Source organism: Urocitellus parryii, chromosome 1 (genome assembly GCF_045843805.1).
Source record: "Urocitellus parryii isolate mUroPar1 chromosome 1, mUroPar1.hap1, whole genome shotgun sequence".
Taxonomy (NCBI): domain Eukaryota; kingdom Metazoa; phylum Chordata; class Mammalia; order Rodentia; family Sciuridae; genus Urocitellus; species Urocitellus parryii.
The window spans coordinates 109,251,635-109,391,061 of NC_135531.1; the positions used below are offsets into that span (position 1 = coordinate 109,251,635).

Genomic DNA, 139,427 nt, shown 5'->3' on the forward strand with positions numbered 1-139,427 from the left:
GAGAATACTTAAATACTGAGGATAATTACAAAACACTGCAGACTGGCATTTCATTCATTAGTCAATGTCACCTTAGGCAGCTGACTATCAGCTCTTCTCCTTTGTAAGGAAAATAAAATATGATAGAGGTGTCACATTGGAGAACTGCCAAATGGAAAGGGGGCCTGGGCTGTGTGTGTCCTCAGCCTCAAGCAAGTCACAGATACCTAGTGAATTCAGGGAATGTTTATTAGTTTTAAGAGTTTGTTATGAATTTTGGATGAGATTCAAGACTACACAGTGAACTAGAGTCTTGCAGACTGGGAAGCACAGAGACAAGAATATCCAAGAAACATGAGCAGATGCCAATTTCCAAAACATACTTCAGGATGGGGCATATCTCTGCTGACCGTCACTGTAGAGATGATCAACTAGACTAGACTAAACTCCAGGTCGTAAAGATATAATGCAATTTCCAAACATCTGACTTGAAACTAGAAATTTAATATATCAAAGCAGTAAATGCTTCACAGCTGTTCTTGTCATCCAAAAGTTTAGTGCAGAAATATCAGGCCCTGGGGCTGGGGATGTGGCTCAAGTGGTATCGCGCTCGCCTGGCATGCGTGCAGCCCAGGTTCGATCCTCAGCACCACATACCAACAAAGATGTTGTGTCCACCGAGAACTAAAAAATAAATATTAAAAAAAAATTCTCTCTCTCTCTCTCCTCTCTCTCTCCTCTCTCACTCTCTCTTTAAAAAAACTGACTCAAAAAAAATTGTGACTCTGGAAGCATCTTAAAAAAAAAAAAAATCAGGCCCTGGAAAACTCTCACATTTGGGACTTATCGCTAAAAACTTCAGGTAGTTGGATGGCCAGTAAGCTCTGAAAGTTCCTCCTTTACTAAGGAGAAATACAGAAACAACTTCAATTCTTGTTCCACACTCTACCTAAGATCAGGCCTCTTTTTCTCTCTATTTAAAGCACAACCTAGTTGAAAACACTTTAAGTTCAGCTCATCTTCAGGAGTGTGTGTGTGTGTGTGTGTCTATGATGTGTTAGGGATCCAACCCAGGGTCTCACACATGCTAGGTAAGTGCTCTACCACTGAGCAGCATCCTCAACCTTCTGCAGAATTTTGTAGCGTTTCATTCAGAAGACAGAACAGCATTTTGTGTCATAATGTTAATTACCCTATTCTGAATGAGGTAACTTCAGGGACCATCTGTTCAGAGAATAACTGGATGAACACTTCAGAGAAAATATATGAAAAGGTTAATTCATGTGGTAAGCAAAACAACAATGAGACATACAAAATAATATTTGGTTAATTTGAAGGTCACTTCAGATACTTCTTTCACAACAGTATCTGTATAAAATTATGTGATGTTTGTGTATCAGTCCCTGTAATTTGCAAAGATGTAGTGTTGCCAACAAATTGGTCAACTCTGGTTTATTTGTCAATGACAATGAATTTGACCTTGAGATAAAAATCTAGATGGATTAACAATATCAAAAAATTAAACTGTCCATCATTTTTCTAAATTATGGCAAAAAAATTCTAACACTAAGGTTCATGAGATCCCACCTTTTGGACTTCCCACCTGCATTCTATAACTGCAGGATAAAGGGGAATGAAGGATAGGAATGTGGGAAAGCTGAAAGAGGAGCTTAGCTATAAAAAAAGGGAAGACCTCCCTCTTCCACGGATTCCACCTTTCAGGTTCCCTTCTTCCTCAAGGAGGAAGTCTTTCTGCTGTCCTTTAATAAAGCCTTCCACTTTCCACTCTACACTTGCCTCGTCGTGCTTCTCTGGTGTTATACTTCAGCATTCGGGGAAGCAAGGACTTGTCACTGGTAAACAGTGGTAACAATAACACAGTGGATATGAATAGATGCAAAGCACATCAACAAAGTCCTTTGACATCTTCAATATTTTTTAGAATGTAAAGAACTTCAATGACCAAAAAAGTTTGAAAAGCTCCATTTATTAGTGTAATTTATCTGAACTCAGCACAGAAGTCTTAATATATCAACATAATTTTTGTTGGAAATGATTTAGAAATGAGCTTCAAGCAGTGCTTTGTTTTGATCATGGAAGAAACAGACCAGGATAGAGTGGGTGCTCATTCTGTCCAGGTGGTCAATTAGCTATGCCAGTAAACTGACTGTGTCACCAAGAATAAAAAGAATATGAGGAGTCTTTACTCTGACCCAGACTGAGAAGCAATAAACTTTCTTTCATCATGTTTTTCATGGCTACAGTAGTTGGCCTAGTGTCTCATCTATGAAATGTTATGTACAGGAAATTGCAATGTGCCAATATGACATTAAGATTAATTTAGCCACTGGAGTGCAAAAATTGAGGCATGATGTTCCCACCAATTGTATCAATATAAAGGAGAATCAGAATGTGGGTAGATTTTGGTTTCCTTCCTTCCTTCCTTCCTTCCTTCCTTCCTTCCTTCCTTCCTTCCTTCCTTCCTTCCTTTCTTCCTTCCTTCCTTCCATCTTTCCTTCCTTTCTTTCTTTTTTTTTTTGGGGGGGGGGGGTTCTGGGGATTGAACTCAGGGGCACTTGACCACTGAGCCACATCCCCAGCCCTGTTTTGTATTTTATTTATAGAGATAGGGTCTCACTGAGTTGTTTAGCGCCTCCCTGTTGCTGAAGCTGGCTTTGAATTCAGGATTCTTCTTTCTCAGCCTCCTGAAACGCTGGGATTACAGGTGTGCACCACTGAGCCTGACTTCCTTCTTTCTTTTCTTTCTTTCTTTCTTTCTTTCTTTCTTTCTTTCTTTCTTTCTTTCTTTCTTTCTTTTTTTTTTTTTTTTTGTGCTGGGGATTGAACCCAAGGTTTTATGCATGTGAGGCAGGCCCTCTGCCAACTGAGCTATATCCCCAGCCCCAGCCCCCTTCTTTCTTTTTTACAATATTGTTTAGGGAGATGATAGCGGATGTGTATACTCCACTAGACATATGCATTTTTAACATTTTCATCATGTAAATTTTCAAAAGTATATATAAAAAGTAGAGCATGCAGAATATTAAACTTTATGCTTTCATCAACAGCTTTGACAATTACTAACATTTTACCAATATTGTTTTGATTTTTGTTTTTTTGAGACAAGGTCTAACTAAATTGCACAGGCTCACCACAGCCTTGCAGGAACTCTTATCTCAGCCTTCTGAGTAGCTTTATCCCTCTATTGTCCCTCTTTTTAGATGGAATTTTTTTTGTCATTTTGTGTGTGTGTGTGTGGTTTTTTTTTTTTTTTTGAGAGAGAATTTTTAATATTTATTTTTTAGTTTTCGGCAGACACAACATCTTTGTTTGTATATGGTGCTGAGAATCGAACCCGGGCCGCACTCATGCCAGGCGAGCGTGCTACCGCTTGAGCCACATCCCCAGCCCCAGAGCCTCACTAAATTGTTGAGACTGGCTTTGAACTTGTGATCCTCCTACCTTAGCCTCCCTACAGTCTGCACCACTGTACTCAGCTTCTTAAGTCTTTTTAAAACTCCTCCCTCTTCCCTCCAAGAATATAGTTAATATGTGAATTATTAAATGTTATAATTAATAAAGAAAAATATGCAAATTATAAGAATATCGAAATATAAGGATAATAGATTCAGATTAGATGTTACTAAGAATCTATCTAAAATTAGACTGGAAGAATAAATGTGTCATTTAAAATAGATTGGTAAATGATTTTCTCAGGCATAGTTACTTCGCTTCCTTTTCTTCCCTCTATCTCCTGAGGGAACATAAGGGTATTAAAGGAGTGTTAGTATCCTCTAGATGAGACAGGAGGACTAGGAGGTCAATCTAATGTCAAAGTGAGAATAAAAAAGGCTGATTTCCCAATCATGTTGTTTATCTTTGATGAAAAATTAGTTTAGCCCTATTTAAGTCACCTGCTGAAACTTTTTTTTCCCACTTCTTTTTCTTTGTACTTGGAATTGAACCCAAGGGTGCTTTGCCACTGGGTTACTATTCAGTGTTTTTGATGTCTTCATTTTGAGATTGGGTCTTGCTAAATTCTCCAGGCTAACCTCAAACTTGTGATCTTTCTGCCTCAGCCTCACTGGAATTATAGGCAGGCACCGTGGTGCTAACTCCCTTAAAACTTTTTAAGGGTCTCTCCTGCAGCTTACGCATGCACAGAATGCCTGGTTCTGACCACCAGGTAATAGTGCAAACTTCCCAGCTGTGAGCAATAGCAGTGAGAATGACTGTGCCAGCCTCAGTAAGACTACAAACTACTACCTTTCTCTGAGAGCTGGACTGGGCACCCTGTCTGGTGTGCTGTCTCCCTTATGCTCAAGTATAAGCCCCAATAAGGCCTTGTTAGGATGGTTTTACTCACCTGTTTGTGATTTTTCTTTTTTTGTCAATGTCATTTAAATTTTTTTTTTTTTTTGGTAGCAAGCCTTTTTTATTTGTTTATTTTTATGCCGTGCTAAACCCAGTGCCTCACACATGCTAGGCAAGTGCTCCACCACTGAGCTAAAACTCCATTCCCCTGTTTGTGATTTCCATCTAAAATTAAGCAAAAGAGCACTCAGCTGGTTGGTGACTAGAGCAATCTATTAGAAGAGAATGCTGCTTGCCCCCAAAAATCCTTTCCAAGGAAGGCCATGGAGAGCTTCAGTGCCCATGTTCTATGACTTCAGGGCAGAGTACTGGCTCTTTGCCCACCCCACCCAAGCTATTGTATTTAGGAATTTTGGAACAATTTTGAAGGTGCTCTGCCCAGATCTTGTTCAGGGCTCAGGAACCCCTTCTGCTACTGCAGGAAGTGTCAGTGGGGATTGCCTTGAGATGTCCCAGCCACCCTTCCCAACATCTTGTCAGAGGCAGCCCTAAGCAAATGTCTACCTGCAGGGCTGGGGGGAACAAAGCTCTGGTTTCCTTTCTTCAATGTGGGACAATGTGGAAGGACAATCCCAACTCCAGAGCTCTTCATGGGATTGCAGAACAGGCTCTGCTGGACCCGCACCGTGGGTCAGCTTCTCCCAGCCCATAGCTGCCAGTTTCACTTCCGGACTAATCTGCGCTCATTTTAGTTTCAGAGTCTTTCCCCAAAAACTCAGTTTAAAGCATTTGGCAAAAAGTCTCCTCCCACCCTTATTCTCCAACCAATCAATTTCTTTTGATTCAATCATATTTATCAGTCAGTTCTATATGCTTGCCATGTAATTATAAGCATAGATGCATATATTCTCTCTCATTATTTTTTACAGAAATGATATCTTACTACATAAATCATCTTCTAATACTATATCTTGCAAAGCTGCCTTATTATTTTTAATGGATGTTTACAGTGAATGTACCACAAGTTATCTAACCATCACTCTATTATTATTGTATGTGTACCCATCTATTATTATGGTATGTATACACTGTTTCTAGTCTCTTGTTATTACATACCATGCTATGATATATAACTTCTGTTATGTATGTGTCTTTTCAAAAATATGTGATTATACCTCTTGTTTACTAGCTAGAAGTTGAATTGTCTGGTCAAAAAGTTCGTGCCTTTAAAATAATGATAGAAGGGCTGGGGGTGTAGTTCAGTGGTGGAGTGCATGTTTGGCATGCACAAGGCCCCAGGTTCAATCCCTGGCACTAAAAATAATAATGATGACAATGATAGAAGTTGCCAGATTGTTCTCCACGGAATCTGATAAATGAGAATGCTATTTTCCTGTGCTTTAGCCAATGCCCCGAATTACTAACTTCTTTTTGATCTTTATCAATCTGATAAGTGAAGAAATTATTTAATCATAGCTTTAACTTGCTCTTGAGACAATTGAATGTCTTATATTTAAAAGTAATCATAGTTTTTTTTTGTGTGTGTGTGTTCATGTGTGAACTGTTTATTCAGATTCATTGTCCGTTTTTCCATTGAGTTGTTGTTCTTGTTTCTTATCTATTTGTAGGAACTCTTTGTATCTTAGAAAACCTAGATTTATAATATAAACTACAATTTTTTTTCAGTTTTTAATTTGCATTTAGACTTTGTGGGCAGTTTTTGCCATTTTCATTTATAATTATTAATTAATTAATTAATTTCAGACAGGGTCTTGCTAAGTTACCTAGGCTGACCTTGATCTATGATCCTCCTGCCTCAACCTCCTAAGTAGCTGGGACTACTCATGAGGTGCTCACCACCACACTCAGCTTGCTTTGCTAATTTTTAAGATGTAATTTATTAATCATCTGAGATTTATGGGATTTGTGTTATAATAGTAATAAAGAAAAGAGCTTTAAGATAAAATTCAAGGTGTACTACTAAGAACCATCCCAATTTAAATTTTGAATAAGATCAGAACTATCTTATTGCTGAGAACTTATCTATCTTCCCTCTATTCCACCCTCTAAAACTTGCTTCTCTCCTCATCTAACACATCTCCGAAAAAGAGAATTTGATCTTTCTGTTTGCTAAAGGACAGCCTTGGATTAACTCTTTTTGTCTCAGATCCTTTATTTAACTTATCAGTCTGTCTAGTCAACTTTACCTTTTTGTTTTTTGGTGTTGGAGATTGAACCTGGGACCTCTTTAACATTAAACATACACTCTACACTGAGGGTTGCACACAGCCCAGCTCTACCTTAAAATATTCCTGGAATTTGACTTCTTTTCATAGCTTCCCCCCAAACCAGTCCAAGCCATCATCAATATCACTGGTTATTGTAGAGGCTCCTACATGGTTTTTCCTGCTTCTGCTCTGGCCTTTTCTTTTCTTTTTTTTTTTTTTTAAAGAATTTTTAATGTTTATTTCTTAGTTCTCGGCGGACACAACATCTTTGCTGGTATGTGGTGCTGAGGATCGAACCCGGGCCGCACGCATGCCAGGCGAGCGCGCTACCGCTTGAGCCACATCCCCAGCCCCTGCTCTGGCCTTTTCATATTTCACTCTCAATCAGTCAGAGAGCTCTTTTATTTATTTATTTATTTTTAGAGAGAGAGAGAGAGAGAATTTTAATGTTTATTTTTTAGTTTTCAGCAGACACATCTTTATTTGTATGTAGTGCTAAGGATTGAACCTGGGCTGCACGCATGGCAGGCGAACGCAATACCGCTTGAACCACATCTCCAGCCCTATTTTAGCACTCTTATGATCAAGATCCTACAGAGTCTCCTCATCTGAAGTCCTCATAAAGTCTTCTGCTCCTCTGCGACCCTCCAACTGTGTCTCCCACTGCATATTGCCTGGTTTGCTCTGCTTCCTTGTTTTTTTGTTTTTTTGTGTGTGTGTGTGGGGTGCAGAGAAGGGTTGGTACCAGGGATTGAACTCAGGGGCACTCTACCACTGAGCCACATCCCCAGCCCTATTTTGTGTTTTGTTTAAGGACAGGGTCTCACTGAATTGCTTAGTGCATCGCCATTGCTGAGGCTGGCTTTGAACTCATGATCCTCCTGCCTCAGCCTCCTGAGCTGCTGGGATTACAGGCATGTGCCATCGCACCTGGCTTCTTCTTGTTATTTATCACTTGAATATTGCAAACTCATGACTCCAGGACTTTGCTTATTTTGTGCCTCTTTCTGGAATGTGTCCCTTAGAAATCACAAGCTCGGGGCTAGGGTTATGGCTCAGAGGTAGAGCACTCACCCGGCACGTGCGAGGCCCTGGGTTCAATCCTCAGTACTGCATAAAAAATAAATAAATAAAATAAAGGTATTGTGTCCAACTACAATTAAAAAATAAGTATATTTAAAAAAATCACAAGCTCATTTCTTTACTTCTTTCGGGATTTTGCTCAAATGTCACCCATTTAGTTGGACCCTCTTGAATTACTCTACTTCAAATTTCACTTCCCTCTCCAACCACATCTGATACTCTCTGTTCTTCTTACTCTATTTTTCTCTGAAGCTCACATTTCACATGGCATCTATATATGTTGCTTATTTACTTGCTTAATATCTTCCCTCCTTATTCCTGCCCCCAGTTTTCTCTATGAAAATGTGCTGTGTCCACATTGCCTTCATTTCTGTGTCTTAACCCTCAAACAGTGCCTGTCACATAACCGTGATTGATTGGATCCTGAATTGTACCCTTTAGGGTAGAAGGCATAAAACGAAGAAAGGCATATGTGTTAAAAAAGCTTAAGCTCTTCCAGGTAGGTGTGTGAAATTGGTACTGAGAAACTAATGCTAGAAAATGCAAGTTTAGCCTGCTTTTAAGAGATTTCGGGGTAAGGTTATACTTAATTACATATGGAATTGGGAAACAATGAGGAGAAATGAGCAGGAAATAAAATCCTGGGAAATGGGTCTAAAGTGCTTAGTCTACTGGCATGGCAGATGCATGGGGATTGCACATATCAGAGCAGTGTCATGGTGTCCGTGAGGAGGCTGAAGTAATAGTGATGTTTTCAGAAAGGAATGCTATGGAAACCCCTGGGTATGCTGAATGGATATAAGTTGGCAAGTGATGGCGAAAACGGAGTTTGAGATGAAACTTGATTTTCTGCTTGTACTGGTGGCTGGAGTAAGTTGCTGAGTAAGTTGCTGGCCTCTGAAGCCAAGAAAGCCTGTTTTTTAGTGTAAGCAGCTAATCACAGCAGGGGATGCCTGTCAGTGTCAGATTCTAGGTGTCAACTCAGAGAGTTGAAGCTGGCAAAGCCCGATTTTTCTGTACTGTCACTGAATGGCATTTGGCAGCTCTCAGTATTGCAGCTCTAAATGGGGGGCTGTGCTCTCCAGTGTTGCAATAGACTCCAGCAGCTCACCGTCAACTTCTTTCCAGCTTCTTGTTTCACAAATCTAGGAAAAGAGAAGGCAAGATTGAAAGGAGTAGCATTTATTCTAGTGTGAAGAACAGAAACAACTTGCAGGTACAAGAGGAGATCCCCCATAGGGGCTGCTGAATGAATATGTTAGCCTAGGGATTTATATAGCACTTGAGTTGACACTATTGGTCCAAATTTATGCTAATCAGGGTTTGGCAAAGTACTAATGTATTGGTTAGCTTTGCAGTGTCATTCAGGTCTGCCTCGCCCCCCACCCATCCTCAGATTGTAGATGATTGGGGGTTCCGGGCTGCAGCACTATGTGGAGCAGGTGTCTCTACCAGGCTGGGCTGGGCTGCCTTGTGGGACAGGTCAGTTCACCCTGTCTTGCTTCAATGATGGCTCATTGCCCCTCAGGCCCAAGCCAGCATGGTGGCCCATGTAGATGCACAGAGCCTGCGATAATGACTTGCCCTTGGCTAAGGACAGCACCAGGTAGTCGAGATGTGGCTGAGCCCCATTGTGCTTGAGTCTGCCCTGGACACCACTCCATCACTCTGGGACAAGTGCTTGGCTTCAATGGATTATAGAAGGTAAACAAGGACAGACAGAGAGTGATACAATAGTCATTTCTTAATAGCATGTCCTAGGGGTTGATGTATTTATCTATAAAGAGAAAATTGCCTGATTGAGAGAATAGTTGTTCCCTTTATCCTAGAAATAAGAGAACAAGGAATAAAACACCTCAATATTGGGGAGCCAGGTTTGCGTGAATTGAACCCAGCAAAATGCTTGGTAAAAAGGTTGAAGATCACCAACAATAAAAAAAAAAAAAAGCTAGGAACAAGCAGAAGAACACTCATATTTTTGTCCATGGAGTTCCATTTTAGTGAAGCAAAATAATGATAATAAATAAAAAATAAGAGTACAAAGTAGAATGATAAAATAAACTAAAATAAGCATAACTATATAAATGGAAAACAATATAATACTTGGTGATAAATAGAAAAATTCTTATATGACTGCAAAACAGCAGGAAGTTAGGGCATAGATAATTGAAAAGGAGCTCAAGAACATGTATAATTCTCTCTCTCTCTCTCTCTTTTCCCTGGGAAATTCTTAAGTTCCATGTGCAGAAGGTGAGACAACAGAAGGGTAAACAGAAAAGAAGTTCTGGAAGGAAGGATGGAGACCTAAGTAGATATTTCAGAAGATACACAACTTGGAGGACTTTGTCATTCTGATTCAGAGTGAGAGTCTTTTGTGAAACTGCTGTGAATTGCTCTGAGACCCCAAAAGTTCATGTTTACAATCCATGAACCCATGCTAAGACAGCCCGATAGAAGGGCAAAGTTGAAAATCTTATGTCCAATCTACTAGAATAAACTTAACACACTTTAGAAGGATATATATAAAAAAAAAGAGGTTGAAGATCTGTTGAGGCTGTCACTTAGGAGTAGCACATTAGCCTAGCTTGCATAAGGCCCTGGGTTCAATCTCCACACACACACACACACACACACACACACACACACACACACACATGGCTGCAATCATTTGCCTTTCCTGTCTCTTTAAATGCTTCATGGGATGTTGATCATGGCTGAATTCAACAAGGACTTTCATAGCTGTCCAGGGAGGCATGATCCAACAGTTATAAATGAATCCAGTAGCTCCTCTAGTCTCCCAGGATTGCTCGGCATCCTCACCTGTGGGGAAAGTCTCCCCGTTGAAAACATGCATGTTATATAACAGGTAGCACATAGATATCCCAGAAAAAGGTCAAAGAAAGCCACAGATACTTCCTAATCCTTCCATTATCTGCATTTGGCCTAGCTTTCTTACACAAGCACCAAGTGATTAAATGTTCTACTCCATACAAAAGTCTCTGTGATTCAGAGAGACAGACCATCCAAAGACTTTCTATCTACCAAGAAAATAGATTCATCTATGATAGCTTGGGAAATTTTTTCTTTAATAATCTTGTGTCTTCTAAGTTAATTTCTTTAGGTTTGTTAATTTTAAAAAATGATTACTGAAATATGTGAATAAAATTTTATTGGAATACAACCATGCCTATTTACAAAGGAAACAAAACTTCAATCAGCTTAATGTTGCGTTCATTCTTGGGTTGGGCCATGTGTCACTGACACAGTCATGGCCAAGTGGCCTGGAGCGTTCCTTTCTGGCCAAACACAGCCGTTTCCCTCTAGGCTTACTTGGCCCAAGTTCCAATGAAACATGAATCATCCCTAATCACTGCTTTACTTGAATGAAGTATTTGAGCAGTTTGAGTCATCTTGACTGTGTCAAGTACCAAAAGCAAAGAACCTAGTGTGTTTGACTCATCTCCAAATTTGAAAGCCCAACAATAAAAGATACTCAGCGACCAAAGGGTTTATTTATTATAGGGTCAGCTTGGTATACTAATTAGCGTAGTCAAGCTCTGTGCTCCTGTTCCTCCCAGCTATAAAGAACTCTTACTGTACATTTCTTAAAGATATTTTAATACAATACAGGAAACCAGCAAGTGTAAGGTAGAGAGGTCACATTGTCCTCTCTTACATTTCACATTTTGCAATGAAATATAAGAAAGTGAAATGAAATAAGTGAAGCTCTGCAATGTAATTATTTGTTACAGACCCTAAAACAGGCTAGTAGAGGAACCAGAACTGGAATCCAGGTCCTCTTGCCTTTAACTTTACCATGTTTAATATTGGGTAATTAGGTACACTATTTGGCAATATAAACTTTGAGCAGAATTAGCACATAAACAGTTTAGCCATTTTTTTCAGAGGAAATATACCAGAGATCTGTTTCATGAGGGACCTTTGGAAGCATCCACTTTAACTTCCTGCTACATGAGGAATTCCATTAGATTTCACAGGTGGAGTATACTAGAATAATACCAGCTGCTGTAACAAAACAACTCCCAAACTTTATTGACTAAACACAGTTTATTTCCTGCTCATTTAACAGCATGGGTGTTCCTTACTGGTGGTAGCCTTCCACACGGTGATTGGGATACTCAAGTTTCCCATTCTAAACTCCAGTGAGTTTCCATATTTAGGGTTTCCATATCCCTCTCCCCATGTAGGTAGACAGAAGCCTTCTTGGTCCTCTTGGTCTTAAGAGAGTACATATTTTGTGGGTGAAAATTATTCGTGTTTCCCCATCTGGCTGAAACAAAGGCTGAAAATGCAATCTGTGACTGACACTGCCTCTTGCACTGTGAAAGGGGGCGCACAAATGTTTGAGCCTACCCCAAAGCAAGGGGGCTACGCCTACACCTCTGCATCAGTCATCCAGTAGCCCCAGTGTGTTCATGAGGTGGGGAATGCATTAACCTTCTAGTTGCATCTGGCTTGGGGAGCTTCCTTCAGCCAAAAAGCAAACCCCTTGGGAAGAGCAAAGACATAAGCTAAGCTACTAGCAGCCAGCATTGGCTTGCCAGCCTGGGAAGGGGATATAGGAATACACCAAGAGCATGTGGTACAGTCTAACATTCGTACCACTCAGCTCCAATTGCTTCTCATGGTAATGTCATCCCATCTGGCTGCTGGTCCTCCAGGATTCTGGCTGATGGGATTTTTGGGTTAGTGGACCAACACTGACTGCTACAGCTGGTCTTGAGCCCATGATAAATACAATCAAGCCCAAATGAATTGCTGCTCCTTCCAGGATGAAAGGGGCTGGATAAAATCATTTTGCCACCAAGTAGCTTGTTGATTTTCCTCAGGGCTTGTACTGTATGGAGGGCTCAGCTTTGCTGTTAGTGTTGGCTGTACATATGGTAGCAGCAGTAACTAGGTTAGCCGAAGTGAGGGAGCCCATGCTATTGATCATGCATAGCCCTGGCCCCTGCCACCATGGCTATTCTGTTCTCAAGCCGATTGTGCAAGGACTGGTGTGGCTGGTGATAGAAGCTAGCTGAGCATCTCTGGTGCTCGTTAATGGGCACTTCTTGCCCAATCCCTGATCTGCTTACATGCTTCTTTTTTTAGACCTCCTCCATGATTTCTTTAGTTTTGTTCTTTCCAGGCCCCTCTCTGACCAAACAGACCCTTTGCCACTGCCTTTGAGCTGTGTATACCCTTTTGGGCAATTTTTCTCTTCACTCAAAGTAGATAACCAGGAAGCCCATCTGAAGTTCTGGCCACTGAGGGAATCTGTTTCCACCATTATCCTTCAGCTCAAGTGGAATTTTTCTTCTTCTACCAACTGGTCTTAGGCATCTTCATGAACCTATTTGTATGAGCTAAAGGAAAAATGTCTGTGTAAGAGTAGAGGGTGATGCGTCAGCATGGACTATGTGTTCATACAACCTATTTGTGCTTTTTGTGCCAGTTCCATGTGTACCATTTCTGTTTTATGGTTGAATGCTGCTGTATATTTGATATTATGACTGAGTAGGTCTAACAAAACCCAGCTCATTGCCACATGCAGTAGTGCATACCTATAATCCCAGCAGCTCAGGAGCCTGAGGCAGGAGGATTGCAACTTTGATGTCAGACTCAGCAACATAGCAAGGCTCTAAGCAACTTAGGGAGACTCTGTCTCAAAATAAAAAAATAAATGAATAAATGAAGGATGAGGATATAGCTCAGTGGTAGGGCTCCCTAGCTTTCTTTCCAGTACCAAAGTTTAGGAATGGTGCGGAAGCCCAACTCATGATGAAAGGCAGCTTTAATTTCAGGATCACGTGATGTCTTATAATCTCATAATTTTTCCAGGTCCCAATAGTATGCCCTTGAGCCCTTCTAGTCTACAACTCTCATATTTGTGTGTGCGTACATATGTTTTTTTACTGGGGATCAAACCCAGGGCCACATGCATGCTAGGCAAATGCTTTACCACTGAGCTATGTACTCTCAGTCCCTTTTTATTTTGAGACAGGGTCTCCATAAGTTGTGCAGGTTGGCCTGGAACTCATTTCTCCCCACTCATCCTCTGAGGTAGCTGGGATTATAGGCAGGTGCCACTGCACCAGATAATAATTCTCATATTTGAGCTTTCCAAATGTTTCATATGGTATCTACAGATAGATTTAGTACTCTAGAATCTCCTGAGTCATATGGCCCAGGTGGCCATGTTTCTTATACTGCAACCCAAAAACACATTACAGAGCCCTTTTCTGTTCCGGGTTTCACTTAATATGGTACGCTTCCTCATCACCTAATAAGTAGGTCAGAGTGGTATTCCCCCAGTGTGATATATACTGCCTTCAAAATTCGAGGTAGCAGGCTGGGGTGGCTCAGTGGTAGAGCGCTTGCCTCGAAAGTACTGGGTATGATCTTTAGCACCACATAAAAATAAATAAATAAATGATGTTGTGTTGATTACTAAAAAAATAATATTAAAAAAATGCAAGGTAGCTGTTCGGTCGGTGGCCGTGACTTAGAACAAAGCAGCCCACGTGGGAAAGAAACATCAATCAGGCACTGATGGAAATGCCTGTCAATCCGCGGGATCGCCTGTCTAACACCTGTCAATCAACAGGAACCCCTGGCCAATCCTGGAGTTCAGCCAACTCCCTGACCAACTCTAATGGGACAAGGGACTCTAAAAACACCTTTTCTTGTCCCAAGCCCTTCCCTTCCAACCTCATTGACAGTATGACTGAGAGTAGGAAAGTTAACATAATTCTGGGACAAAATCATAAAAGTATACATTTATCCTTTCCTTGTGAATACAGACTGGTTCTCATCCGCCTTTCTAATGAATATAGAAAAGAATATATTCACACACACACACACGCACACACACGCACACACATGCACACACACACACACACATACACACACACACTCTGGGTTAAATGCCCCTGGGTTCAATCCCTAATACCAAAAACAAAAATAAAAACAAAAACAAAAACTAATGATATTTCACACACACACACACACACACACACACACACACACCATTGATGAAGGGATTCTCATTGCCATCTAGTGGATGAGTAATCCAATGTTACCCAGGACTACCTCTGTCATCAACTGTATTAACCCATGATCCCTCAAACCCCAAGGTGGTAATTCTTGCTTCAGTGATCTCAAGGAGAAACTTTTCACTTAATGTGGAAAAAAGCAGAAGACAGTAGGATAAGAAGTTAGGCAAAGATGTGACTTTAAGAGAAGTCCAGCTACAGACTGATTCCAGAAGGCAAGCCCTGATAGTGAATTGCTCTACACAGATTGCTCAAGGGACAGTCCGCTATAGCCCCTTGTCAGTTAGCCTCTTTGGCCAGGCCCTCCCCTAGCTGCCAGTCTTTCAGCCATTATCTCCAGGACCATGCCCATGTGAAGAAGCTCTGCAATCCAGGATCATTATCCATAAAGAGACAAAGTCCTGAGGCACTGGCAGCTAGCACCCACAGCTGGAAGAGGAGTAGAGTCTGGTGAAGGGCAAGGAAGCCACAAGCATTCGCTCTGCCTCTCAGAGGAGATGTATTCAACATAAAGATGGGATGATAAAAAGGAAGCAGCCATGTGAAGATCTCAGGAAGGGCATTTGAGTAGTTCTGAGATGGGGACAAATTTAGCATGATCAGAACTGGGTTTGAAGTCCAGAAATGAGGTCACTGTGAGTAAATTGTGGTAAAGGAGGGGAGGAGGGAGCTGTGCTTGTGCGTCTGACAGAGCATGAGGTCATGCAAAGGCCGCCTTTTCCTCTAACCACAGCTTCCTCAGGGCATTTTATATCCTCAAGGCACATTGACAGAGTGATTATTTTCTAAATAAATAATTTCTTAGGAATCACTTCTTTTTAATAATTGGAGAAATGAGAGTCATGGTGTTAATTTGATTTGCACCATGGCACAGAGAAATTTGAGTTAGTGACAAGATTAGATATGCCATCCCTGCTTTCATTAAAAACACACACCCACGCACTGGCTCATAGCTCATTCCAAATGTATCAGATCTTAGATATTGCCACTTTCATGAATTTTTATAAGGTAAAAAAGCTAGTCCGATGTTGACCTTGGGTTGTCTTATCTATTCCCTCCTTAATTAGGCTAAACTTAAATGAACCATCTCTGAAGGGGGAAACAGATTAGTCATACTAAATGGCTTTCTTAAAATACCTCAACATAAAACAAAGCCCTGCACCTCTTACGACTTCTGACACTACACATTGATTTTTCCCTCCACTATATCACCATCTGTCTTCCTAGTAGAAGTGTTTTATTAGTTATCTTGGAGGTTAAAATTGCCTTCTTTTAATAGTGTCTTACTGACCTCACTTAAGAAAGAAAGTACCAAGTGCAGTTCTACAATTTCAGTATGGGTCAAGTGGATCTTCACGTGCTCAGGCTTCTATGGCATACTTCATCCACACCAATGTAAATTTATTCTCCACTCATACAGATTAGATCACAACCCAGCACTTCCTGCCTGAATTTGTTTCCAAACAAGTGACTCTTGTTTCTTAACCCCCAATTCATCCTTTAAACTACTGCCAGGCTAATTTTCGTCAAACCCAGTTCTGATCATTAATATTGCCCTCTAATCCATAATAATCTGGTTCAATGACTTGTTTGAGGATTTAAGGTACTCTGTGAGGTGGATCCTTTCTCCTATCTAGAAGTATCTCATTTTATTCTCCAATAGAAGCCTTCTTCCCTGTCCAGGATGCTCTTCTCACCTTCCCATAGACATGGCGTCTTTCCTCCTCCCTGTGGTTTCTATTGGTGTTTTCCCACATGTAGAAAACCCACTCTGGTTCTCTTCTCCACAGAGCTTGCCCATTGTTGGAATCCTGTGTCCTCCTGGATTCCTTTTCTGACTTCTTTGGCTCACAAGGGCTTCTTCCCTCTGAAAGTTAGTCCCAGTCAAGGATGGCTTGCCTAGTATAGACTTGGAATAAATGTAGGTGCAATGCTTAAGAAAACTAGGATGCAACCACCATTCCTTGTCTTCCAAGACAAGAATGACAATGAACAAATTCCTGTACTTGCAAAGAATTCTTTTAACTCCCTAGAAAAACCAAAGGAGGAATAGTTTATTATTCTGATTAAAAAAAAAAAAAAACCAAACCAAACGAAAAAACAAACAAAATAAAAATGAAAAAGGAGATTATTTTGAGGATATGAGGTTCCAAACTTTAGAAAGTGATTCATGTGCCAGGTGTAGTGGTACATACCTGTAATTGTAGCCACTTAAGAGGCTGAGGCAGGAGGATTGCAAGTTCCAGACCAGCCTCAGTAATTTAGTGAGGTCCTCAGCAAATTAGAAAGATCCTGTCTCAAAACTTTTTTTTAAAAAGGGTAGGGGATGTAGCCCAGTGAAAAAAATGCCCCATGGATTCCATCCCCAGTACACACACACAAAAAAAAAAAAAAAAAGAAAGAAAGAAAAGAAAATGGTTCCATGAATACAGATGAGAAATTGTATTCATTGGAAACAAACTCAGAAAGGTTACAATCTTGTGAAGGACTGGTCCTAGGAAAGAATAATTGATAAATCTAAAGAGTACCTTTCTCACAGGGATTATTGTTAAATGACATAATGATTTTTAGAGTACTTAACAGTGTCTGACATAATTAGGCCTCAAAAAATGTTAGCATCTTTATGAAAGGAAGAAGACTTTGGTGTATAAGAGTAAAGGACCCAGCATCACACAACATGGGCTCAACTACTGGGTCAGCTACTTAGAGTTTGAATCTGTACACATTAACCTCAATATGTCCCATTTTGCTCAATTGAGAACTAGGATTTTAATGGTATTATTGTGAGCATTCAGTTATATATGTGAGATGCATTGCATCTTGGCACGTAGTTCTCAATAAATGTCAGCCAATTGCAGAATCATCTTTGGTATGATATCACTTGTGTCCAAAAGAAAATGTGCTGTACTTGAAGGTCCAACATAGCTTTATTTGTAATTGCCAAATCTGGAAACAAGTGTGCAGAAAAGAGTTCCTATAGCATTCTTGAATGGCTATCTTTGGAAAAGTCTGCTTGCAAGGCCAGTCTTTGGCTGGCATCTGGGAATTTAAGTTTCTGGAAGGTTCTCACCTTTAACTGATAAGAGTGGCTCACTGTTCCTAAACTGTTTATACAAACAATATGGCTTATCCTGAATGTCTACTTTCCTTCTGGAACTCTGGAATTTGCCAGGCAGAAGGGTCTACGTGATCACCCACACAAAAAATAATTCTGGGTGCCGAGTCTCTAACAAGCTCTCTTCATTGGCAACATTACACATGTGTTGTCTTGGTTAGTTGCTGGAGTATACCCTGAGTATACCCTGTGTGAGTACTGACTGAGGACCAGGAGCTTGCGCCTGGTTTCTCTGGACTTCACCCCATGTGCCTTCTCCCTTGGCTGATTGTGCTCTGTATCTTCTTATAAATCATAGCCAAGATCAAGACTATTCACTGAGACTGAGTCTTCCTAGTGAATAACAGGTGGTCTTGGGGACCCTTGAACACACAAGCTGAATGTCTTTCAGTGGGTGAATGGGTAAAAAAAGCATAGTACATCCACATGATGCACTACTAGGCAGTAATAAAAAGTAATGAATTATCAACACATGAAGCATGTAGATGGATCTCAAGGGCATTATTCTGAGTGAGAAAACCAATCTCAAAGGATTACATACTGCATGAACTATTAATATGACATTTGTAAAGTGACAACATTGTAATGATAGAAAACAGACCAGTAGTGGCCAAAGGAAAGGTGTCACTATCAAAGGTAACATGAGAGAGTTTCTTTGTGTTGATGGAACAGATCTGTAAGGTGATTGTGATGATTACCTGCCTCAACACTTGTGATTAAATTTCACAGAACTGCAGGGCACAGTGACTCATACCTGTAATCCCAGCTACTCTGGAGGGTGAAGCTGGAGGATCCCAAGTTCCAGGCCCTCCTGGTCAACCTAGTTAAGATCCTGTCTCAAAATAAAAAATAAAAAGATCTGAGGATATAGATCACTGGGAAAATGCTCCTGGGTAACAACCTTCAGTGCCACAAAATAAATAAACACATACATACATATGTACATACATAAATTTCACAGAGCGATATACCAAAATACCAAACCCCTTTCTCCCAAGTAGGGCAGGTAAAAACTAGTGATATCAAAATTATTTATATACCTTTATACCTGTATTTTTTGTTCCTTTATATCTGTATTAATAGTGTTTTACCCAAATCAGTTTCCTAGATTTGACAATTTACTATGGTTATGTAAGATATTGTTATTAGGGGAAGCTGGGTGAAGTGTCCATGGAAGGTCTCTGTACGATTTTATAACATAAAGTCTTGTAAGTCTTAATTTATTTCAACAGTGGTACATGCCTGTAATCCCAGAAGCTCAGAAGGTTAAGGCAGGAGGATCACGAGTTTAAAGCCAGCCTCAGCAGTTGCAAGCCTAAATTACTAAGCAACCCAGTGAGACTCTGTCTCTAAATAAAATATAAAAAGGGCTGGAGGTTGCTGGGGTTGTGGCTCAAGGGTAGAGTGCTCGCCTAACATGCATGAGGCACTGAGTTCAATCCTCAGCACCAAATAAAAATAAAGATATTGTATCCATCTGCCGGGTTTCTGTTCTCACGACTAAAAGGCCCAGGGGTCACTCTAGTTAAACTGGGCTGACTGGGCTGCACAAAATAACCACACAAGAGACACAAATACCTTTTTCTTTGGGGTTGCTGTGACGGCTCCTCTGACCTTAAGGGTCCGCAGGAAGAGAGAGAGAGAGAGAGAGAGAGCACACACACACACACACACACACACACACACACACACACACGCGCGCGCGCGCACTGACCCCTTTTATTGAGGAGAAGCTATTCAAATGAGGCAAGGGGTCAGGTTTCAGGGGGCTGAGTCTATCTTCATGATGTCCACTGTCAGCAGGTTGACTGACACCTGGGTAGGCCACACCCAAGGGCACAGTAAGAGGAGAGGACACACACAAGGCACTTCCATGGAAGATTCTATCCTAAACAGGGCAAGGGGTTAGATTACAAAGGAACAGGTGAGCATAGCTTCACCCATGGGGCTGTAGCAAGACACACCCATTTCTGTGACTGAGCGCCTCAGTCACCCATAAGGTTGGCTTCCCACATCCATCTAAAATTAAAAAATAAATATTAAAGGGGGGGGCCCAAGAGGTATAGCTCAGTGATTAAGTGCCCTTGGGCTCAATCCCCAGTACCAAAAAAAAAAAAAAAAAGTTGTGTGTGTATGTGTGTGTGTGTGTGTGTGTGTGTGTGTGGTATGTGTGTGTGTGTGTGAGAGAGAGAGAGAGAGAGAGAGAGAGAGAGAGAGAGAGAGAGAGGGGGAGAATGAAATCTCAAAGACTCTAGACAGAGGATAATACGTTTTTCTCTTAGTGATCTTAGGGAAAAAAACCTTGTGATATCAAAGCCTCTGACAAGTCCTCATGTGTTTATGGGAGAGAGTAGGTGGCAATGGCTTTTGTTTTGTTTTGCTAAGAAAAACATCTTAACATCTCAAAGAGCTTTCTGAATGGTATAAAGATCTGGAAAGCCTAAATAACTTTTTTCTTTTTAAGTTGTGGACAAGAATCACCTTTGAGAATTATTTTTGTCTTTAGGGAAATGATGGTCTTCCTTAATTTGAATTTAAACTGCATCATCTATGAGAATTATTGCTGATCTGCTTGGTGTGCATGAGTGTGCGTGTGCGTGTGCGTGTGTGTATGTGTGTGTGATTTGCTGGAGACTTGATTACAGGCGAGAACAGAGTCATGCTTTCTTCTTGCACTGCCAGGGAGAAGAGAGGTTGCTCTCTTGTTAAGTGCCTGTTTGTCTTTGTCCATTTAAAAACTGGATTGCTGGTCTTCTTAAAGATTGACTTAAAGGAGTATTTTATATCAATGAAAGTCTTTGGACTATGTATTTTACATGCCTTGTACCAGTCTATGGGTTTCCTTTCACTGTCTTAATGGTGTCTTATGATAGAGATACATTTTTAGTTTTAATTAAGTCCAAAATTTCAATCTTTTCGCAGAGCTTTTTGTATCCTATTGAAGCAATATTTGCTAACCTCAAATGTGAATATATATATATATATATATATATATATATATATATATATATATATAAAAGCTCTCTCTAAATTGGGTGTAGTGGTATATTCCTGTAATCCCAGAGACTCAGAGGCTGAAACAGAAGGATGGAAAATTCAAGGTCAGTCCCAGCAATTTAGTGAGACCTTCAGCAACTTACAAGACCTTGTCTCAAAATAAAAAATAAAGAGGATTGGGGATGTAGTTCAATAGTAAAGCACTCCTGGATTCAATCCTTTCCAGTACCAAGAAAACAAAACAAAAAGTCATCTCTATTTGCCCCTGAATATATTCTGTATGACCAACCAGCCTTTTGATCCAATTCTGAGAACTTGGCATTCTTTCTTTGGTGGTGAGAATGAAATGGTTGTTCTATTTCTAGACCACTCTATTCTCTCTCACTCACTTTTTTTTTTTTTTTTGTTTTCCTTTTGTTAATAGAGATTGGACCTAGGGCACTTTACCACTGTGCTACATTCCCACCCCTTTTTATTTTTTATTTTGAGATAGTCTCTTTAAATTGCTTAGGACCTCACTAAAGTATTGAGTCTGGCCTTGAACTTGAAATACTCCTGCCTCAGCCTCCCCATCATTGAGATTGCAGGTGCACACCACCCTGCCCAGCTAGACCATTTTATTTTTAAATGAGGTTTGTAGCTTTTAGAACTGGGGAGCAATCAGCTGGGAGCAGGGGCACAGGCATGCAATCCCAGCTGTTTGGGAGGCTGAGGTAGGAGGATCTCTAGTTCGAAGGCAGCCTTAGCAATTTAGCAAGACCCTAAGCAACTCAGTGAGACCCTGCTCCAAATAAAATACTAAAAAGGGCTGAAGATGTGGTTCAGTGGTTAAGTGCGCCCCAGGGTTCAATCCTCGGTACCAAAAAAAAAAAAAAAAAAAAGAAAGAAAGAAAGAAAAAGAATGGGATGGGGATGTGGCTCAGGCGGTAGGGCGCTCACCTGGCATGCGTGCGGCCCAGGTTCGATCCTCAGCATCACATACAAAGATGTTGTGTCCACCGGAAACTAAAAAATAAATATTAAAAAAAAGAAAGAAAAAGAAAAAAGAAAGGATGAGTAATCAAAATAATTGGTGTTCTGTCTAGTGCTAGTTTCCATCAATTAGATTGGATGCTGGTTGTTCATCAGCCTGCACTAGTGAAATAGCAATATTACCAATCCTGCTGACAGGTAATGAAAACTGTTCATTTTTTCTTTTACTTTCTACTTTCTCTAAATCTGTGTCAGCAGTGTGGATTGTGGCTTTGGTTACCTTTGGTTGAACATGGTCTTTGGGGAAATACTTGGTGCAGGAGGCTTCTTGCGCAGTAGCACTGCCTGTATTCAAGTAGTACAACTTAGTTCTCATAGGACCCTCACTGGAAGTTAGTTAAAAATGTGAATTATTTAGCCACATCTTACACTTACTGAATCAGAATTTCTGGAGTTGAGGCCTAAAAGCTGTGTTTTAATAATTTTTTCAGGTGATTTTGATGTACAGTAAATTTTGAGAACCTCTGCAGAACAAAATGGATAACTTAAGGTTTGTCCCCAGATTAAGTATCTGGCACCTAATACATGCTCAGTAAATGTTTGATGAGAAAGAATTTGATTGCATGAATCAATGTGGAAATACTAATTAAAACCACTAACTATGCTTAGTGTTACTGCTGTTGCCAACACATGACCCATATCTTTCAGTTATTAAAACTTAGCCAGGCACAGTGTTTGCTTATAAATCAACTGACTCAGGAGGCTGAGTCAAGAGGATTGGAAGTTCAAAGCCAGATGCAGCAACTTAGAGGACCCTCAGCAACTTAGCAAGACTCTGTCTCAAAATATTAAAGAAAATCAAAAGGGCTGGGGAGGGGCTGTGGTTGTAGCTCAGTGGCAGAGCACTTACCTTGCATGTGTGAGGCACTGGGTTGGATCCTCAGCACCACATAAAAATAAACAAATAAAATAAAGGCATACTGTCCATCTATAACTACAAAAACAAATAAAAAAAGGGGGGCTGGGGATTTAGCTCAATGGTAAAAGGCCATACGTTCAATCCCTAATACCTAATATCCCCTGAATATTAGGTTCAATCCCTAATACCAAAACAAACAAGCAAACAAAACTTTAAGGTAGATCTATAAAAAAACAAAACAAAACAAAACAAAACCCAAACAAGTCTACCTGTATTTGATGCATTTTTTAAAAAAAGAGTTACAGGATTAAAGGAAACATGATGATTGGTTGGTATAGTTCAAGGTCTTTTTAAGAACCCACCCTTCCTTCCTTCTTTCTTTCTTCCTTCCTTCCATCTGCAGTGCAAGGCCTCAATCCCAGGGCCTTGCTCGTGCTAGGCAATGGCTCTATACCAACTTACATCTTCACCCTTATTTTTTTTAAAAATATATTTATTTTATATTTTTATTTTTTAGTTTTAGTTGGACACACCACCTTTATTTTATTTGTTTTTATGTGGTGCTGAGTATCGAACCCAGGGCCTCGTGTGTACTAAGCAAGGACTCTACTGCTGAGCCACAACCCCAGCTCCTCACCCTTATTTTCTTTATATTTACTAATAGACCAGGACCCAGTCCTCAGGAGGGTTCAAATTCTTTATTTTGTAGTTTCATTTTCTAGTAAATTAAGGGTCAAACTTTTCTCTAATGTAAAAATGCTGTCCTTTCCCCTCAGGCTGAGAAGTTGGAGTACATTTTAAGAAGTTGGAGTACATTTAAGCTCAGGCAAATAATTTATGGTGAAGATTCTTTTTTTTTTTTTTTTTTTTTTTTTTTTTACAATGGCAATATTGACCTACTGGTAACTTTTTGCAATGCTGGAGGCAAAGTTATATAATAGACAGTTACACATTCTTTTAGTGTTATGCAATTACTTGGAAGGTAAAATATTGCTCAATGAGAATCCGTTCATAAGGTAATAGAGCACTGGAGGGTGTGGCTCAGTGGAAATACTTGGGGGAAATACTTGGTGCAGGAGGCTTCTTGTGCAGCAGCATTGCCTATATGCATAAAGCCTTGGATTTGATCCCCAGCACTAGGGAAAAAATAATAGAACATAAACATTTACACTTTTCTAATAAATTTTTGAAATTATGTCTTTAGACCATGCATAGCATCCAATGCTGACAAAATTAGTAGAATTAAATAAGTGGCATTAAAAGATACAGGATATTCCTTTTCTGTAGGTTGTTGTGGAACACTAAGGGAGATTGGCTGCAAATCAATTAAATATTCCAAACAATTTGGAATTTAGTGACTAATGAAATGAAGGACACAAGAAAGCTAACAACATGTCCAAGCCCCAGCAAAATAAAATGTTATAACAAATCACACAAAGCCCATTACATAGCTGTGTGAGCAGGAAGGGGTCTGATAGTCAGGTGTGGAGCAAAGCTCTCCAGGCTCCAGGCTTAAGCTCCTGGCCCCCTCTTTTGTTTTTCACTTCAGCCACTCAATGAACATTTGCTGTAGAATTGTTCTGTGCAAAGCACTGTGGGGAAAACGAGGGGAAATACCAGGAGGATTAGGGGATGGCTGAGTCCTTAGGAAGGCAGAGTAGTGATATAAAGTGCCATCAGAGCCCAGAGAAAATGGGGATTATTTCACAAGAGATACAGGAGGGATGGTTTCCTGGGCAAAATAAAATTGAACTGGGTTTTGAAAAAAGGCCAGAAGGACAAAGAATGAGGCAGTTTGGGAAAACAAGAGGGCTGAATCCAGGATAAAGCACAGGGTGTGTCTGGAGACTTTGAAGTGTTTGCAGGGAAAGGGGTGTGGGTGTGAGCATGTGTGCACATGTGGGGCCGGAGTGGTATGAGTTCAAAAAGATTACCACTTACACATTCTTCCTTATCCATAGGCAAGACACTATACAAATGAAGATTGGTCAGGGTTAGATAGTGATGGTCCTGATATAACATTATGCAGTGGGTATTTGAACTACTATTTTTTATAGTCATATATATATATATATATATATATATATATATATATATATATGATTGCATTTGGTCAGTGGCATTAAGTATACACCATTCACATTGCTGTGCAACCATCACCACCATGTATTTACTTTACTCTTCATGAGTGGTTTATTTTTAATTTAATTTAATTTTTTGGTATGGGGGATTGAACCCAGGGATGCTTAACTGCTGAGTCACATCCCCAGCCCTTTTTATATTTTATTTTGAAACAGGGTCTCCCTGAGTTGCTTAGGGCCTGAGTTGCTGAGGCTGGCTTTGAACTTGAGATCCTCCTGCCTCAGCCTCTTGTGCCACTGGAATTACAGGTTTGCACCACTGCACTCAGCTTCATGAGTTGTTTTGAGCAGAAGGATGAAGGGCTATGGGGAACTTTATTAAGATCACTTTAGTAGCAGGTTGCCTACTGATGGAGTGAGGGAAGGGGAGAGAGAAGACAGGGAACAAAGCAGAGGGTTATCCTAAGAAACATGGTGCAAGTCAGAGAGTAGGGGAAGAAAGAGCTGGTAGCTGTAGAAAATTCCACCATCCACCTACAAGGACCAGAGGTGACTAAGTGGCTTTGAATGGGGTGGAGGGAATGTGAAATCCAAAGCAATTTCAAAGACCCAGAGAACTAAAAACATGATTTGATGACATTTATTGATAATAAAGGACTTTTAGAAATACAAGTCTAGAGAAAAGAGGATGTCTGATAAGAAGAAGAATGGGGAAGATGAGGTTCATCTGATGAGCTGGAGGCTCTGGAGAGACAATTATGTCAGATATGCGGCTTATAGTTAGAAACTCCAGCCCAGATTGAAAAGGAGATTGGACACGGAAATTTGTGGTTTTCTTTTAGAGGTGACATTTGAAAGCAACACTGTAGACTATAAACATCCCTTTTCCCATCTTTTGGTACTTTCTATTTTTTTCACATGTTTTTATTGGTGCATTATAATTGTAGATGATGATGGGATTTGTTGTTATGATATTCGTACATGCACACAATATAACAATGTAACAAGACAATTTGGTCAATATCACTTCCCAGCTACTTTCTATTTCTTGCATTCATTATATTCTTCTTTATGGAAAAAGGCGCTTTTCGATTAAATTAGCAATTCAATCCATATACCTATACACAGATGTAATAACAAGAGTAAGTACACTGTATTTAGTATTGCCAAAAATCATGCTAAGTACTCTATATCAGTAATCTACACATTATTTACCACAACCCTAGGAATTAGCTATTATCCCCATTTTCCAGATGAGAAATTGAGGGAGACGCATGGGTGGTTGGAGCTTGCTTGAAGTTGCAAAGTGCGTAGTAGAGTCAAAATTCAAACTTCGGTAAGTTTAACTTCAAAGTCCATGTTTTTGGAAATTAAGTGTTGTACTGAGGGTTCTTAATTTGTTCCTGGAAAAGTTATGTTTTCCTACTTAAATTTACTCTCCTTTCTTTTCTCTTTGTTTTACCTTCAATTTTTTTACATATTGGTTAAAATTCCTCTGGTTCAACGTAGAGCTATTAAGGAGAGCAGTCCAGAGGATTGATTCCATTTATTGATATACTCAACTTGAAAACTTGTTAGTTACAAAGGCACTGATGAATTTTTAAAAATATTTTCTAAAACTGTCAATGACTATTATTTTTATTTATTTATATGTGATGCTGAGAATAGAACCCAGTGGTTTCACACATGCCAGGCCAGCACTCTACCACGGAGCCAAAACCCCAGCCCGGCACTGGTGAATTTTTATCTTGTATAATATCATAATGTCTCTAAAGAAACATATTTCTTTCATATATATATATATGAAAAACACAAAAACAAAAATAACACATTTATTTTAAAAAAGAAAAAATCTTAAGCAATGCAACAGAGACCTCTTCTGGTTAAAAAGAGGAATTATTAAGCAAGTAACTAACTTGGAAATGTCAAGTAGAGAAAAGAGTATGAAACAGGTCTCACAGGAGTGGGCATTTCTGTTGGATTTGGAACTGAGTTGAAGCACAGAGGGAGGAACACACTTTGTACACAGTTTCTGTGGAGGGGTAAGCGTCCCTTCTTTCCTGCTGATAAAATGCCTGTTTGCTGTAGGTGATTTGTAATAGTGCAGAGATGTAAATACAAATCATCCATAACTCTATCACTCAGAAATCATGCTAGAAAAATTTTGGTGTGCTTGCTTTCAGGATTGTTTCTGGCCGTGTACATTATTGTTATCCACAAAACTGAGTAAATCCTGACTTTGTCCTTCAGTGTTCTAACCAACATTGTTGTTGTCTTCTTCTTCTTCTTTTTTTTTTTTTTTTTTTTTGGTATGGGGGGGATTGAACCCAGATATGCTTTACTGCTGAGCCACATCCTCAGTCCTTTTTATTTTTCATTTTGATACAGGGGCTCACTAAGTTGCTTAGGCCCTTGATAAGTTGCTGAGGCTGTCTTGGAACTTGTAATCCTCTTGACTCAGCCTCCTGAGTACCTGAGATTATAGATGTGTACCACCACACCAGCTCACTACTGCATTTGTACTGATCCCTGTTTGCCAGGGCCCCATGCACACAGCATGACTTAGATTCCAGCTCACCTTCTCTACCAGTTGCCCCATATGAAGTACACCTGTGTACCTGCTTACCTGCTCCAGGTGGCCCCTCAGCCTGACAGGAAGCAAATTAGTAATGGTCAAATATGATCACCAATATGTAAAATTCAGTATGTGAAAACCATATCCATTGGCATTTTTTGCTTTGAGAATCCTGAGTGAAAACTACAGAACCCTAAAGAGAGAAATCAAAGAAGACCTTAGAAGATGGAAAGATCCACCTTGCTCTTGGATAGGCAGAATTAATATTATCAAAATGACCATACTTCCAAAATCACTATACAGATTTAATGCAATTCTGATCAAAATCTCAATGGCATTCCTCATAGAAATAGAAAAAGCAGTCATGAAATTCATCTGGAAAAATAAAAGACCCAGAATAGCTGAGACAAGCAAGCAATCCTTAGTAGGAAGAGTGAAGCAGGTGGCATAGCTATACCAGACCTTAAACTATACTACAGAGCAATAGTAACAGAAACAGCATGGTATTGGCACCAAAACAGACTGCTAGACCAATGGTACAGAATAGAGGACACAGAGACTAACCCCAAAAATTACAATTATCTTATATTAGACAAAGGTGCCAAAAACATGCACTGGAGAAAAGATAGCCTCTTCAACAAATGGTGCTGAGAAAACTGGAAATCCATATGCAACAAAATGAAATTAAACCCCTCTCTCTCACCATGCACAAAACTCAAAGTGGATCACAGACCTAAGGATTAAACCAGAGACTCTGTGTGTAATATAAGAAAAAGTAGACCCTAATCTTCATTATGTGGGATTAGGACCCAACTTCCATAATAAGACTTTTTATAGTGCAAGAATTAAAACCAAAAATCAATAAATGGGAATCAAACTAAAAAGTTTCTTCTCAGCAAAAACAAACAAACAAACAAATAAATAAGCAAACAACAACAACAACAACAAACAATCTGTGAGGTGAACAGAGAGCCTACATCCTGGGAGCAAGTTTTTACCCCTCACACATCAGATAGAGCACTAATCTCTAGGGTGTATATAAAGAACTCAAAAAGCTAAGCACCGAAAAAACAAATAACCCAATCAACAAATGGGCCAAGGACCTGAACAGACACTTCTTAGGGCTGGGGATGTGGCTCAAGCGGTAGGTAGCCCGCTCGCCTGGCATGCTTGTGGCCCGGGTTCGATCCTCAGCACCACATACAAACAAAGACGTTGTGTCCACCGAAAACTAAAAAATAAATACTAAAACAACAACAACAACAACAACAAAAAAAAAAAAAACCAGACACTTCTTAGAAGAGGTTATACAATTAATCAACAAATATATATTAAAAAATGCTCATCATCTCTAGCAGAGAAATGCAAATCAAAACTGAGATTTCATCTCACTCCAGTCAGAATGACAGCTATTATGAAGACAAACAACAATAAGTGTTGGCTAGGATGTGGGGAAAAAGGTACACTCATACATTGCTGGTGGGACTGCAAATTGGTGCAGCCAGTATGGAAAGCAGTATGAAGATTCCTTGGAAATCAGGGAATGGAACCACCATTTGACCCAGCTATCCTTCTCCTTGGACTATACCCAAAGGACTTAAAAACAGCATACTACAGTGACACAGTCACATCAATGTTTATAGCAGCACAATTCACAATAGCTAACCTGTGGAGCCAACCTAGATGCCCTTCAGTGGATGAATGGATTAAAAAAATGTGGCATATATACACAACAGAATTTTACTCAGCAATAAAAAAGAATAAAATCATGGCATTTGCAGATAAATGGATGGCGTTGGAGAAGATAATGCTAAGTGAAGTTAGCCAATCCCAAAAAACCAAATGCCAAATATTTTCTCTGATATAAGGAGGATGACTCATAGTAGGGTAGGGAGGGGGAGCATGGGAGGATTAGATAGGGAAGATGGGTGGGAGGGAAAAGGACGGGACAGGGGATTAGCAAGGGCAGTGGAATGTGATGGACATCATGATTCAAAGTGCAAGTATGGAGACACGAATGGATGTCAAAATACTTTATATACAAACAGAGATGTGAAAAATTGTGGTATATGTGTGTATTAAGAATTGTAACTCCAAAAAAAAAGTACATGTATAAAGGCATGAATTGGTGTGAACATACTTTATATACAAAGATATGAAAAATTGTGCTCTATATGTGTAATAAGAATTATAATGCATTCCGCTGTCGTGTGTTTAATAAAATGAAATCAATAAAGAGAGAGAGAGAGAGAGAGAATCCTAAGGACTCACAATCACCAAGACCAACCCATTTGGGCTAAAATGCAACATGATATTATGTTCTCCTGGGAGGATTTAAAATCTCAACCTAGGGCTGGGGATGTGGCTCAAGCGGTAGCACACTTGCCTGGCATGCGCGGGGCGCTGAGTTCAATCCTCAACACCACATAAAAATAAAATAAAGACATTGTGTCCACCTAAAACTAAAAAATAAATATTAGGAATAAAAAATGAAATCTCAACCTAGCTCACAGGCTGGGTGCAGTGGCATCTTCCTGTAATCTCAACAACTCAGGAACTGAGTCAGGAGATTTCAAGTTCAAGGACAGACTGGGCCATTTAGAGAGGCCCTGTCTCAAACAAACAAAACTAACTCATGGTGTAGAAAGGGAGCTCTGAAAGGAGTAGACCAACAGTATAAATTCAATAGTGCTTTCATACAGGGGAGTAACTTTAAGCAAGGAACAATCTGAAAGAGAATCACTCACTAGGAAATAATTTGAGCATCATAGAAACTGGGAAAATTGAGAAAGAGAATGAAAAATTGATATTTTAGGATAATAAAGCTGTCGCTGAGTCAGATCTCACAGAAAGGTGAATGGGTTGTCTGTTTTTTGTAGCTATAACAATATACCTGAGACTAGGTAGCTTTATAAAGAAAAGAACTTCAGTGTGGGGGGTGGCTAAGTGACAGAGCACTTGCCTAACATGTGAAGCAGGTTTATTTTAACTCATGGATTTGAAGGCTGAAAGTCCAAGATCAGACATCCCCATTGATTCAGCTTCTGGTGAGGATCTAATGGAAATGGCATCATGGTAGGAGCATGTGTGGGGATGAGATCACATCAAATGACAAGAAACTAAAGAGCAATTCAGGAGTCAGGCTCAGATTAATAACTTGTTCTTACAAGTTGAACTCTGGGGTCCAATAAGAATTATCTTAATGTCTTCTGAGGGCATATCCCCAGTGATCTAAGGACTTCCCACTAGGCCCACAACTTAATATTGCTACATTGGGGACCATCATCCATCACATGAACCTTTAGAACCATAGAAGTTTCTCCAGTGTCAGGAATCAGCGCCATACAATGTCCAATTCAACTCTTCAGGACTTTTTTTCTCATTAATTTCCAGAAATGAACAAAGATCCAAATCAGATCAGCTCCTGGAGCTCAGGTTATTCCTTTTTATTTCTCTATTATTTATTTATTTATTTATTTATTTATTTATTTATTTATTTATTTATTTAGTGGTTTTGGGGATTGAACCCAGGGCCTTGTGCCTGCAAGGCAAGCACTCTATCAACTGAGCTATATCCCCAGCCCTCAGTTATTCCTTTTTAGAAGTCCTGGGCTCTTTTTTTTTTTTTTTGTAATTGCTGCATTATAATTAATACATAATAGTGGAAATCATAGTTGGTTTTGTATATGATCACAATATAAAGGTATAATTTCATTCCCCAATATAAAACTTAGGTTCTTTAAGATGTTATGTGACATTCCCATTCCTTACTCCTGTGAAATTGTACCTTAACTGTCATCTTGGATTTTAAACTCTAGTTGAGTGGTAGAAACATAAAAATCATCTCTAAATTATCTTGAAGATCTTGCTAGAAATTATCTCATTACCAGTCAAATTTGCCTATTTCCAATGGAAGAGAAAATAGTGGAAAGAGTCTTAGCAGGAGTGGAGTCCTGGGAATGTTTAGTCTCAGAAGAAAGTGGGTTAATTGGCTCAGTTCTATTTTGGAGGGAAAGTAGTATTAAGAGATTATAAGAAGTAAAAATCTTCTACTTATCCTAAATAGCTTTTAGGAACTCAGGACGACCAGCTTTTTTGTTTCTTAAATTAGATGTGTAAAGTAACTATCCTATGGGGAACTCCAGGTATTTCTCAATTCTGGGAATGATTTGGGGGATAGAGTAGCATAATTGCGTAAATTATATTTCACTGTTTTTCTTTCTCATGTACCTTTATTCAGGTTCTAGTACTTGCATAGGAGGAGACAATATTTTTATAGTGTTTTTCCCAATTCTTCTGACTGGGCTTTATGTTCTCTAAAGAGGTTGGATCTAAAGGACAAAAAGAATCTCTAGAACTACTTTCAAAAACATAAGGCTGGAATGTCAGGTGCTGTGTGTTATGGTTTGAATTTTAAAATGTCCCCCAAAGAGCTCATGTGTTAGGTAGCGCAAGAATGTTCGGAGGGGAAATGACTGGATTTTTGAGAGCTTGTGTTAGTTTTTTGTCATTGTGAGCAAAATATCTGACAAGAACAATTTAGAGGAGTAAAAGTTTGACTCATGGTTTCAGGAGTTTCAAGCCGAATCCATTGCTCTGGGCCCAAGAAGAGGCAGAACATCATGGCAGAAGGATGTGGTGGAGGAGCAGGGCTCATCTCATGGCAGCCAGGAAGCAGTGAGAGAAAGGAAAAGGGGCCTTGGGGAAGAGGAACCCTTCCAGGACATTCCCCCAGGGACCCATCTCCTGCAGCCATACCCTCCCTGCCTACAGTTGCCGCTCACTTAATCCATTCAAACAACCATTAGCTGGTTAGGTCATAGTTCTTGTAATCCAGTCGTTTAGCCTTTGGACATTTCTACACGAACACAGGAAATTTGGGAGGGATATGTAATATCTAAACTTTAATCTCATCAGTGGGTTAATCCATTTGATAGATTAATAATTTGAACAGATTACTAGGTGGTAGATGTCCGATCAGGCGGGGCAGGCAGCGACCAAAGGAGGCAGATTTAAAAGGGCCGCTGAACAGGCTTTATTGAGATATCACTCCCGGGGGAAACTGGATCAGACCCACTGAGGGGACAGGAGAAGGGTCTGAGGAGAAACCGTGCAGAAGCTCGACCGGACTGGACTTTTATGGGGCTTACGGCAGGAAGGGAAGGGCTTGGGACAGGAAAAGGTGTTTCTAGGGTTCCTTGCCCCCTTGGAGTTGGTCAGGGGAGTTGGCTGAACTCCAGGATTGGCTGGGGGGGGTGGTGGGGAGGTGGGGGGGTGTCCTGCTGATTGACAGGCGTTAGTCAGGAGATCTGGCTGATTGACAGGCACTTCCGCCGGCATCTCATGGATGTTCTTTTCCCAGTGCGGGCTGCTTTGTACTAAGTTGCCACTAAGTCGCCACCAAGTTGCCACCATCGACCTAACAGTAAATGTAGGCAGGTGGGGTATGGCTGAAGGAAGTAGGCCGCTGGGGCCAGGAGAAATGCATTTGGGCTCTGTGTCTTGTCCCTGGCTTCTCACATGCATCCCCTGGCCCTCTTCCATGGCTCCCTGTCTCTCCCTCCCTCTCCCTCCTCCCCTTTGCTGGCAGCTCTCCTCTACCCCACCCTTTTGCCAAGTGTTCTATCTCCTCTCAGGCCCAGAGCAAATGGAATCATCCAACCATGGACTGAACCCTGAAGCTATGAGTCAAAAGATACTTTTCTTACTTTAAGTTGTTGTTGTTGTTCTTCTTTTTTTTTTTTTTTTTTTTTTTTGGTATTGGGGATTGAAAGCAGAGGTGCTTAACCACTGAGCCACATCCCAGCCCTTATTTATTTATTTATTATTTATAAACAGTGTCTCACTGATTTGCTTAGGGCCTCAATAATTTGCTTATTTTGGCTTTGAACTCGAGACCTTTCCACCTCAGCCTCCTGAGCCTCTGAGTTTACAGGTGTGCAGGTCCCTGCACCTGGCACTAAATTGTTCTTTTTTTGGGAGGGGGTATCAGGAATTGAACTCAGAGGCACTTGACCACTGAGCCACATCCCCAGCCTATTTTGTATTTTATTTAGAGACAGGGTGTCACGGATTTGCTTAGCACCTTAGCTTTTGCTGAGGTTGGTTCTGAACTCGTGATAACTCATGTCTCAGTCTCCTGAGTCGCTGGGATTACAGGCGTGCATCACTGTACCCAGCTCACTCAGGAGCTCTTTAGAGACTCCCAGGGCAGGGTGTTGGTGGTGGCACATGCTGGCCACTCGTCCCTAATGCTGAATGCTAGGCAACTGTGGACAAGTGGTGGCTTCCCTTGTTTTTACTCATATCCAATCCATGGAATGGAAGCTCTACCTTGGACATAGTGCCACTGAAAGTACTGTGACCCTGACTTCTCTTGCCAAGGTCATAATGTGGTGGTTCCATGACGGGAGAGGCAAGCTGAGAAGATTACAACATTATCCTCATATCCGCTAAGTGCTCATCAGTTCCTAGTGGGGGATGTCACTTGGAAAGAAGTGTGCCATTGTCCTCACTCCGCACTCCAGACCCAGAGCTTAAAGATTTTTTTCTGAGAAAAGTAGGTCATAAGACAGATGCTTCTCATAACTTCATAAGACCGTTTCTTCTCATAACTCTTCTGCAATGGTGTTTGGGCAGAAGTTTAAGCTTGAGGATACTCTCAAAAAAACAAGGAACTAAGGACTGGGGGTGTACAGCACTTGCATAGTATGAACAAGTGCCTGGGTTCAATCCCTAGTACCCTAAACAAACAAACAACAATAACAACAAAATAAACAGGGTCTAAGGATATAGCTCAGTTGGTAGAGTGCTTGCCTCCCATGCATACATACACATACATATATATACACACACACACAAACAAAACAAAGGACTATTTAGAGGTCAATATGGGAGGATGATTTGACCTCATGAGTTGGAGACCAAACTGGCCAATACAATGAGACACCCCTGTCTCAAAAAAAAAAAAAAAAAAAAGAAAAAGAAAAAGTGAAAACTAACAATGGAGGTTGTGGTGAAAGAGAATTGAGAGATTGGTAGAATCATTGGAGATACAAGCTAAATCGTAGGTGGCTAGTTTACCTGGGTAAACCAGGGAAAGAGACAGCTAAAAGAATCCCTCCAGAGGTCAGAAAAAATCTCAGAGCCTTTGGGAACTATCTTTTCAAGAATTCAACTCTGATGCCAATGGTTTCTGAAGCAATTTTATTTCCTAGAGCAAAGTTGGAAACAAACAAGTCAGCCTGCAATTAGTGCAGTTTAATAGCTAGGTGTGGACAGGAAACAAGATAACAAAGAGAATCCTGCCAACCACCTCCCCAGAGACTGAGTGTGGTCATATCCAAGGCTGAGCCCCTGAGAATTAGCTCTGGAGGCTTAACACTGGGTGTGGGAGTGGGGCTGGGAATGGGCCCTGGAGAGATTAGGTTTCACTAAAACAATCCAGCCTGTCACTAAATAAATAAACAAGCAAATAACAATCAAATACCCCAGAGTAGGCTGGAGATAGAGGGAGCCAGTAGCTAGAGTTGCTACAATATATTTTCTAAAATAGCCAGTTGCCAACAAAATATTATCAGATAGGCAAAGAATAAGGAAGTACAATTTCTACGTCAGGGAGGAAAAAAAAAAAAAAAAGCAGGCAGCAGAAACTGCCAGATGTCGGTTTTAGCAAAGTCTTCAAAGGAGCACTTATAGTATGTTTTGAAAACTATAACTAGAAGTAGTTCCAGCTGACTGTGGTGGCACACGCCTACCGTCCTAGCTACTCAGGAGGCTGAGACAGTCTAGGCAACTTAGACCTTGTTTCAAAATAAAATAAACAGGAATAGGGATATAAATCCCCAGAGCGGGAGGAAGGGGGGGGAAAGAAGCTTCAGGTTGCTGAGCACAAGGAAGTGCTGGGCAGTGGCCTACCTGGAGAAAGCACAAAGTTCCACGTCACTTTCTTCATACTGAAAGACACCCCGTTAATGAAAGACCCCCGTTTCCCTGTCCAAGGAGAATCACACGAAACACTGGCTGCAAAAGCACGAGGTGGTTTATTGGGACACAGGCGCCTGCGGGTGCCCAGCAGAACCTCAGCGGGAGCTTTGGTGAACTGGCACACCGGGCTTGGGGATACAGAGATTTTTATAGGGTTTGGGACAGGTTTCGCGCGCGCGGGAAGCAACAGGTTTCTTATTGGTTTGTTTAAATCTAGCATATAGGCCACCTAGGGGGTACAGGTCTGCATTCCAAAAACCACAGGTCTGCATTCTATTCTTTCTGTTCCTGCTTATCTGTTCCTGTTTATTCATTCATGCCTCAGGATGTGGGTGCTCTGTCCTTTCTCAACCGGTTATATGGAAAGCACATCCGGCACCTGAGCCTGTTTATGACAAGCCTGGTATCTTGATTTCATATCTTGGCCTTAGGTAACTGGACTAACTGGGCTAGGGTCTTTCAATACCTCCCCTGGGCATCTTCCATCTGGTTGCTCCTCAGTGATAGAGTCTTTTTATAATAAACTGGTGACCCAGTCAGTGAAAAAGTAATGTGTGATGAAAATTACATCTTATAGAGAATATCAATAAAGAGAAATATTAAGAAATAGAAATTCTTGAATTGAAAAAAATACAATAACTGAGAAATTCACGGGGGGGGGGGCTCAACCATGTATTTAAGCTAATAGAGGGGAAAAAGCAGCAAATTTGAAGACAGATTGATAGTACTTATGCAATATGAAGAGCAGAGAGGAAAAAGAAGAATGAACAGAGCTTCAGAGAAATGTGGGACACTTTAAGTTCATCAACATACATGTGAGGAGAGTACCAGAAAGACGGGAGAGAAAGAAATGAGAAGAAAAAATTGGTCACCTGAAAAGACCCCCGATTCCCTGTCCAAGGAGAATCACACGAAAACACTGGCTGCAAAAAGCAAGAGGGATTTATTGGGACACAGGCGCCTGCGGGTGCCCAGCAGAACCTCAGCCGGAGCTTTGGTGAGCTGGCACACCGGGCTTGGGGATACAGAGATTTTTATAGGGTAAAGGGGCAGTTTTCACTCGGGGGAAGCAATAGGTTTCTTAATAGTTAATTTTAAACCCAGCATATAGATTACCTAAAGGGCAAAGTTGTTTTTCACTGTATGTTACTAAAAAAGAACCACATAAAAGCTACATATTTGCACTCTGGTCCTCCTGTTCCTGCTCATTCAGGCATGCCTTGGGACCTGGGACCTGGTCCTTTGTCCTTTCCCAACCGGTTACACCTAACTAATTATCTGAAAAATACCTCTGGTGCCTGCGTAGGTTTGTGACATGCCTCGGTGGTTTTGCAACTAGGCCTGAGGTTGTTGGGCTGGGGTCTTTCACACCCAATCCACAAAATTACAACTATCTTATATTTGATAAAGGGGCTAAAAGCATGCAATGGAGGAAGGATAGCATCTTCAACAAATGGTGCTGGGAAAACTGGAAATCCATATGCAACAAAATGAAACTGAATCCCTTTCTCCCACCATGCACAAAAGTTAACTCAAAATGGATCAAGGACCTTGATATCAAATCAGAGACTCTGCGTCTGATAGAAGAAAAAGTTGGCTATGATCTACATATTGTGGGGTCAGGCTCCAAATTCCTTAATAGGACGCCCATAGCACAAGAGTTAATAACTAGAACCAACAAATGGGACTTACTCAAACTAAAAAGTTTTTTCTCAGCAAGAGAAACAATAAGAGAGGTAAATAGGGAGCCTACATCCTGGGAACAAATTTTTACTCCTCACACTTCAGATAGAGCCCTAATATCCAGAGTATACAAAGAACTCAAAAGATTAAACAATAAGAAAACAAATAACCCAATCAACAAATGGGCCAAAGACCTGAACAGACACTTCTCAGAGGAGGACATACAATCAATCAACAAGTACATGAAAAAATGCTCACCATCTCTAGTAGTCAGAGAAATGCAAATCAAAACCACCCTAAGATACCATCTCACTCCAGTAAGATTGGCAGCCATTAGGAAGTCAAACAACAACAAGTGCTGGCGAGGATGTGGGGAAAAGGGTACATTTGTACATTGTTGGTGGGAGTGCAAATTGGTGCGGCCAATTTGGAAAGCTGTATGGAGATTCCTGGGAAAGCTGGGAATGGAACCACCATTTGACCCATTTATTGCCCTTCTCGGACTATTCCCTGAAGACCTTAAAAGAGCGTACTACAGGGATACTGCCACATCGATGTTCACAGCAGCACAATTCACAATAGCTAGACTGTGGAACCAATCCAGATGCCCTTCAATAGATGAATGGATAAAAAAATGTGGCATTTATACACCATGGAGCATTACGCAGCACTAAAAAAATGACAAAATCATAGCATTTGCAGGGAAATGGATGGCATTAGAGCAGATTATGCTAAGTGAAGCTAGCCAATCCCTAAAAAACAAATGCCAAATGTCTTCTTTGATATAAAGAGAGCAACTAAGAACAGAGCAGGGAGGAAGAGCAGGAGGAAAAGACTAACATTAAACAGACATGAGGTGGGAGGGAAAGGGAGAGAAAAGGGAAATTGCATGGAAATGGAAGGAAACACTCATTGTTACACAAAATTACATATAAGAGGTTGTGAGGGGAATGGGGAAAAAACAAGGAGAGAAATGAATTGTAGTAGATGGGGTAGAGAGAGAAGATAGGAGGGGAGGGGAGGGGGGGATAGTAGAGGATAGGAAAGGTAGCAGAATACAACAGTTACTAATATGGCATCATGTAAAAATGTGGATGTGTAACCGATGTGATTCTGCAATCTGTATTTGGGGTAAAAATGGGAGTTCATAACCCACTTGAATCTAATGTATGAAATATGATATGTCAGGAGCTTTGTAATGTTTTGAACAACCAATTAAAAAAAAAGAAAAAATTGGTCACATAATGTTTGAAATCTTGACAGATTTATTGAAAAACAATAGCCTATATATCCAAGAGAACTCCGAAGAGGATGAACACAAAGACACCCACAAGCAGTTTCATAATAAAATTGGTGGAAATCAGAGGCAAGAAGCCCTGAGAAAACAATATATCACAAGGGAACACCAGAGTTAAAATTAACAGCTGACTAGGCAGAAAAAATGGCAGCCAGAAGGCAATGAGATAACAGATTCAAAGTGCTCAGCAACAAACAAACAAAAATAAATTCTACATCTACAAGAGCTTTTTTTCAAAAATGATGGTGAAATAAATATTTTCTAGATAAACAAAGACTGGATTTGTGGCTAGCAGTCAAGCCCTAAAAGAAGCAGTAAAGGAAGTTCTTCACACTGAAAGAAATTGACTGCAGAAGCTTATCTGAATCCACACAAGAAGCACTGGTGTCTTAGCCATCTTGAGCTGCTATAACAAAATACCATAAAAGTGTCTCAAAAAACATTTGCTTTTCATAGTTTGGGGGTTTGAGAAGTCCAAGACCGAAGGGCCAGCAGTGTATTCCTGGTGAAGATCCTTTTTCTGGCTTGCAACCACTACTGTGTCTTCTCCTCCTCCTCCTCCTCCTCCTCCTCCTCCTCCTCCTCCTCCTCCTTCTTCTTCTTCTTCTTCTTCCTTCTTCGATACCAGAGGTTGAACTCAGAGGCACTCAACTACTGAGCCACATCCCCACCCCTATTTTGTATTTTATTTAGAGACAGAGTCTCACTGAGTTGTTTAGCGCCTTAGCTTTTGCTAAGGCTGGTTCTGATCTCGTGATCCTCCTGCCTCAGCCTCCCAAGCTGCTGGGATTGTAAGGTCAGGCCGCCACGACCTTACAGATTTAAAAAGGCCTCTGAAGGAGGCTTTATTGAGATTTCACTCCCAGGCAGAGCTCTCAGACCAGCAGAGTGGGTCTAAGAGAATCGCGCCAGGGTTGGACTGAACTGGAATTTTTATTGGGCTTAGGGCAGGAAGGGAGGGCTTAGGACAGGAAAAGGGTTTTTTAGAGTCCCTTGTCCTACTGGAGTTGGTCAGGGGAGCTGGCTAAGATCCAGGATTGGCCTGGAGATCCCACTGGTTGACAGCGGTTCTGTCGGTGCCTGATATGTGTCCCTCCCCCCACCCATCCCCAGCAGGTTGATTAATCACCTCAAACCAACCTAACAGGGATTACAGGTGTGCACCACTGTGCCCGGCCTCCAATGTGTCTTTGACATGGTGATGTTATTGGCAGAGTCAGGATCAGGTTCATGCATCACAGAATAGAAGAATGAGCACAATGAACAGCACTGAGGCAAGCAAGCCAGCCAAATTTTATTAAAAAAGGAAAATGAGAGAGAGATTCAGAACTCCTGGTACAGTGCACCTGGAAAAGGCAAGAGTGCCACTTAAGTCTTGCAGTGCTCCTCCTTTAAAGGCACATAAGGAGAAGTTGATAAGCTCCTCTTGATTAGTTTTTTTAATATTTTAATTATCCCTAGCCTGGCATGGGCTGGATTATAGATTATGCAGTTGTTTTCGGCATGACGCAGATTTAGGCCCTTTCTGAGAAACAAGAACTGTCTTACAACATGTCAGGGCATATTAAAATGGCTGTCCTCGTGCTTGGCCTCTCGGCAATCTTGATTGTCCCTTCCCTACTCTCCACTGCCTGGCCTTTTATACCTCAGTGACACAGACAGAAGTGGGTGTGAGGATTATTTTAGTTAGCATGATGTTTTTTCAGGTTCCTCCATGTGGTAGCATGCATCAGAAGAGCATTCTTTTTTTATGGTTGAAAGATTTCCATCAGATGTATAAACCCGTTTTTACCAGTTGATGACATTGGGCTGTTCTACCTTTTTACTATTGTGGATAACGCTGTGAGCATCAAATACAAAGATTTGTGTGTCCCTGCTTTCAGTATTATTGAATGTTAAGGCTCTATTCCAAAATCCCAAATACAACTCCAGGTCTTTTTGAAGGAAAGACAAAGGATTTATTCTGGCCAGGGCCAAGGAGCAGAAAACAGACAGTTCTTCAGCCCAAGACACTGAACGCGGGCTAGGGGGCCACTTAAAAATCAGAAAACCACAAAAGAGGGGGGCAGGAGAGGCAAGCACAGTCTTAGAACTGGTGCCTTTTTGTACCCATTCAGGAAGTAAGCTAACGTCTGCTCCATAGTTTAAAGATATTGTGGTCAGAGTGCAAGTGGGTGGGGGTGTCAGCATCTATGTGAGTGGGCTCATGCACAGGGTGAGATGTCTGAGCATGAGATCAGTCCGACTTAACTTTCAAATCTGCGGAGTGAATCATGAGGAGTGAAATTGCTGAGTCATGTGGAAATTCTGCTTAATTTTTTGAGAAACCACTCTATGGAGTTCTCTGTCTAGGTCAAATGGCTGTACTGTTTTACATATGGTTGCCTGTCCTGAGCCATCTATGAACTGTGTGTGTGAGCTATGTGCATTGGAGCTCTATGAGGGGACAGGTCTGGCATTGCACACTGATCGGGCCGTGCCGTACAAGTGTGCCTCTCCTCTTACTGCGCCTGTGATCCCACACAGCACCTGAGATGGGTGTGTCTTGCAAAGATGTCAATCAATCTGCTGGCCACAGGACACCAAGAAGCAGGACTCCACCTTTGAAACCTTATCCCTGCCTTATCTGATGAAGAACATTCTATCAAATCTCCTTTGTGTGTCACCTCTATAAAAATAGATTCTGGGTACACACTCTTTTTCCAGCACCTTCCAGTGTGAAAGCTGACCCTAAGGTCACAGAGCAGTCCCACCCTTGATCTGAGAAACTCAAGTCCATGTGTTGTGTGATTTCTTTGCTGTTTTCTTAGCTTAATGTTGCAGCCAGCTTTTTGAAACCAGCTTATCTCATCAGTGCAGGTCGTTGTCGAGAGTCGCTTTATTTAATATTTATTTTTACGGTACTGGGGACGGAACCCAAGGTTGTTCTACCCCTGAGCTACATTTCCAGTCCTTTTTATTTTGAGACAGGGTCTAAGTTGTTCAGGTTGTCTTTGTACTTGTGAACTTCTTGCTCAATCCTCTCCCCACAAGTAGTTGATGTTATAGGGACAGTACCACCATGTCCACTATGGGTTTACTTTTATATTAAATTATGTGAATAAATTACTGTAGCAAATTGACACTCATATATACTGAACAGATACATAAAGTACATCTCTGTATTGTCATTATTTGACATAGGACCTCTGTTGCCTATGCTGGCCTCTGACTTGTGACTTGTGATTTTCCTGCCTCAGCCCACATAGCTGGAATCATAGGTATATACCTCCCTATCTGGCTGCAAATATATCTCTCTCAGCTAAAACTGTATGATGTATGATCGAGCTGTCTGCCAAACACTTCTAATTACCATGATGATTAATAACAATGGTCCAGAGCCTTAAGTGTGTGTGTTGGAGGGGTGGGTTGTGAAAAAGGGTGGTGGGGGCAGACAGCAAAATAGCAAAAATAATTCCACATCCTGCAACTCTATTTCAACTCAGCTCATCTGACACTACAATTGAGTTAGAGGGGATGAAAAATAGAGAAGAAGATAAAGGTAGAGGAACGTGATGAGGTCAGACAGTGGTACTAGACCAGTCTGCTGTTCTTTACCTGCTTGATATTAAATTAGTATAAACGAAAGCAGTTCTCCTTCCTATCCCATAGTAATTTACAGATCACATTATTGATTTATGATCTTTAAAAATATTGAAGTTGTAGATGAAATACAAACCATGTACAGTACCTTAAACACTTATCAAAGGGAGGTGGAAAATAAGGGATTGAAACACTATCACTTTATTTTTATCACTTTATTTTTTTTGGTGGTGCTGGGAATCTAACCCAGAGCCATGTTCATGCACTCTATCACACATCTGCTATACCAGCCAGTTTTATCACTTAATTCCTCTGATCAGACTAGTCGCCTTCTAAAGCCATGGGAGATCACAGTGCTTTGGTATTTGGAGAGAGGTGAATGCAAAGGCATATCTGTAATTTTTATTTCTGGTGGGCCTTTCTTCAAGACAATTGTGCGATCTTCCCCATGGCAAAGCCTTTCACTGTGATCCAAAAAGAGAGAGTCTTCTAGTGGTCCAGTATGGATCCCACATGCTTCTGCTTTCTAAAAGAAAAAAAAAAAAAAGAACCTCTGCTTAATATCACATCAAACATCATTTTCTTTCTTTTTTTTTTTTTAAAGAGAGAGTGACAGAGACAGAGAGAGAGAATTTTTTAATATTTATTTTTTAGTTTTCGGTGGACACAACATCTTTGTTTGTATGTGGTGCTAAGGATCGAACCCGGGCTGCACACATGCCAGGCGAACGTGCTACCGCTTGAGCCACATCCCCAGCCCCATCATTTTCTTGTTATATCAAGATGAAAGTGTTCTGATCATTTTTCTAACTATCTGATGGATAGAGTACTTCTAAAAGCAGAGCTCTGTGACTTGGTATTAATCTGACTACCAGGATGAGCCAGGAGGACTGAAGATTATACAGGTGGTAGGTAAGCCTGGAGTCAAATCATTAAACTTCAGCTTCACTACTTATGTGACCTTGTACAGGTCACATGCCACTCACCTCAGACTTAGTTTTCTCAAATATAAAATGAAAATATCAAGGGGACTGGAGATATAGCTCAATTGGTAGAGTGCTTGCCTTGCATGCACAAGGCCCTGGGTTCAATTCCCAGCACCACCAAAAAAAAAAAAAAAAAAAAAAAGTCAAAGAAGACCTTAGAAGATGGAAAGATCTACCTTGCTCTTAGATAGGCAGAATTAATATTATCAAAATGACCATACTTCCAAAAGCACTATACATATTTAATGCAATTCCAATTAAAATCCCAATGACATTCTTCATAGAAATAGAAAAGGCAGTCATGAAATTTATCTGGAAAAATAAGAGATCCAGAATAGCTAAGGCAATCCTTAGAAGGAAGAGTGAAGCAGGTAGCATCACTATACCACCAGACCTTAAACTATACTACAGAGCAATAGTAACAAAAATAGAATGATATTGGCACCAAAACAGATTGGTAGACCCATGGTACAGAATAGAGTACACAGAGACTAACTCATATAATTACAATTATCTTATATTAGACAAAAGTGCCAAAAACATGCATTGGAGAAAAGACATCCTCTTCAACAAATGGTACTGGGAAAACTGGAAATCCATATGCAACAAAATGAAATTAAACCCCTCTCTCTCACCATGCACAAAACTCAACTCAAAATGGATCAAGGACTTAGGAATATAACGAGATTCTGTGTCTAAAAGAAGAAAAAGTAGGCCCTAATCTTCATCATGTGGGATTAGGTACCAACTTCCTTAATAAGACTCCTATAGTGCAAGAATTAAAATCAAGAATCAATAAATGGGACGGACTCAAACTAAAAAGTTTCTTCTCAGCAAAAGAAACAATCTGTGAGGTGAATAGAGAGCCCACATCTTGGGAGCAAATCTTTACAAACCCTCAAACATCAGATAGAGCACTAATCTCTAGGATATATAAAAAATTCAAAAAGCTAAACACCAACCAACCAACAAACAAACAAATAACCCAATCAATAAATGGTCCGAGGACATGAATAAATACTTCTCAGATGATGATATATAATTAATCAACAAATATATGAAAAAAATGTTCATCATCTCTAGCAATTAGAGAAATACAAATCAAAACCATTCTAGGGCTGGAGATGTGGCTCAAGCGGTAGCGCGCTCGCCTGGCATGTGTGCGGCCCGGGTTCGATCCTCAGCACCACATACAAACAAAGATGTTGTGTCTGCCGAAAACTCTCTCTCTTAAAAAAAAAAAAAAAAAATTCTAAAATTTCATCTCACTCCAGTCAGAATAGCAGTTCTTATGAAGACAAACAATAAATGTTGGCGAGGATATGGGGAAAAAGATACACTCATACACTGCTGGTGGGACTGCAAATTGGTACAACCACTATGGAAAGCAGTATGGAGATTTCTTGGAAATCTGGGAATGGAACCACCATTTGACCCAGCTATCCGTCTCCTCGGTCTATACCCAAAGGACTTAAAAACAGCATACTACAGGGACACAGACACATCAATGTTTATAGCAGCACAATTCACAATAGCTAAACTGTGGAACCAACCTAGATGCCCTTCAGTGGATAAATGGATAAAAAAAATGTGGCATATACACACAAAGGAATATTACTCAGCAATAAAGGAGAATAAAATCATGGCATTTTCAGGTAAATGGATGAAGTTAGAGAAGATAAGTGAAGTTAGCCAATCCCAAAAAACCAAATGCCGAATGTTTTCTTTGATATAAGGAGGCTGACCCATAGTGGGGTAGGGAGAGGGAGCATGGGAGGAATAAAGGAACTCTATATAGGGCAGAGGGGTTGGAGGGGAAGGGAGAGGGCATGGGATTATAAATGATGGTGGAATGTGATGATCATTATTCTCCAAAGTACATGTATGAAGACAAGAATTGGTGTGAATATACTTTGTATACAACCAGATATATGAAAAATTGTGCTCTATATGTGTATTAAGAATTGTAATGCATTCCACTGTCATATATATATAATATATAAACATAAACACAGGATTTAAAAGTATCCTTAAAAGTTTATCCTAACTTTGGAACATATTGAGAACATCTGAATCCCAATTATTTCTTCCAGAACATTAAATATCCCTTCTTGCTTTGTTTAATTGAAAATGAGGTAACCATACTTTTTTTAAATCATAAATAAAAGGATTGTCTACACAAAAGGGGTTAAAATTTTAAAAAAGGATTCTTTGAACATTGAACAAAACACATGTGAAGGAAGGCTGGGTGTAATTCAGAAGTAGAGTACTTGCCTGATCTGCTTGAAGCCCTGTGTTCAACCCCAGCACTGGGGGAAAAAAAAAAAAAAGGAAAAAGAAAAGCAACTTATGTGAATGAAAATGCTTTTGCCCATTACGAGGTATTAAATTGATATAAAGTTTGATGCTGTTGTTATAATTGTTGCTGGATAAATAACAGCAATAGGTTATTGACTGAAGTATACATCTGCTTTTAATGTCTCAATATTGAAGAATAGCATTCTGGCCTGGCTTTGGAGTGCAGCCCTGTTTCTGGTACATTGTGTTATCACTTCTGAGTTGTTAAGTGTGTGTGTTTGTGTGTCTGTATGTGCATTATCATCTAAGGAAAAATGGTGACAATAAATAGGAAAAGAAAATAATAACCTAGAATTTACTCAGTATGGCCAAATTCACTTCATTTAATTAAGTTTAATGGTAATTCTATAAGGTAGTATGTACCAGTTCCCAGTCACTAATTATGTGTTTAAAATGGTTGGGAATACTTTAAATTGCAAAAATGAAATAGTTCTGAAAAATTATATAGGATTATAGCTCTAAATAAGAAGATCAAGCTAGGAGAGTAGCTCAGTGATAGTGCATGTCCTTAGTGGGGAAAAGGCCCTAGGATCAGTCTGCAGCACCAACCAACAAACAAACACAAGGAAAAAAAATGCTTTGATGCATCCCAAACAAATTTTTCTTACTAATTTTAATTCATAAAATTTATACATTGTAGTTCTATTAAATGAAAAAGTCAGGTCCTACTAATACTGTCACTAGGCTAAAGTTATATAGGACATTAAAAATTCCTTGGTAAGTCACTAAATTACATTAAATATAGTCAAATATTAAGACTATAGTAAGTCTTAATAATAAACATATATGAATTTGGTATTTAAGTTTAATACTTGAGTCATTATTTCCTCAGATTTTTGTTTTCAAAACTATCAGATAAAAATACATATAAAATCATCATCCCAGGGAAATGCAGCCCCATTTATAACATTGTTCATGTGCATTTAATAAGAAAACAATTGAACCATATCTTATAATATATTTAACATAAATATTTGTAGTTTATAAAAATCTCTGTCTTGGAAAAATAGATTCTTATTCAACATTAATCATTTAGCCAATTAGAATTTGCAAATTATTTATACAAACACATTTTCTTTTATGTATCCTTATTTGAAGTTTCCTCTCATAGTCTGATTATTACAATATATTCTATTCTCTCTTAATAAAAACCCCAACTTATTGTTGGGCATGGTGGTAAATGCCTGTCATCCCAGGGCTGGGGAGGCTGAGGCAGGAGGATGAAAAGTTCAAAGCCAGCCTCAGCAATGGTGGGATGCTAAGCAACTCAGTAAGACCCTGTCTCCAAATAAAAAATAGGCTGGGGATGTGGCTCAGTGGTTGAGTGCTCCTGAGTTCAATCCCCAGTATAAAAACAAAAATTACCATTTCATAAGTAAATATGCTCAATCCAAAATTGAAAAAGGTTTTAGAAGTACTGATTAAGAACACTGAATGGGGGCTGGGATTGTGGCTCAGTGATAGAGCATTTGCCTAACATGCACGGGGCCCTGGGTTCGATCCTCAGCACCACATAAAAACAAAGATGTTGTGTCCACCAAAAACTAAAAAATAGATGTTAAAATTCTCTCTCTCTCACTCTGTCTTTAAAAAAACAAAAACAAAACAAAACAAAACAAAAAAAACCACCAATGGGCAATCTTCAAGTCTAGACCAACTGTTCCCATGACTCTCTACTTGAACATTCAGTGTGACTTAAACCTATATGTTCTATACATGTATGATAACAGCTTTTTTCAAAAAAAATATTATAGACAGATGCAATATCTTTGTTTATTTATTTTTATGTGGTGCTGAGGATTGAATCCATTGCCTCACATGTGTGAGGCAGGTGCTCTGCTACTGAGCCACAACCACAGCCCCTGATGTAGCTTTAATACTAATGGCACCTGCTTCTGATAGGCTTAACACTGCCAGTTAGCATCATGTGGAGGTTCTGAGATCCTTTTGTATGTCTATTTTGTTTGTATTTGCATTATTGTATTGCCTAAACGTTTACTTTCAAGTTTATGTGAAAGCGCATCAAAATCATTTTTGTATAGTCATATCTATCTTACAGATTATATTCAATGGTACAAGCTTGTAAATGATGAATATTTATGAGAAAATACCTTCAGATTCACATTCCTGAATTCCATATTTTCTTTCCAAGGCATGACATAACGTGCTGGGATCATCCCTTGCTTTAATGAAAACCGTGGCAAATGAATCTCATCATACCTGAAGATTAAGAAAGCAAGAAAAAGGAATGTCTTGTGAGTTTGTTGTTTTGGCATCATTCCAAGGAATTGAGGTAATTGTGTCCATGGTGTTTGGACCCTTGAAGCTGCAGGACAGAGAACTGTGCTATTCAGGCTCACCTAATAGGCCATCAGTTCTTTAAAGCCCCACATTATCACCAAGATCAAGTCAGGGTTGGGTACCTCCAGCTGCATGCAGTCCTTTATAGTCTGCACACAATGTCCATATAACCAGATGTGGGTTTTTTTCCCCTTTTTTTTCTTTTGGGGCAGTGCTGGGGCTGGAATCTAGAGCTTCCTACATGCCAGGCAAATGCTGTGTCACTGAGCTACATCCTCAGTCCCCACATAACCTGATTTTAAGACAGCAGGCAGGGCTGGAGATGTGGCTCAAGCGGTAGCACGCTCGCCTGGCATGCGTGAGGCCCAGGTTCGATCCTCAGCACCACATACAAACAAAGATGTTATGTCCGCCGAATACTAAAAAATAAATATTAAAAAAAAAAGACACACACACACCAAAAGAAAAGAGAAGAAAAGAAAAAAGAAAAGTTTAAAAAAAAAAAAAAAGACAGCAGGCAGTGTACTGTTGTACTATAATTTGCCTCAGGCCTACTCTTGTCTAAAGGAAATCTCTGGCCAGTGGCAGAAACAAATACCACCCCATCCCCAGACCCAGAAACTAACTTGGCTTCTAAATTTATATGTGATCAGACTTTCACTGCACGTGTATGATATTTCCCTCTGGAACATAAAATTTTCTGTATCAATGTGAAGGAGAAACAATTATTGTCATTTATGTAGCTCTCAGACTGTGGAACAAATCAGCAGTCAAAACCCCTCAGAACCCTTAAGTCCTCACTTATTAGCAGGATTATATGAATTCTCATCAGAGCAGTCATTGGATAAGGTCAGATCACTGTCTTTTCCTGAAGCCATCACTGCCAGCAGTGACAGAATTCTCATCTAGAACCCAATTCACTGACCTAATCTAATGGAACTACTGCCACTGATGTAACAATGTCTTGTGAATTTCATAGCAAACTTTAGAAGTTACATAAACAGCTGAGAGGGCCAAGCTCAGAGCTACTTTCAGTGGTAATTTTATTTTTTTTTAATCTCCCTTCTTGGGAAAGACGTTAACTTTAAAACTGGGAATGCTTCCAGATATATTGCAAATTTGACGAGTATTGGAAATACACTTGCTAAATATAAGTCATATTAACATTTTCTATTTGCTTTTGGCTAATTTTCCTCCTTACATACTGCACATCATCATTGATAAATGTTCCATTTCTTTTATCACCTATTACTTAAGACACACTTTTAGTGTAAATTAAGTTTAAATCCAACCAACTCATTTTATCTTGTGATATTGCAGAATATTTCAGACTATAAAACTCTATAATAAAGTCACAAGTGAAGATAAGTACTTCAATTACTAAGACAGAGGCAGAATGTTATTAGTGTAAATCCTACAGACTAGCAAGAAAAATATACAGGAAGAATTATAGTGAGATACACTGGTTTTGTGGGAGTATAAAATGAATACATATATGGGAAGTTTGGACTCTTTCTTTCAGAAAAGTTTAGAGAAGAGTAAAATTGATAAATGTAAAAAACCTTAAAAATAGAAGCATTTGTTTCTACATGACAGTAGGATGCTACCCATATCAGATATCTGTGTGGTTTCAAATGTTAAAGAAGCAAATACTGATAAATGAACTGGTACAGTGGATATAAGGGAAATTTTCATGAAGACAAACAGCCTTAGGCATCAGTGCCCTTTAAAAACTATAACTTTCAGTAGAAAAAAAATACCAATATTTACTGTATATACTACAGAAAATACTACATCTTTAAAGTCACCTCTCAGTGCTGGGGATGTAGCCCAGAGGAGGAGCGCTTGCCATGTGCAAGATGTGTGATGGCGAGTGGTGTTGGATCACCCCTCATGAATGATTTCAGGAACAATATCCAGTTACATATTTAGAATATTTTTCTTCCCTTAGTTATACCAATTTTTTTTTACATATTACTTTTATTTGCGTTTTTTGTATATATGCGACAGTAGTATATTCTGACATACTATACATATGTGGAGCATAAGTTATTCTAATTAGGATCCCATTCTTGTGGTGGTTATATCAATTTTATGAAGAGTATTTGAAATTAAAAAATGTCAGAGCTGGAAGTGTAGCTCAGAGGTGAAAGCTCATGGTTGGCATGTGCAAAGCCCTGGGTTCAAACTCTGGCACCAAATAATAAAACTAATTTTATTTTTGCATTGTTTATAAATAAAAAACATCCAATAACCACTTCCCTCTAAGATCTAACTGCAAAGACTATTTTTTAGGTACTGAAAGACTTCAAGTACATTGTAAAGAACAGTTTATAACTGCTGAATTATTCATTTTTGCTTAATAAAATCTACTTGTTAAGCAGTTTTGCTTAAGATATTTTGTAAATTAGTTAAGACTTGGAACATTTTAAGTGTAACTACTTTTATTTGTCTTTAATGAAAACAAGTTATTTGAAACTTCATGCAGATATGACATTTTAAATACCTAACTTCCATAATATAAGGTAAAAGTCTTAGGTAGGCAACTACTGGGAATTTAAAAAATGTCCATAATATCACACAGGTATGGATCACATTCAGTATCTAGTATATGACCAAGTTAATTAATAAGTCAAAAACAATGTTGGTCATGAATTGGCATGAACATACTTTATATACAAAGATAGGAAAAACTGTGCTCTATATGTGTAATAAGAATTGTAATGCACTCCACTGTCATGTATTTTAAAAAAATAATAAAATCAATTAAAAAAAAAAACATTGTTGGGTGCGGCGGTGCATGCCTGTCATCCCAGCTACTGGGGAGGCTGAGGCAAGAGGATCACAAGTTCCAGGCCAGCCTTAGCAACTTAGCAAGACCCTGTTCTAAAATAAAGAAATAAACGGTTGGGGCTGTAGCTCAGTGATAGAGCATCCCTGGTATCCTTCTCGAGTACCAAAAATCCCTAAAACAAACAAATGAATGAAACAAAATAAAACCCAACAAACAACCCACCAAATTCACAACCAATACTTCTTTGAAAAGCTTCTGATATTTATTTGCTTCTGCATAAACAAGAGGGAAGAACCTTCAATATAAACCTTTTTTAAGTCTCTATCCTTAAAATTGCCTAAGAGTTCTTACAATATAGAAAAAAACAAATTTGAATGCATTTGTAACAGCTTAATTATATGTGTCCCATCTGGATCTTTTAATGGAATGTTTTGAAACCAAAGCATAATTTACCACAAAGACAAATCAGAAAAAGAAATTAGATTTTTGAGTGGTGTGTTACAATGACCTGGACAAAACCAATTATCAACTAGTAAAATACTTTTAATAATCAGCACATGCAACAGAGAAAATTAAATCCTATGTAATATACTGTAAAGTATGGTGTCAGACATAAGCCATCTTTAAATGTTTCTATCAATTGTATTCATCTTTCCACATATATTAATTTTTATTTAAAACAAGAAACAGTTCTCTTTTCTCCTGATTCTCATGTTTATCAGTGCAAGTAAAACAAAGCAATCTCAATAAAAATGGGTTATTACAATGTTATTTTAGAAAGGTCTATTCCTCAAAATGTCCAAAATGTTCTTAAAAGATGTCCAAATCGTGAGAATGATCAACCTCAATGGCCTCCTCTGCATCCAACTTGGTTTCACCATGTCCTTCCTGTGGCTCATCAAGAGAGGCCAGGGCCTCATTTGTGTCACTTGCAAAAGTTTCTCGTGATGTATCATCTTCTTCTTGAAAATTCAAACTTTTAATGGCTTGTTTCATCTTTTTACCCAATATTTGTGTCCTCCTTTTCCTAGCAGCTTTTTTATTTTCATATTCCTTTTGATTTTCGATGTAGAAAATATCCTATAATAAAAAAGAAAAACTTGATCAGACATAGTCTAGCATCTTAAGTATTGACTGCAAGAAAGATTGAAGCTATAATTCAAATCCATCTCGTGTTGGATTTAGGGATCATACTTATTCCACCTGAACACATCAAGTCTACAGTCAAGTTTTCTAAATGAAAAGATATAATACAAAAATCATGTTGTTTCGAGTTTAAGTAAAATGTAATTGATCACAACAAAACAGAAGCCTTTGGAATAAAGATTTACTAACTTTGAAATGTCATTCTAACTTATGTAATGTTCACGCTAAGAAATCAAACCGTGAGCCACTGCACATGCCTCTAATCCCAGAGACTCAAAAGGCTGAGGCAGCATATTGCAAGTTCATGGACAGTCTGGGCAACTTAGCAAAACCCTGTCTCAGCATAAAAAACCAGGTGCAGTGGCGCATGTCTATAATCCCAGTGGTGCCTCAGCAACAACTAGGCACTAAGTTGTTTTATTTAGACCCTGTCTCTAAATAAAACACAAAGATAGGGCTGGGATGTGGCTCAGTGCTCCAGTGCTCCTGAGTTCAATCTCCAGTAACCCCCACCCCCAAAAAACAAAAAAAATGAAAAACAAATCAGGGCTGAGGATGTGGCTCAGTGGTCGAGTGCCCCTGAGTTCAATCTCCAGCACCCCCCACCCAAAAAAGGAGGAGAGTTTGAGGATGTAGCTCAGTGGTAGAATATCCCTGGATTCAATGCACAGAACAAAATAATAAAATATTATATGAAAAAGAAAAAAAAAACATAAAATAATGTGGGAAATTTGATATAGATAACTATGTAGAGATAAAGAGAAATCAAATTAGATCATGGATTTAAAGAGAAGGCCAAATGAACTACACTAAGACAGGGAAGGTTTAAAAGGAAGTTGGTATAGATAGGATACACTTCTGAAACCCTATTATCCTCTGGGAAAGGACTCCTAAAATTTGAATCCAAGTCTGTCCCTATCATTCTCTAAAGTACACAAAGTACGAATGCCTTATTTATAAAACATACTATGGAGAATGGTGAGATAAAGGGGACTCACTCCTAAAATTTATGCTAAATAGTTACAAGTAGCACATATTAGCAAAGGAAGGAGTAAAGAACTTTGAAATAAAGGCGATAAAGGAAAAAGTTCAGAATATGAGTGTTCTGACAAAGAGAAAGAATATTTGCTAAAGAAATGAGGAAGGTCGGAGGGTGGAGAAAGAGGATAAGAAAAAGAACAGAAGAGCTACAAAGGTGAATTCAAAGTAGGGTAGCTATCATTTACTAAGAGAATATTTTTATATGCCAGTCATGCTAAAAACTTCACACATTAACTCTTTTTATCCTCACAAAAACTTTATGAGGTAGGTATACTATCTCTTTTTTCAGAGGGAAAAAAAAAAAAAAAACAAGGCAAAAGATTACAGAGCTAACATGAGAAAGTACAAGGTCTAAACTCAAGACTGGTGTGGGGGGGTGCATGTAGCTCAGCTAAGCGGTAGAGTGTTTGCCTGGCATGTGAGGCCCTGGGTTCCACCCCTGACATGGTGGGGCTGGGGGGAAGATCTGAACTCATATAATTATATATTCTTTTTCTTTTCTTTTTTCCCCTAGTACCAGGGATTGAACCTAGGGGCACTTAAGCAGTGAGTTACATCCCTAGTCCTTTTTATTTTCTATTTTGAGACAGGGTCTCACTAAGTTGCTGAGGTTGGCCTTGAACTTGCAGTCCTCCTGCCTCAGCCTCTGCTTCTGAGATTATAAGCATGTGCTACCATGTCTGGCTCAGATCTATATCCTTAAAATCTATTTATACTGCCTTCACAAAAGTTTAATAATTTGGCATTTTTTAAGAGTGTACTTGTCAAGTATAAAGATAAAAATAAGCTTCATGAAGTATTTTCATTTTATGTGGAAGCACAGTAAGAATCTTCACAGAAAAAATGTCAAGTAGAATAATGCTTGGCAACACAGTAATTTTATAAAGTTCCCCTTTCCCTTCAAAGATGGCAATCCTTTCTAAAAAGGAACTTCATTCCTACAGGCTATGGATTTAATAGAATAAAGCAGGAAATGGCCCAAAGAAATATTGTTGCAACATACTCTCACAATAAATGCTGACAAAAGAAAATCTAAGGGAAATATTTTTGCATCCCATATTCACCAAGTAAAGAACCTGACTACATACTGTTTTATAAAGGGAGACTGTTAGGCTGTGCCTTTAAAAAAATGACAACTAAACTTTTATTTATTCATGAACTTTGTTATTTTCTAAAAACTGAAGTAATTACAAGTTCACTCAAACAAAAACAAATAAAACCATAAATGATAAATGCAAATCATGTTCCATAATTAAAAAATTAAATAATATCAAATTTTGAATTCTGAAAACCCCCCAATGTATAATAATACTCACATAACGAATTCTCAGGAACACAAAAATTGTCAAGAATACCTTCTAGCTGTCTTGCTGGCACATGTCTGTAATCCCAGTGGTTCAGGAGGCTGAGGCCCTAGGCAACTCAGTGAGACCCTGTCTCTAACAAAAAAGGGTTGGGAATGTGGCTTGGTGGTTAAGTGCCACTGTTCTACCCCTGGTACCAAAAAACAAACAAACAAAACCAAAACAAAACACCTTCCAATTCATAAGAAATATCAAAAGATGGAGGAAAAAATGGAAATAAAGTCACAAGGAGATAATCACCAGAACATTAACAGGATAAACTAACATTCTATTAAATAACCATCATTCAAAAGGTCTTAAATGACAAGGGAGGAAAATGCGGGATTAAAAACAACAAAACAGGGCTGGGGATGTGGCTCAAGCGGTAGCGCGTTTGCCTGGCATGTGTGCGGCCCGCGTTCAATCCTCAGCACCACATAAAAACAAAGATGTGTCCGCCGATAACTAAAAAATAAATACTAAAAATTTCTCTCTCTCTCTCTCTTTAAAAAAAAAAAAAAAACCAACAAAACATACGAGGGGCTGGGGTTTTGGCTCAGTGGTAGTGCACATGCATGAAGCACTGAGTTCAATTCTCAGCACTACATACAAATAAATAAAATAAAGGTCCATCAACAACTAAAAAATATATTAAAAAAAACCTATATGATAACTGGAACATGGAAACCTATATTGGATCCTGGTTGAGGTGGAAAATATAAAATAAATTATTAGGACAACTCAGAAAATTGGAACAAGGTCTCATTATTGGATCTTAGGACATGCTTGTTGAAATAATGAGGCTGAACATCATGATGTTTGCTACTTATTTCCAAATGAAACAAAAAAAAATTCAACAGGTAAAGCAGGAATGTCAAAATAAGACAGCCATGGCATTGCATGCCTGTTATCTCAGTGACTTGGAAAGTTGAGGCAGGAATATCACTAATTAGAGACCAGGCTGGGCAACTTAAACTCAAAATTTTTCTTCTGGCACTGGGGATTGAACTCAGTGCTCTTTATCACTGAGCCATATTTCCAGCCCTTTTCATTTTTTATGTTCAGACAGAGCCTAAGTTTCAAAGGCTGACCTCACACTTGGGATCCTCCTGCCTCAGCTTCCTCTGTTGCTGGGATCATAGGTGTGCACATTCACACTTGGCTTCAAAATTACATATTTTAAAAAGGGCTGGGGATGTATCTCAGATGTACAATGCTCTGTGTTCCAGCCCTAGTACTGGGAGGGGATGGACATGAAACATCAACCATCAATGTCATTTTGGTAGAGAATATATGGGCATTAATCTTATTACTCCATCTATTCTGCATGTTTAAAAATGTCTATTAATAAAAAATTTTAGGAGGATTGGAAAAATAATTACATGCTAAGAGAACAGGACTAAAAATCTCGATCTTGGCTCTGAAAGGGAAGAAAAAGAGGAGGCAAGCCTTCACAAAATGTACAATGACAAAATTGGTCCATTTAAGGCAGAGCAGGTGATGAAGTTGGAAAGCAAACCCAGAGGCTGAGTGAGCAGAGGTGAAATCACAATGGAGCTTCAAAGCCAAGAACATTATTATTACCTTAATTTGTTCTTCACTGATACTTGGGGTGTTTTTTAGGAGATTCAGGAAAACTCCACCTGGTGTTCTTCTTCGGCTACCATTCTACAAAAAATAAACAAAAACAAACTGTGAACTATATATGACTTTTCTTTTCTTCTTTTTTTTTTTCAGTGCTAGGAACTGAACTCATGGCCTTGACTGTGTCACAAGTGCTCTACAAGTGAGTTTCCATCCCCAGTCCTCAAACTAGACTTGTCCCAGGAATAGCTAACATATCTTTTAAGAGACAAGTGGAGAGAGAGAGAGAGAGAATTTTTTTTATTTATTTCTTAGTTTTCGGCGGACACAACATCTTTATTTGTACGTGGTGCTGAGGATCGAACTCAGGGCTGTGCGCATACCAGGCGAGCATGCTACCGCTTGAGCCACATCCCCAGCCCCTAATTCTGACTCTTAAAATGACTGGATTTTCTGCTTTTATCTGCCATCTGGACAAATCGGTCCATATTCTGATATTAAAATATATCATAAAACTTCAATAATTAATAGAGTGGTAATAAAACTAAAAGGATAAATGTAATAGAATAGAAAATCCAGAAATAGAGTCAAATATTTGAGAATTTAATATATAATAGAATCTCCAATCTGAGCCATATAGGAAAATTTATTAATACCTCATGTCTTACACTATGATTAATTAATTAAAGATTTAAGTATACATAATGATAGGATACATAGAGAAAAACAGTTGCTTTTTTACCTTTTTTTTAAGTACTGGGGGACTTTATCACTGAGTCACATCCTTAGCCTTTTTAATTTTTTAACTTGAGTTAAGAGTCTTGCTAAGTTGCTAAGGGCCTCACTAAATTGCTGAGGCTCATCTTGAACTTGTGATACTCCTGACCCAACCTCCTAAGTCACTGGGATTACAGGAGTATGCCACCCACTGCATGCTTCTCACTATTCATGGTAGTTATGTTCTTTCAAGTTGCCCCAAACACTGAATTAGCAAATAATGAAATAGAGAGAAAATAAGTGGTTGTTTGTGCAAGCCACTGACACAACCTGTTTGTCAATGGATCAACATGTAGCTTTGTCATATTTGAGTATGTTTATAAAGACATCTTATTTAAAATATACTATTGGAGCTGAAGGTATAGCTCAGTGGTAGAAAGCATGTTTAACAAGCATAAGGCCCTGGGTTTAATCCTCAGCACGGCACATACACACACATAAATAAATATATTCATTAACATTGAACTCATGGCTAACTACACTACATAAATCATGCCTAAACGAAGCTTATCTAACACATATTTTCCCTGTAAGGCAAGTCACAGAAGCACCCAGCACTACCCCTGAGGGATGGGGGTGCTTTTTTTGGTACTGGGGATTGATCCCAAGGGTGTTTAACCACTATACCACAACCCCATCCCCCCTTTCTTTTTTATTTTGAGACAGGGTCTCACTAAGTTGCCAAGGCTGGACTCAAACTTGCAATTCTCCTGATTCAAGCTTATGAATAGCTGGGGTTATCATTATGTACTGCTATGCTCAGCTTGAGGGGGTGGTGGTGGGGGTGCATTTTAAACAGCTAACTCACCAGAAATGTGAAGCACAATAGTATGGAAAGCATGGCACTAAATAAAAAGACATTGAAAAGGACACTTGCTTATAGAATTAGAGTTGAAAGATGCAGAGTGTTGCCTTATTCACCTTAGGCTGGGAATGTATGCACTGGGCAAATTCAATTTTTTTTTGATCACTCTGCATATATATAAATAACTGTAAAAACAAACTACTAATATTGATTTTGAATTTATAAATAACTTTTAGCAAGTAGGCAAATATGCAAATATAAAATCAACAAATAATGAGACCAACATATGTGAGTGTGTGTGTACATATGTAATATAACAGAAATAAAAAACTATAGGGCTGGGAATGTGGCTCAAGCGGTAGCGCGCTCGCCTGGCAGGCGTGCGGCCTGGGTTCGATCCTCAGCACCACATACAAACAAAGATGTTGTGTCCGCCAAAAACTAAAATAAATAAATAAATATTAAAAAAAGAAAAATAAATAAAAAAATAAAAAACTATAATGCCACCAGTCATTGGCAACTTTAAAAAGAATGAAGAGCCAGGTACAGTGGTGCACACCTGTAATCCCAGCAGCTCAGGAAGCTAAGACAGGAGGATCACAAGTTTAAAGCCAGCCTCAGCAACTTACTGAGGCCCTAAACAACTTAGTGAGACCCTGTCTCAAAATAAAAAAATAAAAAAGGCTGGGGATATAGCTCAGTGGTTAAGTAACTCTGGGTTCAATCCCTGGTACCAAGGCGGGGGAAAAAAGGGGACTCTCTTTATTTTATTTATTTATATATGGTGCTGAGAATTGAACCCAGTGCCGCACACATGCTAGGCAACTACTTTACCACTAAACTACAATCCCAGCCCTGGGGCTCTCTTTTTCTTACATTTTCCATCTAATTTGTTGGGATATCCTGTTGGTGTCACCCAGAATCTGACCACTTTTTTCCATGCCAGAGTTATCACTGTGGTCCTACCCACATTATCTCTCACCTGCATTATTAGCCTCTTAAAACACCTTTACTGCTTCCACCCTTATCCATCATCCCCTTCAGTCTATTCTCAATAGAACTGCTTATGTCATCTATTCAAAACTCTTTAAGAGCTATTTCATAGCAGATGTGATGGCACATACCTGTGATCCCAGCAACTGGGGAAGCTGAGACAGGAGGATCTCAAGTTCAAGGCTAGCCTCAGCAACTTAGCAAGACCCTAAGCAACCTAGTGAAATCCTGTCTCAAAAAAAAAAAAAAAACAACAGGGGGGGGGGGCTGGTGGATGTAATTCTGTGGTAAAGTCCTCCTGGGTGAAATCCCTAGTACCCACCCCATAAATAAATAAATAAGTAAATAGCTATTTCATTCAAAATAAAAGCCAAATTCTTTAAGGTGCAAATGATGCCCCACTAATTCTTGTTGTCTGACCTTATATCCCACTTCTCTAAAGCACTCTGCTCTAGTTGCAAAGATCCTTTGTTCAAACCAGGTACCAGGCAAACCAGGTACCAGGAAGAGATTAGGGTGAAGAGAGACAACTGAATCTTCCAAGGACAAAGTTGAAGACTATCTTCACTTAAAATTCTGTATATTAATTTTTGATAATATTGCATTAAAATATCATTTGTCTTGATTACTGAGTTTTTTGGCACTCCATCAAATTTTGTACCCAAAGCAAGCAATAGCTTACTTTACCCTATTTCTAGTCTGCTAAGTAGCTTTCACTTCTAACATGGCTGTTACGTCTACCTGGCCTGTTCTTTTTGTAGTACTGTTTCACATTCTTCAAGTCTTTGTTCAAATTTCTAACCTAACCACTCCTGTTTAATAGTGACTTTCTATTACCTCCATTTGATCAATTTTGGCGTTTAATAGATACTTCCTATACTTCCATTTGATCTATTTCTTTTTCCATGGATATATCACGTTCTGGTTCATTTGAAGTTATTATATATTTGTCGTTAATAGACTATTTTCCTCTCATCCTCAACTACAATATAAGCTCCCTGTTCTAGAATAGGCTTGGCACATGGCAGTCACTCAATCAATAATTGTTCAAAGAAAGAATGTATCAAAAGGAAGTGAATTTCAATTTGTACCTTCTTAACATTTAGTACATTTGCCATTAGTTCACTGGAATACAAAATTTTATTACAATATTGAAATACCCAATCTTTACATAAAAGAACACCCCCGTCCCTTTTAACAAGAAATGCAGTCCAGCAGAAGAAAGGAACTTTCCTATTTTTAATATTTATTTATTTATTTATTTATTTATTTTTATGTGGTGCTAACAATCGAACCCAGTGCCTCACACGTGCAAGGCAAGTGCTCTACCACTGAGCTACAGCCCCAGCCCTCAAAGAACCTTAATAGTGACATAAACAGGTATGTCAGTGTATTCATGATTATTAAAATTTGTTTTGTAATAACTTCTGTAATTTATGTTGACAGGCTATTTCCTCAGCCAATGCTGCTAACTCTCTAATTTGTTTCTTTCTCTTCATTTCCATAGCATACTATTGATCTACTCTCTTGTGCTGTGAGAACTGGATAAAAATAAATTACAAACCAGGAATAACAAGAGGGAAACCATTCACGCTCAGATCTTCACCTTGTGGTGTAAACTGAATTGAATGAGATCTGCAAAACCATTCTAGAACTGCCACTGCCTGTGATCAGGCCCTGGCCAGATGTGCTCTTTTCATCATTCTGAAACAGTAAACAGTGTTTCTCCACTTTCTTTATTGCTCCCCTACCCCAGGAGCTATTTCAGATTTTTTCCTTTTGGTCTCCACCCCCCATGATATTGTAATATAAATGGATCATTGTAAATCTGTCTGGGCTTTATAACATAACAATAGTGAATTTAAGAATGCATGAATCAGGGCTGGGGTTGTAGCTCAGGACAAGAGCACTTAACATGGCAATTTGAGAGGTCCTGGGTTTAATCCCCAGTGCCACTGTAAAATCCTTACTGAGATGGGGATTTAGAAGAGAGAGAGAGAGAGAGAGAGAGAGAGAGAGAGAGAGAGATTGAATCTTAAAGGAAACACCCACAAGCCACTGAAGGGTTAGAGAGCATAGTTGTAAATCTTGACCATCACGCCTCTGTAAAATGAGGGAAATATGAAAGCGCAGGGAAAACTGGCACAAAATTGTGCACCCTCCCACCCTGGATGCACCTCCAGTCCAGCCCCTGATATAGCCCTTAAATACTGGATCCCCAACCCAAGTCAGGGCTATTTCTCACTTTATACAGCCCTTATTCTCCCTTGAATGTATATCGACTTCCTAAATAAACCTCTGTTTATGCCTCTGTCTGGTTTGTGCTGAAATTCTTTTCTGTCACATATGCCAAAAACCCTGCTTGGACCCTTCTCCACAGACATCTCTACTATCACATCTTGACACAGGTTAATCTTCATTTTATACCTAAGGGAACCGAGACACTAAGCAGTCGTATAATTAAACCAAATTGCAGTTGGAAAATTGTATTTCAAGATCTATGTTCTCAAAATTCGCACTTCTAGACTCCTACCAGACTCCTGTCTTAAAATTTTAGGTGCTACCTTTAATGAATCATATAGGGATATGTTGTCAACTTCCTAATAACAGACTACAATTTATGTTTTTTTGTAAGGAAAGTATTAATTGAAAACAAGAGGGTGCCAAACTTTTATATTCAGTTCTCATTGTTAATTTTGTCTGAAACACATTGCAATAATGTATGGTAAGTAAGAGGTCCAAAAGAGGTAAGTTCACTTTCTAGGGTGAAAAAACCATGACAAACAATTCTAAAATACAAACTGTGAATCAGTCTTACCATTATAAAAAGGCCACCATTTTGTTCGACTTCCGCAGTTTCCATTAGAAGTTCAATTGCCTTTTTGTTCCCAATTATTCTCACTACTCGGGCTATCAGATCTTTCTTTGGTTCTTGTAACCTGAAAAGAAACAAAGTAAATTTAACCTTTTATTTGTTGTTGATGAAATCTACTTTAATCACCAGTATAGCCCCTAACTAGAATCAAATCCCTATTCTAATAACATTTGCTTTTCTAAATATTCAATAATTAACTGAGTCACTGACATGGAAACATCCTAATTTGGGGTCATGCAAAGAGACAGTAACTTCAGGGTTCCATATCAAGTCTTATACTTGACATTTTTATTTGCTTTACTGGATTATGGCAGATTTCAAAATACATATATGCACATGCAGCAAGGTGAATATAAGCCTGAGTGCAAAAAAGATAAACCTAAAAGTTGGTTTTCCTAATTCCAGAGATATCTGGGAGCTTTAAACTGGATAGGATCAAGCCAGGCATGATGGCACACATCTATGATCCCAGCTTCTCAGGAAGTTGAGGCAGGAAGATTACAAATTTGAGGCCAGCTTGGGCAATTTAGTGAAACCCTGTCTCAAAATAAAAGATGAAAAAATGGGCTGGGTTATGTAGCTCAATGGTACAGTGATTGTCTAGCATGTGTAAGGCCCTGGGTTCAATCAATCAATTAAAAACAAAACACAAAGCTTGTGAAAAACACATGACTTATAAATTTACCACCCACTAAGTAATTCTACTCCTAGGTATTTACCTAAAAGAAATGAAAATGTATTTAATGATAGCCCAAAGTGAAATATTCATATCTATCGGACATGGACATATACAGATCTAAAAGGGAATTAAGTACTGATTCCTGTATAACATGTATCATTCTCAAAAACACTTCACTGAGTGAAAGAAACCAATCATAAGAACACATATATGATTCCATTTGTCCAGAAAAGGCACATCTGTAAAAACAGAAAATAGATTACTAGTTGTCTGGGAATGAGCAATGATTAATTGTAAATGGACGTACAAATATGAAGGATCTTACTGGGTTATGGAAAGGTTTTAAAAGTAGGAAAACCAACTTTTAGGTTTATCTTTATTTCATGGCATTAAGCACACACCTATAATCCCAGCAACTTGGGGAGGCTGAGGCAGGAGGATTGCATTGCTGAGACAAGCACTGGCAACTTAGTAGGACCTTGTCTCAAAATAAAAAATAAAAAGGGCTGGGGACATAGCTCAATTGTGGAGTACTCTTGGGTTCAATCCCAAGTATTGCCAAACTCCAACACTTGAAAATGAGTGAATATTATCAAATGTAAAATATATCTCAATAAAAAAGAATCACAAATGAGCACTTAATACATGAGTTTAAAAAATGTTTTGTGGTGGGCTGGGGTTGTGGCTCAGTGGTAGAGCGCTTGCCTGGCATGTGTGAGGCTCTGGGTTCGATCCTTAGTACCACATAAAAATAATAAATAAATGGGCTTCGTGCATGCTAGGCAGGTACTCCACCACTTCATTACATCCCCAGCCCAAAAATATTTTATTTAAAGAGCTATACAGCACTAAATAAAAGTTCATGAAAGTATATACAAATTATCCTACCAGGCCTGTCCAAATTTAAGAAAACAAATGTATTCAGACAATCAAATAAGCCTAGTTAATTCCATAAATAAAAAAAAAGTCTCAAAAAGGAACATCATTATTAAAGTATTTCACATTTATGTCCTGTAAACAGAAGATATCTGGTCAAATGTTCATTTATAGGTCAAATTTAAATGCTTACCTGAAAGAAATTTCATCAGCCACTTTCTCTTGAGAATCTTCTTCTGTGATCTCATATCGGCCTTTATAGTTCATTTCTAGTCTGTACCCTACTCTGTCTTTGACAGGCCGTTTCCTTTTCAGATGACCTTGCCCATTTTCCTCTTCCCTTGACCCCATATTTTTGCTGCTGTGCATATATTCATCTAGTTCTTTATCTAGTTCTTTTGTACATTCTTGAGATTCCCTTTTAAGTTTCTTAGCAAGTAAATAATTATAGGTTTCAGATTGTCTGCTTTTGTCAATAGTGCCCTCCATTCCCAAGATACCAAGTTCAGTGGCCACTGCATCTTGATTCTGTTCCTGTAGTACGGCACCCCATATGTTGTTAACTTTCTTTGCCCCACCAACAGGAGGTTTCTCACTGTTCTGGTCAAATTGAAAAGGCTCCGATTTGGAAGGAGGATTAACACACTTCTGACGCTTGCGTTTCCAAAGAGAGCTATCATCATCTGAATCAGAAAAACTCTCTTCACTTGAATCCACACTTTTAACAGTCCGATAATGTGACACTGGTACACAGGCTGTTGCAGTGCTCTGGAAGGACCTTACAGCACTGTCCCCATCTAGCACTTTCTGCAAGTGAGAGAAAATAGAGTCAATTCCATAAAACATAGCAACTCTACCCACCATGAGTTATTTTTAAAAACTCATTTAGATTCATCTGAAGTATTCTGAAACAAAACTCATCTCCAAAGACATTTCTGAAATCAATCCTGTCCCCACTTTTCCAAAATTCCACATGAAATTGCTGATGAGGGGATGGGGGATGGCAGGTTAACCAAGGATTGAACTCAGAGGCACATGACCACTGAGCCACATCCCCAGCACTATTTTGTATTTTATTTGGAGACAGGGTCTCAATTGCTTAGCGCCTCACTTTTGCTGAGGCTGGCTTTGAATGAGATCCTCCTGTCTCAGCCTCATGTGCACCACTGTGCCCCAGGAAATCTGCTAATTTTAAAGCCACAAATTTAATTTCCACAGCTAAAGCATCATTTTGTTTTAAAAGGTCTCCTAGAAATTTACCAAAGCTTTCAATTCTCACCTTTAAAAGATTTCAATCTTTTCAGTTATGACCAGAATGTGTGAAAATGATATACACAGTAATTGTTACTGGCAGGATTTGTTATCTATTTCCAAAGATACCTATCTTAAATTTGGACACAACTTCCCTTATATGGATGGTTCTGTGACTGTACTCCTTTTAGAGTAGATGGTGAACTCCTAAGAGGAAAAATTCTAACCAATACTTTCAAAACCGCAGATTTCATGGCATTAAGTTAACCAAGTCACAGGCCAATTTATATAATACAACTTGAAAGAGATTGAAAAATAAAATAATCCTGGTTTCAATTTTGTAAGACATTTAGATGCAAAATAAGTCACTTTTTCATTTTAGAATAATAACTGTACAATCTTATGGGGTTTAATATGATGTTTAGACACACCCATACTCTGGATATACTCAGATTAGAGTAATTAGCATATTCAACTCAAATATTGATCATTTCTTTGTGGTCAAATATTCATTTCCTCTCCTAGTTATTCTCCCCCACCCTTTACTGGGGATTGAACCTAGGATCTTGCACATGCTAGGCAAGGACTCCACCACTGAACTACATCCTAGCCTTTTTAAATTTAGAGATGGCCGGCCTTGAATTTTTGATCCTTCTTGTAGCCTCCTGAGTAGCTGGTATTAAGGCATGCAACGCTGCACTTGGCTGCTTGTAGCTTTTTTGAAATATACATTAACTATAGTCACCCTACTGTGCTAAACAACATTTGAACTTATTTCTCCCAACTCTTTGTGTTTGACTTTTGCTTTTTGTTCTAAACACTAAATCGATTAAGTATTTGTTCAACTACTAAATGCTAGAAATGGGGGTGGAGGTGATTAAGTGAGTAAGAGGATAGCCTTTCTACTTTCCAATAATAACAGAAGCTAACACTCCTGGAGCATGACTGTGTGCAGTATGCTTCATCCAATCTTCACAACTCTACTGATAACGGCACCTAAATAGTGAAGCTAAATAACCCAAGGGTTAGACAGTGGAGCGGCTGGGATTTGAACGCTGGCAGGTTGGCACCAAAGACCTCTCAAAGAGAGGGGGATTCACAACAAATTCCCACTAGAAGAGACAAAACCTGGTGTCACGGTACTGTAGGACAAAGCTAGGCTCGGTGGGAAGACTTAAGACCAGGCCCCCTGGTCGTGCAATGAGCTTCTTTCTTGGAGCTCAGTTTCCCAATCTGCCGTGGACAATAAGAAACACCAAAGGTAACGCTGGGTCTTTGTCCCCAGGTTCCAAACCAACCAACCTAACAGCTCTGGGGTGGGGAAGCCGGTTAAGTTTAGAAAAATAGCAGAGCTCAGAAGGCTGAGAAGAGAGGCCGGAGCCGCTGCACGCCCTTCTCGGAGGCCACACGGCTCTCGGGCCCCGCTTCGCCGCGCGCTGCCGGCTGGTGTTCACACGCCCCGCGGCCGCTGCCAGCGTCCCCGACCCAAACCACCCCACAGCCCCCAGCTGCCCGGCGCCCACTACGAAGCCCTGGTTCTGCGCGCCCGCCGGGAGGCCGTCGCGCTCCCTCCTCTCCCCGCCGCCCGCGCCAAGCTTGCAGCTGGGGCTCCGCGCGCCCGGATTCTTGGGCCGCCCGGATTTGCACTCACCGGCACTTGGAGAGGCCTATCGCTGGCTGCGACCGTCATGTCGGAATCCGAGTCGGAGAGCTGCCCGTCTTCCATGTCGCTGGCTTCCAGCGCCATCTTCCAGCGGCGCGGCGCGGCGCGGCGGGTCAGAAAAGCACTTCCGGCGGCGGCGCGGCTCGGGCGTCTCCGCGCGCCGGAGGGAGTGGGACGGAGACTGCAGCGCGTCCGCGGGCGAAGCGCCTTGCAGCTCAGGGTAAACGAACCCGCCCTATGCCTCCAGGACTTTTTTTCCTGACTTTGTCTTGGTGGAAACACAAACCTGTGCGGGAAAGCGGTCGTCTGGGGTTCCTCCCGCGTCCTCACACTCCTTGCCTGGATGCCCTGAGCGAGCCTCCACGCTTCTGTTCTCGCTCCTCCACAGTCCATTCCACCTGTAGCTTTAGGCGGGAGTGAGGGACCAGACGGTAACCCGAGGTCACTGTCCTTCCCGACCTCTAGGGGCTTCTCTGCTCATACTAGTTCTCTGCATGGCAAACAAGCCCCAGCAGTCCGGGCACGTGGCCAATGGCGCGGGTCAGTCGCTCGCTCTCCCCAGCCCTTGGTGACACCCTTTATTTTCCAGGCTAAAGGCCTTTGCTATTGCTGTTCTCCTGCCTGGACTCACTGGCCTCCCGGGCCACCCGCTCCTTACAAAGATTGTTCCCTCACGGTATTCTGGTTTTTGATCAAATTTCACCGCAGAGAGGTCTTAACCTTCTTCAGCCACCCTAAGTAAAACAGGGTAATGGCATTCTTGAACTCATGGTTTTCTTCGTGGCACTGGTAGTTGTATTTTTAAATTTGCATTTGAGTTTTCCCTTGGGTCTGTTTTATTCACTCCCCACCTCCCCCGCCATGTCTCTCCCAGTTACTTTGTGCGCATGACAGGTGATCAAGAAATATTTATTAGAGTGGCTTCCGCCTATAATCCCAAGGACTTGGAAGGCTGAGGCAGGAGGATTGCAAGTTTAGCAATTTAGCAGGCCATAAGCAATTTATTGAGACCCTGTTTCAAAATATAAAATACTGGTGATGTAACTCAGTGTTAAAGTGCCCCTGGGTTCAATTCTCAGTGCCAGCCACAACAACAATAAACAAAACAACCCCCCAACCCCCCAAAATAGAAATTTGGCATGGTGGGCACACGCCTGTAATCCCAGCTTTTCTGGGGGCAGAAGCAAGAAGATTGCAAGTTTGATCAGCCTCAGCCATTTAGCAAGATCCTATCTCAAAAAAAAAAAAAAAAAAAAAAAAAGTAAAGTGGCTGGGGAAGTAACTCAGAGATAAAGTGCCCTTGGGTTTAATCCCTAGTATAAAATAAATAAATAGGACTGAGAGTGGAGCTCAGTGGTAGAACCCACTGGGTTCATTCTCCAGTAAGAAGGGAAAAAAACTAAAAATTTATTGTGGCTGAGAGTATAGCTCAGCATAGCTTAGTGGTAGAGTATTTGCCTAGCATACACAAGGCCTTGTGTTCCATCCTGCATTGTAAGAAAAAAAAAAAAAGATTCGGATCCATCTCAATTTATGTCTATGTTGTGATATAGTACCAGCATTCAGCTTAACTAGACCAAAGTCACCTTGAGATTTTACTGTCATGGTTTGTCCCTGAGTAACCTTCAGTTTCCTAGCATGAATAAAACCATAAAAACATGTGGGGCTTTATGACTAGATCCTGGTACCATCAGCACTAGGAATGTGTCTCCTTGATATTAGGTTGTGATAAACTCAATACATTCTGACTTGGATGAATTCTCTTTTGTCCTATTAAATAAACCTCCTCTTTTGACCCAATTGTTGGGATCCACTGGTCTTGCTGCCACCTAAGACCATGCTTCTGTCAGAAAGTTCCCAATAAACTGCACTCTGTGCAAATCCTGGATGTCAGCCTCTTTCTTTGGTTTTTCTAGCACCTCAGCACTGGTCCTCATATGTTAGAACCAGGTTTTCTGGAACATACAGAGATTGTTTTCTTTTTTTCTCCATATGTATCTGTTATCTGAGCACCATTTGTTGAAAATACTTTCTTTTCCCCATTGGATAGCTACTTACTTGTTGGGAAAAAAAAAATCATCTGATGGCTAGGGGTGGTAGAGCATGTACTTTATCATGAATGAGGCCCTGGGTTCAATCCCCAGCTCTAAAAAACAAATCAATCAACCAATCAACAAACAAAAAAATAATTTGAGCATCTGAGTCTATTTTTGAACTCCCTATTCTGTTCTGCTCTTTTTCTATCTTAAAGCTAGTAGCAGCACACTATTTTAATAACTAGCTTAGAGTAAACTTGGATTGAGGTGTTGTTAGTCTTCTAAATTTGCTTTTCTTAGTGGGGTGTTGTGAGGTATGGTGGTAATCCTAGCCACTCAGGAGGCTGAAGCAAGAGGATTGCAAGTTTGAGGCCAGCCTCAGCATCTTAGTAACACTGTCAGCAACTTTGTGAGACTTTATCTCAGAAAATAAAAAGGACTGGGGTTGTAGCTCAATAGCAAAGCACCCCTGAGTTAAATCCTCAGTACCAAAATAAATAAAAATAAATTTGCTTTGGCTATTCTAGGTCCTTTATTTATTTTTTATTTGTTCTTTTTAGACATATGTAACAGTAGAATGTATTTTGGCATATTACACATACAGGGAGTATAATTTATTCTAATTAAAATCCTATTGTGGTTGTACATGATGTGGAGTTACCCTGGTAGTGTATTTAAATACAAGGATAGGGACTGGGGTTGTGGCCCAGTGGTAGAGCACTTGCCTAGCATGTGTGAGACTCTGGGTTCGATTCTCAGCATCACATATAAATAATAAAGTAAATGTCCATTGACAACAAAAAAAATTAAAAAGTAAATAAATACAAGAATAGGGAAGTTATGTCCAATTAATTCTATTGTCCCTCCTATACCCCTCCTGGTTCCTTTCCTGGTCTTTTGCATTTATATATAAATTTTAGAATTAGTCTGTCTAATCAGATGCAGTGGTGCATACCCATAATCCCAGCAACTTGGTAGGCTGAGGCAGAAAGATCATAAGTTCAAGACGAGCCTCAGCAACTTAGTAAGATCCTGTCTCAAAGTTAAAAAAGAACGGTGAGGTATGGAGATATAGTTCAGTGATAAAGTATCCTTGGGTAATCCTCACCACCACACCCATTCACCCACACACAAAGTATATATTTTTACCAAAGAAATATCTAGTGGCATATGTTTGATATTTTGTTGTATCTACAGATCAATTTGGAGAGAACAGATATATTAGCAATATTGGATCTCCAATCCATGATCATGGTATAGCTATCCATTTATTTAGATCTTATTTCATTTCTCTCAGCAACATTTCATAGTTTTAATATTTTTTTAAAGAGAGAGAGAATTTTAATATTTTTTTATTTTTTAGTTTTTGGTGGACACAACATCTTTGTTGGTATGTGGTGCTGAGGATCGAACCCCAGCCGCACGCATGCCAGGCGAGCGCGCTACCACTTGAGTCACATCCCCAGCCTTCATAGTTTTAATATTGTTGAATGTATTTTATTCTAGTTATTCCAAAGTATTTTATTTGAAAAATCATCTTTAAATTAGAACCTGTAATGGTTTAGATATAAGGTGCCCCCAAAAGTTTTTGTGTGAGGCAATGCAAAAAAATTTAGAGGTGAAATGATTAAGAACCTTAACCTAATCAATATATTAATCCCCTCATAGGGATTAACTGGGTTTTAATTGTAGGCAGGAAAGGTATGGCTAGAGGAGCGGGACACTGGGTGCATGCTTTTGTGATGGAGATATATATATATTTATATATTTATATATATATATCTCCATCCATGGGAGAGGAATCTCTGTTTCCTGGTGTTTTCCTCCACCATACTCTTCTGTCATGATGTTCTGCCTTACCTCAGGCCCCAAGGAATGGAGTCAGCTGACTATGGACTAAGACCTCTGAAACCATGATCTTTTTTTTTAGTTGTTGATGGACCTTTATTTTATTTACTCATATGTGGTGCTGAGAATCGAACCCAGTGCCTCACACATGCTAAGCAAGTGCTCTACCACTGAGCCACAACCCCCACCTCCTCTAAGTTTTCTTGTTAGGTGTTTTGTCACAGTGGGAAAAAAAAAAACCAAAAAACAAAAAAACTGTCTAAAAGAGAACCTTCTTACTGAAGTATAATTTACAAAATTTATAAGCTTTATATGTCCAATTCACTGAATTTTGATAAATAAATAAAGCATGTAAACATCACTACAGTTATGATAATAAACACTTCTGCTATACCAAAAATTTCCCTCCTATTTCTTTGCTACCAATCATCTCTCCCAATCTTCTGGCTCCTGGCCACCTCTGATAGGCTTTTTGTCACCATAGTTTTGCTTTTTCTAGTATATCGCATATATAGAGTGATTCAGTATGTCATCTTTGTATTTGGCTTCTTTCACTTAGTATAGTGCCTTTGAGATTAATCTGTGACTTTATGAGAAATGACATACGGTTTTCCAAAGTGCTTGTACCATTTTGTATTTAATCAGCAATGAGTGAGTGAGAGTTTTAGTTGATTCACATCCTACCCAGTATTTGGTTTTGTCAATCTTTTTAATTATAGTCATTTGTATCAGTCAGATATCTTTAGAGAAAGAGAACCAATAGGATATATTTAGAGAGAGATTATTATGAAGAGATTTATTGTGAGAATTGGCTCACCTGATTATGGAGACTGAGACTTCTTCCTACAATCTGCCTTCTGTAAGCTGAAGACTCAGGAAATTCAGTAGCATAGTTCCAATTTGACCCTTGAATATCTCCTGGGCTTCTTGTCTTGCCATGGGATCTCTCCCTCTCTCATCCCCCCCACCATGACACCATTTGCCATGTGAGATAACCAAGGGGGTTCTCACCAGAGCCAAGTCAATGCTGGTGCCATGCCCTTGAGCTTCTAGAATTTGAGCTAAATAAATCTCTATTTTATTTTATTTTTATTTTTTGGTACCAGGGATTGAACCCAGGTATCATATATATTATTGGTACCATATATGTTATTACTATATGATATTTTTCTCACCGTGGTTCATATTTTCATATTATTAATAGTATCATTTGAAAAGTAAAAGGTTTTAATGTTAATAAAGTCCAATTAACAAATTTTTCCGTCTTAAGAATACAGCAGTTTTCATCTAAGAGAGCTGCTTTTCTCCCCTGGAAAGGTGAAATTGGGTAATATTCAATCCCAGGGATGCTTTACCACTGAGCTACTTCCTCAGCCCATTTTTATAATTTATTTAGAAACAAGGTCTTGCTGAGTTGCTTAGGGCCTCACTAAATTGCTGGGACTGGCTTTGAACTCTAGATCCTTCTGCCTCAGCCTCTTGAGCTGCTGAGATTACAGGCATGTGCCACTGTACCCAGCTAAATCTCTCTTCTTTATAAAACATCAGGCCTTGAGTATTTTATGGTAACAGAAGTAATATAAATATATAATAAAATAATAGAAAAATTAAAACACTGAGAACCAGGGGTGCTGATGGTGTAAGTCCCAGTCTGAGTGAAGGAGAAGACCAATGTCAGCTCAAACAGGCAGAGAGAAAGAATTCTCCCTTTCTCTATGTGTGTGTGTGTGTGCTCACTTGAGTTTAATCACTGATAAATTGGATGGTGTCCACCAGGTGGTGGAGGGCACCCAACTTGCTTTACTTATTCTATCAATTCAAATGTTAATCTCTTCCAGGAATAGCCTCAGACATATCCAGAAATAATGTTTAACCAGATATCTGGGTATGCTGTGATCCAGTGAAGTTGGCACATAAAATTAGCCATCACAGCATTTTAGTGCATGTGTAGTAGCATCTCACTGTGGTCTTAATTTGCATCTCCCTAATGAGTAATGATGAACATCTTTTTTATTATGGAGCAAGGGCTCACTGCTCCAAGGACATAGACGCCAATATTATGGCATCCCATTTTTGCGAAGAGAAAAGGCTTTATTGCATGGCTGACTGGCAAGTAAACCAAGAGCTAAAAACTCAAATCTGTCTCCTTGATCAGTTGGTATAAATTTAGTGGAGGAATTTATAGAAAGGGATAGGGGAGAGGTTGCTTGTTGATTGGATGGCATAACTCTTCATAAAAGGCATGTTTCCTTTAAGAGGGGAGTTACATTCTGCCTAGGGGATTTTGAGCTTGCAACATCACTGATCAGAATAACTGGCTTCTTCTATACATGTTCATTTGTGCTTGTGTATGTGTTTTTGCATGAATTACTGGAGACTGAATCCAGGGCTTCACATATGCTAGGCAAATATTCTACCACTAAGAAACATCCTCAGCACTTTCAATTTTTTTTTTTTTTTTGAGATAGGATCTCACTAAATTTCCCAGGCTGGCAATCACCTTGTAATCCTCCTGCCTCAACTACTTTAAATCCTACCTAATTGGGATTACAGGCATACGCCACATCATCAGCTCATGTTCATTATTAAAAAACTGGTTCCATATTTTGCAAGACTCATTAGTGAAAGGCCTGGAGGCTTTTCCTGGAAAAAAACCTTAAGAACTTTGTTATTTGTCACTTTCATGTGCTTATCTGACATTTATATATCTATTTTCTTTCTTTTGTGTGTGTGTGTGTGTGTGTGTGTGTGTGTGTGAGAGAGAGAGAGAGAGAGAGAGAGAGAGAGAGAGAGAGAGAGAGAGGGATTGAGAAACTAATGTGACTCCATTTTTAAAAAATAAATAAATAGTAGCAGCTTCTGCCTCAAGGCCTGTCCTAAGGAAGGGGGCGTGACCCTTGTCCTTGGAAAAACCCACAGAGCACTCCTAAGCACACACCCACCCTGCTAAGTTGTTTGTCTGTAAATAACAGGAGAGGTCTGTGGCGCCAGGTGTCCCTGACTCAGTTAGGCTAGGTGAGGACCCATAGCAACCCTAGCAACCTCCAATCAGCATGAGACAGGGAAAATACCTGGAATGCCAGATGACCCCCCAGTAGTTTATGGTGGTTGATAACATGTGGGAAACCAGGTAGTTTAGCATATACACCCCTTGTGGCCTAAACCAATCAGTTCAAAGGAACCCCCTTCTTGTACTAGCCAATCACCCCTACTCAACTTGTTCCCGCCATTGAATGTGCTAATCAATGTTAAGAGTTGTTGTTTGATTTTCCCGAGGTATGGAATGATTTGCTGAGTGATGTTGTGATGCATAGAGTATCTCCCCAAAACCTATAAAATCTCACTGAACAAAGGACCAGGACTCCCTCCCTGGAACTGCTGCGTCTAACGATTGTGAGTCCAGGCTTGTAATAAAAGCTTGTAATAAAAGCTCTTGTGTGCTTGCATCGGATTCAGCTCCTGGGGGTCTATTGGGGTCCCACGAATTTGGCATAACAATATTAAAACCAGGACCTTACAAATGCTAGGTGAGTATTCTTAACACTGAGTTATATCCCAAACACCGTGTATCTCCTTAGATAAAGAATGAAGTTTTTTGTCCATTTTTAAAAACTCAGGTCCTTTTCTTTTTATTGTTGTAAGCATTCCTTATATATTCTGGAGACAAGCCCTTTACCATACATTATTATTATTTTTTTAGTTATAGACGGACACAATACCTTTATTATTTTATTATTTTTATGTAGTGCCTAGGATCAAACCCAGGGCCTCACATGTGCTAGTTGAGTGCTATACCACTGAACCACAACCCCAGCTTATATATATTATTATTATATGATATATATGATATTTTCTCACCATGGTTCATCTTTTCATATTATTAATAGTATCATTTGAAAAGTAAAAGGTTTTAATGTTAATAAAGTCCAATTAACAAATTTTTTGGTCTTAAGAATACTTTGAAAAACAGCAGTTTTCATCTAAGAGAGCTGCTTTTCTCCTCTGGAAAGGTGAAATTGGGTAATGTTCAATCCCAGAGCTACATAGGCCCTAGAATACTGTTTTCTAGTCCCAAAGAAAGAACTTGGAGGACTCAGCAGAGAGGTTATGGACATTTTATTACTCACTCATTGGCAGCGGCAGGTCTACACCATACCTACAAGCAGGGGCATCTATATGTGATAGGTTGCATACTCACTATACAGGTGGCTTTCTTCAGATGTTTATGAGTACATCCCTTTACTTTACAACCACAGTCACTCTTCAGATTCTCTCCTAAAGATAGGAGATAAGGAAAGTGCCCAGCTCCCCCTCTCCTTTTCTTTGTTACCACATTCTTTTAGAGACTTTCTTATCTTCCTGAAAGCTATTCAAGGAACTGATTAGTATTTAACTCAACAGACAATAACAGGAAATGTTTTTTAATTGTCACAACTTGGGGACTGGGAATGTGGCTTGGTGGTAGAACACTTGCTTAGCATTTATGAGGCCCAAGTTCAATCCTCAGCACCACAAAATTTAAAAAAATAAATAATTGTCACAACTTGATGCTAAAAGAGTTTAGAGGCTTTTTGCTAAAACCACTGATTCTTCACTTGGGCCTGCAAATGTAAAAACCTTGGCATCTTTGTCTCCATTTTGCATCTGTCTCCTTTGCTTTGAATGAATCATGTTGGATTTCAGAAACAGTAGGTCTGATTGATAAGAATTGAGTCCCATGCAGTGGTGAATGCCTGTAATCCCAGTGACTCAAGAGGCTGAGGCAGGAGAATTGCAAATTTGAGACCAACCTCAGTAATTTAGCAGTTTAGTGAGACTCTGTCTCAAAAAAATAATGAATAAATAAAGAGGAGGTTCTGGGGTTCAGTCCCCAGTACCAAATGAAACTAAACAAACAAAAAACATCTTGAGGTGTGTTAAAAAACTGCCCCCCAAGCATTGGCAACTTTCTTATCACGGCTGACAAGTGACAAGGCTCCATCTGACCAATCCTGAGATAATGATGGAATAGACCACAGATTGACCAAGACTGCTTGACTAAGCATATTGCTTGACTATGTAATCTAGGAGCTCATGTCAGTACCCCTGACGACAGGGCTGAGAATGCTGCCTGTTGTCTTCCTGGTACAGCTATACTGATTAAAGTTCCTTTCCTGCTTTTCACCATTACTTATTCTGTTTGGTTTTTGGGTGAATGGCCACCCCTGATTTGTTGTGACCCACCCAAAGCGGGGCCTCTGGCATAAGTCTTTAGTAATATTATCTAGTGGGTGGATGCCAGGGATGCAACTAAATATTCTATAAAGCACAAAACAGTCTATCACTGCAAAGATTTTTTTCCTATGTTTTTCCTTAGAAGTTTTAGTTTTATCTCCTACCTCTAGATGTATAGTCTGTTTTGAATTAAGTATTAGATATAGTATGAAGTAAGGTTTTTTTCTTTCTTTTGCATGTGAATATCCAATTAATATGCCATCATTTATTGAAAGAACTACACTTTACTCATTGAATTTCCTTGACATCTTTATTGAAAATTGACCAACCATATATATGAGTGCTATTTGGGGGGTTCTTTATTCTGTTCCACAGATTTTTTTTTCCTTCAGTGCTTGGGGACCAACCCAAGCCCTCACACATTCCAAGCACATAATCTCCCACTAAGCTATACCTCCATCCCCCTGTTCCAGTGATCTTTGTCTACCACTATATTAATTTGATGGTTTTATTTACCATATAGTCTCATGATAATTGTAAAGTTGTTATAAAATGTTTAATATTTGACAAAATTAAAACAATATATATTGTTTTGGTTATACTAGAGCTTTGTGTTGTAGAGACAGATGAGGTAAGGCACCGAAGATAGCAGGAAACAGTTTTATTTGGCTGTAGCCAGGTTCAGAGGGCACAGCTTTTGCTGTAATCAATCAATCCCCTGAACCTGAGTTCAGGTAGTTGCAGAGTTTTATACCCAGCATCTAAGGGGAAGGGCTCAGAAGTTCACAGTCTGCAGAAGTTTATATAAAAGCAGCTTTTTCTTTCACTGTTTTGGGCAAATTAACCCTTCAAGGACAACACCTGAGAAGGGGAGAGATTCTTCTCCCTTTCTTTCCTCCCCCTGCCTGGTGTTACCATGGAACCCAATTGGTAACTTCTCTTATCTTAAAAATATAGACGGGCTGGGGTTGTGGCTTAGTGGTAGCATGCTTGCCTGGCATGCATGAGGCACTGGGTTCTATTCTCAGCACCACATACAAATAGATAAAATAAAGGTCCATCAACAACTTAAAAAACAAAACAATATATATATATATATATATATATATATATATATATATATATTTACACACACACACACACACACACACACACACACACATACATACATCTTTGTGAAGCCCAGCTCAAGGCCAGATGCCTTGTTTGCACATTTCAATAAATTACTATACTGATATGTTTATGAAAAACTAGTAAGGGGGTGTCCAGCACCTGGAGTGTTGATATCTTCCTGGCTAGTGGCCAAGTAAAACAGGGCAACACGAAAATAGGAAGTTTATCTACATTGAACTCTTTTGCAGAAACTCTTTTGCTGACAGTCCCCAAATCAGCCATGGTGAAGATTTCTGGAGAAACCCAGTTGAGACTTTTCTGTGGAGAAAGGGGGTCACTACATTTGCAATTCCATTTAAATTTTGGCGTTGACTTTCCAATTCTGTTATTTTGATCGAGATTGCATTGAATCTATAGATAAATTCAAGCACTGGAGAGGCTTTCTTAGTTTAGTGTCATTAAATGCTGGAATCATATAGTATTAATCAACAACTCTTCTTTTGATTCTGGCTCATTAAACAGCTGGATAGACCCCAGAGTGTTGATAGGTGCCTGTAATCCCAGTTTCTTTAGAGTCTAAAGCAGGAGAACTGAAAGTTCCAGGCCAGCCTTGGCAACTTAGTGAGATCCTGACTCAAAATAAAATGAAATGGGCTGGGAATGTAGTTCTGTGGAAGAGTGCTGACTGAAAAAAAAAAAAAAGAGGAAAAACAAACAAACAAAAAACCCCAAAAAACAGCAGCAGCAACACCACCGCCAAGTAGTTACTTTCCTAGAGAGAATGTAGCAAGTTGAGGATGTGAGCAGCTAATCTTTGCAAAAGACATTTTTTTTTCTCTGTAAAATTATATCACAGCATTCTGGTTGTAGCAGTTTTTTTTTCTTTTTTCTTTTCTTTCTTACTCTTTTTTTTTTTTTTAAGAATATGATTGATATGAGTTTACCTAGAACAACAGTGTCGCTTAGTAATGGATCAACAAATCAGTTTTTGAAATCGATAAGGTATCCTGAGTGGTAGTAATTCAACAATTTAATGTCGTCAGAGAGCCAGCAGATCTTTTCAGGTCATACTCTTGTCTCCTGCCCAGCTATCTTTGAAAAACAAAGACAGCTAGCACTCACTGAGGATATCCTAAGTAGAAGTCATTTGTACCTATGCTTAATTACAACCCTATGACATATTTGACAAGTTGTTTAGAAAAGTAGAATTGGCCATGTGCAAACTTTGTTATTTTCAATTGAGGTGGTTAAAGTGTGTCCAGTTCAGTCAGTACATTTAGAAGGCAGAAGATATATAGGGCTGGTGGGGATGTAGCTCAGTGAAAGTCGCTTTCCCAACATGCCAACAAGGCCATGGGTTCAACCCCCAATATTGCAAAAGAAAAAGAAAAAAAAAAAAAAAAAGAAGACACAATGTAAAGGTAGTTGATCAAAACACATCTGTGTTTTTCAAAAGTAAGAGTATACTGAGACAGGATATTTATTTAGAAGGAAATGCAATAATTTGGTATTTTTCATTTATGATGACACTTAATTTGTAATTTACCCTCCCCCCACCAGAAAACTTCCCAGGCTACTTCAGGGACCAGGGACATCACCATGACTTGAGAAGTGGTTAGAAATGCCAATCTTCAGACCCCAGCCCAGATCTAGATTCAGAATGGGTACTGAACACCATGGTCAGAGTGATTAAATGCATATTGCAGTTGTCAAAGCTCTGCTCTAACCTAGTATACTCCAGAGGCAGCATTTTGTTGAACAGAATTCCTAGCACGTGTCCCGGTCCCTGAAGTCTTTCACCGGGTGGCAACCCGCCAACCTCCCCGCCCTTCCCTCAGCTGTCTAGTGTTGTTCCAAGCTGGGGTTAATCTCCGAGCTCCGCGGGAAGAAGGTCCTGAGCTTGCAGGCCGCTGTGGGGGCCGTGCTGGGAGGCAGGGCCCAGGCCTGCCCAATGGACTCTCGCGGAGGCTGGGCGGGACTCTTATTTCAGCCGCCTTCCAGACTGCAGGCGCGTCACGCGTCCGGGACTCAGGATGTGGTATTTTGCTCGCGCGCTTTGTGTGAACGCTGCAAAGAACAGCAAGCTTCTAGGACTTTGGAACAGGCCTGCTGCCTTCATGTCCACTCTGCTGATCAATCAGCCCCAGTATACTTGGCTGAAGGAGCTGGGGCTCCGCGAGGAAAACGAGGGCGTGTATAATGGAAGCTGGGGCGGCCAGGGAGAGGTATGCGGCCCCTGGAGAAATCTCTGCCGCTGGGGTTTGCTGGGGAGGCTGGGCAGGCTCTGCCTTACCCGACTCCCGCTGGCCCTGGCGGCGGTTGTGCTGGATGGGACGTTTTGAAGCTACACAGAGTGCCTTTACAAGTAAAACCAAAACCAAAAATAGGACAATCCTTAGATTTTTAGGTCTTTGCGTGCCACGAAGAATCCAAGCCATTTTGGAGCTGGTAGGAGGCTAGATCCACTCATATTTAAAACCTTATGGCAGCGTCTTGCTTGGGATTTGTAGTGAGAGACGCCACACACTTTGCTGAGCAGTTGATCTTAATTATGAGCACGACTGTAGCTCTTAAAAAGTAACGGTGTAAGTTTTATGTTGTCCTTTTTATTGGTCTTTTCTTTTTGGTACTGGAATTGAACCCGGGGTACTTCCCCCATGAGCTATATCTCCAGTTCCTTTTTATGAGACATGGTCTCACTAAGTTGCTGAGGCTGACATGGAATTTGGGGTCCTCCTGCCTCAGCCTCCCAAGTGACTGGAATTACAGGCATACACTACCGCGCCAGGTTTATGTCCTCTTTCTGGACTCCGGTGGACAAAGTTTTACTTGCTAAAATCGTGTGAACTTCTTTAAAAATGGGATTTCCAGCATTTCTCTATTACGCAGAGTTTGACACCGTGCCTGGCACCCTTAGTCTTCAAAAATATGTTTTATAGAATGCAATGAAAAGGTAAGGTTATTGTGCTGCTCTCCCCCCCCCCCCCCCCGCTTTTTTTGGAAAAAATGTGGCCTACAAAAGGAAGCTTTTATAGGAAAATGTTATGTAACCTTCAGTTCAGGTGACTATTTAATAAATAAACTGCTTTGATAGAGGAAATATATTTTTCATTTATCTGTGGCAGTAGGAGATGCAGGTGATTTTAATTGTTCTCCAGATTTCATTCAATGGTAGTTTCCTTTTTTTTTTTTTCCTAATCATTAGGCTCTTCCATTAAATACTCTCTCCTGATGGCCTTTTAATTGTACATTGGGTTTTTTTTTTTTTTTTTCCCCATAATCGACCTGAAACCTCTCCAGTTTGTGTGGACATAGGCTTTTGTCATAGTCATCTAGAGTTTACTATTTCATCTTCAGACCAGAGGGTGGGCGGAATAAGGGAGAGAAGGAATGAGTAAAACTTTGTTAGTTTGGTCTGCTAATTGAAAAAGAGTTGAAATAACTTGTCACATTAAGGCCTTTGTTTGTATACCTAATATTTAGATGGCAAGGGTGGGTTTTAGGGAAAGGTGGTTCCTAATGAAAGGCCTATCTCTGTAGAGTCTGTGTCCCCCCCCCCCCTTTGTACTGGGACAAGTCCAGGGTCTCACATACATGAAGCAATTGCTCTGCCACTGAACTACATCCTCAGCCCTTTAAATTGTTGAGAGAGGATCTTTTTCAGTTACCCAGGCTGACCTCTAACTTGTGATTAGTACCTGGGATTACAGGTGTGTGCCACCATGCTGTAGAGTGGTTTTGTCACAGGGCAACATGTCTCCGGATAGGGGTGTTAGGAAGGGAAATTTAACTCGGAACCAGCAGTGTTCTTGGCATATGTGACAGTAAAGACTTTTGGCACAAGCCAGACAAAGGCATAGACAGAGATTTATTTAGAAAGTGGATGCACATTCAAGGGACAATGAAGGCTATCTTGAGAGTGAGAAGCCGGGCCTGGAACTGGGGGTCCAATATTTATAGAAGGGCTGTAGCAGTGGCTGGACTGGAGGTGGAGCCAGGGTGGAGCTGCATAATTTTGTGCCATTTTTCCTTGTACTTGCATAGTTCCCTCATCTACAAGGGCAAGGGCCAAAGGCCTGTTGGTTAAAATTTACAGCTGTGCTTTCTGCATCTCAGTAGCTCATGGTTGTTTCTTTTAAGACTTAATTTCTCTCTCTCTTTATACTGAATCTGACTTATTTTAATTGTAACAATGTAAAGTATTCTATCTTGGACATTGTATCTTCTCCCTCTCCCCATGTTTCTTCTTCAGTCTGTTCCCTCAATTTGGAAGGAATTGTGATTTCTGTAAATAATGGTCATTTTTTTGGGGTTTTGTTTTTAGGTTATTACAACCTATTGTCCTGCTAACAATGAACCAATAGCAAGAGTCCGGCAGGTAAGCTTTTAAAATTCAAACTGTTCACAGGGAGTTTTTGCAAACTTTCTTTAGAGATAGAATCCTATTAGGCAGGTCAAGAGCAATACAAATATACAAATGCAAAGAATAAGGTGTTTCTGTTTCATTTGACATTAAAGAATGTCTGAGAGAGACTGTCTACTTTTAGGGTGGGTATGGCATGTCCTAGAGAAGGTGAACCCTAGAGAGGACTAAGGAGTTTCATTTAACACCGCGCTTCTCTATCTCCTGAGGGTTTTTGTTAGAATATAGTTTCTGATTCCTTAAGTCTGGGTGGGAGCCCGAGGTCTTCGATTCTAACACAGGTCAGGTGATTTGCTCAGATAAAACCAGTGGACCTTGCTTTGAAAATCAAGGTTTTAAAGCAGAGCTGGAGTCCATTCTATCCTCCTGGGTTCTGGCCAGATTTTGAAAGCTCGGACTGTAAAAATCATCCTCAATCATATATCTCAGGGATATCCGGAAACTTTCCAGTTTGTATCCAAAAATGTCTCTGTGTTCTTGAAGAAGGTCATCACCTTCCTTTACTGTTTCCTTTTTCTCTCCTCCTAATTCTTTTTTTTTTCCCCCTCCTAATTCTTAATGTAGGCCAGTGTGGCAGACTATGAAGAAACTATAAAGAAAGCAAGAGAAGCTTGGAAAGTCTGGGCAGATGTAAGTATGTTATTTGTGGTCTAAAGCACAGAAGAGGTCCTTTCTTAATTGTGATGAGATAAACAAACATCTGATCAGCAAGTCACTGCCTCTCACTGAAACATGGGCTGCTTGAGGCTGTGATGCTGAAATTGGGGCAGCAATTTGTCTCCACTCAATTTCTGAGAATTTTCTGTGTTTGGCATTCATTGAATGCATAATTTTATTTGAAAAATAAAAAAAAATCTTTTTATTTAAAAAAAAATTTTAGTTGTAGATGGACACAATACCTTTATTTTATTTATATTACATTACATTATTTAATTTACATTTACATTATTTTATTCATTTACATTATAATACATTATTTACTTATTTTTTTAATGTGGAGCGGAGAATTGAACCCAGTGCCTCACATGTGCTGGACAAGTGCTTTACCACTGAGCTACAACCCCAGCCCCTGAATTAGTTATTTAAAATGGATTAAAATTTTGTATTTATGCAGTATGAACTTGAGCTACAAATATTATCCTCTGAAGTTATAAGTAAGCAAGTAGAAAAAGAATGGAAGATCTTTTTAAAAAAGTACTTATTTGTTTCTCTTTGTCCCTCCTGCCAGATTGACCTGGGAAGGATGCAGTAGGTCAGTATGCCTGGCCTCAAGAGCAACCACAACATCTCTTATCTCAGGGCAAGGGGTTGTAGGCAGAGTCTACCTTCCCGGTCTAAATCTCTATCAGGTGTCAAATTAGCAAACCTGAGAACCGTGTCTGGTCTGGGCGGGGCCACACTGACCCAGTGTGGGCTGGCTCCTGAGGAGGGAAAAGTAAAGGAGAGCAGGGATAGTTTGGATTTCTCCATTTCCCTCTGCCCTCCATCTTCAGAGTGCTTTGTCATATAAAGGGGAGGCTATAAATGCCATCTTCTGAAGTTGTCCTGAGAGTTGAGTTTATTACTTAAAGTGCTTATAGGAAAGTCTGATATATAGCAAGTTCCAGTGTGTTATAAAACCATTTGCTGCTGACACTGAGACTGCTGAGCCTCAGTGTTTTCTCTGAGTTAGTAATTGCAAAGAGAGTTGGGGCTGTGGCAGGTAGGAGGGGGCAGACTCCTGGGTTGTATACACAGTTGTCCTCAGCTAAGATCATCTTTCTGCAAAACATGGAAAACATCTTTCCTCTACTTTTATTCTGGATGTAAGTAGGCTGAGGGTTCCACTTTATGCAATAAAAAATAAGCAGAAAAATACCACTTACACAAGTTAACAGTTTCCTAAGTAAAGTTCACATATCTGAGTGATGTCCCAAACAGTATCATTTAAGATTACATTTTCTAATTGTAGAAATAATACATCTTATTAAAAAAAAAAAAAAGATCTCCGCATGGTGGTACACACCTATAATTCCAGTTGCAAATAGGGAGGTGAGGGAGAAAGATTTCAAGTTTGAGGCCAGCATGGGCAATTTAGCAGGACCCTATCTTAAAATTTAAAAAAGGGCTGAGGTTATAGTTTAGCAGCAGAGCACTTGCTTATCATGCAAGAGTCTTTGGGTTTAATCCCTGGCATGCCACCCGCCACCAAAAAAAAGTTTGTTGTTAGTATTCTTTTGCTGTGACAAAATACTAGAGAAAATCAACTTAAAAGAAGAAAAATTTGGGGCTGAGGTTGTGGCTCAGTTGTAGAGCGCTCGCCTCACATGTGCAAGACCCTGGGTTCGATCCTCAGTACCACATAAAAATAAATAAGTGAAATAAAGGTATTGTGTCCAACTATAAGTAAAACAAGTACAATAAATATATTAAAAAAAAAAGAAGAAAGATTTGTTTTGGCTTATGGGTTCAGAGGTTTCATTCCATGGCCTGCTGGTACCATTTTTTTATGTAAGTCAGATCATCGTGGTGGGGAACACATGATGGAGCAAAGCTATTCACCTTGCAGTCAAGAATTAGAAAAAGAGGCAGAGCCCAGGTTTCTCTTTCAAGGGCATGACTCTAGTGATCTACCTCTAACTAGGCTCTAGTCCTAAAATTTCTCCCACCTCCCAATAGCATCACTAACTGAGAATCAAGCCTTCAACATGTAAGCCTTTGGAGGACATTTCAGATCCAAAGTATAATAAAATAATCGTATTTAGCCAGGCATGATGGCATACTCCCTCGGGAGGCTGAGGAAGGAGAATCAGCAGTTCAAAACCAGCATCAGCAAAAGTGAGACACTAAGTAACTCAGTGAGACCCCGTCACTAAATAAAAATACAAAATAGGGCTGGGGATGTGGCTCAATGGTCAAGCGCCCCTGAGTTCAGTCCCTGGTACTTTCCCCAACCCCTGAATCCCAACCTCCTCAATACAGAGAGGCCATTTGAATTGTGTTTTGGTGCATTTTCTTCCAGGCTTGTATATTTACTCCATAGTTGTGATTATTATACATACATGTATATATGGTGGGTGGAAAATTTTGTGACCTGTGTTATCATTGCATACCAGTCTAAAGTACTGTACAATTTTTAAGTTAATACATATACTTTAAAAAAACGAATACTTCATTTTTAGATTGGTTTTAGGTTTACAGAAATATGAACAGAAAGTGTATATTTCATGTTTACTCCTCTTCCCAGGTTTTTTTGCAATATTAATATCTTGCATTATTGATGAGCCAATATTTCTACAGTATTATTAATTAAAGTATATAATTTAGGGTTCATTATATATACATTGTTTTGGATGCTACTGCAATGTCACTTTTTTTTTTAATTTTGTGGTGGTGGTTTTACTAAGTTGCTCAGGCTTGCCTCAAATCTGGGATCTTTTTGCCTCAGCTTCCTGAGTAGCTGGGTAGATGTAGGTATAATTTTACCTGTCTTCTGACTAGAAGCATCTAGTGTATTACCCAGGGTAAATACAAGCAGTTTGGGGTGGGGGGACAGGAAGTTTGTGTAATCTTTTCCTGAACTGGCTTTTAAGGCTCTGCTCTTTGTGGGGGTGGTTGGTATCTGACATATTGGAGATCTTTCTTGAATATTGTGCTGTACTTTTTTGGGTTGGACCTCATTAGTAGTCTACTCTGTGTCTAATGTGCCTTCTCATGCTGCTGATGCTTTTTAGATCTCCTAATAGAGTGGGGTTGCTAAGTGACAATAGGTCACTTTCCTAGGTGATAGTAAGAGAGCCAGTTGGAGATCCTGCTAGTTAGAGTTTGAGTTAAGCAACTGAGTTCAAAGTTTAGGGTAGAATCTGAGCTTTTCCAGACTGCCTCTGGGGCTCTTGCTGGTAGGGCAGTGACTTAGAGAGGTAATGGATGCCTCAAACAAGAATAGACCAGAGTTTGCTGCCCTTCAGTCTTCAAGCTTCCATCTTGGATCCTCCCTCCTGGGGCTGCCTCCTTTCTGCTGGCCTTGCATGTGTTAGGATAAACCAGTTTCATTTAGTTTTTTTTTTTTTTTGTACCAGAGATTGAACCCAGGGTTGCTTAGCCACAACCTCAACCATATATATAATCTTTTTTATTTTTTTTTGGTGGTGGTGCTGGGGATGAAACCCAGGGCCTTGTACATGTGAGGCAAGCACTCTACCAACTGAGCTGTGTCCCCAGCCTCCTTTTTAATATTTTATATAGATACAGGGTCTCATTAAATTGCTTAAGGCCTTGCTAAATTGCTGAGGCTGGCTTGAAACTTGTGATTCTCCTGCCTCAGCCTTCTGAGCTGCTGGGATTACAGGCATACTCCACTGTGCCTGGCTCATTTACTTTACTTGAGTTAAGCCTGGGATTTTTTCAGAGGGAATATTCTTCTTAAAGGGAAATGAAATCAAAATATGAATATATGGGAAGGCAGTTTATAAAACCGATTTCCTCTTACCTAAAACCAACCACAGAGAACGTGGTCAGGAATACTGAGACTTGCTGCTTTGCTTCATGAGTCAGTTTTGGCCCAGTTTTTGCTCCTCTTCATCCCTGGTGTGTCCTTAGTTTTCTTTCATTTTGGTGAGAGTTGGAATCTCTCCCATCCCTTGAGGACAGGAACTGTTAATGAGCCATTTTCTCCTAAATGTAGAAATACCAGATAACTGGTAGCTTTTTAACATGGGTATCTGTTTTTATTTTCCCCAAAGTCATTTTATCTGTTTTGGGGGGAGGAACTGGGGATTGAACTCAGGGGCACTCAATCACTAAGTCACATCCCCAGCCCTGTTTTGTATTTTCTTTAGAGATAGGGTCCCATTGAATTTTTTAGCTTTTGCTGAGGCTGGCTTTGAAATCCTGATTCTCCTGCCTCAGCCTCCTGAGCTGCTGGGATTACAGGCATGTGCCACTGTGCCCAGCTCCCCAGCCCATTTTTGTATTTCATTTAGAGACAGTATCTCACTGACTTGCTTAGTGCCTTGCTAAGTTGCTGAGGCTGGTTTTGAACTTGGAATTCTCCTGCCTCCACCTCTTAAACCGCTGGGATTTTGGGTCTTTTTTTTTGAAACGAGTTCTCGCTATGTTATAGGCTGCTCTCAAACTGTGGGATCAAGTGACTTTCCCACCTCAGCCTCCTGAGTGCTGGGATTATAGGTATGCACCACCATTCATGGCTCCTCAAATTCTTACCTAATCTTTTCCTCAATGCTTTCAGTTCCCCACACATGACTATATTTGATGTTCATTCTACATGTGACTTCATTAGTGCAGGGATGAGGACAGTTGGTGCCTATCTTCCCAGATCTTGTTAAGTAGATCTGACTGGCTTTGAACTTGTCATCTACCTGCCTTAGCCTCTATAATAGCTGGGATTACTTGGGAGTCATGAGCCAGCATATCTGAATAGTTGAAACATTATTAAATGCAAGCTTTTGCTAGGAAATATATAGGAGCTGTGCTAATTTATTTAACATTACAAATTCTTGTTTCCTGTTTATAAAAGAATGCATGTATTATAAAAATGACAAACTTTTATTTTAGTAGGGTGACCTGCAAAATACTGGCTCCTCCCCTCAAATCATCCTTGTCCAATAGTTGCACTTGCATCTATCTGGATTTTCAAGTCAGAGACCTGAGAGTCATCTTTAGTTCTTCTATTTTCCCTATTTTTTAGACTTGTCTTAGATCTGTTCCATTAGTGTGTCCTGTCAATTCTACTTCCAAAATTAGATCTGGAGTTCACTTTGTCTCCCTTGGTATCACTGTAGTGTTAAGACCAAGTCACTTTGATCTTTTGCCCTGGCTACTGTAATTTGTGTGTGTGTGTGTGTGTGTGTGTGTGTGTGTGTGTGTGTGTTTTACTGAGGGTGGAACCCAGGTCTTCATGCTAGGCAGGTGCTCTACCCTTGAGCTATGTGCCCAGGACTTCTTAAAATTTTGACACAGGGAGTTGCTAAACTGCCCAGGCTGACCTGCAACTTATGATCTTCCTGCTTCAGTTTCCTGAGTAGTTGTGATTACAGGTGTGAAACCCTGTTCCCAGCTATAATATGTTCTTAACTGGTATATCCCTGCTTCTGTTCTTTCCCCTTCAATTTATTTCCTATTTGTCAGATAGTGATATTGAAAGATAAAGGAAATCATCTTATTCTGTACCTTAAAAAATTAAAGATTTTTGCATTGTACCAGGGGTAAGATTCCAACTCCTTAAAAGCCTCTGAGAGTTTTAGATATACTGGCTTTCCAGCCAGCCCTTTTTGTTTTCCATGATCCCTCTTACACATTTTTTCCTTTCTCTGGAAGAATCTTCCTCTGGCTAAATGTCTCCCATTCTTCTGGTTTCAGCTTAAGTTTTACCTCCTTAGATATTTTCCCTGTGAACTTTTTAGGTAAAGCATCTTGTCCATTTACTCAGTGTGGTGAGTACATGAGTAGAGTACATGAGTGTCTTCTGTATTTCACTATCTTTTCCCCCACTTTGTCTTTATAGCCCTGATGACAATTTGTAATCTCTCTCTCTCTCTCTCTCTCTCTCTCGCCCTCGTACTAGGGATGAATCCAGGGGCACTTAACCACTAAGCTACATCCCTGGCCCTTTTGTTTATTATTATTATTTTTTAAATACATGACAATAGTGGAATGCATTATAATCCTTTTTACAAATATAGAGCATAATTTTTCGTATCTCTGTATATAAAGTATGTTCACATCAATTTATGCCATTATGCATTACTCTTTTTTTTGCATTACAATTTTTTTTATATATTTTTTAAGTTTTTGACAGACCTTTATTTATTTTATATTTGGTGCTGAGAATCGAACCCAGTGCCTCACACATGCCAGGCAAGTGCACTACCGCTGAGCCCCAGCCCCAGTCCAACATTACAATTCTTTTTTTTTTTTAATTTATTTTTTAGTTGGACACAATATCTTTTTTAATTTATTTTTATGTGGTGCTGAGGATCCAACCCAGGGCCTCACATGTGCTAGGCGAGCTCTCTATCGCTGAGCCACAACCTCAGCCCCCTAACATTACAATTCTTAATACACATATATACCACAATTTTTCATATCTCTGTTTGTATATAAGGTATGTTGACACCCAATTCAAGTCTTCATACATGTACTTTGTATAATGATGTCCATCACATTCCACCATCCTTGCTAAACCCCTTCCCCTCCCCTTTCCCTCCCACCCCTCTTCCCTATCTAGAATTAATCTAATCCCTGGCCCTTTTTTATTTTTCATTTTGAGACAGGGTCTCATTAAGCTGCTTAGGGCCTCATTAAGTTGCTAAGGCTGGCTTTGAACTCACTATTCTCCTGCCTCAGCTCCTTAGCTGCTGGGATTATAGGCATGTGCCACCATGCCCTGCAACAATTTGTAATATTTTGTTGTCTTTTCACCCCTGCAACTTCCAGTAGATATGAGCCCCATGAGTGCCTTGCATTTATTTTAGCTGCTGTGTTTAGCCATAGCACAGTCTTGATGTAATCAAAAAGTCTTCTTTGGTGTGATTGTATTTTGTTCTACAGTGTACAAGTAGCACTGTTATAGACATGAATTTACCCTTTGGGTCAGAACACTAAAATTCTATTGTTTTCTTAGATCCCTGCTCCGAAGAGAGGAGAAATAGTAAGGCAGATTGGCGATGCCTTGAGGGAGAAGATCCAAGTACTGGGAAACCTGGTAATGTTTTACAGTATATATACAATCCTTGGAGTAGAGAATAAAGCTGTCATGCATATTTGATATAAGATTGTGATTTTTGAGTTTATACATTTCAAAATCTTTTCTTTAGAGGAAAGATTTATGAGATGGACAGTAAAAATTAAAGAAAATTCTTCAGTTTTAAAATTCTACCGAAAAAAGGAACAGACTTTCTTCAGTTTGTTTCTGTCACAAAATAGACATGAAATAATGTTTTACTTTTGCCCACCTCAGTTTAATGTTTAAAGTGTTAATTCTGTTGGAAAAATCCTGCTTGGCTTTTTAATTTTTAGGTGTCTTTGGAGATGGGGAAAATCCTGGTGGAAGGTGTGGGAGAAGTTCAAGAGTACGTGGATATTTGTGATTATGCTGTTGGCTTGTCACGTATGATTGGGGGACCCATCTTGCCTTCTGAAAGTAAGTCATATGTCAGTTAAGCTGAATCTACTCTGAAGAGCTCTAGAAATGCTTTGGATGGGAATAATTTGCAAAAAAAGGAATTGCAAGTGGAATGTAAATATGTGAATAGGTCTTCAATCCTTCTAAGAAATGCAAATTAAGGCAAATAAAAACAAGAGATCCAGAATACCCCACCCTGACCTGCCTGCTGGGAATTGAACCTGAGCCTCACACAAGGTGGGTGCTAGGCAGGTGCTACCATTGAGCTGCATCCCCACTCCATTTTGATTTGTTGCAAAGATAAAACCCAGTGTGGTGAGTACATGAGTGGTATACTTTTAACACATCTAGAAATCAATTGGGAAATACACCCAGAGTCTTAAATTTGAAGTCAATTTTAATACTATATCTAAAATGTGACAAAAATTTATGCATAAAGGTGTTTAGCTGGTTGTGGTGGTGCATGCTTGTAATCCAGGTGACTTGGGAGGCTGAGGCAAGAGGATTGCAAGTTCAAAGCCAGCCTCAACAACTTGGCAAGGCCTTAAGAAACTTAGTGAGATCCTGTCTCAATATAAAAAAATAAGAAGGGCTGGGGATGTGACTCAGTGTGTAATCATGATGGTACAAAAAATAATAAATAAAAAGGGCTGGGGATGTAGGTTAGTGCTAAATTGCCTCTAGGTTCAATCCCCAGTACCAAAAAAAAAAAAAAAAGTGTGCATTATAGATATCAATAGAATATACTAAAAATGACTTAAATGCCTAATTCTAAGGTAAACATTAAACTAATTTTGGTGGAATATTAGCATGTCTTAAAGATGTTAATGAAGATTGTCTTCTCACCCCACACTTTTATTGAAAGATTGCATTTACTTATTTTTATTTATTCATTTAAAAAATTTTTTAATTTGTTCTTTTTAGTTATACATGACAGTAGAATATATTTTGACATATTATATATACATGGAGTATAACTTCCCATTCTTGTGATTGTACATGATGTGGAGTTACACTGATTGTATATTCACATATGAACATAGGAAAGTTATGTCTAATTCATTCTACTGCCTTTCCTAGTCCCATCTCCCTCCCTTCCCTTTATTCCCCTTTGTCTAATCCAAAGTACTTCTGACTTTCCTTCCCCCTTCATTATTGTGTGTTAGCATCTGTGTATGGGAGAGAATATTTGGTCTTTAGTTTTTTGGGAATTTCTTATTTCACTTAGCATGATAGTCTCCAGTTCCATCCATTTACTGGCAAATGCCATAATTTCATTTCTCTTTGTGGCTGAGTATTCCATTGTGTATATATACCACACTTTCTTTGTCCATCCATTGAAGGGCACCTAGGCTGGTTTCATGGCTTAGCTATTGTGAACTGAGCTGCTATAAACATTGATGTGGCTGTATCACTATAGTGTGCTGATTTTAAGTCCTTTGGGTATAAACCAAGGAGTGGGATAACTGGGTCAAAATGATAGTTGCATTTAAATAATATGAATAGCAGAAAATCAGAAAAGGGTAAAAGATGAAAAGTTTCACTATCTATAACAACCCATGGAAAAGTGAACATTTTTGATTTCTTGTGTATCTTTTTAGAACTTTAGTTCACATACAGGTAAATAGGTAGTGTTGTTTTTGAAAATGGAAAATTATTCATTCTGTTCTGTACTTTTTTCCTACTTCATACATCTTGGAAATTGTTTCACACTTATATGGTAAGAATCTTCCTTCATGTTTTGGTCACTATTTTGCTTTAAGGTTATTATAATTTAGCTGTGTTTCAAATGGTGGATATTTAGGGTATATTTAATTTTTTCTATTACAAACTATGGGGCAAAGACCAGCCTTGGACTTTGATCATGTTTTTACTGATGAGAATGAGAGCTTATACATTGGTAATGTTTGCATTGTTGATGGACCAAAACAGGTAACTGTGCATCTGCTTTGACAGTACAAGGGATTGAAGTATGCTCAAGGGTATACTAGTGGTGATTTCTATAAGTGGTGGAATTATTGGGGTGTTACTATTTTCTGTATTTTATAAAATTTTCCTAGGTATTATTACATTTATAATCAAGAAAAATTTTTTTACAATAAAGTTTAATTTTTTGGAATGTTGGACAAATTCCTTTCTTGTAAAGAGTTCAAGCCTTTTTAATTTTTTTTAAAGTACAGTTTGTATTTATTTTTTAAGAGAGAGAGAGAGAGAGAGAGAGAGAGAGAGAGAGAGAGAATTTTAATATTTATTTTTTAGTTTTCGGCGGACACAACATCTTTGTTTGTATGTGGTGCTGAGGATCGAACCCAGGCCGCATGCATGCCAGGCGAGCGCGCTACCGCTTGAGCCACATCCCCAGCCCTCAAGCCTTTTTAATTTAATTTAATTTTTTTTTTTTTTTTGTACTTGGGATTGAACCTAGGGGCACCCCATCACTGAGCTATATCCCTAGCCCATTTTACTTTTTATCTTAAGATAGGGTCTTGCTAAGTTGCTGAGGCTGGCCTTGTACTTATGAACCTCCTTGGTTGCTAGGATTATAGGTATGTGCCTGGCTAGAGAAGCCCTTTTATTAAGTGAATTGTTAATGACCTTAATTAAATGTATAAAAACAATTCTTACTATTCAAGATTAATTTTATGTCATTAAACACTTAAAAGAGGTTCCTCCAGTTTAAAAAGTTAGTACACTGCCAATTTGGGAAGTATACACATGCAAGCAAGAAACTTTTTTGATCTGTGACTGCTCTTGGTGTCTGAGTCACCAATTATAATCTTTTTCAATCAGATCTATCTATCCATCCACACTTTTAAAATTTTGAGACAGAGTCTTGCTGAGTTACTTAGGCTGCCCTCAATTTCTTATCCTACTGCTGGTGGCTGGGTAGCTGGGATCAGAGGTGTGCACCACTGTGTCCCAGCCTAAAGATTGTATTTAATACATAAGTATTTCTATTTGTATTTTTAATTTTCCTGTAGTGAATGTAAGTCTTTGGTAACATATTCATTCAACATTAGCCTATAAATGATCCGCCTTGTCTCGAATGTGAAAAGGATTGAAGCCCACTTCAGTTGGCAACATTGAAAAGCCTTAAAAGGCACAAATTCTGTATTCTGGTCATGTTTTGTCTTTTGTGATCACATCTCTTAGGGCACCTCTTAACACCTCTCTGAAATTTCCTTGTCTCCTGATGTATGTACTTCCTGTGAGTTTCAGAGATACAATGAGTAGCCTTATGGTTTATAAAGAATATTATAGTGATAAACACTTCTGTTTTACATTAAGAATGTACTCGTAGCTGGGCACGGTGGCACAAGCCTGTAATCCCAGTGGCTCTGGAGGTTGAGGCAGGAAGATTAGAGTTCAAAGCCAGCCTCAGTAAAAGCAAGGTGCTAAGCAACTCAGTGAGACCTTGTCTCTAAATAAAATACAAAATAGGGCTGGGGATGTGACTCAATGGTTTTGTGCCCTTGAATTCAATCCCCAATACCAAAAAAAAAAAAGTACTCATATCCAATGCTATGTAAAGTGATCCATTACAAGGCACCTGGAATTTCTCCTGGTGTGGAATATGTACTTTTGTTCTGAAAATGAAAGATTTCAGATATTATTCTTATTAATTCATATGCATTAAATCAATGTGCTTGAGCATGTTCTGTATCTTCCCCATCTCAGGACCTGGCCATGCACTCATTGAACAGTGGAATCCTGTAGGTCTGGTTGGAATCATCACTGCATTCAATTTCCCTGTGGCAGTGTATGGCTGGAATAATGCCATTGCAATGATCACTGGGAATGTCTGTCTTTGGTAAGATCTGCTCACTTCCCTGCCCAGCAGTAAGAAGCTGATAAAAGTGGTCATTTTCATGAACTATTAAAAACATTTTAAATATATTGAAATGTTCTCAATACTTACTCTTTCAGTTAACATTGTCATGTGTGCTAGTCAGGAAGCACTGATTTTTAATTATTCCATATTTTGCCACTGGTTATGTGACTTAGTTTTTTGGTACAGCGCTGTCCCCCTTTCTCTCCCACCTTCATTTCTACCTCAAATGCATGTACTGTAATTCAATTCTCAAGCTAACTACCCAGAGTTAGTGTTAGGCTCTCTGGCTTAAGGATTCAGTCCTTAGCAAAACTGCCAGTGCTTCAGATGTGATATCAAATGCTATCTTCAATTGAATATACTCAGATCTATCTATAAAACAAAGCATAGTTTCAAGGATTAATGATTTGGACCATGTTGCCAAAGAAACCCATACTTTGAGTCCAAATAGCTAGTTGTGTAGGTGATGGATTTCTGCTTCATTTGGTTCCCATAATTGGCAGAGGTTAGTGCAACAGATATTAAGCAGGTAGGTTCAAAGTCAAGTGGTGCCATTGTTATGTTCATGAAGGTTTTGTGGACCCTTAGACCCCAGAGACACCACCTAAAGGATTGATTTCTATTTCAGTTACTAGATTTATTTTTGTAGAATTAGAGCTTTATCAAAGACTTTTGCTTCTGCTTGATAATAAAAGGTATTTGTGGTTTCCCTAAAATCAAATTTCCTCTCTCTCTCTCTCTCCTTTTTTTTTTTTTTTTTTTTACTATGTCTAGGAAAGGGGCTCCAACAACTTCCCTCGTTAGTGTTGCTGTCACAAAGTAAGTGAGTGTGGCCTTCTTTTTCCTGGGTATGGCATAATCTTGAAAGGGTGATTGAAAGGTCCTGAGTTTTTAAATGATGTGAAAATGTCATATTTATTTAAGCATGGAATTTGGATAACCTTTTTCAACTTTGGTTGTAATAACATTTTTGTATCATTTTGCAGTTGACACAGCTCATTCAGAATCATGTCATTTATTTCTTTGGAAACATGCCAGATATTGACTTAAGTGTTGAACTCTTCTAGACATTTTTTTTTTTAATCACCTAGAAAAAATAAAAACATCTTTAGTGGAGAAGAAATAGCCTGGCAATTTCAGAGCTATATTTAATAACTGTTGAACAAAATTAATAGTTCTGTGTATAGATTTCTAGTCTATATTTTTATTTCTTTTGCTTAATAGACTGCTAACAAAAAGAACTGATTGTATTAATCCACTGATTTACCCAGTACTGTTTAAAAGGAATCTCATGTTTTGGTTAAAAAATTATTAGGATTTTATTCCTTTTTAAGAGCTTGTCAGCTCTGATGAGGTCATAAAATCAGCATTACAAATCTACAATCTGGAATAGATTGGGTGCTTTTCTATGTAGGGCTGCCATGTGCCCTTTGGCAGAAAATACTTAATGATTATTTGAACTGCCTGAGCAGTGCTTTATAAAGTCTTCTCTTTATGTTAAAAATGCTTTTTTTTTCCTTCTTAAGATTTATTTTATAAAGAAAGAAGGAGTTCTACCTATAAGTATTTGGAAACCTTATTTATAATATGTGAAGAGAAATTTAGTCTGAATGTTAAAAGGGTGGGAGAGAAACTTGGAAAAGGAGAGTGAAATGGTTGGAATTCATCCCTAATTTTAAAAATATGTCTTAAACTAAATTATTTTATGTCTTAGTAATGGCTCTTCCTTTCTAGGATAATAGCCAAGGTTCTAGAGGACAACAAGCTGCCTGGTGCAATTTGTTCCTTGACTTGTGGTGGAGCAGACATTGGGTGAGTGAATTAGACGGAGACCATCCTTCTGTTGAGGGACCCCAGGCTAATCAATGAAAATCGTCTTTACTAGAATAACAAAATCCAGTGCTGCTTTGGAGTTGGGGGAGAGTCCTTCTATAGAGCCAAACTTGGAATTACTCAGGAAATGGACCAGGTAATATGGAGATTGTTGATATTTCCTGGGGCAAAGGAGTGAGAGTTATTCTCTTCCCCAACCCACTCCTATCGGCACCTGTCACCAGCCTGGTACAAAGGCAGGCCTTTCTCTTCCATGAGCATCTCATCACTCTCCAACAGCAGGTGGAAGAAAAGGGGACAAAAACTGAACATATGTCGCCTCTCCCCTATTTTTTCCAAGTTTTGCTGTGCCAAATGTTTAAAACTTTGCAAACATAAATCTATTGAAATTTCATTGGTCAAGAACTTATTCATGTAAATAGATTGCTTTTGAAGCTATAGAAAACAGTAGAGCTCTCTCAAGAACATCCAGCCTTGCTGATCTCACCTTTTTTTTTTTTTTTTCTGAAGAATGGGTAGGGGTGAAATATAAACATTCACCAAGTCCTTCCACCCTAATTATCAAGCTGCGCTACATTAAACCCAGCTCACTAATATAGGGAATTATTACACCCTAGTGACCCATGGGCCAAGAAACTTTCAGAAGCATTAAAAAAAATAGTTGAAGTTTATCCCTTGTCATTTATTTATTCCATATATATGTTATGGTTTTTGTTTTGTAGACAGTAATGGAACGTACATATTTATGTGTTTTGAAAGAAACTTTGAGTCTTTCAAGAACTGTTCCATTTTTAGTTTCTTCTTGGGGTAAGGGAGAAATTACCAGTTAATTTGTTTTAAAATATTTAGGCATTTTTTGAGTTATAAAATTGCGATGCAGGAATTTGTGGATGAGACATTCACATGTGAAAGATGATTTCACTAGTTATCTGCTTAAGCAGAATAAAGTGTGTGAATATTTTAGAATATTCAGTGTTATGGACCATCATCATTATCTTATTCCAAAACAGTGATCAGCCCAGAAACTCAAACTCCACACTCTAAACCCACACTACCCATCATCCCCTCATTTCTCATCCCCTGATAACACTACTGGGATTTCTATCTCTGGATTTGCCTGTTTGGGATATTTTATACAAATGGAAGCATATAATATATGGCCTGGCGTATATATTTTGTGTCTGGCTTCATTTATATAGTATAATATCACAGCTTGTTTAAGCTAGAATTGGCCATAATTACTCTGACCCATGATGAAAGGTTGTTATTTCCAGTGTAGACTTTGATGAGGTGAGGTCTCTTGGGAATCAAGCCTTATAACCCATACTGTTGGGGCTAAAAGGTTAATTTCTCTCTGACACATTTACCATACTTCTACTTACTAGGTAATTTTTAAAAAGAGCAGTAAGTTAGTCCTTTGTTCAAATACTCTAGAATGTATTAGCAAAACAGCTCCCACATATACAATAAATAATGAAATATTATCTAAATTTCACTTAAAACATGAGTATTGTATTCTTTGATTTACTCTTGTTTTTGTAGTCCAGTTCTTCGTGTTGGCCTTGGAATGGGTCAGTAGTGTGTATAGGAATATGTTAAGTAGAACCACTTTGAGTATCAGTGCTCATATTTGTGGGCTGAACCTGAGGAAACCTGTCTGAGTAGATGAATCAAGCTGTCTAGCCCTGCACTAGACTGATGCTCTTAACTTCCCTGCTTAGCTCAATTGAACTTTTTGAAGTACTAATCTATGAACAGAGATTCAAATCAATAGTACTGATCGCCATTCCTTAAAAGCAACTGGAAGTCCTAGCACAGCCTTTCTAAATCAGCTTCTTTGAGGGATCCTGTTGGATGCTTCCGTATAGCCATCTGAGATTTTAATCCTTTTTTTTTTTTTTTTTTTTGATACTGATGATTGAATCCAGAGGTACTTTACTATTGAGCAACATTTCAGGCCTTTTTAAAATTTGAGACAGGGTCTTGCTAAATTGTTGAGACTGACCTTGAACTTGTGATCCTCCTGTCTCAGCCTTTCAAGTAACTGGAATATAGGTGTGTGCTACTATGTATGGCACTATTTTTTAATTCTTAAGGAATTATATAGTAGATTGTGCATTTGAAAAACAACTTGCATGCTCATAAAGGAAATACTAGAAGGATATTGTCCAGTCACCCACTCGATGCAGGAAGGTTTTTCTTATTTAACTAACAACTTCCTGTATATGATTTCTATTTACAGAGAGCTCTCAGATCAGATTATCCTCTTTTGTGAAAAATGTATTTCATTTTCCTGAAGGCCTTCCTTGTAGCCTTGATGGACTGCCTTGCCAGGGGCCCATGTCAGTGTTTTCTTGTGGCATCGGTAGGTGCTGCCATCACTGGGTTTCTCTGCTTGGGTAACCGTGTCTGTTTCCCTGCAGCACAGCAATGGCCAAAGATGAGCGGGTGAACTTGCTGTCCTTCACTGGAAGTACTCAGGTGGGAAAACAGGTGGCGCTTATGGTACAGGAGAGGTTTGGTAAGTGTTGATTTCTGATGAGAATTTTAATTCTCTGAGAAGTATGGATGTGGAATATAAAAGTTGGCTTTTGTTTTGTCCATTCAGAGGGTCAAGGAAAAGCTGGTTATGTTTGAATGTCCAATAAAAGAAAAGGGTACAATTTTTAGTTGAATATTAGGGGAATCTCAAATTTACATAGAAGAAATATATCTTTTTTTCTACAGTAGAAAATAGTAGAATCATATAAAAAAGGATCTTTCAAATTCTTCTGGACATGTTTAGCAACTTAAAAAAGAAATCACAATATAAATAAGACCAGTGAATGTGGGCTTAGGTCGTGGAGTGCTCACCTCCTTTGCATTCACATACATAAATTGAAAGGGTCTTACAGACATAGCATCATGTATTCTACTTTATTGCTGGTTTCAGAATTTTTCAGGGGTATATTGACCAATTTTTATCTATTATGCTAAATTTGGATTCCACCCTCAGCATAAAAGGAGACTTGAGTTAGTTAATGAGCTATTATTTTCTTATTTAGGCATTGCTTTTAAAAAACAAGTTTACAAAAAGGCATTTAAGGATCATCAAGATTGGGCTCGGGATGTGGCTCAAGTGGTAGCGGGCTCTCCTAGCATTCATGAGGCACTGGGTTCAATTCTCAGTACTACATAAAAATAAAATAAAAATATTGTGTCCACCTAAAACTAAAAATAAATATTTTTTTTTAAAAAAAGATCGTCAAAATTTCAGGATACAAGGTCAATATAAAAATCATATTTCTATACAATAATGAATGATCTGAAAGTGAAACTTAGAAAGTAATTACATATATAATAGCATTGAGAATAATAAAACTCTTAAAAGTAAATTTAACTGAAGTTTAAGTCTTTCATGCAGAGTACCTCAAAGCATCTTTGAAAGAAATGGGAAAATAGCTAAATAAATGGAAAGTTATCCTGTTTTCATTTTATAGAACATTTAGTATTGTTAAGATCTGACTTTTTTTCCTGAGTGATACATAGGTGCAGTGTAATTGCTGTTAAAATCCCAGTTTCCTGTTCTGTAACAATTGACAAATTGATTTTAAAAATCTTACAGCAATTCAGAGGACCCCAAATAGCCAAAATGATCTTGCAAATGAAGAACAAAATTGAAGAACTCATACTTCTTGATTTCAAAATTGAGTACAAATCAGGGGCTGGGTTGTAGCTCAGTGATAGAGTGCTCACCTAGCACATGCGAGACTCTGGGTTCGATCCTCTGTACCACATAAAAATAAATAAAATAAAGGTATTAAAAAATTGAACATAAATCAATAGTAATCTATATTAGTAGCAGCATAAGGATGCACATAAAGATCAATTGAATAAAACTGAGAGTCCAGAAATAAGCCTTTGCAATGATTGCTGATTGGCTTTTTTTAAAAAATAATAATGCCAAGACATTTTCAATGGGGAAAGAATCTCTTTCAACAAATGATGCTGGGACAACTAAATATCTATGTACATTAGTATGAAGTTGGACTTTTATCTCACCTCACCTTATATATAGAAACAAACTAAAAATGTATAAACACCTATACATAAGATTCAAGACTTTAAACTTTTAGTAGAAAAGCAGGAATAAGTCTTTGTGACTATGGGCTAGTCAGTGCTTACTTAGATAAGACACCTAAAGTGCAAGCAGCAAAAATAAAAATAGAAAGATTAGATTTTATCAAAATAAAAACTTGTGTGCTGCAAAAGGTTACCAGGAAAAAGGTGAAAAGAGCAACCCATGGCAGGAAATATTTGTAAATCATATATTTGATGAGCAACTTGTGTCTATAATATATTGAGTACTCTTAAAATTCAACAATATCGGGGCTGGGGATGTGGCTCAAGCGGTAGCGCGCTCGCCTGGCATGCGTGCGGCCCGGGTTCGATCCTCAGCACCACATACCAACAAAGATGTTGTGTCCGCCAAGAACTAAAAAATAAATATTAAAAATTCTCTCTCTCTCTCTCTCCTCTCTCACTCTCTCTTTAAAAAAAAAAAAAATTAAACAATATCAAAGACCAGTAATACAGTTTAAGACTAGGCAGTGTATTTGAATAGACAAATGGCCAGTAAACGCATGAAAAGATGCTGCCTGTTATTAGTGTCATTGCTCCCACTATAGGCTTTCATCTTCTGTTTCTCCCTGCCCTCTAAAGCATGTGTTTGTTGTTCATGTGTGTAGTACCATCAGTAGGTAGGATTATAACTTGTTAAATATGTCTGTCTACCTTAAGGTACAGATACTTTTTAGGGAAAGGCTTGGTGGTTAGGAATGTAGTTAAAGAGCATTTCACAGAACACTGGATGGATGTAGAAAACACAGTTTTCCCTTTTCTGCCAAATATCACTTGTAGCCAGGTAGGAGAAGCTACTGTCTTATAACGGAATATTTGGTTTTCTTACATCTTTTCTTAGCATCTAGCACAATGCTATGCTGTAGCCAGTAAGCTGTCATTAAATCAACGACTAAAGTAGAGGCTAGAACTGTGGTAGCGCCCAGAGGCTTTTGGCAGTAACAGCCCCATCCCTTCATGATTAATATCCACTGGATGCTTAACTATTTGAGAGTGACGAAAGTGGCAACAGACTCTCCTGCTATCATACAGTTCTGAGAGCACAAATAAATAAACATTATTTTAAAGTGCATTTGAGGAAACTTATGTTCTAAAGAACAATAGGGTACATATAGCTTTAAAATCGAGGCAAATAAATCTCACATCTGTGTGCTGGGGAGAGTAAAGTGACAGTGGCATTCACAGACTGCTATATTTCTTCTCTGGAACGTGAATTGGCATTGTGTGTCAGGATTCCTAATGTACATGCTCTTTGGCCCTGACCTAAGTAGATAATCTAATAAATAACCAATAATAAATATACTCAACACTGGAAAAGTAATATGTGTAGTCTGTCTCAATAATTTTTAAAATTTTCTGATGTATAATTATGATAAATATTAACATCAAATTTCCTCATTGTGATAATTGTACCAAGCTGTGGCAAATAAATTTGGTATGTCATCAGAATAGAATACCGTAAAGTGACCCCCCACCCCATGCGGGGAATAAAGCTCAGAGTTTTGTGTATGTGGTGCAGGCACTCTGCTACTGAGCTACACCCCCAACTCTGAACTTTTTCATCTTGCGAAATTAAAAATGTATTCTCATTAAACAGTAATTTCCCCTGCCCCTGGCAAATTTTTATATTTATGATTTTGAATACTTTACAACATTATCTGAGTGAAATTATATTTGTCCTTTTGTGACTGGCCCGTTTCACTTGGTGTAGTGTCATTGAGGTTCATCTATGTTGTAGTGTGGGATAGGATTCTTTAAGTCTGTGTAATATTCTTCTATGTATGGGCACCACGTTTTCTTCACTTGGCAGTTGACGGATCCTTGGGTTGCTTCTATCTTTTGGCTCTGTGAATAAGTCCCTGCTTTCTCTTCTTTTGGTATATACCCTAAAGTAGAATTTCTAATATCATATAAAAATTCTGTTTAGTTTTTTGGGAAACTGCCATACTGTTTTTCTCAGTGACTGGCCCATTTTACATTATTTTTCTCTTAATTCCAAACTTAAAGGTTACAAGACTAGTATAAGGAATTCTTTATACCCTTTAACCAGATTCACTAATTGCTTATATTTTGCCTCAGTTTGCTTTATCACTTTCTCTCTCCAGCAACATATATGTACACATGTGTGTTCACACACATAGTATGTACATGTTATTGTTACTGTTAGTGGAATAAGTCAAAGACATTGTGTCCCTTTATCATTAAATATTTCAGGGTTTTAGAATATAGGCATTCTCTCATGTGAGCATGGTATAATTATCAAAATGAGGAAATTTGTTGGTAATATTTATCATAATTATACATCAGAAAAATTTAAAAATTATTGAGATAGACTATAATTTGAAGATATACAGCAATGTGCAGTAAATACTGAATAGTAATTAATTTGTGTTTGTGTTTTTAAAGGGAGAAGTTTGTTAGAACTTGGAGGAAACAATGCCATTATTGGTAAGGCTGCCCTTTTTTAGTTGTTTTGTTTTCTGTTTAACATAGCCACAGTAGCCATTTGAACATATAGAACTTGTTTAGGAAGTAATCCTTCCTATGTTATGTGAGCTGGGTCTTATTTCCATGTAGGAATTTTACTTATAAGATACAACACAAGCTGGGGTTAGAGACAAAGATAACTAAGTAGGAGAAGTATTCATGTTTGGAGAATATAACACAGGATATGGAGTCTGTGCACGAGATTTCCGTTGTCTGTACTGTGGCATTATTACTTCATGTTTTTCCTTGTTTTCTGAAAACTAACTGCATGTTGTTTCAGAATAACTCAGTTTTGCATGATGTGCTGATACCTTTTAATTTCTGTAGCTGATCTTCTGCAGAGTGTGGGAGGTTTCCTGTTGGGAGGGCATGCTTCCTCAGGTGTTTTTTGCTAATCACTTACCTGCAAACCAAGAGATGATTTACATCTCTTTTCATTATTTGAGTTTGGCACAAAAGGGAATTAGAAAATCACCCTAACTTCTGGACAATGTAATGAAAGTCAGTACGTTGAGTCTTAATAGAAACAGCTTTTGTGATAAAAAGAAAAACTTGGTAATTTCTATATTGCTGCTATCTTCATGTTTCTGTGTCTATATATTTGTGGTGTTCATCACAGATTTAAAAACAGATGGCAAAGGGTTTGTTTTAGATGAACTTCTAATCTAGTTGAGATTACACTTAGTGAACACTAGATACCTGCCAGGGAGTGTGCTCAGCTTTGGGGGCTGGAGGGCAAGTTGTAGGTCAGCTAGGTAACTTAGACTGTCTCAAAATGAAAAGTAAAATGGAAGAGGTAGTACCTCTGGATTCAGTCTCTAGTACTGGGGAAAAAAGAATGTTGAAATAACACAACTAAAAAACAATGATGAATGAGAACTCTGGTCTGTTTGCACAAACCACTTTCTTAACCATCATGCTAGTCTGACAATGCTGTTTGATTGGAGGGTCAGGATTGAAGATGGAAGGAGGAACTGGCTGTAAGTTTCTAGAAGATATAATAAAGGAGGAATTAAAAAATATATAAATGGAAGGGTTATTCTTAAAAAGATTATACTATTTTTTCTCTTCTGAGAGTAGATAAAGATAGAGAAGAATTTGAAAGTGACTTTGTATTGATCTCTTCAGAGGAGTAGAGGAAGCTCAAAAGGGGCTTTTTCCATGTGAATTTTTCCATCAAGTGGAAGATAAGATCATTCCATGTAGTAGAGCAGAAAGCAGACGTTTTTCAATGATTTGAAAATGATTTGGAAAAGCATCTGCAGGATGGCTACAGGAAATTGACTAATGCAAGTGAGTGCTTGGGTGTTTCCAGAGCATGTTTTTTTATGGAGGTCTTTAATTGTCTATGAACCCAGGGACACTGGCATCAAAAGAGACTGTAGAATTTAGATTGGAGGCAAATAAAGCTGATGAAGAGCATGATCGCATTAGAGAAGAGTGCCCAATGACCATATAGAGGAGGTTCAGATAGTGTCAGAAATTGAGGAAGATGAAAGATGATGGGGTGAGAATGAGAGACTCAGTTTACCTGTGTATTTGGGTAAAGATCATAGAGCTAATTGCTCTATTCTATAATCTTTCCTAGAAGAAAAGTGTCTTCACCCCTAATGAGCACATGTGTATATGTCAGAAGGTGATCCTTCTTGCTTTATGATGTTTTTGGCATTTTTACTTTTTAAAGTCATCCTTTTAGACCAGTTAGCAAATGTCTTCTCTGCCTGTTTCCTTGCACTGATGGGCATGTTGTTTGTGCTTCTCTAAGCTTTTGAGGATGCAGACCTCAGCTTAGTTGTTCCATCAGCTCTCTTTGCTGCCGTGGGGACAGCTGGCCAGAGGTGTACCACTGCAAGGCGACTGGTGAGTGTGCTGTGTAGTGCATAGATTTTCCTGATCTTATACACCACATTTTAATGAATTATGCTGAATAGGTATTGTAGACATATTGCCAGAAAAATATGTTCTGCTGACATGTATTGCAAATGTGTGGGCTTGCTGCTCTCTAGTGCTTGAGGCGATGTTGATCAACCAGGTACTCAGCTTTTTCCCCCACCCCAAGCTAGCAGTGGTGTCAAAACAAATTGATGGGTATTACACTGAAAGGTGAGACCTATTTTTATTCATACTTGTAGGACAAGATGGACAAAATACAACGTCACTTAAAAAGCTAGAAATTTGAAAAATTCTAAAACTCAATTAAAAAGCAGCCTCACTTTTTTTTTTCCACTCATTTATTTTTTTATCTTTTTGTGGTACTGGAGATTGACCATAGGGCCATAGGCAGCCAGGCAATGCTCTACTACGGAGCTGCATCCCCAGCCCTAGACTCATTTTTTTATAAAAAACATTTTAAAAGATTTTGATTTTTGGCTTCAAGTCTTCAATTTGACTTGATGTGACATGGTTTATTGAAAACAAATGACTATTTTTGTGTTTTCTTTAAATATATAATCTATATATATATATATATATATATATATATATACACACACACACACACACACACACACACACACACACACACATATATGCATAGGACAGATAATAATAAATGTATATAAGATGTGGTTTACTTGTAGTGTGTGGGATTTCTAAAGTTTAAACTTTAATGTGGTACAAAATCTGACCACATTTCCTTTTATTTTTTCCATTGTTGAGCTTTTCCATTGTTCCATTTAAAAAAACTAATCAAATCCTGAAGGAATTGTTTTTGAATTTTGCTCTCATTCACAATGAGTATGAACAAATTCTGTGGAAGATTAGCATAATCTAAATTAGAACAAGATAAAAGGTATATGAAAATTCAATCCTTATCTTTCTCACACTTTTCATACTTTTTCTTGCATTTTGCAAATGAAAATCACATTATTCAGTTGAATTCTTCAAACACATCTATGATATTCATAGCATTTACAATTTATTAATTTGATTCACCATAAACTTTACATTTAAACAAAGAAAGAAGCATCCTGTAGATAATTATATCCTTAAGTAAATGATGAAATATGGAATGACTTGAGAGCCACTCATTTCTCTCTTCAGCCCACTTTTATTTTTCCTTTGGGGCTTGGAGCAAATATACATAGCCATGCTTTATATTTAGTGTTAAATATTAAAGAATGCTATTAATAATTGATCAAACTGATTTCCATAGCAACAGTGAGGTGTAAGAGAAAAACCTTTACAGTATAATAGACCACTTTGTGAGTGGTTCTCAAAGTGACAATTCATTTGTCACAGGGACATTAGCCTAGAGCATGAATGGCTTGGCAGGTTCACCTCTGCTGCTAGGAATGTAGCAAGAGTTCACATCCCACACAGAGTGAGTGCATGGGTATCCTTGCCTGATTTAAGACCTTGTGCTGGAGATTTATGTTGTCTGAGACTGAGTGCCTGTGGTGACCCAGCACAGATCAGCCTGACCCAGCCATTGTGCTGAGACTTGTGGTTGCACTGTATTCAAGGTGGACTTGACTCTGATTAAGAAGTTACGGGTTGGGGATACAGCTCAGTGGCAGATGCCTTACCTAGCATGTGCAGGCTCTGAGTTCAATTCTCAGCACTGCAAAAAAAAAAAAAAGTTCTAAATGCTTTCAAACAAATATAGGAATAATGGATTTGTGAAACTTTGCTGGATAGGTCCTTAGACAATTGATAAACTTGTGATTTTTATTCTAGCATCTACCTGGAGGAAATTATTAACTTCATATAGTTAATATTAAAATCAGAAATGATGTAATTTAAAACACATGTTTTTGCTTGCTTATGTTTTCAGAGATTACTATATTTTAATAGTATTAAAAAGCTATTAATACTGTTAAGAAAAGTATTCATTGCTTAAAAACTTGTACATTTTGCTATTCCCATGAATATTTCTTTCTTCTCTTAGTTTTTACATGAAAACATCCATGATGATGTTGTAAATAGACTTAAAAAGGCCTACGCACAGATCCGAGTCGGGAACCCATGGGACCGTGAGTATCTGGTTCCGTTTTCAAAGATTTTAACACCTGGTGTTAAAAGTGTTTCTGATCTTCTGAGGTTTTTTTTTTTTTTTTGTCTTCTCTTAGAGGCCTGGGGGCATATGAAGGAGATTATTGGGCTTTTGGGGAGACACATGTGCTGCTAGGTTAGGATCTAGGCATTTGATATATGCTGGAGAGTGAGACTTGGAGGTGCTGTTCAGCTGGGTTGATATTTGATGAGCTTTTCTCCATTTACTGTTACCCTTGTCCAGGTCGACTGCTGTGTTCTCTCATGGAAGGCTGTAAGAGTTCCCTACCTGACTTTATCACTTTCACTGCTGCCCCCCAGAGAAACCTGAATGATCATTTAAAATGTGTTCACTTTTCTGCTTAAAGTATTCCAGGGCCTTCTTATTGTGCTTAAGACTAAAACTAGATTCCTTTTGATTCCCTCCTTCATGGGTTCCCAGTCTTGGTGATCTCATAGCTACCCACCTTCCCTCCAGAACTATGTCCACATTCTCTCTTGTTCTCTAATCTCCAGTTCTCCAACCTTCCTTGAGTTCTTCAAGCATTCCTGGTTCTTTCTGGCCTTCATCCAGCTCTTTCTATAACTGGCTCTGCATAAAGTGCTACCTTCTCACAGAGGCCTACCTAAATCTTCCCTCCTTTGACCTGTGGTTATCTTTGATACTCTTGTTTCCAGCAGCCATAACATAGGGCAGCATCAGGTTCTCCCCTTTGAATTTCATGAAAGCTATGGAGATTGTGATGTTCTTAGGCAGTGCTCACACTGTAATGAATAAACCAATCTTATATTATTTTATTTAATTTCACTTCACTACACTGTTTGCGTATCAACCCTGGGTCCTCGGGTATGCTAATCAAACACTCTACCACCAAGCTACACTTCTAGGCCTCTGATCCTGAATTTTTAATGCAGTATTCTGATTGATAGCCATTTTTCTAAAGCCAGGGTTGGCAAGCAGATTTGGCTCACCACCTCTTTGTATCTGCTGCACAGCCACCATGCTTTTTTCTATGTCATTTACAGTAATTTTCACAGTACAAAGGCGAGATCAAATAGTTGTAGAGTCACATATGGTATGCAAAGTGGAGTACGTTTGCTCTGTGGTCCAGAAAAAAGTTGCCAACTCCTGCTCTTAACTGAGAGGCTACAGGAAGGGATTATTATTAGCCTATTCATTTTGAAAAGCTGGTATAATAATAAAGTCATGCTATTTAGGGCAAAATGAAGATCATTCCTTTTCTCTCCCCAGCTAATGTCCTATATGGGCCACTCCACACCAAACAGTCAGTGAGCATGTTTCTTGGAGCGGTGGAAGAAGCAAAGAAAGAAGGAGGCACAGTGGTCTATGGGGGCAAGGTAATGAGAGCACAGTGGTCTATGGGGGCAAGGTAATGAGAGCCCTGGGGTCAGGAGTGATGGCTTTTTTATTCTCTTTCCCTTAGGCACAAGCAGGTCTCTGAGACAATTGGTGAAGGGTCACATTGAACATCCTTCTCCATGTCCCTATTACAGGGGGAAATAGGTTTTAAAAAATGATAACAGAAACCATGTGGAATGTTTCAGGGAATGATGCACAAGAAGCTCAGAGTTGGGGCTGGGGTCGTGACTCAGTGGTAGAGCACTTGCCTCGCATGTGTGAGGCACTGGGTTGGATTCTCAGCACCACATCCAAATAAATAACATAAAGGTCCATCAACAACTAAAAAATATTAAAAAAAAAAAAAAAGAAGCTCAGAGTCCTGGTGGCCTTTGGGTAGGGACCCGAGGAGCTTGTATGGAAAGGAAACCTTTCTTTTTTTTTTTTTTTTTTTTTTAAAGAGAGAGTGAGAGAGGAGAGAGAGAGAGAGAGAGAGAGAGAGAGAGAGAGAGAGAGAGAGAGAATTTTTAATATTTATTTTTTAGTTCTCGGCGGACACATCTTTGTTGGTATGTGGTGCTGAGGATTGAACCCGGGCCACACGCATTCCAGGCGAGCGCGCTACCGCTTGAGCCACATCCCCAGCCGGAAACCTTTCTTTTATGTCACAATAGAAGACTTTGTGTTCAGCACAATTAGAATCCATATATAGTGGTCGTTTGAGATGTTCAGTTAAGACAGGAAATAAAAAATACAACCATAAGTATTTTATTTTAACTTAACCACTTAGAACTACATTTATTTGTGATTCTTTTGATGTAGAGCCAAGGTATTTCAATTTATTGAAAATAATAAATTCCTATAATCCATGAAGAAAAAAATTTTCTTCATGGATTATAGGAATTTATTGTTTTCATCTCTGCAAAAGCTGTACCTCTAATCATGTTATCTATATAATTGAGTCTCACTTATTTAAAATTCATGGAAACTTGAGTCTTGCAAAGCAGTCTGACAGCAGAATCCTCCTCTCTAGTTTTATCATCAACACACCCACATCTTAATGGGCAGGGATGTGTATATATATTCATTATTTATTATTTTGGATTTTCTCGAAAGCATTTAACCCATTCTGTACAGGAATAGCTTTTATTCTTTAGTAAAATTTACTTAAGTTACATATATAATATAGCATTGTAATAACAAATACAGCTGCCATGCACTTGATCAAGAGTTGACTCTTGGTATACATATATGAATACACCACAGTGATACTCACCATCGTGCACATCCATAAGACTAGAGTCCTAATTAGAATAAGATATATTTCATGCTTGTATAATTATATCAAAATGGACTCTTGTCACATATAACTAAAAAGAACCAATTATTAAAAAAAAAAAAAAGAAAAAGAAAGTTACTCTTGGTAAAATAAACTTGAAGGTTTAGAGAAGAATTTTAGAAACCCTCTGAAGGATTGACACCCCCACCCCCCAGCCAGAGCAGCTTGTTGTGGGCCTCAGAACATTTCACAGAAGGAAAGACAGTCACTGGACTAGGGACTTGGTTTTACAGAGGTTGGTTATGACGTTATATTCTTTTGGTGACTTCAGTTTTGTACAGTATTAATCTACTAGGGCTGCCATAACAAAATACCGCACACTGGGTAGCTCCAACAACAGCAATGTATTTTCTCACAGAAGGAGGCTTGAAGTTCAAGATCAACATGCTGGTGGGGTTGGCAGGTTGGTTCCTGGTGAAGTTTCTTTCTGGCTTGCAAATGGCCCTTTCTTGCTGTCACATGATTTTTTCCAATGGAGGGCACAGAGATTTCCAGTGTCTCCTCTTGATCTATGAGATGAACACTTTAAAACTATAAAGCAATAGGACACTCATTCCTATTGGATTAGGACCTGACCCTGCTGACCTCACTTATTTTTAGTAACTTTAACAACTTCCTTAAAGGTCCAGTCTCTAAATGCAGTCACACTGAGTGTTAAGACTTCAACATTTGAGTCCTAATTCAGTCTATAAAACAATGGTCATACATCACCCATTTTATAATTAATTATAAAATAACTATTTGCAGCAGAGTTTTGTTAACATAACTTGTTTGTGACATGACATGGCTTTCCTCCTTAAACTCCTCCCTTTTTCTTTCCTTTTTTTTTTTTCCTGAGCATCTAAGTTAGGAGCAAGAAATAATATTCACTGGGATAGAAGGTTGTTTTGGAGAAATAATTTACCTATAAGTGCTGTTTATTTTTTTCCTCATAAATGTAAGCATCCTCTAACTCCCAAGTACTAGAAAATGAAATGTTTTATTCCTTTTATTTCATCTCTCTACTCGAGGTTATGGATCGCCCTGGAAATTATGTGGAACCCACAATCGTGACAGGTCTTGCCCATGATGCCTCCATTGCACACACAGAGACTTTTGCTCCCATTCTCTATGTCTTTAAATTCAAGGTACAAACAGATTCTGTGTCTCTAGTCTAATGTTGAAATACATGATAAAACTAAGGGAAAATTAAGGTATATTAAATTTCAGTCAGCTTTTAAGAAGGTTTTAGAAAGTCACTTGAAATAGTAGAAATTGAAATGTTCAGGACAAACTATGAGATGAACACTTTAAAACTATAAAGCATTCCAAGCTAGGTACCAGGGAAGCTGAGATGAATAATGGACCTGTGTTGGAGTTTGTGGGATGTGTGACCCTCAATTCCTCTTCACCTTACTCAGCTGTGTGGGTCTCAGAGGCAGCTGCTCCTGACAGGAGGACTAGAGCATTCCATAGCCTAAGCACTGTGTACTTGTCAGCAGACAAGACGAGAAGATGTGGGGGCAATCTGAAGACATGCAGTTATCAACCCCATTAGGGGTCAGATAATGGCAGTTTTAACATGTAAAGATAATTCCCTGGCCTGAGACAGGCTCTGGCTTTGCCAACAAATATTTAGAATTAGTTTTTTCAGAGATTGAATCAAGTTTTGAATGTGCTACTGTTATCAAAATATAGTGAGAATTGCACCTTGTTGCAATTATAAGATTGCATTTATTTTATCTTTAAATTATCTATTATTATTTCAAATATAGTGCTTAGAATAATTTCATGTTTTGTAATGAGAGTGTTTGTGAGCTTTTGTGCAAATTATTTACATTTAGTTTTATTGGGCTTCAGTTGGTGAATCTGTAAATTGGTGATAATATAAAACTTGTGTTAATATAAAACTTGTTAATATAAAACTTGTTTAATCCCCATAGGGTGGAGATTAAATAAATAAATGCATGTTAAGTGCATAGATCAGTGTATTGTACATGATAGGAGTTCAATATATATTAACTCTTAGTAGTTTGAATGGAAGAACACACTAATCTTTGTTTCTTAAAGTATCATGGAGGAAAATATCCTTCAAGATATTACTATTAAAAATTATCTAAATTATAAGAGACACTGGGCATGGCAGCACATGCCTGTAGTCCCAGAAGTTTGGGAGACTGAGGAAGGAGGATCGAGAGTTCAAAGCCAGCCTCAGCAAAAGCGAGGTGAGGTGCTAAGTAACTCAGTGAGATCCTGTCTCTAAATAAAAATACAAAATAGGGCTGGGGATGTGGCTCAGTGGTTGAATGTCCCTGAGTTCAATCCTTGATAACCGCCCCCACCCCAAAGGAAAAAAAAACAAAAATAAGAAATAAATTATAAGAAAAATAGAATTAGTAACATGTTGACTGGTTTCTATTTGCACACTAAAATGACATTGGTATATCTCGTGAAATGAGTTTAACATCAGTGAACTTTGACCTGAACATTGTAGTGTCTAACAGCTTCCAACACTTCTCCTTTTAGACTGAAGAAGAGGTCTTTGCATGGAACAATGAAGTGAAACAGGGACTTTCAAGTAGCATTTTTACTAAAGATTTGGGCAGAATCTTCCGTTGGCTTGGGTATAACTTTGTTTATTTTTAACATTTATATGTCTGATTTCTGTGGTGAATGGGTTTTAAAAGAATGAATCCATTATTTAGCATTGAGAATCTTTGATTAATCAGGCTTTTGTTTGTGTTGTTTTTAATTTCCTATATATTTCTCTCACCATACCTCTCTTTTTATGCACAGACCTAAAGGTTCAGACTGTGGCATTGTAAATGTCAATATTCCAACCAGTGGGGCAGAGATTGGAGGTGCATTTGGTATGTAGAGAATCATTTCTCCTTTTCCAGATTGGGTGGCAAAGGAAAAGCAGTAGTAGCTTTTAGAAAAGTTTGGTCCAGAAACTGAAGTATAATTTACATTCTGATGTAATATGTGATCTTACATGCTTGAAAGAGCTTATTTTTTTTAATATTTATTTTTTAGTTTTCAGCGGACACAACATCTGTGTTTGTATGTGGTGCTGAGGATCGAACCAGGGCCGCACGCATGCCAGGCGAGCGCGCTACCGCTTGAGCCACATCCCCAGCCCTTGAAAGAGCTTATTACCATTTTTGAAGTTATTACCCAGAGTTCTGCATCTTCTGCCCAGATGCAGCATTGGGTTAGAGCAGTGTCCCTTAACCCAAGTTACATGAAGCCCTGAAATGCAGCATCTGTATTCTAGGGAGAATACCCAAGACCCCAGAACTATTAAGAACCCCTGCTTCAACATTAGAAAATTTCACATAAAATATTCTGGTTTTTTTTTTTTTTTTTTTGCAAAGTTGGCATAATAAATGTTAACTATATTTTCTTTAACTAGATGAAATACTAGTTTGTTTCTCTTTACTGGGCCTTGATCCTCTTGTCTGTTAATAAGCCATGGCTTATTGATACTTAAATTTTGTAATGGTTAAAAAAATCCTTCCCAACAATGGTATATTAAGTGTTACTTATTAAAAATGACCAAAGTATAGTACAATCAGGTTGCCTTGTTTTTCAGTATAGAAGGAAAACAAACGTGCATTAATATCTGTAAGAGTTTATGTACAGTGGCATTCTTTTTATATTTTTAGACCTAACACTACAATACTGTTCAGAGTACAGACGTTGACAGAAGCTTCAGTTTTCAGTTTGGCCCTTCATCTCTGCCCTCCGCTCTGTGGTTGCTGGATGCGGAGGTGTCCGTCCACTCTTCTGTGGGCATTTGATCTCTTTTGTTTCCAGCTCATGCCTTGCTCTCTTCAATTGATTCTTTAAGCTTTCAGTTAGTTTCTTTAATGGGTTCACTATTAATTATACGGAATGGTGGTTTTCAAGTGGCATATATATATAAATGCAATTTGAAAAACTTCACTCCTCAATACCTCCCCCATCATTCCTGCCTCCCTCCCCTTGATTCCCTTCCTGTACCCATGGTCTCCTTCTACTTTTATGGCTTTTTTTTTTTTTTTTTTGCCTGCTTTCCCCCTCTAGTGTCTACATGTAAGAGAAACATGTGACACTTGTCCCTGAGTCTGGCTTATTTTTCTCAAAATGATGGTTTCGTTTTCCGTCCATTTTCCTGCAAATTAACCATCATTCTGTATAATTAATGTGTAAGTTTGAATATTTAGATAAATACATACAACAAAATAAAATTAGATTTTCTATATCTAGACCTTTTTACTCTAATACCTTAGTTTAATGGTATAGCTGGTGATGTGGCTCAAGCGGTAGTGCGTTTGCCTGGCATGCGTGTGGCCCGGGTTCGATCCTCAGCACCACATACCAACAAAGATGTTGTGTCTGCCGAATACTAAAAAATAAATATTAAGAATATTTTCTCTCTCTCTAAAAAAAAAAAAAAAAGACATATGTAACCGTTTGGGTGGGCTTAAGCTAAGTAGACAGTAAAAATTTAGTATCATTGTAGCCCTAGAATCCAATAAAGATTAAATAAGCTAACACATAAGAGTTATGTCCAACATTAGTGGCAATTTAGAAATTGCTGTCAACAAAAACAGAATAAAATGCTTTAACCATTTCTAAAATCAATATCCATCTAGTTTAATGGTATATATATATATATATTTGTAAGAGTTCTTTAGCCTCTTGACATATTTCCATTTCTTTTTAATTCCTTATGCTTTATTTTCTCTTTTACTTCCTTTCTCTGTTTATTTTAGTCTCTGTTTGTAGAGGAAATACTCTGGGCTAAATGTTAAATAACTGGTCAGGTAGCTCTAGTCTCCTTTTATCTTTATCTCGGTGATATCAAACTGGCCCAAAGATGTGTGTTTATTTTGTATTTCTGTAGGAGGAGAAAAGCACACTGGTGGTGGCAGGGAGTCTGGTAGTGATGCCTGGAAACAGTACATGAGACGATCTACTTGGTAAGAGAGGACTTTGGGGCCACGTTGGGCATGTGCTGTTAAATTCTACTTTCTGTTTTGTCTTTGTGCAATTTCACTTGGTTTGATTTTTCTATCATTCTACAGCTATCTTCTCCTAACAAGTTGATCATCTAATCCAAAATGCTCTAAAATCTGAAATAATTTGAGTGATTACAGTATGCCACATGTAGAAAATTCCACTCTTGACCTTATGATGGGTTAAAGTCAAAATGCAGGTGCACTAAAAATGCATAAAATTGCCTTCATGCTGTGTGTGTGGTATATATGAAACCTAAGTAAACTTCATGTTGAGCCTTGAGTCCCATCCCCAAGATGTCTCATGTATGTGGCATGTGGTGCTATGTTGTAGAAAGAGCCCTGGGTGAAGAACCCAGAGGCACCCTTCCTAGTCCCTCTCTGCTTCTCACCAGCTCAGTAGGCTGGGCTGGGTTCCTCCCTGTTGACTCCTTATAGCCTCAGTAACTGCTTTCCTATCTGGGACTTCTGAGGAGCTTTAGATGTGGCTTGTTGAGCCCCAAACATGCACCCTCTTTGCTGGCTTTTCATTCTTTGAAGTCAGTCTTATCCTATTTGCTTTTCTTGTGTACCCAAAGAGCTAGACAGGTAAATACTTAGCTATAGCTTTTCTGAATCCATTTAGTGGGGATACTTTTCCTCTTGGGAAAGAAACCCAGTGACTCTCAGGTGAGTAGTTAATAGGGAAGCTTCTAATTTCTAAATTATCTTATTTTCTTAAATTTTCTTTTTATCAAAATGGGAATATTTATGTTTTTTTTTAAATAAATAATTCAATACAAGTTATTTAAATTATTTTTATTTTTGTGGTCCTGGGGATTGAACCCAGGAGCATTTCACCACTGAGCTACATTCCCAGTCCTGTTTATTTATTTTTTGAGACAGGGTCTCACTAAGTAACTTAGGGCCTCACTAAATTGCTGAGGCTAGCCTTGAACTTGTGATTCTCTTACCTCAGCCTCCCAGGTTGCTAGGATTACAGGCATACGCCATCATGTCCAACTCAATACAAGTTACTGAGAGATACAGAAAGATACAGTCTCCATATGCTTGAGTCCTGCTCAAAAGAAATGCTATGAGTAATATGTGTAATATGTCTTTCAGACTTTTGTGTTTCTTTTTCTTTTATAAAACTGGATCCATACTAACATTGTTTTGTGTCCTAAATTTTTTTCTTCACTAATTTATAGTGTGTATGTGTGTGTGTGTGTATGTGTGTGTGTAGTTATTTGTTTGTTTTTGAATTATTGGGAATTGAACCCAGAGGTCTCAACCACTGAGCTACGTACCTAGTCTTTGTTTTGTTTTTAAATTAAAAAAAAATTTTTTTTTCTTGAGATAGGATTTTGCTAAGTTGCTGAGGCTGGCCTCAAATCTGTGATCATTCTGCCTCCTGAGTAACTGAGTTTATAGGCATACACCTTTGTGCCTGGCTAAATAGATCTGTATTTTTTAATGGCATAAAAGTATTCTATATTATATTTATATACTACCAGTTATTAATTTTGTTCATTTTTCTCCCTCTAGTACCATCAACTACAGTAAAGACCTTCCGCTGGCTCAAGGAATCAAGTTTCAGTAAAGATGCTTTCAATTGGCCTTATTTTAGTAAGGTCTTTTAGGCATTCCTGTAGCTACTCTGAAGAAGACCAAGAATATTAAGATTTACTCTGAATAAATGCATCATCCTGAATATGACATTGGCTAATATCTTATGACTCCCCACTCCAAGCCCTGATTAAATCAAGAGATTCATTTTTTTTAACTCAAAATATTTACAACATAACCATATTTAGTAAAAAATAGGTTGGATGGATTTTTTTTTTTTGTTACTAGTTGTACATGATCATTTTATAATTAGAGAAAGCACACACCGTGGTAGTAATCTGGGAACATATGGGATAAAATAGAGAACAAAATAGAAGACTTTATAGTAAAAGCAGGATGAGTCATCCGTAAAAAAGGAATTCCTATGTGGAGCAAACCCTCCTCTGGCATGTTTTGGAAAAGATGTGATTGAAAGGGAATGTGTCCTTACTTATATGCTGAGGACCCTAGCACAGTGTTCTTGGGGGATGACTTGCTATGTTTAAAATGACAGATGATATTTATCGCCAGTCATGGCTCTTGCTATATTTATGTCAACTTGGGATAGATCTGCAGGGGGAATGTAAATTGTGCTAAGGGCTCTGAGGCCAAAGATCCCTGCGTAGAATGTATTGAAACCATGTCTGGATGCCTCATGCTACCTTAGGCTGTTTTCTTTAGCTGTTAGAAGCCATCAAATACAAAACTAAGGGGCTGGGGTTGTGGCTCAATGGTAGAGCGCTTGCCTGGCATGTGTGAGGCACTGGGTTCAATATCAGCACCACATATAAATAAGTAAGTAAAATAATGGTCTATTGATAACTTAAAAAATTATATATATAACAAAAAAGGGCTGGGTATAGATCTATTTATCCTTAAAAAATACACACATACACTCACACACACACACACACACACACACACACAAAACAACTATAAATATACCAGGGATGAAAAGTATTCATGATGTGTTCCATGCTCAGCTGAGAATAATATTTACCTAGCTCTGTTGTCACCATTGAAATATGGATCAAGCCAAGTACAGATGACAAACCTAGAGAAAGGATGTTGGCAGGAAGAAATCAGATGAGGGTAGATGGAAAGCAGTTCTTCATTTTCTGTAAAAGGAAATCAACACTTCCTAAAATAACTAAAGCAATCAGTAGCAACATGGGCTTGCTTATTAAGAGAAGAAGGTAAGTTCTGAAAGATCCATTGCTAGGAGCTTGGAGCATGAGACCTAAGAGTTTCAGAACTGTTTGATTCTTTAAATTAATCAAGAGAATGTTTAATTCATAATGTTGCAGTCCTACCTGGAATCCTGTATTTCTAGATCCTTCTTCCACCCTGCCTCTCCCCATTTTTTTTCTCCCCATTATTGAACTGAAGATTGCTTTTAAATATCTCATGAAATGGTCCTACTGAAAGTCAAATTTCCCTCCATATTTTCAGATTCAAAATAGACTTGAATCCTATATTGAGAGAGAGAGAGAGATGCTTCTAAGAGTAAGCACTAGTTTAAGAAAATCATGCAATTTGGTCATTAACTATAAATATCTTGCTATGGTTTTTATTTTTTGTGATATGTTTAAGTACTCTAGTCCTATTTCATTTATGTCTGAAGAAAGTTAAGCATTCTTTAAAACACTTTTAGGCTGGAGGTGTGGCTCAGTGGTAGAGCACTTGCCTCTCAAGTGTGAGGCATTGGGTTCGATCTTAGCACCACATAAAAACAAATAAAGGCATTGAATCCATATACAACTAAAAATAAATAAATAACTTTTAATGATGACATCACAATAGGCCATTTTCATTTTGTGAAATTATGCAGATTTTATTTTTGATTGATGTCTTCATATTCTGTCTTTATATCCTGTCTTTATAACCTGTTTTCCCAGCATCATATTTTAAAACAAGTGTTCCAGAATAAAAGCTGTATCAGTGTTCACTTTGATTTCAAATGTTTTATGTTTAATAATTTTCCTCCAGTTAGGAAGGAAGCTCTCCATCCTCCTGTGTGCCTGCTGGGGTTGTTATGGTGACCACTTTGTAATGACATCTCTTGGATGTTGGTTAGAGGAGGTGACTGGGGTCTGTAATCTTGGGTGTTGAATTCCTGAAAGCTCTCTTTGAAGCTACTACATAATTTTTCTACTCATGTTTCTGAGCACAATAAGGAGTCATTTTTTTTGTCATAATGTTCATTAAAACTTTTGCCTTTGAATTGTTCCTCTTTGTTCTTTTTTTACTGACTTAAATAGAAGTTGCTTAGTAATATTTTTAGCCACAGAAATTAAAATGTACATCTGCATGTGTCACTGCTTGCTATGGTATTTGAAGGTACTTGAAGCCTTGAATTGCTAATTACTGGTTATATTGAACATTTTGTGACTGCTGCTCCTCCCTCCTAAATCCTGTGTCTGGCTACTACTACTGCTGGCAGTTCCCCGCCCCCATTGTGCAGTTGTGGACTGTGGTTAGCATGCTTGGATCTGGTAAACCCTTACAATCTTAGGATCTTGCTGTACTGCAGTCCCTCGAGAGACTGCAGGCTTTGTGGCCTCATAGGAAGTGGCTCTGTGGTTCCCTAGGAAGTACACGGAAGACCTGGCTTCTGGCACGCATGCTCAAGACTTCACACAAGGGAAATCGCAATGCCATTATGTTCTACGCTCCCCTCTCCTTTAATCTTTTCTCTCTTGCTCTGCAGCCACAGAACATTGAGATGTTGTCTCCTGGGAATGCTGAAGAGACTGAGACATACTCTTCACCTCCTGTGGTTCCCAACACACACATTGTCTTATACCTATTGATTCACTTGTTCTCATATTTTCCTGGTCCAGGAGATGTTTGCAATGGTGATCATTTTTGCAGTTTGTGACTTCTGCAAGCTTACCACCCCTTCCATATAACTACTCGTGTTTGGTTTAATTTGTGGTATTTGTTGGTCTTAAGGTTAAAGAAGACCATGAAGGAATTAGGGTATGTGGGGCTACCATTCTTCAGTTCTAGAAACCTGATATATTTTGATGTACTGAAGTCTTGAATTTTTCATATAGTCAAATCTTGAACTTTTGTAGTTTTCCAATTTTGGTTTAGAAACTTAGGTCACAAATGTTTTCCTCTGCATTTATTTTTTTATTTTTGTTCTCTGAAATGGGGTCTTGCTATGTTGCCCAGGTTGGCTTTAATTCCTGGGCTTAAGCAATCCTGTCTCAGCCTCCTGAGTTGCTGGTATTAGAGGTTCATATCACTGGAGGTGTACTATATTCTTTGCCTTTTTAAAAGTCAAAGTAATACTTGTATGCAGTTAGATATTCAAATGGGCTAGGATCTTTGTAATAAAAAGCAGCTTATGTTCTCTGGACCAATCAACCCATCATTTCTGTTTTACCTCCATATTTTTGAATTTGTATTTTTAAGCTCCTAACAAAAACTACATATTAATGGGTGCTATGTGCTTTGATTCATGTATACATTGATTTACATTAAATGTATCTAATTTACATTAAATGTATCTAGGTTAAATGTATCTAATCAAATATGTAAAAAACATTCCAAATCCTTTCCTATAGCTTTTTGAAATAAATGTCATGCATGGCACCCTACTGTGCAACAGCACACCAGAACTTCTTGCTCCTGTCTCACTATAACCCAATGATCACCCTCTCCCAACTGTTCCCCTGCCCATTCTCCAAATCTCTGAACCAACATTTTACTCTCAACTTTGATGAAATCATTTTTTTTTAGATTCTATGTATGAATGAGATCATGTGGTTCTTGTCTTTCTGAGCCTGCTTATTTTACTTAACATAATGACCTACTATTCTATCCATGTCACAACTGGCAGAATGTCATTTATTTATGGCTGAATAGTATTCCATGGTCCCTATATTCCTTTTCTTCATCAGCTGATGCCCATTTAGATTGTTACCATTTCTTAGCTGTTGCTTTTGTTGCAATGAACATGAGCACAGATATTTCTTTGGATCTTCTTTTCCTCTCTATTGCTTTATACTCTTCTTTTGCTGGAGCACACCCTGCAGAAGTTTCCTAACAATGGTTGTTTTGGGAGTAATTGGAAGGAAGAAAAATGTCTCTCATCTAAAGGAAAAGACTTAATCTTCACATTGATTAGGATTCTGGATTTAAGATGTTGAGAAAGTTTATTTTTCTATTATAAAGGTCCGTAAATATTTTGTGGTATTGACAGTTTAGTTCTGAATCAATTTGGGATTTAGGTTTATGTTGTAATTTATCTAAATTGTTTCCCACTCAAATATCTAAGTAATTCTCTTACCTCCAGTTTACAAATGAGCTTTTTCTTCCCCAGTGATGACTCATATAACACACTGCATTCCTTTTAGGCTGTCTATTCTTGTTCAGTGTTTTGTGCATATACACACATGTAATGGATGTGTTTTAAGTCTTGCAGGCTTTTACATTTATTAAATTTGTTTTAGAATTCTACACATATTATCTATGTGACCTTCAGGAAGTAACCTTACCTCTTTGAGCTTCTTATCTTTTTTTTAATACATATTTTTAGTTGTAAATGGATCTTTTACTTTTTTATATGCAAACTGAGGATTGAACCCAGGCTTCACACATGCCAGGCAATTCTTTGAGCTTCTTATCTATTATATGGGGCATATCAGTTTGGCTCCTTTGTTACACGATAAAAAATTTGTCTTTAGTACAAATAGAATGTTTTGGAAAGCATGCTGGCCAGACTAAGTTTGCCCCTTCAATATTCTCTCTCCTGCAGGGTGTCTTTGGGGGCTGACCTCTAAATATTGCTTCATTTGGGCTGTTTTTGTCCTCTGATTCTCTCTCTCTCTCTCTCTCTCTCTCTCTCTCTCTCTCTCTGTGTGCTGGGGATGGAACACAGAATTTCACACATGCTAGATGAGGACTCTACCACTGAGCTCACCCCTAGCCCTTGTCCTGTAGATTTTGATCCTGTTTGGCCAGTGGTAGAAAATCAGAGCAGAGGAGGCAGGTCAGGGTGTTGTTCATCTCTCCATTTGCTCCCTGCCAGCCCTTGGTAACAAATCACATCTTAACAGGTGTCCCCTCTGCTGTGGCTGCAAAAGCCTCTGCTAACACCACTCGCTCTACTGATGCTTCCTGGGTTTGTCTCCTTACCCTAAGGCTAGCTAGCAGGTAATAATCAACCTTCCTGCCACAGCTAGCATGACTGAATTTCAACCTTTGTTTGTTTGTTTCTCTACTCAGTTCCTAGGAAGGAGCAAGCAATAGCATGAATCATTTACTTTGAAGTAATTTACCTGCCTCTTGGCTAAAGAAGAGCAAAAAACACCTAGATTAATAGCCCTAATGCTGAAATCAAGGTCAGATCATTTCCCTAAAGGAAATTGGAGTGATGTTTTCATAGGTTAAGACACAGTGATGATGTTCAGCTTAGCTAATACATTTCCACTGAATAGGAAAGATAATATCTGTTCCACACAACCCTAAGGATAAAAAAAGAAAGATTATGAAAATAACATGTCTAGCGCATTGTGCCTGACATAAGGTAAGGGCTCCATTAATATATTCTACTCTCATTAGGGTGTTTTTGACATTAGTTTTACAGTTTTATATATTTTGATTATTTTCATAAATAAGGTTTAGAAACATTTTTCAAGTGATAACTTAAAATGCTCAGGTTTTAAAAAAATCCATGTACATGATATGTACTTTGTTTATATATTTTTTAAAATATTTATTTTTTAGATATAGGTGGACACAGTGTCTTTATTTTATTTTATTCGGTGCTGAGGATTGAACCCAATGCCTCACACATGCTAGGTGTGCACTCTACCTCTGAGCCACAGCCACAGCCCGACTTTGTTTATATTTTTAAGATTTCTTGCAAAATTTTATTTCATGCAGTGTCTTAAAAACTTTTAAGATTATTCCTGGCTGGGAGTGGTGGCACATGCCTGTAATTCCAGAGTCTTGGGAGACTGAAGCAGAAGGATTGAAATTTCTAAGCCAGCCTCAGCAACTGAGTGAGGCTGTGAAAAACCCAGCAAGACCCTGTCTCAAAAATAAAATATAAAAAGAGGGCTGGTACCAGAAAAAAAATTATTCCTATATATCTTATTATTTCAGTTATTGTAAATGGGATCCCCCCTGCCTTATGCATAGGCTGTTTACTTTCCAAGATAAACTGCATTTGAAAATAGAAGCATGGGCCTAACCATTGCTCATCATTTGCTCTTTGCTTATTACTGGGCCTGGATTTTAGAAATCCTGGCTGACTTGGATATTAGTAAATTTCCTTACGGTTCTGGCCTGTAGATGTCGCTGTTGGTCGGAGCAAACGCTTCTGTTGGGCAGAAAAGTGAGTTGATACTCTGGTATCCAGGAGGTCGTCAGAAGACAGATACATTGAGCTGAGGGCCCCACTTTATAAGCTTCTTTGCTCTTGGGCACGGTGACTAACCTCTGCCCTGCCACTCTTCTGTCAGCTACACAGACCACCCTAGCTTCTGTTAGTTACTCTTCTTGGGTAAAATGTAAGCCCCAAATGTCAGAGAAGTAGCAATGTTTGCCCATAATTACAGGTTCCTATCTTTTCTTTTCAATTAAGAAATGTAGTTAAGTGGTTTTCTTTTCCTTCCACTCCCTCCTCCCCAGAGTGAGCATGCATGAGGTTATTCCATTATAGACAACTCCAGAGACATTCTTCCTGTCTTTTTCCATTTATTTGTCACTAAGTTCCAGGCACTTTTCAAAGTGTTTAACAAATATGAACTCATGCATTTTTTAATAACAATCTTAGGAAGTAGATTCTATAATGATATTTGTTATTTGACTTTTTTGTTTTGTTGTGTGTGTGTGTGTGTGTGTGTGTGTGTGTGTTTTGGTACTGGAGATTCAACCTAGGGGCACTCTACCACGAAGCCATACCTCCAGCCCATTATATTTTATTTTGAGACAGGGCCTCACTAACTTGCTGAGGCTGGCCTCCAACTTGTGATCCTCCTTCCTCAGCTTCCTGAGAAGCTGGGATTATAGGTGTGTGCCACTGCACCCAGCCTAATGATCATTATTTAATTAAAGAGGAAGCTGAGGTTTGGAGAGGTTAAGTGATATTCCCCAAGTATACAGCTGCTGAGATTTGAATCCAGGCAGCCTCGCCTCAGAGTTAGCGCCCTTATGAATGTGAATAGTGTACATGAAACTGTGGAGCTCTTGGCCACTCTTTTTTTCCTCCTCTCTTTAATTGACAACCTTTCCTTTTTACTTTTGTCATGGTTATATTTTATTTTGACCTCACAGATTTAAAATTACTAGTCCATAAACTTTATTTCCTAAACGACTTGAGAATCCTTGTTAATCCAATAGCTCCTGACTCCTAAATACTTTAGCAGGAATTTCCCACCAACAACGATATTCTCCTGTGTAACTACAAAGCAACCAGCAAAGTCGGGAACACACAGGGAACCTTCTCAATCATGTAATGACTGAAGGCCTGAAGTTTTCAGGAAAAGAAGATGTAGAGAAGGAAGAAATGATGTTGCTTTAAGTGCAGACTTTTGAGTCAGAATCAAAGTAGTAGTTGATTTTTCCTATTTGCCTGCCTGTGTGCCTGGCAGCAGAGAACAAGATGCCTGTGGCTTTAGCTGCAGAGTGGCATGGATAGAGCAGCCATAGCTCCTAAAGGGGGACCTGTGTTCTAAGCTCTGCGGTCTTCTCCTGTTTCCTGAATGATTTTGAGAAATAACCTGACTTCTCTGTGCCCCAGCTTTCTCATCTGTAAAAGGAATGAACTGCACCAAATATGAAGTCAATGACTGGTGTCCTGTAGACCAAAATTAGCCTAAGTGCTTTGTTTGAGAATCAGCTTTCAAAAAAAAACAAAAAAAAAATTTTTTTTTTCAGTACTGGGATTGAACCCAGGGCCTCATACATGCTAAGTAAGTGCTCTACTGAACTCTTTAATTTATTTGTTTCTGTACTGGGGATTCAACTCAGGGGCACTTAACCACTGAAGCACATCCCAGCCTTTTTTTTTGGGGGGGGGGTGGTGGTACCAGGGATTGAATTCAGGGGCACTCAGCCACTGAGCCACATTCCTAGCCCTACTTTGTATTTAGAGACAAGGTCTCACTGAGTTTCTTAGCACCTCGCCATTGCTGAGGCTGGTTTGAACTTGCCATCCTGCTGTCTTACCCTCCTGAGCTCCTGGGATTACAGGCTGTACAACCATGGTGCCCGGTCCAGCCATTTTTTCTTTTCTTTTCTTTTCTTTTTTTGAGAAAAGTTCTCACTAACTTGCTTAGGGTCTCACTAAATTTCTGAGGCTGGCTTTGAACTCCTGCTCCTTCTGCCTCAGCCTACCTAACCCCTGGAATCACAGGCCTGTGCATCAGGCTGACAAGCCCTTTATTTTATTTCGAAATGGGGTCTTGCTAAGTGTCGTGATGGGAAAAAGATTCGATTTATGCAGTCGAAGGGGAGAAAAAAAGAATGTCCTTGCGCTTCTGCCTTTTTAATGCTTTATTCACTCAAACCACTCAATACAATTTCACTCTATAGGTTCTTCATTGAGAAAATGACAATCCTTAATGCTAGGCACTGCAATAGACATAATCAATGCACAGCAAATATTTCTAGCTTAATTCTAAGCACTTCAAACACACTTACTCATGACAGGCTCATGACAGACATTCCCTCTGCATGCTAAGCTCAAGTATCAGATCAGAAGTCTCAAGCCTTGGGCTTTAATTCCAGCAGATGCATACTCACTCAGACCACGGTGATCAGATCAGGCTTAGGATCAGGCAGGCTTCTCTTGGGGTGGAGCTGATGGCTGGCTGAGGAGGTGGTCACTGGGAGAAGTCCTTTTCTCACCAGAGTCAAGAGACTGCTGTAGAGTTTGAGAGCAGTGAGAACAACGCAGAGGATCAGGCAGATGAGAAGAGTTGGGATGTCAGTCCAGGTCCTCATCAGGCTCTCAGGCTTGTGTGCATCAGTGTCGGCTGGCTGAAGGTCTGTTCATTTATTCCATCATTTATACTAAATTTTGGGGCTTCTGACCACCCTTTCAATCCCTGTCAGCTGCTACCAGATTTCTCAGTGATGTCATTTGTCCTAAGGTTAAAGCATCTGGTCTGGTTATCCCCACCCTGATTTTCTTGCTTCTTGCTCTAATCAGGGTGAGGACAACATGCCAGAGACTTCACTCTGAGCTTGTCAGGGTGGGGAGAAGTGATTTGTTTGTGCCTGAAGGCCATACTGGAGGGCTTCTTAAGTGTGCCTGGTGAGACTGCAGGTTTCAAACAGAAGTTTTAAAATGGAGTTTAGGCTAAGGCCTAAGGCCATCCTTACACTAAGTTGCCCAGGTTGGCCTGGAACTTTCCATCTCTTCCCTCAGCCTCCTGAATCACTGAGATTACAGGAGTGCCCCACTGTATCAAGTCAAAATTCAAGTTTCTTTCAGTGGTGGCTGTAACTTCATTTAGCCACCGCTGAGACTCAGCTCATGTGGTCTTTCCCAGCTTCCTATTTCTTTCATCCAGGCTTTCATTCACATTTCAAGTCTACCAGCCCAAGGATTCAAAAGCTTTACTCTTTAGGCTCTTCTAGGCAGAAAGACTGTCCTTAGCTAGGAAGGGTAGAAGAGTGAAATAAGCTTTCAACTTCCAGGCAGGGATCTTGTATTAAATAACATGATACATAATTATTAAGTAATACACCTTTAATAATACGTATGCATTAAATAATACAATGGACAATAAAATAGATTCTAGGTGGAATATATTTAAGCTGTTCTAATAATAAATAATAGACAAGACAGCTTCCTACTGAAGAGCAAGGTGTAAACCATCCAGGGTGGCTGAGGTGTGTGTCACCGCATCCAGCGTTGCCCACGATGTTGTGCACAGTCCAGGAAGGCCCTGCAGCTTCTGGTATTTGGGCTGGTGGTTAGGGAGGGCATGCCTCTCCCCTGCAGGGCGTGGCCAGAAGAGGGACATGATAAGGCAAATCCTGTTGGTAACCACACAGCTCACTCAGCCAAATGAAAGGTGGAGAAACAAGCCTTTATTGTAGGAAGCCACGCACTTAGTCAGGAGTTGGTGTTCTACTATTGAGAGGGCGCAGTGGCTATTTGTGGGAAGAAAACTAGCAGCCTCCACCACTGGATTTATTAAAAATACTTTCTACCTGCTAGCTGGAATATCCTCCTCATGCTATCTGATTGTCTGCTAAAAAAGACTTTATTCAGTCACTTGTCATTCCCCAAATCTATCCCTCATTTGTCCCTTAATAAAAAACAAAACAAACAAAAAATACCCCCCCCCCCCAACCAAAAAATAAACAAAAAAACCCAACCAGTTTCTAAAAGCAGCCAATCTAGGAGAATTGCTGGGTTGGTTGGGAAAGAGTAGGAGGAGGAAGAAATGCCTTTGGACAAAGGGGACAGCTGGAGATAGGGCTGGCAGAGACAGGAAACCCATGATGGTCAATGGGCAGAATGGAAGGGGGGCCACCTGGGCAAGGTGGTGCTGGTGAAAAAGAAGTGGGAAACCAGGAGGAGAGATGTATGAGCAGCATGTGGACGCCTTTTGTGGGGTCTTGTGCTCTGTTTTCTATTCCCTGGCTCAGTGGATTCTACTCTATGGGATCAGAGCTGTCAGAAGACCTGGATTCAAATTGTGGAGGAAAAAGGCCCATTGAGTGGGCCATTGGAGTACAGTGTTATGTGGCTTCCTCTGGTGCCATCTCCTGGCTGGTAAAGATCTAAAGCTGTCCCCAGTGATTAGTTTTTGTCCTTCCTGGTGAAGAGAAGATGAAATCTCTGCAAATTTCTGTCACGCTTTTAGTAAAGATGGGGAGGGCAGAGAGCTTTTCTTATATTTATTTCTTTTCAGTTGCTTACAGTTCAAAGTAACCCTCACGACAAAGTGGCATATTTTTGGGTAGCAGATTCTGTTTCCCTACACACCCAAGAATCTGGGCTGGAAATGATCTCATATTGTAGTGAATGAACAGCTGCACAGTAGAACCTCCTCTGAATGTCTTTGTTTTTTTTTTTTTTTTTTTTTTTTAAGAGAGAGTGAGAGGGGGGGGAGAGAGAGAGAGAGAGAGAGAGAGAGAGAGAGAGAGAGAGAGAGAGAGAATTTTAAATATTTATTTATTTTTTTTTAGTTCTCGGCGGACACAACATCTTTGTTGGTATGTGGTGCTGAGGATCGAACCCGGGCCGCACGCATGCCAGGCGAGCGCGCTACCGCTTGAGCCACATCCCCAGCCCTCCTCTGAATGTCTTTAAACCCCATTCTGCCTGGAACTCAAATGTGTATTGAAGATTCAGATTGTTTGGTTTTCATTGTGAAGACCCTGAGTGGAATAAAGAGATATTTGCTCCCATTTAGTGGGCCATTGGAGCTTGCTGCAACGTGAAGACATTCCGCTGTGAGCTAGGAAGGTGGGCTCTGCCACACTCTCAAACAGGGTCTAAGAGAAGCTCACATACTCAGAGCTCTGAGCCCTTTCTTGGGGCCAGATGACACATAGCCCTGTCTTTTCTGGGGATAGCACGAGGGGGCAATGTCTCAGGGACACACTGGTATTTTGTACTGTAAACTTGGGAAAACAAATGTGAGTTTTATGCTATATCTCTCAGTATGAGCAGCTTTATGCCAATCAGCTTTTAATTGTGTTATGCCAGATTCGTGGGATCCCAAGAGACCTCCAGGAGCCGAATCCAATGCAATCACACAAGAGTCTTTATTGAAAGCTCGAGCCTGGACTCACAACCGTTTCTGATGCAGTTGTTCCGAGGAGTGAGTCCCAGTCCTTTGTTCAGTGAGGATTTATGTTTTTTGGGGGATACTCTATGCGTCACAACATCACACAGCAAATCATTCCATACCGCAGGAAAATCAAACACCAACTCTTAACATTGATTAGCACATTCACTGGCGGGAACAAGTTGGGTAGGGGTGATTGGTTAGTACAATAGGGGGATTCGTTTGAACTGATTGGTTTAAGCCTCGAGGGGTGTACGTGCTGAACTACATAGTTTCCCAACATGTTATCAACCACCGTAAACTACTGGGAGGATCATCTGGCATCCCAGGTATTTTCCCTGTCTCATGCTGATTGGTGGTTGCTAGGGGGTTGCTATGGGTCCTCACCTGGCCTAACTGAGTCAGGGACCCCTGTCACAGCTGCAGATCTCTCCTGTTATTTTCAGACAAAGAACTCACCAGGGTGGCTATCTGCCTAGGAGTGCTCTGTGGGTTTTTCCAAGGACAAGGGTCATGCCCCGTTCCTTGGACAGGCTTTCTCTGAGGTAGAGGCTGGTTTCTCAAAAATGGAGTCACATCAGTTTCTCAGTTGTTGTAACAAGACACCCGAGATAAATAAACTTAGGGAGGAAAGATTTATTTTGGCTCATAGTTTCAGAGGTTTCAGTCCATGGTCACTTAGTTTCACTGTTTCTGGGCGTAAGAAGAGGCAGAAAATCATGGCAGGGAGCATGTGGTGGAGCAGAGCTGCTTGCTTCATGGTGGTCAGGAAACCATGAAGGAGCCAGGAAGAAGGTATATACTTTCAGGATATACTGCCAATGACCTACTTTCTCCAGCCAGCCCCTCTTCCTGTAGTTCCACTGACTCCCAACAATTCAATTGTGAACTCATCAATGGTTTCATCCACTGATGAGATAAAGCCCCATGATCCAATCACTTCCCCAAAGTTTCACCTCTGAACATTGCTACACTGGGGACGAAGCCTTCAAGATGTGAGCTTTTTGGGGGACATTCCAGATCCAAACAATAGCAAGATTCAGTTTAATTGCTCTAAGAGGAATGGACGTGATTCATTGAAGCTTTTCTTTCCTTCCTTGAATGAATGATCTGTTTCTACTTAAACAATTATGCATTATCACTATAATTAAATCCAAACTCCAGATGCTCAAAATAATATTCAACTGATTTTTAACCTCTTGAGATGAAAATAAGCTTTTAAAGAAATTCTCTACAGCTTTTGGACATAGAAGGCACAGCAATGACTCGATGATTTTTAAATTTATTTTGTTTTTTGTTTTTTTATTTTTTTGGTACCAGGGACTGAACCCTGGGGAACTTAACCACTGAGCCATATCCCCAGCCCTTTTTTATATAATTTATTTAGAGACAGGGTCTCACTGAGTTGCTGAGTCTGGCTTTGAATTTGCCATCCTTCTGCCTCAGCCTCTCAAGCTGCTGAGATCATAGGCGTGAATGATGGCGCAGGTGATTTTTTTTTTGGTTGGCTTTATGCAAAGAGTCAGACCAAGACAAGGTCTTTGCTTACCTCTGCCGTCCACCTCCTGCAGGAGGACTGGCAATTATTCTAGCAGTTTCTTTTCTTTTTCTTTCTTTCTTTCTTTCTTTCTTTTTTTTTTTTTAAAATAAGCACTCTACTGACTAAGCTATATTCTCAGCCCTGATCTGTAATCTTTTTTTAAAATTTTTTTATTTATTTTTTAGTTTTCAGCAGACACAACATCTTTGTTTGTATGTGGTGCTGAGGATCGAACCCCGGCCGCACGCACGCGCTACCGCTTAAGCCACATCCCCAACCCCTATTCTAGCAGTTTCTGTCCATGTGGGTTAGTTTAGCTCTCCCTGGACCGATTCTGTGGTTATCTCAACTACACTTCCATTTTTAATCCCATTCTCTCCGTGGTCTTCAAAATTAGGTCTGGCTGCATTTTATCTGTTATTTTTTTGACCTCTCTAATATTTAATGGTGACTTCCTCGTGAATACTTTGCCTCCTTTCCTCCTTGAGGAATTTCATTTTACTCTTGCTCATAGAAAACACAGAGCCACTCTGGCTGCAGGTTTAGCCAGGATTCTGTTTTGTGGCTTCCCCATATCCCTGAAGCATGCTGGGAGCTGGGAGTGTGCCCTACTATGGAGGGTTTTTTTTTTTTTTTTTTTTTTGGTTCTTGTTTGTTTGTTTCGGTGGTGGTACTGGGAATTGATGCCAGAAACCCTCTACCACTGAGCCACAGTCCCACAGTTTTTATTTTATTTTGAGACTAATTGGCAAATTTGTCCAGGCTGGCCTTGAATTTGTGATCCTCCTGCCTCAGCGTCCCCAGTGTCTGGGATTACAGGCTTTCACCACACCACTGAGATTTTACAACAGAGGTGTCTCTCCCACTAAATGGCTGGAGTTACCACATTCACTCAGTCCTGCACCTTTATAATAACTTAGGCATGTGTTGTTGAATAGGATTTTTCTCTGTAAAATGACTTTCTTCAAAGTCTGTGAAAGCATCATTGTTCCCTCAGAGTTGCTTAAATGACTTCAAGGGCTTGGTTTTTTTTTTTTTTTTTTTTTTTTTTTTTTTAGCAGCTTCTGGTAACAAAAGGAGCTTTTCTAACTGAATGAGCTGTCTCCTCAAGGGAAGGGCCCCTGGCTAACCTTTGTTTACCATTTTAAGCAGCCTCCTGCTAGCTGCACTGAGGAGTATAGTTAAATAATTACTCAGGAAATTCGCTTCAGGGTTGTTATTGCAGATACAAGGTCTACTTCTGGTTTATTATTTCTTTTTTCTCATGCATATTGTCAGATCAGACAAGGCAGGCAAGGGCCAAAGGAGGCAGATTTAAAAGGGATCGCTGAACAGGCTTTATTGAGATATCACTCCTGGGCGGAACTCATCAGACCCACAGAGGGGACAGGAGAAGGATCTGAGGAGAAACCGCGTGGAAGCTCTACCGGACTGGACTTTTATGGGGCTTACAGCAGGAAGGGAAGGGCTTGGGACAGGAAAAGGTGTCTCTAGGGTCCCTTGCCCCCTTGGAGTTGGTCAGGGGAGTTGGCTGAACTCCAGGATTGGCCAGGGGGTCCTGCTGATTGACAGGTGTTAGTCAGGAGATCTGGCTGATTGACAGGCACTTCCGCCGGCATCTGATTGATGTTCTTTTCCAGCCGGGCTGCTTTGTTCTAAGTCGCCACCAAGTCGCCACCGACCTAACACATATTGCTTAACAACAGTAAGGAAAATTACAGAAAGGTTTTTTTTATGACCATCTCCACCTGAACTGCACATCTGCCTGAACTTCAAACTTCTTGTTCTTGTATATACATACACCTTATTTATTTATTTATTTTTGTTGTTTCACTCACTAAATGAAAGCTCTGTACGTTGTCTATCGGGTTCAAATTTGTTCTCTCCTGTTTCTAGCTTTCGCCTGATATAGTTGCGTTTATGAAGAGTTGATTAACATTTGATGAATAAGGAAGGGGATGGAAACTTTTTGGAACTTGAGGTGTGTTTTTGTATGTCTGGTAGAATTTGGTCGTGGTAAGAGTCTACTCATCTCTACAGCCATGGTCTCCCTCTTAAGATGGGTATGAAGCTGGAAAGTCAGCGTCTTCCTGGCTCCTTACTGGAGGCGTGGCCATGTGAGAAAGTGGGCTGAGTCCCTGGAGACTCCCAGACACAGGCTGGTGACCACACACTGCCCACCCGCCCTTCTGGCATCGTGTTCATGCTGTTGTAATTTTGGTGCTTTGTTTATTACTTGCAGCCAAACCTAATTTTAACAGGTGTGTTGATTTAACATTTGTGTTTATGAAGACCAGGGAGAGACTGGGAATAAAATTTAAATGTAGGAGGTGCAGTGGCAGCTGCTTGTCTGTAATCACAATGGCTCAAGAGCCCTAGGCAGGAGGATTGTAGGTTCAAAGCCAATCTCAGCAATTTAGCAAAGCCCTAAGCAATTTAGGAAGACCCTGTCTCAAAATAAAAAGGACTGGCTGGGGATGTGGCTTGGTGGTTAAGGCCTCTGCGTTCAATCCCTGGGACTAAAAAAAAAAAAAAAAAAAAAAAAAAAAAAAAAAAGTAGCTGAGATGACCACAGGAAACCATGTGAGTTAGAGGTGTTCAGAATCTTCCTGGTTTCCTTTAAGGGATTTAAAGTTCTCAATTACTTACCTTAATTTAGCTCATATAAATAACAATGAACTTGACAGTGGAGCGTGCTTCTATTTCTTAAACTGGAGCTTTCCTATAAATGCTGATTGCCTAAACTATGTTTTCCTCACCTTCTTCACCACCAAAGAACAAAGAAATTCTTTTTGAATGGAGTGGTGGCTTGGGTGAGGCAAACAGTGGAGAGGGGACTATCTATGAACTGTACCTTAAGATGAAGCCACTTTTCATGGGAAAATTCTTTTGAGTGAATAATACCTTCCCCCCCCCCCTATAAAATCTTCCATTTAGCAGAGAGAACAATGAAACTGAGAGCTTTAACAATCTCTTTGGAGCAATGGGACATTAAAATTAGAATACTTTCTCCTGAATGCCTCTGGACCCTGAATAGGTGGAGACTATGATATCAAGATGCCCATCAGGTTGGGCCATTTGGGGCACTTCACTGGTTTGGACAGTACCTCTGCTGTCAGCAGAGTCTCATTGCTGTGCTCTCCTCTGAACCCCCCCAGCTCAAACAAAACAAACAACAACCCACCAATTATGCTGTGCCCTATCAAATTGCCACTTTGTCTTTACATTTAAAAATGGTCAAATATTGGCAGTTTTATTCAGTTCAATCTGCCAAAGAGGTTTCAGTTTTCTTGCTTTTTTGAAGCATTAACTTCTTAAAATGGCAAGTATGAATATTGCCAGTGTGGAAGGACACAATGACAATAATTTAGTTCAGTGGTTTTAATTTGCTTTATTTACAGCTCTAGAAGCTGGTACTACTTCGTTCTATAAAACAGAGAAAGTGTTCTAATGGGCAGAGCAAAGGAGGTTTGTCTTATAGACAGAAAGGCTGAAGAAAGCAGAACCCAAGAACAAAAAGTAATGAGTCATTTCCAAGTTATTTCCTTGTAAGGTGGAGACAGAAAAATAGAAAAATAACTGATTGATTGACATCAGTTTACTTCAGGTTACTTCTTGTAAGAATTAAAGGCAGATAAAACTTTATAATCATGCCAATCAAGTTTGATGCTTTTCTTGGAAGGCTAAACAGCTTAATTTTCAGCATGGTGATATAGAAATTTAGCATGAGTAACTCCATTTTGATTTTTAGTCTAGTCTGTGCAAGAGCTTAGTCTAAAACAATGGCATCCTGTGATTTTTAATTAATACCAGTAACAAAATATTATACATAAAACAACCGCTGAAAATTGACATTTTAAAAATAATAATTTATAGGTAAAAAGAAAATAAAGCTCAGAGAGTTTGGGTTATTTGCCTTCATGAACACAGCTGGGAAATGCAGCTTGCGAACCTGCTTCTGCTGAACCTGAAACCCATGTTCAAGGCCCCCACTTCCCTTTGACTTGTGTGCAATGTAGTGAACTCCTTGGTCAAGTTTAAAAGGGAGCGATCATGGCAGAAATGAACCTTCTTTTGTTTGGGTCCTATCAGAAAGTCTTGAATTTCCTCAGTCATGTGACTGCTTGAAATTAAAGAAGCATTTCATCAGGTTGTTAATATTAATAAACATCTTTTTAAAAATGTACAAATACCTTATTTTCTTATTATGAAACAGAGGGGAAAAAACAAGGAGAGGGCTGGAGTTGTGACTCAGTGGTAGAGCGCTAGCCTAGCATGTGTAAGGCCCTGGGTTCGATCTTCAGCACCACATAAAAATAGATAAATAAAATAAAGGTCTTATGTACAACTATAACTAAAAACAAACAAACAAACAAACAAACAAAAAAAACAAGGAGAAAGTACAGATAGGCAAAAGAAAAGAAATTTGTCAGACATGGTCTCGCTAGTCAGAGTCAGCCCTGGTTAATACTTGGATGTATATTCTTATCTCTATGTGCCCCCACCTATTTCCACATGTTTATGAAGCCCCCTCTGTGCTAGACATGGAGCAGAGTGCTGGGATGCCTTGGAGAACAAGCAGGCACAGTCTTTGCCCTCAGTCCATAGGAGATATGGACCCCATATCAACCCACACTGACATATTTGAAGCAAAGTGTTATTAGGAGGAAAGGCTGTGATACAGAATTAAAAGGTAAGAGAGGTGTGGAGAATGTCTTAGACAGCAACGCTAGAAAAACACTTGCCCAGGAGTTGACATTTCAGCTGAAGTGAGGATGGAAGTGGTTAGCGATGTCAAGACCTGAGTGTCCAGGCAAGGAAAGGCGAGGCCAGCGAGGGGCTCAGAACACGCCACCCCAAAACATGCTGCTTTGGCATGGTGATTACTTTGAGCTGAAGGAACTTGAGAGACAGTAGATGCGGCAAGGGTCCTCTTTCTGCCCTCCCTCTTTCTACCTGAAAGCATGGCATTAAGTCCTGCGAGAAGGTGCCCTCCCCGGGCCAGGAAGAGGACAGTCGTTCTCCTGGAGATGGAGAGTCAATGTTGAAATGAATGTGTACAAATGAACCTTCCTAAGGTAATCTTTAGCTTCCATTAGTTTCTCCTATTTATTTCCTAGTCACTTTTCAATCATTTACCACCCTTAACCCCATCCCCCTTTCCTTTGTCTTGTCAAATTTCCACGATTTGTCCCTCTTTCTTAAAATGGAATACAAGCCTCTGGCCTTGATCTAACTGCTACTTTGGAGTTTGCATTTCTTTCTATGATGGGTTTCATGCCACATAAATATGTTAACATCCAATAAAATATGAATGCTTTTTCTCCTGATTTCTCTCCCCGCCCCCCAGTATTGGAGGCTGTACCCAGGGGTGTTTTACCACTGAGCTTCACCCCCAACCCTTTTTAGTTTTACTTTGAGATAGGGCCTTGCTAAGTTGCCCACACTGGCCTTGAACTTGAAATCCTCCTGTCTCAGCCTCCAGAGTAGCCGGGGTTACAGGGGTGTGCCATTGTGCCCGGTTTAATTTGTCTTTTAATTGTCTTAATTTATCTCAGTTCAATTTATAGGTCCTAGCCACAGACCATAACAGGATAGAGAAAAAATATTTCTCTTAGGGCAGGAAGGAGTGGGGTAAATTTGACAGTTTTTCCAGGAGGAGGGAGCGGGAGGGCAGCCTGGTTGGTCTGGAGTGAGGCAGGGGATGTGGCCAAGACTTGGCAGAGTTGGAATTCTGTCTCATGGGAACATTAATTACATTATATGTGTAATTTTAAAAACAAAAAGTTATGTGTACAGGATAAATTGTAACATATTTTTCTTTTTTAAAAGTTGTTTTTGTGGTGATGAGATGGAACCTAGGACTTCATGCAAAATAAGCACGCAGTCTCCCACTGAGGTACATCCCTAGCCATGCAAACTATTTTTCTTAATTACCAATACATGCATATTGTCTCCATTGTCTTCTTGATGGAATAGGTGTTAGTGGGCATTTCATCACTGTGATGAAAATACCTGACAAGAACAATGTAGAGGAGAAGTCTATCTCACTCAGGGTTTCAGAGGTGTCAGTCCATGGTCAGCTGACTCCATTGCTCTGGGGCTGAGGTGAGGCAGATCGTAGTGGCAGGAGGACCTGGAGGGGACAGTTATTCAGCTGACGGCATCCAGGAAGCACAGAGAGATCAAGATACCAGGGACAAAATATAAACCCCCAAATCATGACCCAGTGACCTACTTTCTCCAGTCACACCCTACCTGACTACGGTTATAACCCAGTACAATGGTCCTTGCAAGTTATTAATCCATCAAATGGAGTCATATCCTGATTACAGCTCTCATAAGGTAATCATTTTACCTTTGAACATTTCTGCATTGTCTAACATGAGGTTTTTTTTTTTTTTAATTTTTTTTAAAGTGGGACACCTCATGACTAAACCACAACACTTTCACCACCTGTTTCTTCATAACTTTGCCTATTTCTTACTAGTGAGTCTTTCGCTGCCATTGTATCAGAGCATACTAGACTTTCTGTCTACCAACAGCCACTTCCTTGTATATGTGTTTTTGAAAGTAGTTCCCTTGGGACTGAATAAAAACCAATAAATTAGATTTAAAAAAAAAAAACTGGCCTCAGGAATCTTAAAACAATTGAATTGGATTTACTCCTAAGAAGTTATTAAGGAATTGGAGGTACTGACCAAGCCTGGAGTGGTGGTATGCATTTGTAATCTCAACATTCAGGAGGCTGAAGTGGGAGGATCACTCAAGAGTTCATGACTCACCTGGCCAACAATAGCTTTGTTCTTGAGATCCTTTCTTAAAAACAAAAAATGAAGTTGGGGCCTCCTGAAACTTCTCTGTGCACAGTTCAAATGAGAAGTGATTTTGAGAAGCAGGGGGGTGGGGGTGTGGGAGTAAGGGTAGGGGGGCATAGTGACACATGCCTGCAGCAACCTGGGAGGCCGAAGCAGGAGGATCATAAGTTTGAGGCCAGCCTGGGCAACTTAGCAAGACCTGTCTCCCACAAAAATATAAAAAGGACTGGGGATGTAGCTTAGCAGTTAGGTAGAGTGCTCCTGGGTTTAATCCCCAGCTCTGCCATCCACTGCCCCCCTGACATAAAAAGAAGTGATTTTTACTCTTTGTTCCTGATCTTTGGTTTCAGGGCAACAGGTCTAGTTGTACAAGTCCAGGCTTCAGAGGGAATTAGACAAGGGTCACCTGGCTAAAGGAGCCTGCACTGACCTTGAGGGCTAGGGCCAGAAAGCAAGTGATAGATGCATTTGGTTCATTCTCCAAGGCCTGCTGGAAGGTGCTGGGCAGTCTTGTGTGGGGTTTTCCAGGGGTTTTGATTCTCTATCAATCTGTTATTAAACTCAGGTCCACAAGTTCATATCATGGAAAAAACAATGTCTGAGAGACAAGCAGGGGGTGGGGGGATAAAAGCTTTGTTCAGTGGCCAAACAATGGAGAAGTGGGAGGCCGTGCTTGCCAATCAACTTCTCGACTCCAAGGAGTTAGGGTGCTGCAGATGTAGGAAAGGAATAATGAGGGAGAGAGAGGCTAACACAGCGGAGGGATATTCCTGTCTTTTCTGGGAATAGTGGAGATCTTCCAGGAGCTCAGATGCTCTTCAATCCTTTCATAGCCTGGTGTTTCTGGCTATGTGGCTGGGAGGTATCTTTAGCCTTGAAGTGGGAGGTCAAATTAGCCCTATATTATTATAGTTCTAAACAAATCATTTCTTCAAGTTCAACATGTCTACATGGAGAGCTGAATAGAATTTGACCCAGAGGTTAAGACAGCAATGGAGTCAGACACAATATGTAGGCAGAGAGCCAAGCCTTTCCATGCCACATCAGCCCGCCAAAGTGAAGAGTCAAATGTTTCAGCAAAAGTGGGCTCCAAGTCCCTAAAAAGTAACTTTGGCAACGATTATCATCTTTTTTTGAGGGGGTGGGGGATTGGGGATTGATTGAATCCAGGAGCACTCTACCTATATCCCCAGCTCCTTTTGTTAAAATTTTTAATGTTTTATTTGTTTTAATTAGTTGCATTGCATATGACAGTAGAATGCACTTTGATACATCATATATAATGGAGTATAAAAATTTCTCATTCTTCTGGTATACATAATGTAGAATCCCAATGGTCATATAGTTATATATGTAAATAGGGTAATAATATCTGATTCATTGTATTATCCTTCTTCCTAGTCCCATATGCCCTCCCCTTCCCTCATTCCCTTCTACCTAAAGATCTAAAGTAATTCTGTTCTTCCCTAACCCCCCAAACCCTTGCTCCTTAGGAATTAGCATCTGCCTATCAGGCCTTTGGCTGGGGAGACTGGCTTATTTCACTTAGCTCCATCCATTTACCTGAAAAGGCCATAATTTCATTCTTTTTTTTTAAGGCTGAATAATATTCCATTGTGTATATATACCACAGTTTCTTTATCCATTCCTCTACTGATGGGCATCTAGGTTGGTTCCATACTGTAGCTATTGTGAATAGTTCCATACTATAGCTGGGTCAATTGGTGGATCCATTCCAAGTTTTCTGAGGAATCTCCATACTGCTTTCCAAAGTGGTTGCACCGATTTACAGTTCCACCAGCAATATGTACACTCGTACCTATTCCCCTACATTCTTGCCAACACTTATTTTTGCTTGTATTCTTGATAACTGCCATTCTGGCTTCCCTCAGCCCCTTTAAATTTTTTTTTTAATATTTATTTTTTAGTTTTTGGCGGACACAACATCTTTGTTTGTATGTGGTGCTGAGGATCGAACCCGGGGCCACATGCATGCCAGGCAAGCGTGCTACCGCTTGAGCCACATCCCCAGCCCCACCCCTTTAAATTTTATTTTGAGATAGGTTCTCACTATGTTTCCTAGCCTACCCTCAACCTTGCAATCCTCCTGCCTCAGTCTCCTAAATTGCTGGGATTGCAGGTGTGCACCACTGTGCCCAGCAAATTTTGTCTTCATAACCCATGTATCAGAGGTGCTACCTACAGCAATAACTGATGAGAGACTAATATTGTGTTGCCCAGCTGTGTGACCTTAATATTAGTGATTTTTTAAGCCAACTAAGAGCAAGTCAAACTAGAGGGTTTATTTAGGTTTTCCCTGGTAACACCTCTCTGAAAAGGAAACTTTTCCTGGGAATGTTTATTTTTAGGAAGTAAATTTATGATGTTGGGACATGTTTTCCAGCCTAATAAGGAATGCTTCACCCAGTGATGCAGGATTATTTATCTGGCTTTTCATTTTTATTTTGGCCTCATTTTGTCCCAGATAGTGGAAATCCATCTTAACATTCTAAGATTTGAGGGCCCTGATGAAATATTAGAGTTCATTTGTTGTGCCATTGGAAAGAAATAGTAAGAGTTTTAATTATTTCACATTATGAGCTCAGGAGTCATTCTGGATATAAACTTTTTCCAGGGTGTTCTTGACTTGGGAACTGATCTACTCATTTTGGTGGTTTGTAAGCATATTGACTGTGTTTACTGAAGATCTATCAAATAATTATGGACTTCCTTTTCTTAAACATTGTTTAAGAAAAATGTGCCTCATGTAATCATTTGGTTAAGGATACTAGTGAACTTCAGTTTCTGAACATGAGGACAGGAGAGAGCCTAGCATGGTGGCCAGGAACAAGGCTTCCGGGATCACAGCATCAAATCCTGGCTCCTCTACTGAATAGTCTTGACTTTTGATAAGTTCTCTGTGACTCAGTTTTAGCACCTGTAAGATGGATTTGTGTGGGCAAAAGAGTGTGCTTTATAAACCTCCAATTAAAGACAATAGAATGAATCTGAAATAATGTTCCAGTATTCATACACAAACACACCACCAATGAAAGTTTACATCTTTTACAACCATGAGATCCTAATTAGAATAAGTTATACTCCATGTATGTATTATATGTCAAAATATACTTTACTGTCATGTATATCTAAAAACAACATATAATAAAAAAATTTAAAATAAATAAACCTACAAATTTTGGGGAGTGTGGTCGACCAAGGGCTCCTGTCGCTGACCTCTGAACTCTGTCACTGTGTGCGCAGGACTTCATGGCTGCTTCTAGTCAACTGTGGCAGGAGTTTTAAAGGAAAGCCAATTCCAAGGAGTTTTAAAGGAAAGCCAATTCCAAGGAGTTTTAAAGGAAAGCCAATTCCAAGTTTTAAAGGAAAGCCAATTCCAAGACGGCCTCTTGCCTCTTTAACTTTGTGTGGCTTGCCTGATTCAAACTTTTTTTTTTTTTTTTGAGGTGTTGGGGATTGAACCCAGGGCCTTGTGCATACAAGGCAAGCACTCTACCAACTGAGCCATGTCCCTAGTACCCCTGATTCAAACTTCATATTTCTATCTAACCTTTCTGCCCCAACTCCTCACTGGGTCAGTCTGAGGGATCTCCCAGCCTGGTCCAGCTCCCTCCCTATTTTCCCTCACATAGGCATTTCTTCTAATAGGAGGTTGTCAGATTTAGCAACAAACAAAGTCCAGAATATTCAGTTAAATTTGAATTTTAGATAAACAAAGAATAACTTTTTATTATAAGTATACTAATGTTGCTAAATGCTCTGTTCTTGTCCCAGATGCCAATCCAATAATGAGAACACAGTTTTGAGAAAAAGGAAAAAGAAGGTTTATTGCAGGCAGCAAAGGAGAAACACAGGGACTCCTGTCCCAAAGGCTGTGATTTTGCCCATCAGCAGGAACGGGGGGGGGGGGGGGGGGGGTTAAAGAAGTGATTCAAAGGCTATATTCTCCATTTCTCTGTTGGAGTTGTAATTCAAGTTGTAATTGTTAACTTGGGAGATAGTCATTTCTGAGACCTTCTGGTGCCATCCCCAAAGTCTGGATTACTTTGTTCCTGTGGTGAGTGTGTACTCAGAGGCAGATAAGTCTGCCTAAAATGGGGAAGAAAGGTAATCCTGTTTTCCCTGAGATTAGGGACAGGAAGAGATTAGGAAGATCAAGGAGAGAAGAAGAGAAAGAAACATGTTCATTTTAAAAATAAGTTTCAGTGGCAGAGCAGCAAGGGCTATATCAAAGCATAAAGTAACATGGATGCAAGATTGGTTCAACATATGGAAATCAATAAACATAATCCATCACATCAATAGACTTAAAGACAAGAATCATATGATTATCTCAATAGATGCAAATAAAGCATTTGACAAAATATAGCACCTCTATGGTCAAAACACTAGAAAAACTAGGGATAGTAGAAACATACTTCAACATTGTAAAAGCTATCTATGCTAAGCCCAAAGCCAGAATATTCTAAATGGAGAAAAATTTAAAGCATCCCCTCTAAAAACTGGAACAAGACAGGGATGCTCTCGTTCACCACTTTTATTCAACATATTTTTGAAACTCTAGCTAGACAAATCAGACAGATGAAAGAAATTAAAGGGATATGCATAGGAAAAGAAGAAAAACTATCACTATTCGCTAATGACATGATTCTATATTTAGAACATCCAAAACATTCCACCAGAAAATTTCTACAACTAATAAATGAGTTCAACAAAGTAATAGGATATAAAGTCAATAAATCAAATGCATTTCTATACATAAGTGCAAGAGAAATTAGGAAAGCCACCCCCCATTCACAATAACCTCAAAACAACAACAACAACAACAAAACACTTAGGAATCAATCTAACAAAAGAGGTGAAAGACCTCTGCAATTAAAACTACAGAAAACTAAAGAAAGAAATTGAAGATCTTAGAAGATGAAAATACCTTCCATGCTTTTGGATGGTCAGAATTAATACAGACAAAATGGCCATGCAACCAAAACTGTTATTCAGATTTAATGCAATTCCTATTAAAATTCCAATGATATCACTCATAGAACTAGAAAAACCAATTGTGAAATTCATTTGGAAAATAAGAGACCCAGAATAGCCAAAGCAATCCTCAGCAAGAAGAATGAAGCAGGAAGCATCCCAATACCAGACTTTAAACTATACTACAGAGCAATAGTAACAAAAACGGCATGGTATTGGTACCAAATAGACATGCAGACCAATGGTACAAAATAGAAGACACAAAGACAAACACACATAAATGTGGTTATCTCATACTAGACAAAGGCACTAAAAACATACATAGGTGAAAAGATAGCTTCTTCAACAAATGGTGCTGCAAAAATTGGGAATCTATATGTAGCAAAATGAAATTAAACCTCTATCTCCCACCCTGCACAACAACCAACTCAAAGTGGATCAAAGACTTAGACTCTAGAACAGAGACCCTGTGCCTAATAGAGGAAAAAGTAGGCCCAAATCTTCATCATGTTGGCTTAGGACCTGACTTCCTTAACAAAATTCCTAAAGTGCAAGAAGTAAAATCGAGAATCAATAAATGGGATGGATTTAAACTAAAAAGCTTCTCCTCAGCAAGGGAAACAATCAATGAATGATGAGAGAGCCTAAATATTGGGAGAAAATCTTTAACA

At 39.2% G+C, this 139,427-nt stretch overlaps 3 protein-coding genes across 3 annotated transcripts; 1 reads left to right on the top strand and 2 right to left on the bottom strand.

Annotated features, from left to right (window-relative positions):
* Positions 1 to 42,185: 42,185 nt before the first annotated feature.
* On the bottom strand, positions 42,186 to 48,392 carry Spmip10 (sperm microtubule inner protein 10). Its single transcript, XM_026413835.1, has 3 exons — positions 48,316 to 48,392; positions 47,325 to 47,433; positions 42,186 to 42,395 (listed from the first exon to the last, which is right to left on the bottom strand). The coding sequence occupies exons 1-3, from the start codon at positions 48,390 to 48,392 to the stop codon at positions 42,186 to 42,188; spliced, it is 396 nt and encodes a 131-aa protein (XP_026269620.1).
* Positions 48,393 to 50,548: 2,156 nt separating this feature from the next.
* Positions 50,549 to 65,620, bottom strand: Phax (phosphorylated adaptor for RNA export). The gene is made up of 5 exons (XM_077796833.1): positions 65,330 to 65,620; positions 62,621 to 63,234; positions 60,816 to 60,936; positions 55,423 to 55,506; positions 50,549 to 51,388 (listed from the first exon to the last, which is right to left on the bottom strand). Exons 1-5 carry the CDS (start codon positions 65,423 to 65,425, stop codon positions 51,119 to 51,121), a joined length of 1,185 nt encoding a protein of 394 aa, XP_077652959.1. The 5' UTR covers positions 65,426 to 65,620; the 3' UTR covers positions 50,549 to 51,118.
* Positions 65,621 to 77,560: 11,940 nt separating this feature from the next.
* On the top strand, positions 77,561 to 113,837 carry Aldh7a1 (aldehyde dehydrogenase 7 family member A1). Its single transcript, XM_026380154.2, has 18 exons — positions 77,561 to 77,777; positions 79,877 to 79,930; positions 80,540 to 80,605; positions 87,597 to 87,677; positions 87,992 to 88,115; positions 91,776 to 91,908; positions 92,704 to 92,748; positions 93,664 to 93,741; positions 96,186 to 96,283; positions 100,288 to 100,329; positions 102,134 to 102,228; positions 104,258 to 104,342; positions 105,614 to 105,720; positions 108,071 to 108,187; positions 109,566 to 109,663; positions 109,836 to 109,909; positions 111,931 to 112,006; positions 113,570 to 113,837. The coding sequence occupies exons 1-18, from the start codon at positions 77,586 to 77,588 to the stop codon at positions 113,622 to 113,624; spliced, it is 1,620 nt and encodes a 539-aa protein (XP_026235939.1). The 5' UTR covers positions 77,561 to 77,585; the 3' UTR covers positions 113,625 to 113,837.
* Positions 113,838 to 139,427: the final 25,590 nt, after the last annotated feature.

What these genes read in the sequence shown, in the direction of transcription:
- Phax (XM_077796833.1), bottom strand. Translation starts at nt 65,425, where the DNA reads ATGGCGCTGGAAGCCAGCGACATGGAAGACGGGCAGCTCTCCGACTCG. An exon ending in ATAGGCCTCTCCAAGTGCCG is followed by an intron (nt 63,235 to 65,329) that starts GTGAGTGCAAAT and finishes TCTCACTTGCAG; the next exon opens with AAAGTGCTAGATGGGGACAG. An exon ending in TCAGTGAAGAACAAATTAAG is followed by an intron (nt 51,389 to 55,422) that starts GTAATAATAATG and finishes TTTTTATTATAG; the next exon opens with GATATTTTCTACATCGAAAA.
- Aldh7a1 (XM_026380154.2), top strand. Translation starts at nt 77,586, where the DNA reads ATGTGGTATTTTGCTCGCGCGCTTTGTGTGAACGCTGCAAAGAACAGC. An exon ending in CAATAGCAAGAGTCCGGCAG is followed by an intron (nt 79,931 to 80,539) that starts GTAAGCTTTTAA and finishes TTCTTAATGTAG; the next exon opens with GCCAGTGTGGCAGACTATGA. An exon ending in ACCCATCTTGCCTTCTGAAA is followed by an intron (nt 88,116 to 91,775) that starts GTAAGTCATATG and finishes TCCCCATCTCAG; the next exon opens with GACCTGGCCATGCACTCATT.
- Spmip10 (XM_026413835.1), bottom strand. Translation starts at nt 48,392, where the DNA reads ATGGCTTCAGGAAAAGACAGTGATCTGACCTTATCCAATGACTGCTCT. An exon ending in TCATATAATCCTGCTAATAA is followed by an intron (nt 47,434 to 48,315) that starts GTGAGGACTTAA and finishes CTTAATCTTCAG; the next exon opens with GTATGATGAGATTCATTTGC. An exon ending in TCAGGAATGTGAATCTGAAG is followed by an intron (nt 42,396 to 47,324) that starts GTATTTTCTCAT and finishes TTTTTCTTTTAG; the next exon opens with AAAGCAGAAGCATGTGGGAT.